Below are 124,366 nucleotides of genomic sequence, written 5' to 3' on the forward strand. Positions count from 1 at the left end.
AAAATTCCACTTGTGGGGTTGGCTTTGTGGCATAGTGGGAAAAGCTGCCGCCTGCAGTGCCGGCATCCCCTATGGATGCTGGTTGGAGTCCTGGCTGCTCCACTTCTGATCCTGCTCTATGCTATGCCCTGTGAAAGCAGTAGAAGATGGTCCAAGTCCTTGGGTCCCTGCACCCGCATGGGAGACGTGGAAGAAGCTCTGGCCATTGCGATTATTTGGGGAGTGAACCAGTGGATGGAAGACACCTCTCTCTTTCTCTGCTTTTGCCTCTCTGCAACTCTGCCTTTCAAATAAATCTAAAAACATAAATAGCTAAAAAAATTTTTAAAAATCCATCTGTGCCCCAATATATGAAATTTTAATAATGTTGTCTGTTCCAGGGAAAATTCAGTTGTCCCTGTTTTAGACAATTTCATTTAGAGAGTTTTAAGTTGGTTCCTGCTTCCACAAATGTGACTTGAGAAACACACTGTCATTTGGATGCTACTGCAGATGTTAAGAACAGAGATTAGAAATTCATTGAATCAAACTTAAATAATGGCACATTTATGTGAACAAAGTTCTCCTCCTGCCAAATAAAACAAAACTCTAACAAACGACATCATTTTCTTTTTCTGGCACATTCACTATTACTCAAGCAAAGCCCTACTCCTGATCACCCCATGAAAGAACAAGCAGAGTGAAGTTACTCCCACTTGGTCCTTCCTTGTTCTTTTGCACTTCTGTGTACTGTTATGAGACTTTTGTTCCCTCATTTACAAGTTTCAGTCTCTTTTGCCTGAAAAGTGATATAACAGTAATCTAATTGCAAAATTATTTCCTAGGTGACTATTATATAACTGATCTACTTGGCACAGCCCTTTTATGTCTGTTGCCTCTGCATGATTGCTGTACCCTCTTCATTCTCAAGTGTCCTGGTTTGCTCATATGATCACCCCATGTATTATGCTTCATTTTCTCCTTCTTATCCTCTAAGTTCCCATTTCCAGATTAAGCCAAGTGTAATTTTTTAAAGATTTATTTTCTTTATTTGAAAGAGTTACAGAGAGAGGTAGAGTCAGAGAGGTCTTCCATCCAATGGTTCACTCCCTAGATGGCTACGACGGCCAGAGCTGCGCCAATCCTAAACCAGGAGCCAGGAGCTTCTTCCAGGTCTCCCATGTGGGTGCAGGGGCCCAAGCACTTGGGCCATCTTCCACTGCTTTCCCAGGCCATAGCAAAGAGCTGGATTGGAAGAGGAGCAGCCAGAACTAGAACCGTGCCCATATGGGATGCCGGCACTTCAGGCCAGGGTGTTAACCCGCTGTACCACAGCGCCAGCCCCAAACCAAGTATATTTTTAAAAGTACAGAATCAGCATAAATGAGAAGAAAGTGAAGAAGTCATCTAGTCCTATTTCACACTGTAATTCCTTTGACAAAATCCTTGACAGGATTCAACCTCTATTCTAAATTTCTGAAACTAATTTATTGCTTTTCGAGGTAGGATTATTATTATTATTATTATTTTTTACTTTTAGTCACCTCTTAACTTTTTCTTTTCTTTTTTTTTTTTTTTTGACAGGCAGAGTAGATAGTGAGAGAGAGAAAAAAAGGTCTTCCTTTTTGCCGTTGGTTCACCCTCCAATGGCTGCTGCGGCCAGCGCACCGCGCTGATCCGAAGCCAGAAGCCAGGTGCTTCTCCTGGTCTCCCATGCGGGTGCAGGCCCCAAGGACTTGGGCCATCCTCCACTGCACTCCCTGGCCATAGCAGAGAGCTGGCCTGGAAGAGGGGCAACCGGGATAGAATCTGGCGCCCCGACTGGGACTAGAATCCGGTGTGCCGGCGCTGCAAGGCGGAGGATTAGCCTGTTAAGCCACGGTGCTGGCCAGTCACCTCTTAACTTTTAGGAAAGCCTACTTTGCTTTCAGTATTATTTTACCCATCTTAAACTCCTAACTGGGACATCTTCCTCAACTACTGGTTGTTATAACACTCAGCTTAAAGTATCCATTGGCATAATTTGAAATAACTCTTTTATAGATATTTGTAACAGTACTAGTTCCACACTATCTTTGGGAAAGTTGAAGAAATCATCACTCCACTAATATTTGTGTTGCATAGTTCAGATGAGAAAACTGCTGAAAGGCTACGAAGCTCTCCCATTTACCAGATATATGTCCTTGTAAAGTCAGCTTCATTTCACTCAGTTCTTCAGAACTGGGCTGGTATGAGAATCAAACAGCATATGAGCACAGAGACCTTATCAATCTTGTTTACCACTTCATTCTATGTTTTTTAATGCACACAGTTGTAGGCACAGAATAAATCCTCAAAATTAATCTCAATAAACAATGAATAAAAATCTCTAATTCACTGCCTTGCACATAGCACACAACAAATGGGAACTATTATCATTCTCATTATTCTTTCATTCTTCCTATACCCTGGTTACTATATTTCTTACTATTTGTGTGCATGTATATGTATATATAGATGTGATTTATTTGAAAGGCAGCAATACGGAAAGAGGAGAAATCTTCCATCCACTGATTCACTCCCCAAGTGGCTGCAAGCTCCCACAGCCAAAGCTGGGCCAGGCCAAGGCCAGGAACTAGGCTTCTTCCAAGTCTCCTATGTGTATGTAAGGGCCGGGTGCATTAGCAGGAACCTGGATCAGAAGTGGAGCAGCCAGGTCTTGAACCAGTGCCCATAAGGGATGCCTGAGCTGCAGGCAGAGGCTTAACCTACAATGCCACAGCACCAACCCCCATCTCTCACTATATTAATCCCTCTTTTTTGGAAGCACTCTGACTTATCCCCGTTTTTTGTAATATGTGGTCCTAAAAATTTACTACTGTGTGGTGTGTGGTGACTTTACTTTATCTGAAAATAATTATTTTAAGAAAGTCTAAACAAGCAATGGTCCACTGGGAAAACGTCTACCTACTTGCATAAACGGTTGGCACTCACAAAACCAATTAACCTTCTCTGGATGCCACCCTTTAACCATGGATGGGGAACACCTGGCCCACTGGCCATACAAAGTCTGTGAAATTATTTGGTTTGGCCCTGCCAAGACAAGCACAGGTGGGACTTGAAAGTCAATACATCTATAACAGACTAACTGATAATTTTGTATGGCCTGTGAATGATTTTGCGAACAGCCAAATGACCCTTGGCAGAAAAAAAAAGGAACATATTAACTGAAAAAAACACGCATCAGCAAATAAGGTCTGATCAGCCAGGTAAGGGAAGAACCAAAATAGTGTAGTATTATGGAAAACCACTGCAACCAGGACTTATTTTTATTCCTGTGTATAAAATAGTCCAAGGTTGCAATTACTTATTTACTTGCTAGCTGTCTCCTCCCACCCCTCGCATCTAGGAAACACACCTAATCTAGATGGTGTGTTTTTTTTTTTTTTTGGTAGATATTCCTGAGGTGAAAAGTGAAGGGGCGGATGGTAGAAGAGAGATGGGAATGCTGAAGAAAAGATGGAAAAATAAATCAGCGCGACTTGTCTTATCTCACAAGTAAAGGTAAAGGAAACAGGCAAGGAAGGTGGAACTAAGTCTTCCAGTGGGAGAATCAGCGAGGGAGGGGAGGAAGGCCTGTGGAAAAGGGGAAAATTCTGATCGCTTGTTGGAAAAGTGTGAAGAAGGGTGGACAGTGGGATGTTTGATCAGCTCCGTGAATACCAACTAATTCTAAGTCTTCCCCAGTTCTAATCATCCTGGCCACATCGGAATAGACCAGTGATACAGTTTTCCTTGCTGCTAGGCTATACTGACAGAATTCCTCCGTAGGTCCTTTTATATGAAGATGCAAATAAAGACTGCGGTTACACCGAGGCAGGCTTTTACAGAGGCCTTGTTCACAAGCTAACTGGGAGGAGGCATTCGCTTCAGGCTGCTATTCGGGATGCGAGGACAGCGCCAAACGCGACCAGCCGCTGTTGCAGCACGCTTCTCAGGAGGTCCAGTTTAACGCCGCGGGGCGGGTACGGGGAGAATCTGGTTTGGTGGCCTCGGCTCCGGGCATCCGGGTCTCTTCCGTTTATAATAAGGCTGGGCGGGCTGCGGCCGCTCGCGGTCACTCGACGGCTCTCTCGAATGTTTGGTCGCACCGCCTGCCGAGGTCCCGGACGAACCGCCCCAGGCCTGGCAACGAGGAAGCCGTCCCCAGACACCATGGCCCAGGCGGAGACCGACGGGCTGCGGTCGCCTGGGAGAGCGCGGTAGGCCGCCCTGTTTCTTTGGTCGCCAGCGGACAAGGACGTACAGTTCAGGGCCATCTTCAGACACTGCCCGCAGTGGCTGAGTTAGTCTTTCGCAGGCCCTTCGCGACCCGACAGGCTAATCCAGCCCGTCACAGACCGACACACGAACTCCTCTAGAAGCCATACCTAAGGCGGCGAATGAGCCGCCTCCTAGCGAGCATGCGCAATCGCCCACGCAGGGCGAGCGTAACGGGCGCGTACGTCGGTGACGTCAAGAAGCGCGCGCCGTAGTCGTAGGACTTCCGAGATTGCGCAGTGGGGGCGTCGGCCGGGACCCTTCTGCCTGGGCTGGGAGGGGGCGACGCTGAAATGGGGGCAGCGGCCGCGGAAGCGGATCGCACTCTGTTTGTGGGCAACCTCGAAACGAAAGTGACAGAGGAGCTCTTGTTCGAGCTTTTCCACCAGGTGAGCGCCCTGTTTGCTTTCCATTTCCTGGCTCGGGTAGGGCCCGACCCAATGGCGGGCGCCGCTCCACCCCTGCTGGGCGCGGGACAGGTGGGCCGTTTAGAGTGGAACGAGGTGTGCACTGGGTGTCGCCGAGGTTAATTCAGGGCCACGGTGACGACTCCAGGTAGTGGAGGGACCGTCCGTCAAGCATTCCCGTGGGAGAGACTCCGGGGTCCTAGGGGCTTAACGTGTGGGATCTTGGTTGACCGGTGCCTTCTCCTTTTCCTGCCCCTCTCATCTTCCCTGTAAGGTCGTTTGTCTTCGGTTCCTCCGACTGTGAAGTTGCATTTCCGTTTCTTTGTCACCATCTGTTGTCACTTAAGTTGATGATAATGTTGAGCGTTTAAAATAGACTCGGATACGTAGTAGTGTCTATGTATAAAGACGTGCGAAAAATTCTAAGTACCCCTTTCCCCCAGGCCTGGCCCCCAATAACTGGTGCTGTTTGATTAATCTTGCTTTTGGGAAGCGTTCGTTTCCATGGTGAGAAAGTGATGGCTGTTGGTCACCTTGTTAAAAAGGCACGTAGTGCTGGGAAGACTAAGTTTATTGATTGCTTTTACAGTTCCTCAAATAAGTTAGTCGAATTCTCAGTCATAAATCGGATTTTTACACTAACTAAAATGGAAATCCGCATGGATCGACTTCTGAAGTTCTTGATTACATTTCTGTGGCATTTAGACTTTGCAGTGTCTCTTTTGTTTGTAAAATTTGAGTATATTCCTGAAATTGTCTTGTTTAAATTTTAATAACTTTTTTGTTTATAGGCTGGGCCAGTAATAAAGGTGACAATTCCAAAAGATAAGGATGGTAAACCAAAGCAGTTCGCATTTGTAAATTTCAAACATGAGGTGTCTGTTCCTTATGCAATGAATCTACTTAATGGAATCAAACTTTTTGGAAGGCCCATCAAAATTCAATTTAGATCAGGTAACTATTCAGTGATATTGAGTTTAAAATTTATTTTGGATTAGTGAGAAAACACAAACTTTGTTGAAGAGACTTGAATTTGAAAAGGGAGTGAGGATTATTTTCTGAAAATACTTTTCCTGGCTGCTTTGCAATTTATTTTTACAAATTTTGATTCTCGATCATGTGAAGATGAAGCTTTCTGTATATCCAGTTTTAAAACGGATAGGGATCAGAATATTATGGCGATATTGATTATTTATATGCTGGATAGTGCCTTGTTTGGAACACTATGTTGTGCGTATCTGGTATTGTATACTTAAATATTTCAGTCTGATGAAGCTGTAAAACAGTTTATAACCATTTGAGATATCTCTCATTTGGATTGTGTATCTTTTTGGAGTGATTTGGGGTGGGGAAGACAGAAGTTGAAATTAAATGTTCTCCCAAGAAGAGTTTTTCAAATTATTTCATTTTAGGAAGTAGTCATGCCTCACAGGATGTCAGTTTGTCATATCCCCAGCATCATGTTGGAAATTCAAGCCCTACCTCCACTTCTCCTAGCAGGTAATATTTCTCACTGATGCTTAAAATCATTTATCAGGAATTTCATAAAGTTATGACTTCAAATGCATGAATGAGTAGCTTGCTTCTTTATGTGGGGATTTCTGTTCTGCTCTATTACTTGCCATGTTGGATTATTGTTACATTTGTATTCTTCAAAGGAGACTATATATATAAATGGATACATTGTCCTTTTAAAATAGACACATATATATATAGCTGTGTCCTCTTAGAATAGATACATATATCTATGTTTATGGTCACCTGTAAAAACATATCCCTATATATAACATGGCTATAGTTGAAACAAAATTTCTTTAAAAAAATTTTTTTTAAATTTTATTTTTAGAAAACTTTTATTTAATAAATATAAATTTTGAAAGTACAACTTTTGATTTATAGTGGTTTTTCCCCCTATAACCACCCTTCCACCTGCAAAGCATCCCATCTCATATTCCCTCTCCCATCCCATTCTTCATTAAGATTCATTTTTAATTATCTTTATATACAGAAGAACAACTTAGTATATACTAAGATTTCAACAGATTGCACCCACACAGACACACGAAGTATAAAGTACTGTTTGAAGACTAGTTTTACCGTTAATTTTCATAATACAACACATTAAGGACAGAGATTTCTTAAAACTTCCCTTACCCTTACTATTCCCAGCTCACTGTTTTCTATTTTACTTCAAATTAATATTAAGACCATTAATTAGTTGTTACTTGCAGTTTAAAAGTACTGATTAGTAAGCAGTGGACTGCACTGAGTTCATAGAACTGAATTTCAGGTAAGCCTCTACCAGTTATGTGATCGTCTGCATGTCTTCTCTTGTCCTGTGGTTTCTAAGGAAAAAAACTCATGTTCTTCAACATCCCTGCAGCTACCGAGGGTCCGAAAAGTTACTGTATTTACGTACTTAAGTGATTTTATTTGCTTTGGGGAGACTGTTATTTTATCAGGTGCAGTTTTTTCTTCCTTAGAGTTATTAAATCAGTTGTGGGCTTCATTCAAGAAAGAGTTAACAAATACTGTTCTTTGCATATATGATCTCATTTGTTCCTCTCGACAATCCTAAGAGGTAGCAATTATTTATCTGTACCTTGTATGTGAAGAAAATGGGGAATGGAGGTTAACTTACCCAAATTTGAACTGCTTATAAGCAATGGACTGGGATTCAAACCCATATAGTATGATTGAGACCAGCTGTTACCATATCCTGCCTAGTGGAGCTTAAAATCTAGATGAAGATATGCATTTATCTGTTTACAACACTAAGTTCTCCAGGGAGAGAGTAAAAGGGTGACTTGAGAAAGTTTTGACAGAGAGAGATGTATTATAGATGAATGGGGAACTGAAAGGAGCCAGTGTACCGAGACTGTGAGGAATGGAAATGGAAGTAGTTGTTACCAGTATTATATATAGAGGCTGTAGATAATGGGCGAATGGGCTGGAGGGACCATAGTGAAAATGGAAGAACCAATTAGGAAGCTCTTGGTAGTAAGGTATTGCTATTTGTGGTAGTGTAGCAAAGAAGCTATTGGGGTGAGATTGGTGGTTTGGATTCTGTGGTGCCATGAGCTGAGAGAATTGGATGGATGTTAAGAAATGAGATATGGGAAAGTGGATTTGTAAGGTGACAGCCATGGAAAAAATACAAGAATGCTACCTTCCCCATATCCTTTCTTACCAACTGAAATTAATGAGTGCTATTTAAATATTTTTTTGGTACAGTTGGAATTTAAAGCATCTCCAACCACTGTTCTGGAATTTTCAAATGTATGCTTAGTAAAAGGGGGAAAAAGTTCTCCCTCCCCTTTGAATTTCATGGGGGAAAATGCACAAATAAATAGTGTTAGTCAAACGGTAGAGTGTTTATCATTTTTATACTTTTAAAATGTCACTGGATGATGTTTTCTCTCCTTTAGCATACAGATATAAAACCTAATTTAAGAAAATTAAAAATTAAAAAATCCAAACTTAAGGTTAATCAGTTGATTTCAAGGAAATATTTTAAAAAATATTAAAATAATCCCTTTTTTCTTATTTCTTCTTGTTATTTACTTTTTAAAAAATTTAAAGTGCATTTTTCTTTACAGAAGTTACCTCTTTAAGGAGTGAGGATTAATATCAAATGTATGTTCTAGAACTATAATACCTTACCCTCTCTTTTTTTTTTCTTTTTTTCAAGATTTTTGTATTTATTTGAGAGGTAGAGTTGCAGACAGTTAGAGGGAGAGACGGAGAGAAAGGTCTTCCTTCCGTTGGTTCACTCCCCAAATGGCCGCAATGGCTGAAGCTGCACTGGAGCCAGGAGTGCCTTCCAGGTCTCCCTCGTGGATCCAGGGGCCCAAGGATTTGGGCCATCTTCTACTGCTATCCCAGGCCAGAGCAGAGAGCTGGATTGGAAGAGGAGCAGCTGGGACTAGAACCAGCGCCCATATGGGATGCTGGTGCCGTAGGCGAAGGATTAACCTGCGTCCCCAATTCCTAACCCTCTTAAATCTTGATCCTTTCCTGCCTCAGTAAATGCCCACCAAATTGCTCGAGCTAGAAATCTAGATTTTATCCTTTCTTTGTTGTTTCTTTCCTCCTTTATATCTAGTTTAGCAAATCCTTTTCATTTTTCTTAGACTAGGCCTTTGTGCTAGCTCAGGGATTGACAGATTTTTCTTTTAAATGAAGGATCAAATGGTTAATGTTTTAGACTTCCAGGCCATACACTCCATTTCTACCACTGTAGCAACAAAGTAGCCACAGATAATATAAAAATAATAGAGCGTGGGTATGGTCCAATAAAACTTTGTTTATAAAAACTAAATTTGGTACAGAGGCTTGCATACTTCTCTGCTAGCTCTTCCCTTACTTGAGAATGTTTTGCCTACAAATAATCTTGTTATTCAGCGCTCACTTCAAGTGTCTCTTTTCTGGAAAGGCTGTCCCTGACCAGCCAACCTAAAATAGAACCCCTATCATACGTTATAGGATTTAAAATTGTGGGGGAAAAAGTCCTTTTGTCTGTATTCTAACTCCGTGAGAGCAGATACCATTTCTGTCTTATTCATTCTCCCCTTTGAGAACAGTGTCCTGCTCATGATTGGTGTTCAATAAATATTTACTGAATGAATGATTGTATGTTGGTTTTATTTATAGCAGATACGAAAGGACAGTGGATAATGTGTCTCCATCAGCACAGATGATCCAGAGGTCTTTCTCGTCTCCAGAAAATTATCAGAGACAAGCAGTGGTAGGCTGACTTTTTTCAACTGAGTTCTAAAAAAAAATCATACTTAGTTAAAATATTCAGGTTAGATCACGTGACTTTTTAAAAATTAACTTTCCTCAGAAGTATAAATTTGTAAATTCCTAAATTAATAACTTATCAGATTTTTGTTAAGGTTAGCAAATATTAGATCTTTGTATATTGATGACCTATTTTAGTCTTCCTTAGACTGACATATACCTAGTAACCGAAGATAAGTAGAAATAGAATTAGATTTTACATTTGTATTTTTTTCAGCCATCATCGGGGTTTATGTATAGCAAATACTGGAGATTCTGTCTCTGCTGCTCTTGCTGCCTATCCTGAGTGACTTGTTATCACCCCCTTTAATATTTTAATATGCTTAAGTGTCTAGACCAGTCCTTTCTTAAACTTTGCATTTAAAAAAAAATTACCATGAAATTAGGCTGAAAATCTTAGCTTTTATTATTCCATTGTTTACTCATTCACCTTGTCTTTTTGTCCATTTTTGTTTGTTTGGTTTGTAGTACTTTCATTCATTTCTTCCCCCAAATCATGACCTTTGCTTGTGGTTCCCAGACTTTTGTGTTTTACAAGTGTGCAAAACAACTATCCACAGGTTGATTTTGGGAGCCACTGGCCTAGTCAGTTGTCATGTCTCTGTTCCTCCCTAACTAGTCCACCCTGCGCACCATTTCCAAGTTAATATTATAGCTCTGTTTTAACTTCCCATTTCTTATAAGATAGGTCAGCTTTCTCTTAGGCATTCCCATCATCTGATTCCATTAAACCCTTCTAAGCTGTCCTTGTGTTGGTGACTGCTTTAAGGTTATAACCTGTCTCAGCCTGAAGTACTTGCTTTCTTTCAGCCATTCTGTGTTTCCCTATAAATTTTATTTGTGCAGTTTCCTTTCCTGGTTCTATATTCCCTTTGAAATAATTTCCGTAAAATATTCTTTCTATAAATATTCAGATCATTTTCCTTAAAATATTCCTTTTAATATTCAGATAATGTGTCATCTTCATCTTCATTAAATGCCTATTCCTTTATATGTTTATTACCCAGTGATTAGCATTATAATCATTTTGTATGACTTCTGCCCTTCTAAAGTATTTTTGGTGGGGCTAGGTGTAGTATTTATGCACCAATACCTTGTATTCCTACATTGGGATGAATTACACTGTTGTATTGTTCTGTTCTGTTTAATTTAGGATTCCTCCAGACAAGAGTGATTTTGCTTATTCTTATCTGTTTGGTTAACTGGACCACATGTGAGTATTGGCTTTGATGCCTTGAAATATTTGCAGTTAACATTTCCTTCTTTTTGTCTTCCCTCAGATGAACAGTGTTTTGAGACAGATGTCATATGGTGGGAAATTTGGTTCTCCACATGTGGATCAGTCAGGATTCTCACCATCAGTTCAGTCCCATAATCATGCTTTTATCCAGTCGTCAAGCTCCCAGTGGCGCCAGGATACCCCGTCGTCGCAGCGTAAAGGCAGGCAGAATTCTCACCCCTACCTGGCAGACAGACATTACAGCCGTGAACAGCGGCACTCTGATCACGGGTCTGACCGCCACTACAGAGGCAGCCGCGATGATTTCTTCTATGAAGACAGGAACCATGATGGCTGGAGCCATGACTATGATAACAGGAGAGACAGTAGTAGAGATGGAAAATGGCGTTCGTCTCGGCACTAACAGGTGTTAAAAGGACGATGTTTTATAGGGTCATTTTAGGCACTTTTGACTAAGTTGGTCTGGAAATATTTTGTTTAGAAACTGTACAGAGCAGCTTTACAAGTTGCCACCTTTCTTTATAAATTTTTTTAAAGCTGATAGCTACAATTTCATACAGAAAGGAAGATTGTGGTTCTACTTTTATTACATTAATAACCTTTCACCTCAGGGTTTTAAGCAAAGGAAAGTGCCACATCTCTTTAGACAGTTTAGGAAGGGTGGATTATATAGATTGTTTGAATTATAAAGCAAATATTTTAATTATCTGTTATCTTTTTGTATAGCAAGAAATTTCTTGTTAGTGAATCAGATTTTGGTGTGTATGATAGAAAATATGCAAATTGATAGTCTGAAATGGCTATCCGTATTTTGGTAATAAACTAGAAAACACAACATTTCAGTGACTCATTAACATTTTATTTAATGAAACTTAATGGTTAACTTTGGGGATAAATCATATTGCGTAACTTAGAGAAATTAACTATAAATTCGGTGATGTGCTCTTTTAGTTTTACCCTGTTTGAACACATAAGTATAAATCTATACATGCTCTGTCATTCTAAAGTTTGGAATTTATTCAATAAATCACGTTTGATGTATGACTGAAGTCACTCAGGAAGTTGAATATCTCATATATTTTTACATTAGAAGGTAACAGTGTTAATATAGATCCATTTTTTCAGGAAGAAAAACATGTCAATGCATAGTCAGATAAAATGGTAGTGTTTGAAAGTATACTTACTGGAGGAAACATCCATGAAGAGTTGAAGTGCTGCCTCGTATTTCAAACTTTAAAAATTTTAACATTTTCAGAGTATCCAGGATGTGCATACAAGGACACATCGTGTTATGGAGATTGTACAGTTTGCTTTTTTTTTTTTTTTCTTTCTTGAACATTGGAAAGAGTTTAAACACTTTGCTGATTTTAAATTTTTTAAATCTTGTTTGACAGAACTTTTATGTATCAAAATGTAGTTGCCCTTTTATTACAGAATTGTTTATAAAAATTCCTTTAAAAATTTGGATCCTTTTTAATGCCACTACATTTGTACTATGTTGCTTTTTAATGTATTAAAAACAAAACAAAACCAAAACTGTCTTTTTTTTTTTTTTTTTTACATCACAAACTTTAGAGACATTGAATACAGTGAGGCCACAATGTACTTTTACTCAGCGATTGCTTGGCGTTAAGAATGTCAGGTCTTTCACTTAGAGCATTCTGATACCTGTCTTTTGCGTATACTGAACCTGATGTTTTAGAATCACACTTTTAGTGACCTATGGATTATAGTTTGGAGCACTATAGATTAATTTATTGTCTCTGATTTCTAGGAGTTTCTGTAACACTCAGATCTTCTGTTTCTAAATTTATTCAGTTTTTCTGTGTCTAGGTAAATGGAGCTATTTAATTACTCCATATACAGTTAAGATTTAAACTTTGATTCGCTTAAGCAGTTTTATAGTATCTATTTCCAGTGAACCTTCATTTTTCAGGTATCTTATCTGTGTGAGAACTTACTCCATGGAATTGTATGCATTAGCAGAGATTGAGATTGCTCGATTGTAACTTACATGTGGGCCATATCCTTCCATGTGGGTCCACAGGATGTCCTGATTCAGTGGTCTATCTTCATGGCTTTCTCAGGGAGTCTTTGTTGCATTCCAGTGAACCTTTTTCATGTCAACTTCACTCAGTTGAAAGTAACCAAGCTAAATACATGTACTATGTAAAAGGATAGAACAAGACAACCTTGAAAAATTGAATATAGTTGATGAAACTACTCACTTAACTGCTGGGAGCTACAAGAGCAGAAATAGTACTCCCACAGTGCTCCATGGAAAATTAATCTTGGAAGGTGTAATGAGTTTGGAAAACAGTATAAATGCTTCTATTAGTACTACAGTAAAGTCATCTCTTTATAGTTAACCTATTATTTACCAGGCTTATTTGACCATAGTCTCTGTTTATACATGACACCTGTTCAGAACCCCAATGTCTTTGATTCCGTCCTTCCCAATACAGTGATCCACCAATGCTTTTTACACTGTTTTCTATTTTTGTTGTGTATGCCCCCTTTCCCCATGCCTACTGCCATTCTAGAGTGGATAATTATCTCTACGTGATTCACCAGCACTCTAATGTTTTCCTACTAATAATCTTCCCAGATTAATTTCATGCCCTGTAAGAACAGAAAGTAGGGGCTGGCTCTATGGCGTAGCAGGCAAAGCTGCCACCTGCAGTGCCAGCATCCCATTTGGGCACAAGTTCAAGTCCCAGCTGCTCCATTCCTGATGCAGCTCTCTGCTATGGCTTGGGAAAGCAGTAGAAGTTGGCCCAAATCCTTGGGCCCCTGCACCTGCGTGGGAGACCCAGAAGAAGTTCCTGGCTTCTGGTTTCGGATTGGCTCAGCTCCAGCCTTTGCGGCCAATTAGGGGAATGAACCAGCAGATGGAAGACTTCTCTCTGCTTCTCCTCTCTGTGTGTAACTCTTTCAAATAAATAAATAAATCTTAAAAAAAAAAAAAAAAAAAAAACAGAAAAAGTGAATCTATCACCTGAACTATAGCTTCAGTACCTTCTTTTGCTTGATTAAATACAAAATCTAATTTATTTGAAAAACAGACAATTCCCATTTGCTTCAGCCAGGGCTAAGCTGAGCCAAAACCGGGAGCTGGTAATTCAGTCTGGATCTCTTACAAGGGTAGAAAGATCACCACTTGAACCATCAGTTGCTGCCTCTCATTAGCAAGAAGCTGGGATCAAGCATAGCCAGGCCTTGAACTCAGATACTCTATGCAAAATGCGAGTAACCCATTGTGTTTCTACCATTATGCCAAATTGTCACCACAAGTACAAAATTCTTCAAAAAAATTTACTTGGAAGAGTTACATAGATCTTCCATCCACTGGTTCACTCTCCAAATGGTCGCAACCACCAGACCAAAGCCAGCAGCCAGGCACTTCTTCCAGGTCTCATGTGGGTGCAGAGGCTCAAGCACTTGGGTTATCTGCTCTCCCAGGCACATTGGCAGCTGGATCAGAAATTGAGCACCTGGGACTCAAATGTGCCCATATGGGATGCAGGTGGTAGCTTAACCTGCTATGCCACAGCACTGGCCTCTATAAAATTCTAATATGATGCTGTACAATGGCATCTGCTTGCCTTTTCTCTCATCCCTTCATCCCCTTTGCAGTCCTCTTAGGAACTGTCCTTCACTGCTCAGTTTTTAAGTTTACTTCCTTGAAAAAGCCTTTCCAGAGCTCTAAAAGCTAGGTTAAGTGGCAATGTATGTGTTCCCATAGTTCCCGATATTACTCCTGTAGGTTTATGCTGTATTATGTATGATTTCTTTTCTCCTTTTCTTTTCTTTTTTCTCTTTTCTTTTCTTTTCTTTTCTGACAGAGTGGATAGTGAGAGAGAGACAGAGAGAAAGGTCTTCCTTTGCTGTTGGTTCACCCTGCAATGGCTGGCGTGGCCGGCATGCTGCAGCTGGCGCACCACATTGATCCGAAGGCAGGAGCCAGGTGCTTCTCCTGGTCTCCCATGGGGTGCAGGGCCCAAGCACTTGGGCCATCCTCCACTGCTCTCCCGGGATATAGCAGAGAGCTGGCCTGGAAGGGGGCAACCGCGACAGAATCCGGCGCCCCGACCGGGACTAGAACCTGGTGTGCCGGTGCCACTAGGCGGAGGATTAGCCTGTTAAGCCACGGCGCCGGCCTATGTATGATTCTATTTTTACTTGTCTGTATCTTTTCTCTAAACAGCTCCATAAAGGCAGGGACCATAGCTTGTTCATCATGGAGTTCTCAGGATCCAATGCATGGCATATACTTGTATGTAAGTAATACTGGTAAGGTTTTGATGTATTCATGAAACAACATTTATCAATTAATTGGATAAGAGCGGGATTCAGCAAAAGCTTTTTTTTTTTTTTTTTTAAATAGATTGCCTAACACTGAGCCATCATTGCATTCTGTCATAAATACTCTGTTACAAGGACATTTGGCTTAGCATGTAAGATCCTGCATCCCGCGTGAGAGGGTCTGTTTTGAGTCCCTTCACTTTTGATCTGGCTTCCTGTTGGTGCATATGCTGGAAGGCAGTAGATATTGGCTCAAGTACTTGGTTCCCTGTCACGCACTTAGAAGATCCAGATTAGGTTCTAGACTCCCAGCTTTAACCTGGCCCATCTGCAGCTATTGCAGGCATCTAGGGGAGTGAACCAGCTCATGGAAGAATCTCTGTCCCTCTCTCTCTGCCTTTCAAGTAAAATGAAAATTTATTTTGAAGAATATGTCATGATATATTGTGCCTTTAATGCACTTTGGATCTTATTCATGAGTGACCATTTCTAAGAATCGTTTATTCATTTGGTTTTGAAATTGGGGTTCTGCTAGCCTTGTAAAATAAATTGGTAAGCTTATCTTTTACTATGCTGAAAAATAAAAGAATTGTAGAAACGATTTGTTTCTTCGATATTTGTTAAACTCATTTCTACAGCTGTCTGGATCTGTCTTCAAATTGTTACATTTATTCTCAGTTTTCTCTGCAGTTATTGATGTGTTCATATTTTCTACTTCCTAAGAAGTCAATTTGGATAATATGCTTTTCTAGAAAATCAATCCATTTTCTCTACCCATATTTATTACCATTGAGTTGTACTCAGTGTTCCTCACAGTTTTTGTACAATTTCCCATATCTCTAGTTATAGTCCAGTTTTGCTTCCTGATGTTTTATCTTCCCTTCCACCTTGGTCAGACTGGCTAGCAGCTGTGCTTTTGTTGGCAAACATTTACGTTCATATATGTTGTAAGTGCCATATTATGTTATTTTTGTTAAAACATTCTCTTTTAAGGAAGCAAACAACAAGGAAAACATCATACTATTTACACCCACAGTTACTATTTCTGAAGTCCTTTATTCTTTATTGAGATCCATTTGCCCAGCTGCTGTTACTGTCCTTCTGCCTGAAGGACTTTTCTGATGTTTCTTACAGGGCAGGTTTGCTTTTGATGGAATTTTTGATGTTTTGTATGTCTGAAAAAGTTTTGTGTCATTTTTGAAATATATTTTTGCTTGAGTATAGAATTCTCACTTGATGGAATTTTTCACATTCTCTTAATATTTTATAAACTGTTGCTGTGTTGCCTCTCCCTGGTTTCCTATAAGAAATCTGTGTGCTAGGTTCTGTGCCATTTTTCTCCTGCTAATTTTGAGCAGTTGCTTATAACATTAGTTGATACAATTGATTCCTGTTTCTTGTGCTTAGGATTCCTTGAGCTGCATGGATCTGTGGGTTTATAGTTTCATCGAATTTGGAAAAATCTTAGCCATTATTGGAATTTTTAGTACCTACTTTCTCTCCTTTGGGAACTCCAGTTACACTTAGATGCTACATGTTGTCCCATAACTCAGTACTATGGTTTTTTCTCCCTCATTTTATTTGAAAGGAAGAGAGAGAAATGAGGGAGAGAGCACTTCCGTTTACTGGTTCACTTCCCACAGCGGCCAGTAACCCAGGCTGAGCCTGATGGAAGCCAGCAGCTTGGAATTCAATCTAAGTCTCCTATGTGCATGGCAATGACCCAAGTATTTGAGATACCATCTGCTCCCAGTCAGGGTGTGCATTAGCGGGAAGCCTGATTGGGACCCAAGGATTGGGACACACTCAGGCACACTGGTGTGGGACATAGGTGTCATCTTTAATGCTGTGCCAAATGCCTATCTCCCATTATTATTTTTTTTAAAATTATTTTTTCTATGTGTTATTTCAATAGTTTCTTTTGCTATCTTCAACTTCACTAATCTTTTATTCTGTGATATCTGATTAGTAATTCTAATATTATCTGTATGTTAGACTTAGTATTCTTCTCTGTAAATTTGCTTAGATTTTAAAAAAAATATTCACTGTCTCTACTTAAATTCTTGAACACATAGAATGCAGTATGTAGTACCTTTTACTGTCCTTGTCTGCTAAGTCTAATATCTTGGTCATTTCTGGGTTGGTTTTATTGATCACTCTTGGATATATTTTCTTACTTCCTTTTTGCCTTCCAATTTTATTTTATTTATTTATTTATTTATTTGCCTTTTTTTTTTTTTTTTTTTTTTGACAGGCAGAGTGGATAGTGAGAGAGACTGAGAGAAAGGTTTTCCTTGGTTCACTCTCCAATGGCTGCTGCGGCCAGCGCATCTCGCTGATCCAAAGCCAGGAGCCAGGTGCTTCTCCTGGTCTCCCACGCGGGTGCAGGGCCCAAGGACTTGGGCCATCCTCCACTGCCTTCCCGGGCCACAGCAGAGAGCTGGCCTGGAAGAGGGGCAACCGGGATAGAATCCGGTGCCCCAACCGGGACTAGAACCCGGTGTGCCGGCACCGCAAGGCAGAGGATTAGCCTGTTAAGCCACGGCGCTGGCCCTTGCCTTCCAATTTTAATTGTATGCTGGACAATGTAAATTAATTTATTGTACGCTTGATAGTTTAGCATTCCTATAAATATTCTTGAGTTTTGTTCTGAGACAGTTATATTACCTCTAAACAGTTGTATCCCTTCAGAACTTGGCTTTTAAGGTTTATTATTATTTATTATTATTATAGGGTTATTATTATTTATTGGAAAAGTATTTCGTCTTGGATTAATTCACCCCATTCAAAAAACTGGGACAGGCATTGTGGCGCAGCTGGTTAAACTGCCACTTGGGATGCTTGCATTCCATATCTGAGTGTCTGGTTCAAGTCCTTTCTATTCTACCTGTGTAATCCATCTTCCTGTTAATGTGCCTTGGGGGCCGGTAGATGGTGGCCAAAGTACTTGGATTCCTGCTGCCCATGTGGGAGACTCAGTTGGAATTTCTGTCACTTGGCATCAGTCTGGCTCTGTCCTGGCTATTGCAGGCATCTGGGGAGTGAACCAGCAGATGAAGACCTATATTTCTACCTCTCTCTTTGTTTCTCTTGCTTCTTTGTCACTCTGCCTTAAGTAAAAAAGAAAAAAAAAATTTTTTTTTTTTTAAGAGGCAGGACTCCTGAATACTTTAACAGATGTTCCAGGAGTTATAAAAATTTCTAATTTGGCTGATGGGAATAGACACTGATCTGGTCCTATGTGAGTTATGAATATTTTTCCCTCTAATTCTTTGGGAAAATTCTTTTAGGAGTCCCCACCCTGTGATACTTATCCCTCTTCAGTCCTGTCTATACTGAGTATTGGTCTTTCTAGCTGCCTATGGTTCACTGATCTTCCCAGCTTTTTCTCCTCAGCTCAGAAAGTTTGCCAGGCTCTGTCTGCCCTGATCCTGCAACCCTCCCACACTCACACCTGAAAATTCCCGCAAGGCAGCAAGCTGAGGCAATCAGTCATGGGGCTCACCTCATTTGTTTCCTATTTCTCAGCTATCACTGTCCTTTGTTCCTGATGTCCGTGGTCTTGTTTCTTTACCATTTTGCTTGAATGTTGGTTGTTTCTGGAAGACTGTGTACTGGAACCATGTTCCCCTATCTTGGCTGGAAGTGGAAGTTAATAAACAATGTACTTGCTATTCTTCCTTTTAAATGTTCTGCATTTTTGTGTTTGATTTTTCTCCAAGTTGTTGAGAAAAGTTTTCTTTATAAACAACCTTTTCCACCATATTTTTCTTTAATTTGTGATTTTATAGCCTTGCAGACAGAGGATGTGACCTATGTGATAAAAATGTGAAGAGCTGGCGCCGCGGCTCAATAGGCTTATCCTCCGCCTGTGGCGCCGGCACACCGGGTTCTAGTCCCAGTCGGGGCGCCGGATTCTGTCCCGGTTGCCCCTCTTCCAGTCCAGCTCTCTGCTGTGGCCTGGGAGTGCAGTGGAGGATGGCCCAGGTGCTTGGGCCATGCACCCCACGGGAGACTAGGATAAGCACCTGGCTCCTGGCTTCGGATCAGCGCGGTGCGCTGGCCGCAGCAGCCATTGGAGGGTGAACCAACGGCAAAAGGAAGACCTTTCTCTCTGTCTCTCTCTCTCTCACTGTCCACTCTGCCTGTCAAAAAATTTTAAAATAAATAAATAAAAAGATTTATAAAAATGTGTGAAGAGATGAGCCAGATTGCTACCTGGTCTCTTAATTCTGAGACAAATGATTCCACGTAGTCACATTCTCTGAGTCCGTCTCTCAGTTTTTGCTGTATTTATTCCAAAGCCATACTAGATGCAAAAAAGTTACACATGTACCTAACTTTTGTGAATGTAAATATCCTTGACTCATTTTCATGCCTTTAACTGTCAATTTTGTTTTGTTTTATGTTACTGTTGGCTCACCTTTATTTTCATTAATATTTGTTTATTGGTTAATGTTTAACACTTCTCAGTAATTTTATGAGAAGGGTATCTAATATTAATTTCTTTGATTTATTTGAAAGACAAAGCAATAGGGGGAGAGAGGAGGGAGCGATCTTCTACTTGCTGGTTCACTCCCAAGTGGCCACAATGGCCAGGGTGAGGCCAGGCTGAAGCCAGGAGCTTGGAACTCTTTCCTAGTCTTCCACATGGGTAGCAGAAGCCCAGGTACTTGGGTAATCATCTGCTGTCTTCCCAGGCACATTAACAGGAATGTGGATTGGAAGAGGAGCAGTCAGGACACCGACCAGCCTCTGATATAGGATGCTGGCACTGCAAGTGGCAGCTTAACTTGCTACACCAGACGTTGGCCCCTAAGATATATTTTAATGTATTCATGCTCTGCTTGTATGTGGATGCATATAATATATATCACTTCTTCTTTGTTGTTTTTCTTCTACCTAGTATGTCATTTCAAAACCCTCAGTGTATTCTATAACCACATAGGAACTTCAAAAAAAAAAAGTGCCACATTTTACCCCAGAATCTCAAGGGTGGAGAGTGCTATCAGTACTTTTAAATAGATTTGAGTATGTAGTCAAGGTTGGAAACTAGTATTATAGCATTTCTGTTCCTGTAGTGTTTCCCTTTAAATTCCCAAGAATCACAAATTTATAGTTTTCTATGAATATGTAGATTCAAATAGTTGTATTGATGAAGCAAAAAAAAAAAAAAAAAAACCAAAAACAAAAACAAACTAAGAATGACCTAGAGTAAGGAACTTATTATAGGGATTAAAGTATGCACAGTTGTGATTGCTCATGGAGCTATCTGTTGGACTACATGTGGCACTGGGTCTGAAGTGGCCCTCAGTCAGCCAGACCAGCAGTTGTGCAGGAAAAATGAACAAGAACAATAGCAGGGACAAACTAGAAAGAGAAAGTTGGAGTTAGTTATCACCTGCCTTTCATTCCACCTGACATGACTTGGATGCCATGTTGTCTCCAGGAATAGCTGGCACCCTTAGCTGTCTTTGGCTCAGGACCCAGAGAAGTTAGAAGAGACATGGTAGGAGCTGGAAGAGCTGCAGGCCTGGTGCTGCATGCCATGATGAGCCAGCAGATCAACAACCATGTGTATCAAGTACATGTAGTGCCTGCCACTCTGCACCAACCTCCTGGAGTGTAAAATTCATTGCTGCTATTTCCCTATGACTGCTCAACCTCAAACAAACTTATGTTGTGGTCAATTGCATTGCAATTTTTAAAAAAGATTTATTTATTTATTTATTTATTTGAAAGGCAGAATGACGGGGGTGGGGGGCGGGGGGACAGAGGTAGATATCTTTCGTCTGCTGGGCCATTCTGCTAATGGCCACAATAGCCAGGTCTTGGCCATTCTGAAACCAGGAGCCTGACCCTTTATCTGGGTCTCCCACATGAGTGGCATGGACCAAAGTGCTTGGACCATCTGCTGCCTTCCCAGGCACATTAGCAGGGAACTGGATCAAAAGTGAAACAGCTGGGACTCAAGTTGGCACTTTGATATGGGATGCTGGCTACAAATTTTGGGATTCCAACTAGCCTCTGAGGCTCAAAAATTCACTAGAAAGACACATGGAACTCGGGAAAGAGAGACACTTAAGATTACAGTTTAATTATAGCAAAAGGGTAACATTAAAAGCAGTCAAAGCAGAAATGCATAGAATGAGACCTAGAAGGTCCCAAATGTGATGTTCTCATGTGCTCTCCCCATGGAGCCTGGATGCATCACCCTCCTGGCACATTGATGCATATTACCAGCCAAGAACCTTCTCCAAGCTTTGATGTTCAGAGTTTTTATTGGGGTTTCATTACATATGCTTCATTGCTCAAATCCTTGGCTGCCTGATTGAACTCAAGTCTTTACCCGTCTCCCCTCCCAGGAGGTCAGGCTGAAGTCATGTGGCTTAAAAATCCCAACCATGTATGACTGACCTTTCCAGTATGGCTAAGCCCCATCCATAACTAAGGGCCACTGTGAGTCATTTTAGTGGCAGGGCCCACCATGAATAATAAAGACACTCCTATCACTTGGGAAGTTCCAAGAATTTAGAAGCTTTCTCCCAAAAGCAAGAACAAAGGTCATTTTCTCGACTATACAACACCAATTCCAAAACGGAAGCAGACAGGGAGGGGAATTCTGGAAACCATAGTTCCGCCTTAGCTAAATTAACAAAGATACAATATTGTGTCTGTCTCCCCTGTACCGCATCAAGGAAATACCTTTACCATGCCTTCACATTGTTTCTTTCTCAACGCTGGCTCATAGATAACATCTCATGCTTTGTCACTGCTACTTGGACTTTAGTTTCAGCATGACATCAATATTTCAAAATATTATCTGTTTCCATCTAAACGAATCAAACTCACAGAAGTAGTTAGAATGGTGGTCAGCAGAGGCTGGGATGGAGGTGGTAATAGGGAATGGGAAACATTGGTATAGAGTTTCAGGACGGGGAATAAGCCTGGTGATCTATTGCATGGCTTGGAACTACAGTTAAAAATAATATATTGTACAAGGGGACTTTAAAAGTCCATGGAGGGGATGGCTGGCACCATGGCTTAACAGGCTAATCCTCCGCCTTGCGGCGGCGGCACACCAGGTTCTAGTCCCGGTTGGCGCACTGGATTCTATCCCGGTTGCCCCTCTTCCAGGCCAGCTCTCTGCTATGGCCCGGGAAGGCAGTGGAGGATGGCCCAAGTCCTTGGGCCCTGCACCCGCATGGGAGACCAGGAGAAGCACCTGGCTCCTGGCTTCAGATCAGCACAATGCGCCGGCCGCAGCTGCCATTGGAGGGTGAACCAACGGCAAAAAGGAAGACCTTTCTCTCTGTCTCTCTCTCTCACTATCCACTCTGCCTGTCAAAAAAAAAAAAAAAAAAAAAAAGTCCATGGAGGGGACTGAATTGTGGGACAGCAAGATTAAGTTGCCATTTGTAATGCTAGCATCCGATATTGGAATGCTGGTTCAAGTCCTGCCACTCTGCTTCTGATCCAGCTCCCTCTTCATGCTCCTGGGAAAGCTGTAATTCCAGCCTGGTCTCCTATCTGGATGCAGGGGCACAAGGACCTAGGCCATCTTCTGCTGTTTCACAGGTACATTAGCGGGGAGACTAATGGGAAGTGGAGCATCTGGGACTTGGAACTGTGCTCACCTGGGATGCTGGTGTGGCAGGTAGCAGATTAACCCACTGTGCCACAACACTGGGCCAAGCATTAATTTCTGAACTGTTTTATGAACTAAGTTTTACTCTTTGCTTAGCTTACTACTCCTTTAGATTCTACTTCTATAATATATTAAGTGAATAAAATTAATAATTTTTAAATTTCACATTTCTAAGGAGAAAGCAATATTGTCTGACAAACATTTTCAGGATTTCTGTATTACTTTCAAAACTATTTATGTTTAATGCATCTAAAATTTATTTTAGCACATCATATGAGGTTTTGGTTGAGCCAGTTTTTTTCCTAGTCAATTTCTCCAAGTGTTAAACAAATGCTTCTGTTTATTTTTTTTTTCAGCACTCAAAGGGGGATTTACAAAAACACACTTTTTCTTAAGTTTTTAGAAAAATTCAGATATGATTTTGATTGTGATTGCATGAAATCTCTAATTCAGGAAGCAGTGGCTTCGTAATCTGAATGTGAAATGACTCCTTTTGGAGCTAAAAGCACAAGTCACAGAGGTAAGGACTTGGAGTTGGTGTGTTAAGTGGGCCTTCCCAATGTGATGATCTTTAAGTTTTAAATTAAAATATAAGCTTTTCATAAGGAAATAATTTCATTAGCTTGTTTTATTATGGTAAAATATATAGAACATAGATATTACCATTTTGACTATTTTAAAGTGTACACTTCAGTACCATGTAGTATATTCATGAAGTTGTCCAAACATCACTCTGTGTATTCCTCCCTCCCTCCCTCCCTCCCTCCCTTCCCTTCCCTTCCCTTCCCTCCCCTTCCTTCCCTTCCCTTTCCTTCCCTTCCCTTCGCCTCCCCTCCCCTGCCCTCCCCTCCCCTCCCCTCTCCTCTCCTCCCCTTCCCTCCCTCCCTTTCCCTCATTCCCTTCCTTCCCTCCCTTAAATTTTAATTTATGTATTTGAGAGGCAGAGGTACAGAGAGACGGAGACAGACAGAAAGGTCTTCCATTCGCTGGTTCACTCCCCAAATGGCCGCAATGGCCAAAACTGGACTAATCACAGTCAGGAGCCAGGAGCTGCTTCTGGGTTTCCCACGGGGGTGCAGGGGCCCAAGCACTTGGGCCATCCTCCACTGCCTTCCCAGGCCAAAGCAGAGAGCTGGATCAGAAGAGGAGCATCGGGACATGAACAAAGGAATTTTAACAAAGAGATACATAGCACCTGTTGGTCAAAATAAAAGGAAGGAGTTCAAGAAATGCAGCATTACAGAAATTAAAGGAAGAAAAAGTTTAAATGAAAATATGAAGTCTCTTATTAAACGCAGGGTGAGATCTGAAATGATGTCATTATATTTAGCCACTACAGAACAAGTGTCTACTTCAGTTTGAGAAACAAGTAAGAGAATGGCAACTTGGCAAAGCAGGTAAAGGTTCCTTCTTTTTATGAATGCAAAGGGGAGAATGAAAGTTTGAAAGAACTAATGAAGTTTGCTAAGAGGAAAGAGTACATTGCAGCTGAAAGGGAAAAGCTCAACAACTTAAAGAGAAAGAGGTGGAGAGAGGAATGAAACATGGCGATTTATGCAGAAGACTGTGGGAGAACAGAACTGCAGGCACAGAAGGCAGCTGTTGGGACAAATCCTGGAATTACTGTGTTAACAAATGCATCTTTTCCTTTGAATAGATACTTTTAGAAGACTATCTGTTTGAAAAGCAGAGTGACAAAGAGACAGAAGCAGCGGTGGTGGTGGTGAGAGATCAGGAGATCGGGTTCACTCCCCAAATGTCTACAACAGCCAGAGCTCAGTCAGACTGAATGCAAGAGTCAAGAACTCTGTCTGGGCCTCCCGCGGGTATGTCAGGAACCCAAATACTTGGGCCATCATCCACTGCCTCCCAGGTACATTATCAGGAAGTTGGATCTAAAATGTGGAGTCGTGAGGACTTGAACCAGGCACTCCAAAGTGGGACAGCAAACAGCTGTGCCGCAGTGACTACCCCAGACACTGCTTTTATTTTAAAAAGCAATTAAATTAAATTGCCTTGACAAAATTTTTTGGACATAAATGCTGACAACAGTAATTTTATTTCTTCTTAGTAAATTGAGTACCATCTTCAAACATTTGTCTTAAATTTTAAATAAGCACAAAAACACTCATGTTTAATTTTGCAAGGAAGGAGCTCTTGCAACAACATTAACAAACTTCATGTGGAAACATAAATTGTTGGGAAAATTTCACAGTTAACAAGCAAAATAGAACTTTTTAAAAATTGTCGTTAGCAAAGAGAAAACTAAGAGTGAGCTGATGGTTTGGAAGCATGATCTGAAAGTCAAAGGCGCTGCAGAGCTTTGGATGCTTCACCTGCTTTGCTGTGGATTTTAGTACCTCGTTCATGATACAACTAAACTTTTTAATGATCTGTTTCCATTTCATCTGCTTGCATGCATCTCATTTTATTTTACAAAGCTTAGCCAAGTGATACTGCGGCACTTCAGCAACGCTGAAAATGCAAACTCCTTAGTACTATTACATACTTAGAGTTTATTGTATCTGTTTTGCTTCCCATAAAAGCAATGTGACATGGGTGCTTCACTTTGGACAACACTTTGATGCTCTACATTCTAAACGGGATTAATATTCTGCACCAACCTCAGTAGTCTTTTTTTTTTTTTTTAATTCCGACCTAAAGGAAAAAGTACAGATTTTAAAAACTGCAGACATTAAAAAATTAACACATTATTTTCACTTCTTTTTCTGCCGCATCAAATGGTTGTTTCTAAAGCAAAACACAGAGAGGGAGAAAGACCATATTTGGTGCTATATATGTATATATGTAGCATGCACACTCTTATTTGGTGTTTAGGAGCATGGGTTTAAGAGTCAGAAAGGCTGTATTGAAATTCTGAAGACCGCTGGCCATCTGTGTGACTGTGGACTAGTAATAAAAACTGTGCAAATTGCTTTTTCCGCATTTATGAAATACAGAACAACCAGGCCCTGTTTAAGATTCAGTGAAGATTACATCATCTCATGTGTCAGCCAAACTATAAGCTCTCAATGACAACTAGTTTATTATATCTGCTTCACATAGTATATATATATATATTATAATATATGTTATATAATACATTATACATCATATTATAACAATATATTCTCAAATATATATTTGAGAATGTTTACTTATTTTAATAGATAAAAACTATTCTTTACTCTTCTTTTAATAGGTAGAAACTAATCTTTATTCTTTTTAAAGATTTATTTATTTATTTGAAAATCAGAGTTACACAAAGAGAAAGGAAAGGCAGAGAGAGAGAGAGAGAGAGGTCTTCCATCTGCTGGTTCACTCCTCAATTAGCTGCAACCGCTGGAGCTGTGCTGATCTGAAGCCAGGAGCCAGGAGTTTTTTTGTCTCCCACGCAGGGACTTGGGCCATCTTCTACTGCTTTTCCAGGCCACAGCAGAGAGCTAGATCAGAAGTGGAGTAGCTGGGACTCCAACCAGCACCCATTTGGGATGCCAACACTGCAGGCTGCAGCCCTACCCACTACCTCTCTTATTATTCTTTTAAGGCTCTTTTTTTAACTTTCCTAGGGCGTAATAAACAGAAAACAGGAATTTTATTTTTCTCAATTAAAAAACCATTAGCTTTCATTTTTGTTTGTTGTTCATTTGTAAACACAAAGAGACAGGAAACAGAAACATGCATTTATTCAGTGAACTACTTCTTGGCATTGGGCTTTTTCCTGAATCTGTTTAAGCTGATTTTTAAGTTTTTTTTTTTTTTTTTTTTTGACAGGCAGAGTGGACAGTGAGAGAGAGAGAGAGAAAGGCCTTCCTTTTTCCATCGGTTCACCACCCAATGGCTGCTGCGCCGGCGCACTGCGCTGATCCGAAGCCAGGAGCCAGGTACTTCTCCTGGTCTCTCATGCGGGTGCAGGGCCCAAGGACTTGGGCCATCCTCCACTGCCTTCCCGGGCCACAGCAGAGAGCTGGCCTGGAAGAGGAGCAACCGGGACAGAATCCGGCGCCCCGACCAGGACTAGAACCCGGTGTGCAGGCGCCGCAGGTGGAAGATTAGCTTATTGAGCCACGGTGCTGGGATTTTTAAGTTAACTTTTTTTTTTTTTTTTTAACAGGCAGAGTGGACAGTGAGAGAGAGACAGAAAGGTCTTCCTTTTGCCGTTGGTTCACCCTCCAATGGCTGCCGCAGCTGGCGCGCCGCGGCCAGCGCACCGCGCTGATCCGAAGCCAGGAGCCAGGTGCTTCTCCTGGTCTCCCATGCGGGTGCAGGGCCCAAGGACTTGGGCCATCCTCCACTGCCTTCCCGGGCCATAGCAGAGAGCTGGCCTGGAAGAAGAGCAACCAGGACAGAATCCGGCACCCCAACTGGGACTAGAACCCGGTGTGCCGGCACCACAGGTGGAGGGTTAGCCTATTGAGCCATGGCGCCATCCGTTAATTGGTTTTAAGAGCTGCTCAATCAACGACTTATTTCTTTTTTAAAAAATTATTTATTTGTTTGTTTATTTGAAAGGTAGCCAGAAAGAAACACAGAGACATCTTCTATCTGCTGGTTCACTATTCAAATGCCCACAATAGTCAGAGCCGGGCCAGGCCAAAACAAGAAGCCAGGTATCTCAGATGGGTGGCAGGAGCTCAAGTACTTGAACCCACTGTTTCCCAGAGTGCACGTTAATGGGAAGCTGGATCTGGGAGAGGAACTAGGACTTGAACCCAGGAATTCCACATTTCTTTGGGGAAAAAAAGTGGGTGCCTTGGTGATAGACAATCAAGTGACTGATTAAAATAGCACTATTTCCACTCCTAGCAGTCAAAAGTTGGAAATAACCCAAGTGTCCATAAACAGACAAACAAAATGTAATATCAACACATAATGGAATATTGCTCAGCCATAGAAAGAAAGGAAACTGACACATGTCACAGTGGGGATGATGCCAAGTGAAGTAAGCCAGACACAGAAGGAGAAACACTGTGTGATTTCACTTACGTGAAATAACTACAGTAGGCTGATTCATGGAGACAGAAAACAAGAGTTCAGCTTCCCAGGGGCTGGGTCCTAGGGGTGAGTGATGTTATTCCTTAGTGGGTACACAGTTTGCCTTGGGAGATACGACTTTTAGAAATGCACAATGTGGGCCGGTGCCTTTGCTCACTTGGCTAATCCTCCGCCTGTGGCGCCAGCACCTCGGGTTCTAGTCCCGGTTGGGGCACCAGTTCTGTCCCAGTTGCTCCTCTTCCAGTCTAGCTCTCTGCTGTGGTCCGGGAGGGCAGTGGAGGATGGCCCAAGTGCTTGGGCCCTGCACCCACATGGGAGACCAGGAGGAAGCACCCGGCTCCTGGCTTCGGATCGGAACAGCGCGCCAGCCGCAGCGGCCATTGGGGGGTGAACCAATGGAAGGAAGACCTTTATCTCTGTCTCTCTCTCACTGTCTAACTCTGCCTGGCAAAAAAAGAAAAAAGAAAGAAATGCACAACATGTAGCTGGCGCTGTGGCATAGTGGGCTAAGCCCCCACCTGTGGCACTGGCATCCCATATGGGCATTTTTTAAAAATTCCTTTATTAACTCACCATTTAAATATATAGGCAGTTTTCTAGATGAGTTCTGTATGGATTAGGTATTAGGTTTGGTTGTAAAACCAGGGGCTGGAAAATTGTTTAACCCACGAGGGTTAAGCTATTGGATACCCTGTTATCTCATGAGCCAGAACTTAGTCACATGACCGTACTCAGTCAAAAGGGTGTCAGAGTGCCTAGCTAAAAACCGAAAGTCCAGGGGTCGGTGCCGTGGTGCACTGGGTTAATCCTCCGCCTGCGGCACCGCCATCCCATATGGGCGCCAGGTTCTAGTCCCGGTTGCTCCTCCTCCAGTCCAGCTCTCTGCTGTGGCCCAGGAAGGCAGTGGAGGATGGCCCAAGTGCTTGGGTCCTGCATCCACATGGGAGACCAGGAAGGAGGCACCTGGCTCCTGGCTTCGGATCGGCGTAGTTCCGGCCATTGCGGCCATTTGGGGAGTGAACCAATGGAAATAAGCCCTTTCTGTCTCTCTCTCTCTCTCTTTCTCTCTCTCTCACTATCTGTAACTCTATCTTTCAAATAAATAAATAAATAAAAATCTTTAAAAAAAACACCCAAAAGTCTGTTTTTTTTTCTTTTTCTTTTTTTTTCTTTCTTTCTTTCTTTTTTTTTTTTTTTTTCTTTTTTGACAGGCAGAGTGGACAGTGAGAGAGAGAGACAGAGAGAAAGGTCTTCCTTTGCCATTGGTTCACCCTCCAATGGCTGCCACGGCAGGCATGCTGCGGCCGGCGCACTGATCCGAAAGCAGGAGCCAGGTGCTTCTCCTGGTCTCCCATGGGGTGCAGGGCCCAAGCACTTGGGCCATCCTCCACTGCACTCCTGGGCCATAGCAGAGAGCTGGCCTGCAAGAGGGGCAACCGGGACAGAATCCGGTGCCCCGACCGGGACTAGAACCTGGTGTGCGGGCGCCGCTAGGTGGAGGATTAGCTTATTGAGCCACAGTGCCGGCCCCAAAAGTCTGTTTTTAATGAAACAAGAGGCATCCTTGATAGATAATGTTCAAAGCTCCCCTACAGTTGCTTTTCTGGCTCCATGACTAGAAATGACCAGTGTATAAATGGGCCTATTGTATAATAATACGTGATTTATTTATGCTATTAATTAAGCACCTACTTTGTGCTAGCTATTAAATTACCTTTGCATATATTCTCTTAAACTTTTATATTAATTTTTCAGAAAAAGTTGTGTTGTTACTTTCTTTAAAAGTAGGAAAATGCTTTTCAAACAGATTAGAGGCAACCTGTTTAAAGAAATGAGATTAAAAAGTAGCTGAGATATGGTTTGAATTCAGATTTAAATGTCTCCAAAACCCATAGACTTTCTTGTTCTATGTGGCCCACTCTGAGTCTGTATTCACACCCCTATTCTTCTGTTTAATAATTGTTCAGACTACTCTAGGTGCGTGAGGGGTCATCATTTCTAAATGGCATTAACATTGGGCTATTCAAAATGAGAGAACCATCTAAATTTGGCTACAGTGAGAGTTACTCATGGATTCAAGCTTGTTATCAAGACAAGACCTGTGGGTGAGAGACAGAAGTAACTCAGCCTGAACAGTCTGATGCCCCCATCCGAATAACGCAAGATCTCTGCTCCCTACAAAGCCACCCGTCTGAGCATGTCTAGGGTTCCTAGAAGTGTCCACTCCTCGGGATGATGACTGTTTCAGGAAGCACCACCGCCAGGATACTGGGCTTCTCCAAGTGCCGGGGTTTCTGACTGGTCCCTGACAATGCAAAGAAGGAGGTCGTTGGATCTTTCCTTTATGGGGGCGTGCCGGGGAAAACATAAATGGCACTGTGTTTACTGTGTCTAATTGCTGTCCAAAGTCTTGAAGTTTATTCCATCTTTGTTTAAGGGATAAGAGAGGCCAGGAGTGTCTTGCTAGTGGCAGTTCCTCCACATGGAAGGAAACATGACTTCTCCCTACTCCCCAAAATTTCAGTTTTGTCTTTTTAAAAATTTTACTGTGCTAGAGGAAAACTCAACAAGTGTTACGTGATACTATCATCATGCATGCTTTCCATTGAGAAAGCTCTTTGAGTATGCTTGCTCCCTGTTTTCTCCATCTATCAGAGACCTGAGTCCAGTAAGGTATAAACTGGGAGACAAATCCGGTAACAGGTGCTGTCCTATTGTAGGTGATTTCTTCCTCCTCCTAACTGAGTCAGCTTTGGGGCTCACTATGCTCTTCATTTGTGGCTGAGTCTTCCCTGAACTGAGTTCTCTCCCAAATTACTCCTTGTTCTTCCAAGACTCACACTTCTGATGAACTGCCTTCACCCGTTTGTTTTATACCTGCCAACTAGTACAAAATCATCTGAGGATCTACTTTGTGTGCTAATTAGATTGGAACATTTACAAAAACCCCAATCTTTTCAGGGTTGGCATTGGGCCTCCAACTGCATTTGTTTGTTTGTTTTGAGAGGCAGAGTAGTCAACTGGATCACTCTCCAAATGCCCAGAACAGTCTCCTGACCTTTTCCATTGTCTAACTGAAACCAGGAATTGGCAACTCAATCCAACTCATCCATGTAGGTATCTGGAACCCTATCTGAGCCATCCCTGCTGCCTCCCAAGGTCTACATTAGCAGGAAGCTGGAATCAGAAGCCAGAGCTGGAAATTGAACCCCCAGGTACTTGATGTGGGATGTGGGTTTTAACCAACAGGCCAAACACCAGCTCCTAATAGCTGTACTTTTTAGACAATGTGTAATCTCTTCAGTTTGCACTCCTATAGTTTCAGCTTCTCTCTCTGCTTGACTTCTAAATTCATGTCTCAGTCCCTGTGCTCTTTCTATCTGCCTGCTAGACAGCTCCATGGAGAGAGATCTCTGGAAGCACATCTTCAGCCTTCCCAAACTGAGCTCAGAAAGTCTTCCTGTTCCTCTTGCAATGTGTTCTCCCCTTTGGTTTCTCTCTTATTTTAAAGGCATTACCATCCTAGTTACTTTGGTCCAAGGTATTCTATCTACCTGGAATACTGTTATCTACAATGTTAGCAGTCAAAGTTCTCTTATTTCAGGATTTAATCCAGTTTCACCTCCTGTATGTTTTAAGTCAAAATGAACGCCTTTTCCATATATCCTCATGGCTGGCGCCATGGCTCAATAGGCTAATCCTCTGCCTTGCAGCGCCGGCACACCGGGTTCTAGTCCCGGTCAGGGAACCGGATTCTGTCCCGGTTGCCCCTCTTCCAGGCCAGCTCTCTGGTATGGCCCAGGAAGGCAGTGAAGGATGGCCCAAGTGCTTGGGCCCTGCACCCCATGGGAGACCAGGAGAAGCACCTGGCTCCTGCCTTCGGATCACCGTGATGCACCGGCCTCAGTGCAGCGGCCATTGGAGGGTAAACCAACAGCAAAAAGGAAGACCTTTCTCTCTGTCTCTCTCTCTCTCACTGTCCACTCTGCCTGTCAAAAAACAAAAACAAAAAACATATATCCTCATAACACTCCATAATTCTTGAAAGAATTTCAGGCAGGTGTTTTGGTGCATTGCTTTGGATGCCTGCAATCCATTTAAGAGTGCCTGGGCTGAATCTTGCCTCTTTTCTTGATTTCAGTTTTCTGCTAATTTGTACCCTGGGAGATGGCAGGGGATGGCTCAAGTACTTGGGTCTCTGCCACTCACATGCGAGATCTTGATTGAGTTCCAGCTCCTGGCTTCAGTCTGGCCCCATTGCAGCATTTGCAGGCACTTGGGGGAGAGAACCAGTGAATGGGATATCTCTCTGTGTTTCAAATAAAATAAGAATTAGGGGCAGGTGTTTGACGCAGGGGTTAAAATGCCACTTAATATGTCTGCATCTTATATCAGAGTGTCTGGTGTAGAATCCTGGCTCTGCTCCTGATCCCAGCTTGTTGCTAATATGCACCCTGGATGGCAGCTGGTAATGACTTAAGTATTTAGGACCTTGCCAACTTAAGGAATTCAAGAACTGAATTCTGCGTTTCTGGCTTGATCCTGGCCCAGTCCTGGCTGCTATGGGCATTTGGAGAGTGAAACAAATGGATGAGATCTCTTTCTGCCTTTCAAAGAAAGAAAAACAAAATGGTACAACCTCCTTTGTATTGCGTTTCATTCTACCTGACTGGTTTTATAAATAAAGTCAATGAGCACCAACTAATGTATTAGTTGTTCCATATGTTTTTGTTTAATCATCTTACAACACATTTTATATATGTGCCAATTAAATCTGTTCCTTTAATTGTAAAAGAACTCCAAAATGATGAAGCTATTATGGAAAACAGCTTAGGGGTTCCTCAAAAAACTAGAGATGATGGAGCTGCCATATGATCCAGCAATTCCACTATGGGGCATATATATCAAAAGGGAAGGGAACTATTATGAAGAAGAAATAATATGCACTCATATGTTTACTGCAGCACCATTCACAATAGCCAAAATATGGAATCAACCAAGGTGTTCATCTATGGGTGAATGGATAAAGAAAATGCAGTATATTTGTACAGTGGTATAATATTCAGCCATATATTCAAGTGAATCTTGACATATATAGCAACATAGATGGAACTGGAATGTGTTAAGTGACATAAGTCAGGCACAGGGAGATAATTACCCCATGTTCTCACTTAAACATGGGAGCCAAAATATTGATGTTATAGAAGTAGAGGATCGAATAGTGCTTTACAGAGCCTGGGAAAAGAGTGTGAGAACGAGGGATGGAGAGGATGGTTGATGGGTACAAAGTGCCAGTTGGATAGGAGGGATAACTTCTAGTGTGCTAATAGCACTACTAGAAAACTATCATAATAGGAAAACTGTGGTTGACAACAACTAATTTATTATTTCAAAATAGTTAGCAGAGAAGATTTTGAATGTTCCTATTACCAAGAAATGAAGAATCAATGAGGTGACAGATATGCCAATTACTCTACTCTAAGCTACAGTATGATCAAACTTAAAGATATTATGCGAAGAGAAACCAGCTGGACACTAAAGGACGACTACTGCATGAATCTACCTAGATGAAATACCCAGTGTAGACGAATCCATAGAGACAGAAAGCATGGCGCTAGGTGGACTGGATGGGGAGAGATGGGGAGTTAGTGTTTAATGGGTATGGAGTTTGAGTTTGGAAAGATGGAAAAGCTCTGTGGATGAATGATATTGATGGTTACACAGCAACATGAATGTACTTAATGCCGCTGTACAATACATTAAAAATGGTTGAAATGGCAAATTTTCTGTTATGTATATGTCTCCACAATTGAAAAATGAAATTATGTAAAAACAAAGTAGGGATCTCTCAAAAAGAGAGGATTTGTGTGGTTTTGGTCAAGGTCTATTCGAAACATTGTCGTAGATCCTGTTAGCAACATTGCAGTCTGATTACCACAGTGCTGAGAAGCAAACTCCTGGTCCTGTTTCCTTGGAAACTACAAAGTTGATAGGTGTGGAATGTTGTATTTGAAAACCCTTTATCTGAATCTCTGCACCTGGATTGGAAATTCAGGATGCGTCTCTGTATTAAAATGACTCACAAGGCTCAGATTCTTTAAAGCAGAGGAGGTGCTCCATTCTTATTGAAATGACTTCACACAGCAAAGTTGCTTAGAGTCTGTGATTTTAGAGAACAGGACTACTTGGCACCACGTCCTTGAAGTTAATTAACATGTGTTTACAGGTTCACAACAGAATTGAAAAAGCAGTCTCTGAATAATGTGGCTTTAAGCTGAATCTTATTAAGAAAGGAAAAAGGAAAGTAATGACTTGCATTCAGCGTTCGACCAGGATGCCTTCGGACTCTGGAGCCCTATGCTCCTGTGCTCTTGTGTCTGTCCCCTCTCTTGTATACCTGGTTTGGATTTGTGAATTTGATGCATATATTACTTTACTTTGGGACACTAATCTTTAAGATGACCAGTCTAATGATAAAAATAACCCAGAAATCTCCTTTTAATACCATTTGACTAACATTTGAGTTTATCATTATAAAAAGTATATTATATTGGAATTTTCCACAATGTCCACATGTAATTATATTTAATAATTATGATTATGAATTTTCAAGACCTAAGTTCTTAAATGTAAATACTTCCATTGAAGTTGTATTTTGTAATAAAACTGATCGATGTTGTAGTAACGTTGAAAATAAAAGATATTCTTTGAAAATTAAACAAAAAACTTTATGGAGAATCATGGCACAGCAGGTTAAGCTGCCACTTGGGACACGCACATCCCATATTGGAGTACCAGGTTCAAGTCCTGGCTTCTCTGCTTTCCATCCAGCTCTCTGCTAATGTGCCTGAGAAGCAGCAGCAAATGTTGGCTTAAGTACTTGAATTCCTGCCACCTATGTGGGAGATTGGCATGGAGTTCCTGGGCTCAGCCTGGCCCAGCCAGGGCTGTTGCAGCCATTTGGGGAAGAACACCCTTCTCTTTCTCTGCTTTTCAAATAAATACATGTGGGAAAAAAGAAAATATACCTTAGGATACAAAAATACCAGTTGATAAAAGTTGCTATACTTTGGGGCCAGTGCTGTGGCGTAGTGGGTAAAGCCGCTGCCTACAGTGCCGGCATCCCATATGAGTGCCGGTTCGAGTCCTGGCTGCTCCTCTTCCGATGCAGCTCTTTGCTATGGCCTGGGAAAGCAGTAGAAGATGGCCCAAGTCCTTGTGCCCCTGCACCCACATGGGAGACCCAGAAGAAGCTCCTGACTCCTAGCTTCGGATTGGCACAGCTCTGGCCATTGTGGCCAATTGAGGAGTGAACCAGCAGATGAAAGATATCTCTTTCTCTTTCTCTCTCTGCCTCTCCTTCTCTCTGTAACTCTTTCAAATAATCTTAAAAAAAAAAAAAAAAGTTGCTATACTTCAGCCAATTCCATGTTCTATGGATCTTGTTTAAAACTATGAAATAAAAACAAAATAGTGCAGACCACTTCTTAACAAATAAAAAACTACAGCAAAACAATGTGATTCATCAGGAAAGGCAGTTACAATAAATATACACTGTCAAAGATAAAAGTCTTTTTAAGTATAATCTGTGGGCATGTTTTGATGGTCCTTCAAAGAGTCCCTCGGGGCCTGGCAGATGTTGGGTTGGGTACACCAAAGGAACTGAAGGGGAAAGCCAGTGCAGTGCACTCTCCTTAAAGCCCTCATTAGGCAACAGTTTCTCTCTCACAAAACCAGCTCACCAGGTACCAATTACTTTGCAATGGACCACACACTCTGTAATTAGTGGCAATAAAGCTGTCAGAAAAAATGTATAGAGGATATAGTTCAAGGCTGACACCAACATTCGTTTTTTTTTTTTTTTTTTGACAGGCAGAGTGGACAGTGAGAGAGAGAGAGAGAGAGAGAGAGAGAAAGGTCTTCCTTTGCCGTTGGTTCACCCTCTAATGGCCGCCGCGGTAGCGCGCTGCGGCCAGCGCACCGCGCTGTTCCGATGGCAGGAGCCAGGTGCTTCTCCTGGTCTCCCATGGGGTGCAGGGCCCAAGGACTTGGGCCATCCTCCACTGCACTCCCGGGCCACAGCAGAGAGCTGGCCTGGAAGAGGGGCAACTGGGACAGAATCCGGCGCCCCGACTGGGCCTAGAACCCGGTGTGCCGGCGCTGCAAGGCGGAGGATTAGCCTGTTGAGCCATGGCGCCGGCCCGTTTTTTTTTTTTTTTTTTAATATTTTATTTATTTGAAAGAGTTACACACACACACACACAGAGAGAGAGAGAGAGAGAGAGGTCTTCCATCTGATGGTTCACTCCCCAGGTGGCCACAATGGCTGGAGCTGTGCTGATCCAAAGCCAGGAGCTTCTTCTGGGTCTCCCACGTGGGACCCAGACATCTTCCACTGCTTTCCCAGGCCATAGCAGAGAGCTAGATCCCAAGTGGAGCAGCCGGGTCTCGAACAGGCGCCCATGTGGGATGCAGGCGCTTCAGGCCAGGGCGTTAACCCACTGCCCCACAGCGCGGGCCCCGACACCAACATTTGTGACAAAGCTGCACCAGGCACACAGATTTGCAACCGAAGATCCAAGCGGTCAGGGACCAGGCAGAGCAGGACCGCCCTGTGTTCCTAAAATGCTGGGAAGAAGCGCAGTCATTTGGAGCGGATTGAAGACACTTTGATTAGAAACTAGAGCCGGTGACAAAGCAGGCAGGGCTGTGTTCTTCCATTTTAATTTAGTTTGCGGCATGGATTTGTGACACAGGGACAAGGTTTAGCTCTGAGAACTTCCGAGGGTGGAGAAGGAAGTCCTCATTGCCACTGACATCTTACAGATGAACCGAAACAGACCCGGTCCACCCATAAGGAAGAAAAGTAAACTTCCAAGGACTGCCTAATACACACTAAGGCAGCTGTCAGATGAGACCCGGCTTAAAAAAAAATAAAGCCAAGTAAATGCAAAACATTCGCAGTGCGCCCAAGGGGCAGCTATGTAATAAATAGGAAAAATGCCCCAAAAAGCCATAGCTGGAAAAATAAATCATAAACAGATACTTGAGCCTGTCGTGACCCATCACCGTCAAAGAGTTCTTTTTCCAACTACGCAGTTTACAACTAACCAAAACTCAGGAAGTAACTCCTGGAAGCAAACAAACTTAGTCTGGAAAAACATGCGCGTCCAGTAACAGCCGAAACACACGTGGCGGGGGCGGGGAATCCGAGCGCCGGGGCCGGCGAGACTGCACGTCCCAGCATCCCATTGGGCACCCGAGCCGCGCGCGGCCCTGGGCGAGCCGGCGCACGGGATGCTGGGAGTTGTGGTCTCGGGGCCTGCGCCTCCCCGCGGGTTTGCGACGTTTAGCGACCATCGCGCCTGCGCCAGCGCCGGCTGCGGGGCTGGGGCCGTGGCGGCTCGTGCCGGGTGATGCTAGGCGGCTCCCTGGGCTCCAGGCTGTTGCGAGGTGTGGGAGGGAGTGGCGGGCAGTTCGGGGCGCGGGGTGTCCGCGAAGGTGGCGCGGCCATGGCGGCGGGGGAGAGCATGGCTCAGCGGATGGTCTGGGTGGACCTGGAGGTGAGTGCGGTCGGCGGGGGTGAGGGGAGGCGAGTGAGGGCTCGCGCGTGGGACCGACCGGCCGTGCCAGCCCCAGGAGAGCGGCGGGCGCTGGAGCCCAGGTGTGGCAGGTGAGCGAGGCCGGGCTGTGAGCAGCAGCCGGGTCGGGGACGGTGCCGGACTCGGGGACTTCTCGCTGGGGAGGAGTCTCCATATGGCTCTCCGCCCCCACCCCCTCCGCCCAGACGTGGACCTCCCTAACGCCCTGGGGCCTCCGGGGCTTGGGGTCGCGGAGGTGCTTTAGCCGGGGACCGCGGCTCTGCCCCCCACCCCGCGGCCGCCCCTCCCAAAGCCTTAAGGGACCCCAGGTTGCTGGAGCTAGACGGGACTCCGGAGATGACTCAGCCTTACTTCCCTCGTTCCATAAACGAGGACTCAACTCTGCCAAGGTCACGCCGCCTGGGAGGGTCCGAGTTGGGACCAGAACGGTTCTCCTCCGTTCTGGTTTTCCCTACCTTTGTGGAGGGCTCCCCTCTCCCAGGAGCCTCGGAGTCGCCCTTTAGGAAATGAGGGTAATTCTATTAAACTGTGCACACCCAGGGGGTGTCGTCAGTAGGAACACGGTAGTGACGGTAGCGAGCTAACTCTTAGACAATGAGCGCTGGCTGTCAGCTGTCCCAGAGTGGAGTCTCAGGGCTTGGCAGATGGCAGAGCTTTGGTGAGTGTGTGTTTAATGAACGAGAAGTCACGTTCCGCACCTTGGCGACTTCCCTGCTTTACGAGCGTTAGCTTTCCTTCTGCCCGTGGGATATCGGCTGAATAAGCGCGAGAGAATGCCTGGTAAATAAACTTGGGTCAGATAGGCCAGAAGGGTGGTTTTGTGTGTGTTATATATTTGTTTTTTATTGCAGATGACAGGACTGGACATTGAGAAGGACCAGATCATTGAGATGGCCTGTCTGATAACTGATTCTGATCTTAACATTTTGGCTGAAGTAGGTGATGTCGTGTAATATAGTCATATTGGTTAGAGGGTCCTGAAAATACAGAGATTTCTCTCCCCCACTCCATCTCTTTAATTAGGATATAAGAAAACTGGGGTTTATGTAGATTAACATCCAAAATAATGTGGTAGGTCCTGGTAGAGTTGGTATGTAATCCAACTTGCTGCCTAGTTTTTCAATTAACCATGCCAGGAATTTACAGAAACGTAAATTCTGTTAGTTAATGAGACCTTACCGTGTGCCAGACTCAATTCTAAGTGCTTTACATATATCCATTCTTAATTTTCACAACTGTAGGGTAAGTACTGTTACAGTGCTCATTTTATGGCTGAGAACGTTTTGGCATGGGCCTGAAGAGTAGTTTACCCAAGGCCACCTGGCCGCTAATTGAGGGGAGCAAGTGGTTCAAAGCAGTCTCAATAAGTGCTCAGGTTTAGTGATTCATGCCGATTCACATCTTTATGGCATGATCTCTACCTTGACTCCATATGCACTCACTCTGCTTTTTTTAACTGGGACATATGATTCTTCTAGATCTGCATTAAGATTTTAGAATTTCTGTTGATGCATATCCAGAAACTGCTCTCAGTATGCTGGGCACAGTTAAGGTTTGTACTTGTTTCTTTCCACTGAAACATTAAGCAAAACAAATAAAACACATCTGTTGCTTTCAGCCACTGATGAAACATGTAATAAGTAGGAGACTCCATCTGATTGGTAGAGAAGGAAATCTCTGACCGTGAATAACTGTTTTGGACTGAAGAGACTCTAGAATAGGAACAAAACAAGGGTGTTTGTGGGAGAGAGAGTCTTGGTTAACCAGGTTTCGGGGGTGGGGAACATCGGTGTATTACTGGCACGGGATGAATTTCATGATTTTACCATTAAGACTTCCCTTTATTCTCCTGGGTAGGCAAAAAAGTGAGAAGGCATTTATAGATGAATTGCTGCATTTGTGGAGTACCAGCCTTATCTTCCTGACACATCAGCTGGAGCATTATGAGGCTTTGTGTCAACCTTTTTTTAGCTTTATATAAATAAAACACTTGAGTTTTAGGTTTGGTTGTTTTTCTGCTGTAACTTGGAATTCCTTGGAGATGAATAGTGAAGAGAAGTGTCTATTTTACCAGCCCTACTTACCCTTGGCCAAAGAAGAGTTTTCCGTTAGACTGTTGATATAATGACAGTTTAATGGACCAGTAGGTTGATATGTTCCCTGGAGGAAATTTGGGTATGTATTCACATAGCTGCAGATGAGTGCAGCATTTGTAAATAGACTAAATCAGATGAGGATAAGGATGTTTAAAAAAAAAAAAAGCTTAGGGGCTGTCAGTTCTGTGGAAAATACATTTTGTTCTTATGTAAGGGTTTAGGGAAGATGTCTTATCCTATTTGGAGGATTTTTTTGTACATCCAAACTGAAATCTAGATTAAGTTATATAGTCTTAGATTTGCTTCTTTCCACCATTGTTAGATTTTTAAGAAAATATAATTTTTTTTGGGGGGTGGGAGAGAGTGAGAGAACTCTCATCTGCTATCCCAAATAGCTGCGATAGCCAGGGTTGGGCCAGGCTGTAACTGGTGGCAGAGAATTCAGACCAAGTCTTCCACTTGGCAGAAACCCGATACTTTTTTTAATTTAATTTTTTTAATTTTTATTTTATTTATTTATTTTTTAATTTTTTTTTTTTTTTTTTGACAGGCAGAGTGGACAGTGAGAGAGAGAGACAGAGAGAAAGGTCTTCCTTTTGCCGTTGGTTCACCCTCCAATGGCCGCCGCGGTAGCGCGCTGCGGCCGGCGCACCGCGCTGTTCCGATGGCAGGAGCCAGGTGCTTCTCCTGGTCTCCCATGGGATGCAGGGCCCAAACACTTGGGCCATCCTCCACTGCACTCCCTGGCCACAGCAGAGAGCTGGCCTGGAAGAGGGGCAACCTGGACAGGATCGGTGCCCCGACCGGGACTAGAACCCGGTGTGCCGGCGCCGCAAGGCGGAGGATTAGCCTGTTGAGCCACGGCGCCGGCTTATTTTTTAATTTTTGACAGGCAGAGTGGACAGTGAGAGAGAGACAGAGAGAAAGGTCTTCCTTTTTGCCGTTGGTTCACCCTCCAATGGCCGCTGCAGCCGGCACGCTGTGGCCGGCGCACCGCGCCGATCCGATGGCAGGAGCCAGGTGCTTTTCCTGGTCTCCCATGGGGTGCAGGGCTCAAGCACTTGGGCCATCCTCCACTGCACTCCCTGGCCACAGCAGAGAGCTGGCCTGGAAGAGGGGCAACCTGGACAGGATCGGTGCCCCGACCGGGACTAGAACCCGGTGTGCCGGCGCCGCAAGGCGGAGGATTAGCCTAGTGAGCCGCGGCGCCGGCACAAACCCGATACTTGAGCCATGACCACTGCCTCCTAGGGTTGGCATTAGCAGGAAGCTGGAGTCAGGAGTTGGAACCAGGTGTTGAACCATATATTCGATTTGGGAGTGGGTGTCTTAGCCACTAGGCCAAATGTCTGCCCCTGAGTTTGATTATTATTTTTTTTTTAAGATTTATTTATTTACTTGGAAGGCAGAATTACAGAGGCAGAGAGAGAGAGAGAGAGAGACAGAGAGAGGTCTTTCATCCATTGATTCCCCAGATGGCTGCAACAGCTGGAGCTGGGCTGATCCAAAGCCAGGAGCTTCTTCTGGGTCTCCCACGAGGGTGCAGGAGCCCAAGGAGTGCCATCTTCTACTGCTTTCCCAGGCCAGGATCGGAAGTGGAGCATCTGGGACTTGAACCGGTGTCCATATGGGATGCTGGCACTGCAGGTGGTATTTTTACCTGCTATGCCACAGTTTTGGTTTTGATTTCTAAAAAAGTATGTTGGGGCCAGTGCTGTGGCGTAGTGGGTAAAGCTGCCACCTGCAGTGCCAGCAGCCCATGTGGGTGCCAGTTTGAGTCCCGGCTGCTCCACTTCCAATCCAGCTCTCTACTATGGCCTGGGAAAGCAGCAGAGGATGCCTGAGTCCTTGGGCCCCTGCACTCACATGGGAAGACCCAGAGTAAGCTCCTGGCTCTTGGCTTCGAATCGGCACAGCTCCAGCCACTGTGGCTGTCTGGGGAGTGAACCAGTGGATGGAAGACCTCTCTCTCTGTCTCTCCTTCTCTCTGTAACTCTGACTTTCAAATAAATAAAATAATTCTTTAAAATAAAAAAATAAAAATATATTGTCGGAGCAATATTTTTGTTTTTTCAAAGAGATTATGAACAGCAGTTTTCTTGTTGGATTAAAACTCCTTTTTAATTGTAGGATTAAAAAGGAATTTTAGACATATTTTAGCCAAATTCTAGCCATGCCTTTTAGTGATCACAAATTATTTTTACCACATTGGTAGTAATGATACCTTGAATTTTATAGAGTACTTTTCTTTCAGAGAGTTCAAAGAACTTTCATGTCTATAATTTCTTTTATCCTGTTAATATCCATATGAGAGAAAGGGGACAGTTTTATTAACACCATCTTACAAGAAGGAGAAACTAAGGTGACTTAATGCCACGGCCAGGCTACTTTTACTCCTGGGACTCAATCCAAACACTCAATCGAATGTTCTGTTAAATGGAGCTGAAAATTGGAGGGCCAGTTTTGTTTTTTTCAGATGTTACCTATTACCTTTATTTTTCTTCTCAGGATTCATTTATTTATTTGAAAGGCAGAGTGACCAGAGAGAGGGGGAGGGGGAGGGGGAGGGAGGGAGGGAAGGAGGAGGAGGCCTCCCATTTGCTGGTTCAGACTACAAGTGGCTGCAACAGCCAAGGCTGGGCCCGGCAGAAGCCAGGAGCCAAAAATTCCATATGGGTCTTGCACATGGGTTGCAGCAACCTAAGTATTTGAGCCGTCATCTGCTGCTTTCCCAAGCACATCAGCAGGGAGCTAGATCAGAAGCAGAGCAGGACTTGAGCCAGCACTCCAATATGGGATGTTGGTATTGCAAGCTGTGACTTACCACACTGTGCCACAACACCAGTCCCACCTATTATCTCTACGTTTAAAAAAAAATACACAAAATGATTATTAAACAGTATAACTTTATCTAAAGTATTTCTGTTATAGATTTGTTTTTTTGTCCTGTTCTCCATCCTCATCCTCAATCCTCATGTATTTTCTTGATATTTTGTATGTGTATCTAAATGTATTTTTAAAACAAATGAAGTCATGCATGTATGTACTGTCCTGCATTTTGCTTTTATCACTTGGCAACATAGACACTTTTGAAAATGAACTCATAATCAGGGATTGGCAGACCTTCACTGGAAAGAGCTAGATATTAAATATTTCAGCCTTTGCAAAATTTGTCCTTTTTTTTTTTTTTTTCTTAATTCCTTGCAAATGTAAAAAAATCATTCTTAGCTTTAGGGTCAGAAAAAGCATCAATGGAGTAGATGTTTGGTGTAGGTAGATGTTTGGATTAGTTGTTAAGACACTGATTGGGATATTAGAATCCTGGTTTCAAGACTTGGTTCTGCTTGTGAGTCCAACTTCTTGCTAATGCCTGGGAGGCAGATGATGGCTCAAGTACTTTGGTCTCTGCCACCATGTGAGAGACTTGGATCGAGTTCTCAGCTCCTGGTGTCTGGCCAAACCCTGGCTGTTGCAGGCATTTGGCAAGTGAGTCAGTGAATGGGAGATTCCTCTTTCTCTGTTTTTGTCTCTGCCTCTCACATGAAATAAAAATTAACAAACCAGTTGAAGCCTGGGGCTATAGTTTGCTGACTCTTGATAGATATCTGTGTCCTCTGTTAGTAGGCATTTTGGTATTTGGTTTTGTGTGTATTTTTTTGATGTCATCCATAGTGCTGAATTGAATGAAGATCACTTTGGAGTTAACAAAGTGTCCTTATCACTTTCTCTGCTGTGTATATCAAGTCTCTAGAGCAGCTTAACTTTTACTTCTAAGAGCAAGGTTATGCCTGTGGATTCTTGGTGACTAATGGCTTTTCCCATCCACAGGGTCCTAACCTGATCATAAAACAGCCAGATGAGTTGCTGGACAGCATGTCAGATTGGTGTAAGGAGCACCATGGGAAGGTAACATAACCAAATAAAAGGATTGCTGCTTTGGGGATCAGTGACAAGCTTGTTGCGCCCACATCTGAATTCTTTACCATTGTTGGATGGTATTAAAAAAGAGGGTTAGAGGAAGATTGCTTGGCAAGCCTGGGAAACTGCTTGCTTGTTTACGTTTCATCTTTGGGACCTCTCCAGATCTTCTTCTCCCAAATATCCTCTTTTCTCTCTCCTACATTCAGTCTGTCGCGAACGCATTGTGGAGTGTCGAGTATTACTCAAGTCAGTCTTTTGGATCAGGTTAGACATCAACTGTCAGACAAGGGGGATGCTGCTCTCCTGTTAATAGTTGTCTCTTCCCAGAGGTTATATATCCTTGGACTTTGAGCACCATCTTTTTGACTGTGGAAATGCTATTAATAACCAGGAACATAACTTATTTGACTTGGATTCTTTAAGAAACCTGATGCAAAGATGGCAGTTTCAGTTTGAACTTGAGCTCTAAAAATGGCCCATCTGTGGTTATATTTGCCTATTTTAGAAGTGAAGTTTCATTTCTGGATGCCTTTGAAAACTGACTTCATGTGTTTCTGCTGGGGGCTGGGGATTCTCTCTTGCAGTCTGGTCTTACCAAGGCAGTGAAGGAGAGTACAATTACATTGCAGCAGGCAGAGTATGAATTTCTGTCCTTTGTACGACAGCAGACTCCTCCAGGGCTCTGTCCACTTGCAGGTAAAATCCAATCCTATGTGTATCTTGTAGATAGTCTTCTGTTGTAGTGGTTCACGAGAGACCAGCCAAGATGGACCAGCCAAGACCGTCCATGTCTTCCACTCACCTTGATTTGGGTTATTCATCTCACTTTTGTGTTCAAGTTTCCTTGTATAATTTATGTCATGAATATTGGGGGAAATGCCTTGAAACCTGACAGGAGATCTGGGAAACACAGACTAACTCAATGAAATCTGCCCCCCCTATTTTTTTATCATAGAAATATTTGAAACGCATAGAAAAGTTGCATAAGTAATTGTTAACTTTGTACTATGTTGCTTTTACTTGTCTTTTGATGAATGTTTGAAAGTAAATTGCAAGCATCATGACATTTTGTTTCCAAATACTTAAGTATCTCTTAAGAATGAAGACATTTTCTTATGTAACATAGTATCATTATTGCCTTGAAGATAATTAACATTTAATGGTATGTGATAAAATCTAGTCCATGTTTGAATTTCCCAAACATTTATTCAAGGCCAATGTATTTCAGTTAGTTATTATTATGTCTTTAGTCTCTTAATCTCCACCTGTCCACCTATCTCTTTTTCCCCTGTGACATTGACTTTCTAAAGAGATCAAGCCAGTTCTACTAGGATTTTTTTTTTTCCTACTATGATTTTTAAGGGCTGACAGTATCAGAGGGAAGTTAATGTTTTATGAGGTATATTTGCATTTGTATATGTAAATTGATGTGGTAACATTTTCCTTAAATCTTTAGAAAAATGTTTAGGCATTAAATACTAGAACATATGTTGTATAAATGTTCCCCCCAGTGTGGCGGATGTTTATTTGGAAGTTCTCATTTAAAATTTAGTGTTTTTTAAAATATAAATTACTGTTTGGAAATATGAATATGGATATGATTTGTTAAAAATGTGAAATGTAAATAAAGGTTTATCTACTTACATGGTTCAGTTAAATCTTTAGTGTTAATGTGGATTTTGTGACACTGGGAGGAGGAAGTTTGCACATCTGGTATGATCTTGAAAAATAACAAATAGATTTATGCAGTATTTTAAGCATATAGGATGATGAATTTAATCTTTTTTCCATGAGAGGTCATTCATAGATTTATTTTGAACCAAATTGACTAAAATTGGAAATTTGCACTTATAAACAAGTCAGATGCTCTCAGAACTATTTGGAAATTTAGAGATGCTTTTAGGAATTGTTTGAATTTAAAACAATCATCTCCATTTCAGAATACAGTTTATGACTTTTTATACCCTGTTGTATACCACTAGAAATACACAGATGCAGTATGCTTCGTGTCTTTCTAGGAAATTCAGTTCATGCAGATAAGAAGTTTCTTGACAAATACATGCCCCAGTTCATGAAACATCTTCATTATAGAATAATTGATGTGAGCACTGTTAAAGAACTGTGCAGGTAAGGGCTATATTTAGGATCCATTAAATTGCCTCATTTAGCATGTTTTATTTGAGAATTTGTAGAAAGTAAGTGAATAAAGCTGTAGAACTTAGGGTGCCATGTGGGTGTATCCCTTTCTTGCTTAAAAGTACCTTCATTTAGCCTGGACTGGTGAGAATTGGAGAAACCAATGTGAAAAATCTTTCATGTAAATTTCATTAATCTGGGAAGTTTTTTGAGCACTCATCTCTGCCAGTTGATAGCCTGTTTGCTGGGAACATATACAGAGATGAAAAGCCCTTAAGTAACCTAGAGTCAAATGGGTTGACAGATGTGTGAAAAGCACTCTCTAAAAATACTCTGTGTGTGACTTGTGTAGCAGAAAGGTGCATTTAGAATATGGGGAGCCCAAGAGAAGGGGCACCTAATTGTGTTGGAGCAAGAGGATGGGAAGTCAAGGAAAGCTTTACTTGGGAAAATAGCTTTCTTTATTTTTTAAAAGATCTTATTTATTTGAGAGGTAGAGTTACAGAGGAAGAGAGACAGAAAAATCTTCTATCTGCTGGTTCACTCTCCATTTGGCCGCAATGACTAGAGCTGGGCCAATTCGAAGCCAAGAGCCAGGAGCTTTTTCTGGGTCTCCCACACTGGTTCAGGGATCCAAGCACTTGGGCCATCTTCCACTGCTTTCCCAGGCCATTAGCAGAGAGCTAGATCAGAAGTGGAGCAGCTAGAACACAAACTGGTGCCCACATGGGATGCCAGCCCCACAGGTGGAGGATTAGCCTACTATGACATAGCACCACCCTGGGAAAATAGCTTTTAAATTGAGATTAAAGCAGAGTAGAAGTTTTCCAAGTAGTTAAGCATGGAAAGAACATTCCATAGACAAAATGGAGGTGTGAGGATGTGAGGGAGCCTGAGGATGAGGCAAATGTGTTGAAGGAATTACAAACTGTTCATTAATGCTGTAGTATGGAGCATGAAGTTGGCCAAGGTAGGAGGTAAGACTGAGTTAGGAAGGCTTTATGTGCCATATGAAGGAGTTTAAATTTTATAAGGTGTGGGATTCCATCGAGCAAGTTTTAAGTAGAAGAATGAATGATAGGATTATATCATTCTGACTAGAGGGTGGGAGAAAAGTGGTGGAAAATAGAAAGTAGGGCCGGCTAGGGAAACGGCCCTTAGGGGATGTTCAGGATGAATATCGACATAAAATCCTGAGGGGCTCAGCACATCGTTGACCCCTTGTACGGGAGACAGAGGACATGGAAGGGGTCTGAGGTATTCCTAGTTTGGGCAGCGTAGGTGGATGATGGGATTGCTGAAAGAGGGAGGCTAAGAGGAAGAGTAGATTCAGTGGATGGAAAGAGAGAGGTGTTGAGAACCACGAGTGTGATTTTATTTGTGTTGGTTTCAAGTGTCTAGTGGAGTTTTCAGTGGAGGTGTGCGGCAGGCAGACCTGTATCCATGATAGAGAGCCTGGCGAAGGCTGGGCTGAAGTTACAAGAGTTAGGAATCTTACACATTGATGGCCTTGCTCAAAGAGGCTGTGTGGGATGCAGAGAGGAGAGGGTGGAAGATAGAGTCCCAAAGTTAGGGCCCACATGCCTTTTTCAGTGTAAATCAGTTACTTGAAGGAGGTAATTATTTGGTGTATTTGAGACAGTTTCCTTTGAGAGTTCCATTTCTGCTGTGTATAGACGCTGGTATCCAGAAGAATATGAATTTGCACCAAAGAAGGCCGCCTCTCACAGGTAAGGTTGGGTCCTGCCAAGCACTTGTTGATCTGGCACAACACACAACTCCCCAGATCCTGACTGAAATAATGCCCCATCTCCACTCTCTCCTTGAGGGAAAGGTGGAAGTCATCTAGCAGAAAGATAGCTTTTTTTACTAAGATGATCAGCAATTCTGATCAGGAGTCTAGTCTGAGGAGGGTATGGTCTTTATTGCAGTTGTACAATCACTAGATAACTAGTGTGTAGGTGTGATGAAAATATCTGTGATCTTTTTAGAAAGGAGTATTATTCTTAGAATACGGACTTGTAGCCATTTGCAGTGACAACACTTTGTGAACAGCTATGTGATACAGTTGTCCTGCTTGGACACATTTGTTTTTCACATTGTTTGTTTCATGTATGTTGCCTCAGGCACAAGTATACACGCAATTTAAAGATCTTTCGCATCACCTGTCCTTTACTGGCTCTTTTCTTTTTGATATTGTAAACTTTCAGGAGGAACCTAAAACCCAGCAGGAGACTGGCAACTGGTGTCTAAGGGTTGTCCTCTGACTGGAGTTTTTGGTTCACCCATTTACTAAACTCCTCCTATGTGCCATGCACAGTTCTTGACAGAGAAGGACCATACCCTGTGCTAAAATGTGGTATTCTCATATTCTTTTAATTGGATGTACCTGAAATATAGCATAATGATAAAAGCTTAGAATAGTTTATATGAAATGGTTGAAGTTTGCAATGTTTTGGGCTTCACAATAGTTGAGAGTTTAGAAAGGTGGGAGTATACCCATATTATTTGTCGTGTGCCACTCCTACTAACAAGATTTGAGGAAGCACTCCATCATAGAACACATTGATGGTTCTCTAGTGAATTGCATGGTTCTTCTTAGCAAATGGAGTAATTGGTGACTAGATAGTCTCATGTCAAGACTGGTGAAGTTTTGCCACATAACAGATTCTAAAAGTTCTTTTTGAGTTTTCACATCTGTTCTAGATTTCAGTATTGTGGATAAGTGGTTGCGTACCTTTACTTAGCTTGAAGCTGTATTCTTCCAGCTTCAGCTCTTTACCATATACTCAAGACTTGGGAAGAAAGCTGATTATTATCTTGGCCAAAGAACTGTCATAAACTATAGCACCAGAGTTGGTGCTATTGATCCTTTAGCAGAGGCCCTTGACCCATCATTCAGAGATCATGGATTTACTTGCATACTTTTTTTTTCTTAAGATTTATTTTTATTTATTTGAAAGAGTTACAGAGAGAGGTAGAGAGAGAGAGGTCTTCAATCTGCTGGTTCACTCCCCAGATGGCCGCAATGACCGGAGCTGTGCCTATCTGAAGCCAGGAGCCAGGAGCTTCTTCTGGGTCTCCTATGTGTGGGTGCAGGGACCCAAGGACTTGGGCCATCCTCCACTGCTTTCCCAGACCATAGCAGAGAGCTGGTGCGGAAGAGGAGCAGCCGGGACTAGAACCGGCACCCATATAGGATGCCGTTGCTTTAGGTCAGGATGTTAACCTGCTGTGCCACAGTGCTGGCCCCTACTTGCATACTTTTCCGCTATTCCTGGTTACCTGATTTCTCAGACTATGACAGATAAGAAACAGCATGTTGGAGGAGAAGCAAGGCTGTTAGATGGAGGCAGGCTGCCACTGCATAAATCACCAGGGAGGAGGTAGATCTTCTTATGGTTAGGTACTATCTGACAATATTTATTATCACGAGTGAGTCATGGCTTGAGTTCAAGTAAGTGTATTTTGTTCAGGAATATCACCAAGTCTTGTGTAGTCTTTTCCAGACTGTGTTCCATGAGCTAGTATAAGTATTCCACAGTTGTGGTCAATTAAGTTTTAGGAATGCTTTGTATTAGCATAGCTTCCTCTTAGAAATGTGTAGCACACCTGAATGTACTAAATGTTCTACAGACAAGAAAAGAAATATCTGATGTATTTTTTCCTAAACTTATTAGACCCTGGAATTTTTTTTTCCAGCTGTGGAATGCATCACCATCTTCCGGAAGAGTTTGGGAAATTTTGATCGCCTCTATTTTATGAGTTCTTTCTATCAAAAGTTTTTTATTTTTATTTATTTATTTATTTATTTATTTATTTATTTATTTATTTTGACAGGCAGAGTGGACAGTGAGAGAGAGACAGAGAGAAAGGTCTTCCTTTTGCCGTTGGTTCACCCTCCAATGGCCGCCGCGGTAGCGCGCTGCGGCCTGCGCACCGCGCTGATCCGATGGCAGGAGCCAGGTGTTTCTCCTGGTCTCCCATGGGGTGCAGGGCCCAAGCACTTGGGCCATCCTCCACTGCACTCCTGGGCCACAGCAGAGAGCTGGCCTGGAAGAGGGGCAACCGGGACAGGATCGGTGCCCCGACCGGGACTAGAACCCGTTGTGCCGGCGCCGCAAGGCGGAGGATTAGCCTGGTGAGCCGCGGCGCCGGCCTCAAAAGTTTTTTAAAACACGAAAAAACACTTAAAGAAAATTGGCTTTTTGCACTTGTTGATGGTGCTAGATAGGGTCAGTTACAGTAATGTGTTGTTCTTAAGAAGTTCTACCTCATGAAGTGATTTCCCTCTCCTCTGGTTCTAGACGTTTTATTTGGTGTGATATGTTTGCTTGTAGGGCCCTTGATGACATAAGTGAAAGCATCAAAGAACTTCAGTTTTACCGAAATAACATCTTCAAGAAAAAAACAGACGAGAAGAAGAGGAAAATTATAGAAAATGGGGAAAATGAGAAGACTGTGAGTTGATGCCAGTTCTCATGCTGCCACTACATAGTTCTCTGGAAGCAACTTCTGTTCTTTTGTTTCTGTTTTGTTTTGTTTTTCCATGCAGATTGCTGGGCAGAGCACCTTCTTTCAGTTACCTTGCATCTCCAGATGACGCTAGCAGACACTTCTCTTTTTCTCCTAATTAGCTGTTTCTATTATGACACAGCAACTCCTTTGTAAGAACCAGGCCATGCCCATCCCTTGGTACATATCTGCATTTGCTTTTAGATCCTTTCTTTTGTTTAAAAAAAAAAATAATAAAGCTAGTTCTATTGAAATGCAAACCTTTTTGTACCATCTTTTCTTTAGTAGTTTAATCATTGGAAAAAGATGACTTTTTTTTTTTTTAAAGTGGTATAGCTAATGCTTAAACTCTTTTAATGCAACTGGATTAAGTTTCATAGTCATGCAGGAAGTGCACTTGTTCCGTTTTGCTTTATAAATAAGTTAAGACTGGAATAAGTGGGGAAAGCTCCACAGAAGTAGATTTGGGTTCCTTGCTATCAGAATAGCAGCCCTGCATTCCAGCAATCTAAGTAAGCCATCAGTCGAGGACTCTATAAGTAGTAACTAAGGCTTGTTGACCTCATATTATATGTAAGGCTGTCACTATGCCAGTTGTATAAAGCATACTTAGCCTGCTGCCCAGGTCCAGTGGTCAATAAATAGCCAAGAAAAGAGTTCAGTTTGAATGTATTAATCCTAAGCTTGTGTACTCTAGACCATGATTCCTTTTTAAGATTTATTTATTTGAAAGGGAGAGTTACAGAGAGGCAGAGGCACAGGCACAGAGAGAGAGGTCTTCCATCTACTGGTTCACTCCCCAAATGGCTGCAATGGCCGGAGCTGCACCAATCTGAAGCCAGGAGCCTGGAGCTTCTCCCAGGTCTCCCATGTGGGTACAAGGGCTTGGGCTATCTTCACACTGCTTTTCCAAGCTATAGCAGAGAGTTGGACCAGAAGTAGAGCAGCCGGGTCTTGAACTGGCACCCATATGGGATGCTAGCACTGCAGGCAGCGGCTTTACCTGCTATGCCACAGTGCTGGCCCTTAGAGCACGATTCTAAGGTAAGTTCTTTGCAGAAGGGTGCAGGAGAATCATCTGTAGAATACATCTCATTTTCTTGTGTTCTCTATTCTGACAGTACCTCTGTAAGCTAAGAAATTGGAATTAGGGGAGACCCAGAGGTAACCTGCTTCTCATTTGAGAACCACCAAATGAGAAGACTTCTGTGGTGATCTCAAATTACATTCCTTTTCAGTTGCAGTCATTATATGAATGTAGTAGTGTGATCCTAATCTGTCATCATTATAGATAGCAGATCACTAAACTGTAGATGAGGAAAAGCTTGTAATTTCACCTAGTGCTTTTACATATACTAAGTTTTGTTACCTATGACTTAAAATTATTGCTACTAACTCAAAGTATTGTTAGAAGTAAATGTTACTTTGGGGCTGGTTCTGATGCATAGCGGGTTCCGCTGCCTGCAGTGCCAGTATCTCATATGGGTGCCGGTTTGAGACCCGGCTGCTCCACTTCTGATCCAGCTCTCTTCTATGACTTGGGAAAGCAGTAGAAGATGGCCCAAGTCCTTGAGCCCCTGCACCTGTGTGGGAGACCCAGAAGAAGCTCCTGGCTTCGGGTCGGTGTAGCTCCGGCCATTGTGGCCAACTGGGGAGTGAACCAGCAGATGGAAGACCTCTCTCTCTGTCTCTGTCTCTGTCTCTGTCTCCTCTCTCTGTGTAACTCTGACTTTCAAATAAATAAATAAATCTTAAAAAAATCTAAGTGTTTCTCATACAGTTCTGAACTCAGTGCTTGAGCCACAGTCACCTTATAATGTTAGTTAATTAATACTGATAAAGATCTCGATTCATTGTAGGACCTCTGTAAAAGAGTTCTGTGATTGGTTAGCTCTGATGGCTGGGCATTATTTTACATCAGTATTGACTAATGCCTCTGACTAACTGTATCATGTTGAGGACCGGTATAAATTCCATTAACAGTATGACTGACCAGACTGCTTCCAACTGAAATTTGGCAAGATGGTCTTACCTGTACTTGGACTTTCAGGAATGTTATAAATTCTAATGCAAGGATAGATAGGAAAACACTGGGCTAAATCCAGTTAACTGCTGTTATTTTTTTTTTTTTTTTAGAGGTTATGTATTCATTTGAAAATCAGTTATGGGCCGGTGCCGTGGCTCAATAGGCTAATCCTCCGCCTAGCGGCGCCGGCACACCAGGTTCTAGTCCCGGTCAGGGCACCGTATTCTGTCCCGGTTGCCCCTCTTCCAGGCCAGCTCTCTGCTGTGGCCCGGGAGTGCAGTGGAGGATGGCCCAAGTTCTTAGGCCCTGCACCCGCATGGGAGACCAGGAGAAGCACCTGGCTCCTGGCTTTGGATCAGCGCGATGCGCTGGCCGTGGCGGCCTTTCTCTCTGTCCCTCTCTCTCTCTCTCACTGTCCACTCCGCCTATCAAAAAAAAAAAAAAAATGCAAAAAAAAAAAAAAAAAAGAAAATCAGTTATGGAGAGAGGGAGAGCCAGAGAATGACATATTCCATTCACTCCCCAGATGACTGCAATGGCCGGGGCCAGGCCGGGCCTGAGCCAGGAGCCAGGAGCTTCTTCCGGCCCTTCCACGTGGATTGCAGGACTGCAAGCCCTTGGGCCTTCTTCTGCTGCTTTTTCCAGGCTGTTATCAGGGAGCTGGATGGGGAGTGGAGCTGTTGAGACACGAATCGGCATCGTGATGGCTTTACTTGCTACACCACAATGTGGAGAGCAAGCAAGAGCTCCCCCTCTGCTGGTTCACTCCCCAAATAACCATAGTGGCTGAGTGGTCAGGTCTGGACTGAAGCTGGGAGCCAGGAACTCAGTCTAGGCCTTCTACATGGGTGGCAGAGCCCAACTACTTGAGCCATCACCTGCTACCTCCAGGCTCTGGGTTAGCAGAAGCTGGAGTCAGGACCTGGAACTGGGAATCAAACCCAAGCCCTCTAATGGACACGGATGTGTTAACCACTAGGCCAAATACCTGCCCCCATGCAATAAATAAGTTTAAAAACTTAATTGCTGGCACCCATTTTAAGTCTTCTGTCACATGAATGGGTACCTCACCGATTGAATCCTCTGTTTTTTTATCTTCATTATGCAGCAAATTCTGTTGTCCTGGAGTGGATCTTGTGTTAGCTATTAGTGAAATATTTGGCAGCCTGTAAGATAAGCAAATCTGATGTGATGCAGGTCTGCATGAAGACATGATGGTTCAGTGATTAGTTAAATTATTTGTCTGCCTAAAAATAAGTTTAAATTTGTAGTGCTGGTATTTAATCTCATAGGGGATTCCTGAAGCTGTGAATTAATTTCTGTTCAATGAACTGTGTTGCAAATTAGTATAACTACAGCTTGAAGAATGATCAATGTTTGCTTGCAGGGGTTGGCATTCCTGTGCTCTTGGGGGCTTCTCATTTGGTGATGGTTCTGTCTGTGTAGTAGTTATCCTGAAAGCTGTATTTGTGGGAGCATCCAGGTACACTTCCCTGGGCGTTAAACCCATGAGTGAATGAATCAGTACTGTGATGATAATCTCTTCAGTATTTCTTGAGTGTTCTAACCATTGTGCTGAGTCTTTGGGCAGGAAAGAGCCCTTTGATTCCAGCAGTTTGGCCATAGGTGGTAATAATGAAATCTGAGACACCCATGCTTTCTAATTTGTGAAACAATATGTCTCTGTTTAAAAACGAGTCTGATGGCCGGTGCCACGGCTCAATAGGCAGGTTCTAGTCCCGGTTGGGGCGCCGGATTCTGTCCCGGTTGCCCCTCTTCCAGGCCAGCTGTCTGCTATGGCCCAGGAAGGCAGTGGAGGATGGCCCAAGTGCTTGGACCTTGCACCCCATGGGAGACCAGGAGAAGCACCTGGCTCCTGCCATCAGATTAGCGCGGTGCGCCGGCTGCAGCGGCCAGTGGAGGGTGAACCAACGGCAAAGAAAGACCTTTCTCTCTGTCTCTCTCTCTCACTGTCTACTCTGCCTGTCAAAACAAACAAACAAACAAACAAACAAACCGAGTCTGAGAAATTCACACAAAAATTGAAAGTTTCTTTTGGCAGATGGGAGCTCTGTGTGTCTCATATGTGTAAGTCTTAAGGAAAAAGTAGTAGCTAGAATTAATGTTCAGGTGCAGTTTTGTCACACTGATTGCCTTGAGATAGTGCATGAGTGTGCCAGGTTCACTCAAGTGCCCTAACACTTTGAAAAATTACTAAGCATCCAGGACAGTGGAGAATTGGTTGTTGCTAGGATAAGCCATATGTAACAAATTGATGAAGGTAAACACTACTGTATCCCATATCAGTTGATCAGGGTGTGCACTGTCATGTTCTATATCTGTCAAGGCAAAAGCTATTATGCTGTGTGTCTATTGATATATGCTTGTATATCTGTTGTGAAATAATGGAATTTCAGTTACTTGAACAGATCCTTTAATTTTATGTGGTTCTTGATAAAAACTGTAGATGCCTGTGGTAGTGATATCCATGAAGAAATCTTCTGTCTCATATTTTCTATTGAGGAAAGGAATATTACAGCCTCAAAATCCACTTAAAAAGAAGGAATTGGGGGCCGGCGCTGTGGCTTAACAGGCTAATCCTCCGCTTTGCGGCGCCGGCACACCGGGTTCTAATCCTGGTTGGGGCGCCGGATTCTATCCTGGTTGCCCCTATTCCAGGCCAGCTCTCTGCTATGGCCCGGGAAGGCAGTGGAGGATGGCCCAAGTGCTTGGGCCCTGCACCCACATGGGAGACCAGGAGAAGCACCTGGCTCCTGGCTTCGGATCAGCGCGATGCGCCGGCCGCAGCGGCCATTGGAGGGTGAACCAACGACAAAAAGGAAGACCTTTCTCTCTGTCTCTCTCTCTCACTATCCACTCTGCCTGTCTAAAAAAAAAAAAAAAAAAAAAAAAAAAAAAAAAGAAGGAATTGTACATCTTCATCCCACTAGTTGCTTTGACAATTGACATGCCAAGTTGAATGCATGGGATATGAGACCTATCTTGGTCTTCAAGATAATTGAATTAGTTCCATTTTTGCACCTGTGTAATAATACCACTGGTATTCTAGGATACAGAAAACAAGAGTCTCAGTGGGTGCAAGCACTAGAAAATGGGAAGGTTGAGTGTGGAGCAAAAAATACATGTTCTCGGTCAAATGAAGGCATACCTTGAACATCTTAGGAATCCAGCATAAAATAGGTGATTTGGGTTGCATGACAACGTAAATGTACTTCATGCTACTGAACTCAGAAGCTGCAGAAGTGGTAAGTTTTATGCTACAACCCGTTTTCAGAGTGATCTTTCTTAGAACCAATGTATGATGGGACCAGATTGGAGGAGCTGGACTCTAGACCCTTGATTGTGCCCTTAGGAAGGGTAATGTTCCTTTGTTTCTCAGTTTGGGATAGCAACATGACAGTGGGATATGAAATTGCTGTTTTTGTTTACAGATAAAGGAAATATAACAAATGAATGTCTTTTAGAAGCTTGCAATGTCCTCCTTCCAAATTTGACCATATGAAAGGGGGAGAGAGATGCTTTTGAATCCTGAGTTCCATGTACTCTGTGGATAGTCTGGCTGAATAAGCCTGTGCAAGCTGCCTTGGGATGCAGGCCTGCTTTGTTTCTGTGGAGAAAAACTTAGCATTTTGAGTTTATTTAACCATTTATATTGATTAGTGGTATTACTTATTAGAGCCTCTATGCTGTTTTATACTTTCACTCATTTTGGTTATATTCTTTGTCCAAATTACTCATTTTTCTTGCACATTCTCTTTACCATCCTAAGTGTTTTAAAATAGCTTATTATGTCATTCTACCTATTCCTAAAGTCTCCTGTGAAGTATGTTGATAGCTCAGTGATTTACAAAGGGTCTTCAAAAAGTTACTGGAAAATATGTATTATGATAAACATCTTCATAGATTTTAACTTTCTTAAAAAAAGATTTATTTAGGGCTACCGCTGTGGCTCAACAGGCTAATCCTCCGCCTAGTGGTGCCGGCACACCCAGTTCTAGTCCCGGTCAGGGTGCCGTATTCTGTCCCGGTTGCCCCTCTTCCAGGCCAGCTCTCTGCTATGGCCCGGGAGTGCAGTGGAGGATGGCCCAAGTGCTTGGGCCCTGCACCCCATGGGAGACCAGGAGAAGCACCTGACTCCTGCCTTCGGATCAGTGTGGTGTGCCGGCTGCAGTGGCCATTGGAGGGTGAACCAACGGCAAAAGGAAGACCTTTCTCTCTCTCTCTCTCTCACTGTCTACTCTGCCTGTCAAAAAATTTTTTTTTATTTATTTACTTGAAAGTTGGAGTTACACAGAGAGAGGAGAGGCAGAGAGAGAGAGAGAGAGAGAGAGAGAGAGAGGTCTTCCATCTGCTGGTTCACTCCCCAGTTGGCTGCAATTGCTGGAGAGGCACTGATCCAAAGCCAGGAGCCAGGAGCTTCTTCTGGGTCTCCCATGCAGGTGCAGGGGCCCAAGGACTTGGGCTATCTTGTGCTGCTTTTCCAGGCCATAGCAGAGAGCTGGATCAGAGGTGGAGCAGCTGGGACTTGAAACAGCACCCATATGGGATGCTGGCACTGCAGGCAGCAGTTTTACCCACTATGCCACAGCGCCAGCCCCAGATTTTAATTTTTTAACCAAAATAAATTTAATTCATTTTCTATGAACTTTTGGTAGCCTCCTTGTATGTTCATAATTGACAACTAGAAGAAACAGCTTCAGAGCTGTAGAGTAGTAGAGATGTTAAGGATCTTGTGAAGAGAAACTACAGTGTGGTTTCAGTGAAGTAGAAAAGCAAAGGTGGCTACTGTTCAGTAGGCTTCCAGGGGTCCTAGGAGTAGCACTACCTTCCCAGGGCCACCCCCTGGAAAGCCCATTTGCTTTTCAGACTATCAGCGTTCTACACACTCTGGATCTTATGAATGGCAGAATTTGTACATTATTTGGGTATGCTGTGGGGATCGCCGGCTTTTACCAAATAACTGTTAAAAACACCATCTGCTGTTACCATTATTTCATAAAACACATTTTGAAACACGAAGGATGTAATTTCAGAAAAAAAGGAAAGGTACTTTGAATACATTTAGCTTTGTGAAAAATCCAAATATGTTCTTATTTTTTTCATTGTATTATAAACTAATTTAAAAACATGCAAATATCATCCTGCATCCTGGGCATATGCCACTCCCTGGGTTGAAGTTTGGGAGTCACTGGTACATTTATGCCTCGGACTTCAGTCTAAAACCAAGAGAGAGGAATGATGATAGGATCAAAATCACTCTTTTTTTTTTTTTTTGCAAGTTACTAGATGAAAGGGCTTGGAAAATATCCCAGAAGCCTCACAGTAGTCTAGTTAAGAGAGAACCCTGTGGTGAGATAAGGATCAGCCTCTAGTAAAGGTGCGGTGGTCCTGTATTTTACACCTCTGTTGGCCTTCTGTAGACTTTACAAGTGGTTCTAGGTAAACTGCAAACTCCTTGGATATTGGAACTTTGTTTTTCCAGTGTTGGCATTCTGAAATTTTTATTTGTGACTTTTATTGTTGGTATTTAAATGCTGGCTTTCTGAAGATGAGCAGGGAGTGGAGAGTTAGTTATGAGTCTTACAATTATTTTACTGTTTAGATATTACTTGAAATTTAAAATAATTTTATTTGAATTAAATCCAAAATCTAATTCAGGTTTGAAGAACATAAATGTTTCCTGTGGTTAATGCTAGTGTTTGAGAAAAGCAAACCGGAAGACCCTTGGGAATGAGGAGATTGTAGATCATTAATAAGAACACTTTTAAAGTTACATGGGAGAATGAGCCATGCTTTGGAAATTTCTCCTTTGAAAATATATAGCTTGCCGGCGCCATGGCTCACTAGGCTAATCCTCTGCCTTGCGGCACCGGCACACCGGGTTCTAGTCCCGGTCGGGGCACCGGATTCTATCCCGGTTGCCCCTCTTCCAGGCCAGCTCTCTGCTATGGCCCGGGAGTGCAGTGGAGGATGGCCCAAGTGCTTGGGCCCTGCACCTGCATGGGAGACCAGGAGACGCACCTGGCTCCTGGCCTCGGATCAGCGCGGTGTGCCGGCTGCAGTGCGCTGGCCGCGGCGGCCATTGGAGGGTGAACCAACGGCAAAAGGAAGACCTTTCTCTCTGTCTCTCTCTCTCACTGTCCACTCTGCCTGTCAAAAATTTAAAAAAATATATATATATATAGTTTAAAGTACTTAAAAGTGATAGCACATATCCATTTTTTTGGAGAGTTCTGGTGTTGATCATGAGAAGATTTATGATAATTCATTGTTAATTTATTATTTTACCTTGCTCATATGTATTGAAGATTCTGATTTATATTGAGTATTGTACTTGGATGTCTAACGAGGACTTAAACATATCCCTGCCCTCATAGAGTTTTTCTGTTCCACTGAGCAAGGTGGACAAAAGAGGAAAGAATGAGTTGTCTACTGAGTTACAAGGTACTGTGGTAAAGGCAAATGGCGGGGCTGAGGAGGAGGAAAGACTATTTGGAGTGGCATGGTTAGTGCAGGTTGCCTTGGTTAGGTGACAGTTTGTCTGGTCCATGAAGGAAGATGGGAAGGCGGTTGTGGGTGTTACAGAGAACGGTGGCCTTGAGATAACAAAGTACTTGGTGTATTCTTTCTTTTTCTTTTCTTTTTTTTTTAGATTTATTTATTTATTTGAAAGACAGTGTTATAAAGAGGCAGAGGCAGACAGAGAGGGAGGTCTTCCATCTGCTGGTTCACTCCCCAAGTGGCTGCAACGGCCAGAGCTATGCCGATCCAAAGCCAGGAGCCAGGTGCTTCCTCCAGGTCTCCCACATGGGTGCCGGGGCCCAGGGACCTGGGCCATCTTCTACTGCTTTCCCAGGCCAGAAGTGGAGCAGCTAGGATATGAACCAGTGCCCATATGGGATGCCGGCACTGCAGGGAGCAGCTTTACCCTCTACACCACAGCGCTGGCCCCCTTAGTGCGTTCTTGGAACTGTCAGAAAGTCAAGTTGGATGGAGCATAATGAGCTGAGGGGGGTGAGAACGCTGTAGGTTCTACTTAACAAGGCCCTAGTAGTTATCTGCTTAGTGAATGACTTGAGTGTAAGATTTTTGCAGCCTAAATCCAGGCAGGTCCTTATTGAAAGATAGTGATGAGTGGAGGATGGCTAGCACTGGGGGTGAGGGTCACTCTAGAGTACCATCTCAGTGGGGCCACCCTACTTGTAGGTCTTGGGATGCAGGCTCAGAAGTTTGATTTCTGCATACATCCAGAGTTGACCAATTCCTTAAAGGAGAACTGATTCCAGCCACACACACGAAGGACTGATGAGTAATTCAGAATGTTGACCAGGTTACAGTGGCATTTGCTTTTCCAATTACCTGAATGCTAGCTGTGTGCTCTGTGGAGTGTCCCTTGGTTCAGCTGCAGGACACTGGGAAGGTGAGTGAGTATCTGGAGCCCACTCAGTACATTTAGAATAGGATAAAGAAGTTCTATCTTGAGGAAGCTTGGCCTTGATGAAGTATCTGTATTCTACAATGAAGACTCTTTTAATGTTAGTTGAGGGCTGGCTTTATGTGTACTTTCTGATTACTGGTCTGCTTTTTGTAGGGTTTTCCCCTTCACTTTTGACATAGTCTATATTTTTTAGTTCTGTATGTCATTTTTTTTCCTGATTATAAAATAATAGTTCAATGTTTTTTTTTAAAAAAAAAACCAAACTATGCTGTACAGAGAAGACTCTCTTAATATTTTGGTGTCTGTCCAATTTTCCCTATACATCCATGTATTAGCAAGGTGCTCAGTGAGTTGGAAATCTAAAATGTAGTTTTCTTGCCATAAACACTTCAAGTTGGTAGCACATTGCATCAGGGGATAGCAAATCATCTTTGAACAGAACTTCAGTCTGCTTTAGTAAGAACATCAGAATGCCTGTTAAGTGATTATAATGAAAACTGAATTTTTAATAAAGTAGATAATCAAAATGCAGATAAGTCAAATGGAGATATGAAGTAATCTGTTTAGTAAATGTAAATGATTCTCACTGAGAGAGGGTACATCTCAGCAGAGATTTATTTATTAAACTTTTTTTGGCAAGGTTTCAGAGATCAGTATAATGAACTTTCATAGATGTGACCCAGTCTGAAGAGTTATCCCTGCTCTTGTGTCTTTAAAACTTCCATCTCTTGTACTCTTCCCCCATGGATTATTTTGTAGTCATCCCCAAATGCCATATCACTTCTTCTGTCAATGTTTTTGTGTGTATCTCAAAAGATAAAGACTTGGCGGGTGTTTGTTGTGGCGGGTAAGATGCCACTTGAGCCAGCGCCGCGGCTCAATAGGCTAATCCTCTGCCTTGTGGCGCTGGCACACCGGGTTCTAGTCCTGGTCGGGGCGCCGGATTCTGTCCCGGTTGCCCCTCTTCCAGGCCAGCTCTCTGCTGTGGCCAGGGAGTGCAGTGGAGGATGGCCCAAGTGCTTGGGCCCTGCACCCCATGGGAGACCAGGATAAACACCTGGCTTCTGGCTTCGGATCAGCGCGGTGCGCTGGCCGCAGCATGCCGGCCGTGGCGACCATTGGAGGGTGCACCAATGGCAAAGGAAGACCTTTCTTTCTGTCTCTCTCACTATCCACTCTGCCTGTAAAAAAAAAAAAAAAAAAAAAAAAAAAAAGCCACTTGAGATACCCACGTCCCATATCAGGGTGCTCCCAGTTCCAGTTTCCTGCTAATGCACACCCCGGGACGCAGCAAGTGATGGCTCAAGTACTTGGATTCCTGCCTCCCACATGGGAAACTCACACTGAGTCTCTGGTTCCCCTCCTCTGTCTTGCACAGCCCTTCTGTTGAAGGCACTTGGGAAGAAAACCAGGAAATGGATAATCTCTGTGTTTCCCTGCCTTCCAAAATAAATAGAAATCAGAACAGGTACAATATGACTACACTTTAAAAAATGAATGATTTCTTAGTATAAATTTCCCTGTTTGGTATTTTTCATGTATAATTTTCAGTTACATCTAGTGAGTCAATCAGAATTAGGTTTGATTTGTACTGGTTTTCTTTCTAGACTGGAGTCTTTGAAGCCAGTCGCTAAGCATGCCTGCATATTCAAAGAGTTGGAGGAGACCATCCAGTGAGGGGAGTAGAAGGGGATCAAAAGGGGTTTTTTAAGAAAAGCTTATTCATTTTGATTTATTTGTAAGGTGGGTAGGAGAGGAAAAAGAGATAAATATCAATCTTACACCTGCTAGTTTACTCCCCAAATTCCAGCAGCAGCCAGGAGCCAGATCAATCTGGTGGTCGCACATGGGGCCCAAGTGACTTACAATTTTTGCCATCTTTATGTGTATGTGATAGCTTTTCTTTGTTTCTATTGCATTTCTCTGATAGCAGCGTGTTGAGCCTCTCTTCATATGTATTTTTTTGCATTTTTTAAAACTTTTATTAAATAAATATAAATTTCAAAAATACAACTTTTGGATTATAGCGATTTTTCCCCCCATAACCACCCTCCCACCCACAACCATCTCATCTCCCACTCCCTCTCCCATCCCATTCTTCATCAAGATTCATTTTCAATTATCTTTATATACAGAAGTTCAATTTAGTATATACTAAGTAAAGATTTCAACAATTTGCACCCACACAGAAACACGAAGTATAAAATACTGTTTGAGTACTAGTTATACTGTTAATTCACATAGTATAACACATTAAGGACAGAGATCGTACATGGGGAGTAAGTGCACAGTGACTCCTGTTGTTGATTTAACATTTGACCCTCTTACTTATTTTTTTATATTTTATTTTTTTAACTTTTATTAATAAATATAAATTTCCCAAGTACAGCTTATGGATTACAATGGCTTTTTCCCCCCTATGACTTCCCTCCCATCCACAACCCTCCCATCTCTCACTCCCTCTCCCATTCCATTTGCTTCAAGATTCATTTTCAATTCTCTTTATATACAGAAGATCAATTTAGTATATATTAAGTAAAGATTTCAACAGTTTTCACCCACACTGAAACACAAAGTGTAAAGTACTGTTTGAGTACTGGTTATAGCATTAAATCACATTGAACAACACATTAAGGACAGAGATCCTACATGAGGAGTAAGTGCACAGTGACTCCTGTTGTTGACTTAACAAATTGACACTCTTGTTTATGGCATCAGTAATCACCCTAGGCTCTTGTCATGAGTTGCCAAGGCTATGAAAGCCTTTTGAGTTTGCCAACTCCGATCTTATTTAGGCAAGGTCATAGTCAAAGTGGAAATTCTCTCCTCCCTTCAGAGAAAGGTACCTCCTTCTTTGATGACCTGTTCTTTCCACTGGGATCTCACTCACAGAGATCTTTCATTTAGGTCCTTTTTTTTTTTTTTTTTTTTTTTTTTTTGGTCAGAGTGTCTTGGCTTTCCATGCCTATAATACTCTCATGGGCTCTTCAGCCAGATCTGAATGCCTTAAGGGCTGATTCTGAGGCCAGAGTGACACTCTTACTTATGATGTCAGTAATCACCCGAGGCTCTTGTCATGAGCTGCCAAGGCTATGGAAGCTTCTTGAGTTTGCCAACTCCAATCTTATTTAGACAAGGCCATATTCAAAGTGGAAGTTTCTTCCCTTCAGAGAAAGGTACCTCCTTCTTTGATGGCCTGTACTTTCCGCTGGGATCTCATTCACAGAGATCTTTCATTTAGGTGTTTTTTTTTTTGCCACAGTGACTTGACTTTCCATGCCTGAAATACTCTCATGGGCTCTTCAGCCAGATCCAAATGCCTTAAGGGCTGATTCTGAGGCCAGAGTGCTATTTAGGACATCTGCCATTCTATGAGTCTGCTGTGTATCCCGCTTCCCATGTTGGATTGTTCTCTCCTTTTTAATTCTATCAGTATTTGTAGACACTTGTCTTGTTTATGTAATCCCTTTGACACTTGGCATGTACCAATGCCATCTGAATAATCAAAGTGATCGGTTTCAGTGCAGAATTGATCATAATGATGGGATTAAGTGTCTTCATATGTATTGCACTTTGAATTCTATTTATTACCTTATATCTTCACTCAATAGTTTTTGTAATTTTTAGTAAAAATATCCCAATTGAGCAAAGAAGATACCATATAAAATACAATGAACATTAAACTGACAGCAGTGTTAGATCTTACTTGTTTTGATCCATTTTTTTTTAAGGTTTATTTTATTTGAGCTGGTGCCATGGCTTACTAGGCTAATCCTCACCTGTGGCGCTGGCACCTCAGGTTCTAGTCCCAGTTGGGACGTTGGATTCTGTCTCGGTTGCTCCTCTTCCAGTCCAGCTCTCTGCTGTAGCCTGGGAAGGCAGTGGAGGATGGCCCAAGTGCTTAGGCCCTGCACCCGCTTGGGAGACCAGGAGGAAGCACCTGGCTCCTGGCAGCGCACCAGCATAACAGCCATTTGGGGGATGAACCAACGGAAGGAAGACCTTTCTCTCTGTCTCTCTCTCTCACTGTCTAACTCTGTCAAAAACGAAAACAAAAAAACAAAGATTTTATTTATTTGAGAGGTAGAGTTACAGACAGTGAGAGGGAGAGACAGAAAGGTCTTCCTTCTGTTGATTCACTCCCCAGTTGGCTGCAACGGCCAGAGCTGTGCCTATCCAAAGCCAGGAGCTGGGAGCTTCTTCCTGGTCTCCCATGTGGGAGCAGTCCTTGGGCCATCTTCCACTGCTTTTTCAGGCCAAGCAGAAAGCTGGATTGGAAGAGGGTCAGCCAGGACTAGAACCGGCGCCCATATGGTATGCCAGTGCCATGGTGCCGGCCCCTGTTTTGATCCTTTTTTTACTGCATCATGCTTTGCAATGGAAGGAACTCAGTGTGTATTTGTCTGGAAAACATTTAACTTAGATTCAAAATAAAATAGGGCAGTGTGTACCTGCCAAAATCTACCACAGTGTAAGTTGTTTATTCGGTTCTTTTGTCCATTTCTTGGGGGCTTTCTGGCTTTTTAATGATTTTCATTTCCTTTACCCCAATCTGTTGTCCATCTGTTGGCTGTGTTTGCAGTGACTTTCTTTAGACAGAAACCTTTAATTTTCTCTTGTGAAGTCTGTCACTTTTTTCCTTAAGGTTTGTTCTTTTACAGTGTTGGGTAAGAAATAGTTTTATACCTCCAGATCATAAAGATATTCTCTTATATAAATGTTTATTAGCTTTCGATTTTAATTCTGCTTTTCATTTTTTTTTTTTTTATGTATCTGGAGTACACATCTGGAGATTGTATGACCCAAGAAACCAACTTAAGTTTTCTGTCACTATTTGTTAAATAATCTGTCTTTTGCCCATTGATTTGTGGTATTACCTTTATCACATATCAGATTTTATTTTATGTTTTGAATATTTATTCCATTTATTTGAAAGAATGACACAGATGGAAGGAGAGAGACAGAGAAAGAGAAATCTTCCGTCTGCTGGCTCACTCCCCAAATGGCTGCTATGGCCGGGGATGGGCCAGGCTGAAGCTGGGAGCCCAGAACTCCATCCAGAGCTCCCACACACAGGTGGCAGGGGTCCAAGTATGTGGGCTGTTCTCTGCCGCCTTTCTTGGTGCGTTAGCAAGGAGCTGAATCTGCAGCAGGGCAGCTGGGTCTCCAGCCAGCATCTGACGTGGGATGCAGCTTAACCAGCTGTGCCACAGCACCAGCCTTCCACCAGATTTTCATATACAGATGGTCTTTTAATTCTATTCCATTGGTCTTTGATCTTATACCCCTGTGGTTGATTTTCTACCATGGTTTAACTCCTCAGTCTTTTAGTTGGATGGTGCTTATCCTGGACTTTCTGGGTGGATTTTCAGATATCCAAAGAAGGAACACTTCATTTCTTCCCTTCTAATCCTTTTTGCCTGTTATATATATATTTTTTCTTACACTAGCCAGAATGTCACATAGTGTGTTGAACAGAAGGTATCTTGGTGGCATTTTTATCCTATTACTGACCTTAAGAAGGAATACGTTAAAGTTAATTATTATGTTTGCTCTAGGGAATAAGTAAGTAACCTTCAGGAAGTTAAGGACATTCTGTTCTATACCATTTTTTTAAAAAGATAAACAATTGAATGGGAGTCTTATCAAATGCCTTTCTAAAGTCTATTGAGATAATCATGTGTTTTCCTTAGTCTATTCCTGTGGTAAAATAACTTGACTTTTTTTTTTTATTACCATTTCTGATTTCTTTATTATTTGTAACCTTTGGAAACTAATCACATGAAACTACAAAATTAGCAAATGTCTGAAATCTGTATATAAATTACCTCTAATTTCAAACTCTCATTTATTAGTGTACCACTCAATCTTAAAAAAATGAAAAAGAAAAAAAATAGTAAATTATCTTTGCATTTCTAGAATAAACCTTATAAGTGTGATTGGGGTTATTTTTTCAAATGCTCAATTGGATTCTGTTAGCTGATATTTTATGTAGGGAGTTTCCTTCTATGTTAGTGAAATTGGCCTGTAATTTTATTTTCTATACTGTTCTCAGCTGGTTATTTTCAAGATTATAACAACCTGAAAAATGAATTGGGCAGTTTTCATAGCTTTACTAATTTTGGGTAAATTTATGTAACATAGAACGATTTGTTCCTGTTTAACGGGCCTCCCCTGTAAGACTATCTGAGCTAAAAAAAATTTAAAAAATATTTTTAGATTACTGTTTCCAATTCTGTTATGGTTATCGGCCCTGGCTTTTGCTAATTTTGCTGTTAATGTAGTCTTCCCAATATATTTATTGTAGGTTTTCAAAAAATATTTTTTGAAGATTTATTTATTTGAAAGGCTGGATGACAGAGAAGGAAAGAGACACAAAGAGATCTTCTATTGTTGGTTCACTCCTTAAATGGCCACAATAGCCAGGGTAGGTCAGGCTGAAGACAGGGGCCGGGAGATCTGTGCAGCTCTGCCATGTGGGTGGCAGGGGTCCAAGGACGTGGGCTATTCTCTGCCGCCTTTCCAGGCATATTAGTAGGGAGCTGGATTAGAAGTGGAGCAGCTGGCACTCATACCAGCCTTCTGATTTCTATGCCAGCATCACACGCAGCAGCTTAAGCTACTACATCACAACACCAGCCCCTCAGAAAAACTTTTGATACAGTTTTTATAGTAGTAGAACTTTGTTAAATCTTTATTATAGATTTATAGTTTGTCCCTTCATTTACACATATTTTATTTTATCATTATTTTGTTCTGTAATAGTCCTTTTTTAAAAATTAATTTCCTTATTTGAAAGGCAGAGCTACAGAGAGGCAGAAGCAGAGAGAGAGCGAGAGAGAGAGAGAAGGCAAGAGAGAGAGAAAGGTCTTCAATCTGCTGGTTCACTCCCCAGATGGCTGCAATGGCCAGAGCTATGCTGATTAGAAGCCAGGAGCCAGGAGTTTCTTCCAGGTCTCCCACATGGGTGCCGGGAACCAAGGACTTGGGCCATCTTCTACTTCTTTCCCAGGGCATAGCAGAGAGCTGGATTGGAAGTGGAGCAGCCAGCACCCATATGGGAAGTCGGCACTGCAGGTGGCTTTACCCTCTATGCCACAGCACTGGCTCCTGTAATAGTCTTAAAAGAAGGAACATATAGTAATATTGACCTTTCTGTACCATTTCATTGTTTCTTTATCTTGATATTTTCTTCCTTTTTGTTTCTTTGGGTATGAAAGGTCCTCCTCCTTCATGGCTTTGCTTTTTTTTGGTTTTAGTTACAGTTAACAATAAGATGGGAGAATAGAGTACAGTAAGGTATTTTGAGAGAGAGTGAGAGAGACCTCATTCACATATCTTATAATTGTTCTATTTTATAATTAGTTACTGTTGTTAATCTCTTAATGTGACTAATTGTGGATTAGACTTTGGGGCAAATGTTTGGCATAGCAGTTAAGATGCTGTTTGGGACTCCTGCTTTCATAGTGCAGTGCCTGGGTTTGAGCTTCAGTTGCATTCTGGGTTCCAGCGTTCCTGCTAATGCGTACCCGGGGAGGCAGCAGGTGGTGGCTTGGCTCAAGTAATTGGGTCCCTGCCATCCACATGGAAGAACCAGATTGAATTCCAGGCTCCTCACTTTGGTCTGGCCTAGCCCTGACTGTTGTGGGCATTTTGGGAGTGAATCAGTATATGGAAGATCTCTGTGTGTCTCTCTGTACCTTTCAAATAAAATAAAGAAAAATTTTAAAAAAGTTTGTCATAAGTATGGATGTGTAGGAAGATAGCATAATTGAATCAGTACCATCTGCAGTTTCAAGTGTCTGCTGAGGATTAGGGGCTAAGGTGGGTTGGTGGTACTCTTTGTCTATGTCATAAGTTGTGCTTAGTTTTCAACTTTTCTTATTTTCTGATTCTTGCTTGCAAACCATGCCTTTCCCTCTAACAAACTTTCAACTTCATTACTAATCAAGAAATTCAAATGTAAACTATGATGAGAACACTCCCACCAGACAGGCAAATAGAATCCAAAACACTTAGGATAAGAATGTAAGTTGGTCCAGCTACTCTGGAGCCTCTTCAGGTATCAGTGAATTCGAATGTGTGCATAGCTTAAGAACTAGTGGTTCTGCTTCCAGTAGCCTGGAGAAAATCCTGCCCACGTGCACCAGTGCAAATGTATTTATAGCATTCTTAAAATGAAAATTACAGAGTATCACTGGTGGAATTCATAGTTACTTATGGTATGTTTATATGATATTGTAGTGAAAACAAGCTCTTTAGTCACAAAACAAGCAGTGAGCATGAATTTTATAATGTTGAGTAAAACAAGCGGGCTACAAAATGATACAGTATGACTGGGACAGGTGCTGCGGTGCAGTGGGCTAAGCCGCCACTTGGGATGGCCATATCCACACCGGCGTGCCTGGGATCCAATCCCACATCGGCTTCTGATCAGCCTTCCTGCCAATGTACCTGGAAGGCAGCAGATGATGACCCAAGTGCTTGGATTCCTTCCACCTCTGTAGGAGACCTTGGTTGATTTTCTGGGTCCTGATGTCCTTGTGGCCCAACCTCAGCTGTTGTGGGTATTTGGAGAGTGAACCAGTGGCTGCAAGAAATTTCTCTCTCTCTCTGCTTTTAAAATAAATAAAAAATAAAACTTAAAAAGGACAGTGCAGTATGATTCTGTTTAAATGAAGTTGAAAGAACAGACAAAGCCTAAGTAGAGTATTTTTGGGAATGCATACATTCCTAAATGTATGGAACAATTATGATGTAAGGAAATCAAAGTCAGGATAGTGGGTTACCCCTTGGTACAGGGAGAGGATATGACTGAAAGAGGGTCCATGGTAGGACCCTGTTTCTTTTCTTTTCCCTCCCTCCCTCCCTCCCTCCCTTCCTCCCTCCCTCCCTTCCTCCCTCCTAGATTTATTTGCTTATTTGAAAAGCAGAGTTACAGAGAGGGAGGGAGGAAGGGAGGGAGGGAGAGGGGGGAGGATCTTCCCTCTGCTGGTTCACTCCCCAAATGGCTGCAATGGCTGGAGTTGGGCCTATCTGAAGCCAGGAGCCAGGAGCTTCCTCCAGGTCTCCCATGCGGGTGCAGGGGCTGAAGGACTTGGGCCATCTTCTGCTTTCCCAGGCCATAGCAGAGAGCTGGATCAGAAGTGGGGCAGCCAGGACTTGAACTGGTGCCCATGTGGGATGCCAGCACTGCAGGCAGTGGGTTTACCTGCTATGCCACAGTGCTGGCTCCCATGGTAGTTTTCTAAGGGTTTGGGTAATGTGGTGTTTATCCAGGTGTTTGCTTTGTTACTATTATTCTTTGAATATATTTAACCTCCTTAAGTATATATATATATATATATATATATATATACATATATGTATATATACATATATATATGTATCTCTATAGCATATATTTTGCAATAGAATGAAGTTGAAAGTTGAAATAGAATGTATGAAAATCTTAACAAATGCATAGAAGATAGAAAATAAGTTTATTATTCAGTATAATTTTATTATCAAAATATTTCATTCTAAATGTGGTTGCAGCTGCATCTCACACATTTACCACATAGTGTTTTACATAAAGTCATTATAAGAAGTTTCCCACAGACTTTTCTCTTAGTATTATTTAGTAGACTGTATTTTAGTTTTCAGAAATAGAGGATTGTTTGATCTATTTTCTCTCTCTTTCTCTATAATAGTGCTGCATTAGACTTAGAAAACCTAATCTCTATGAAAGTAATTTTCATGACAGTTATTGAATAAAGTTGTTTGCAGCTTGAAATCACAAAATGTACTTAGATGAATAAAACACCTTTACTGAAGTTCCTGCAGTGAAAATAATTTTGGTATTGCAACCCTGAAACCCTCTACTCGATTTCTCTTTCTCTCTCATAACTTTGATTTTAGTATCAGAATTTTTGGTAGCCTTCTTAGTCTTGTAACTATAATGATATCACAGAGTAGGTTATGATTTTGTATTTTATATGTATTGTTGAATATTAATTTATACTGTCACCAGAAGTGTATCAGAGTGCCCATTTTCTTGTTTCTCAGTGAGCAGTATTGGAAAATACACCCCCTCCAACTTTTTTGGCAATCTGAAGGGTGTGTGTGTGTGTTTAACCTTTACTTATCAGTCAATGTGAATTTTATGTCCTTTATATTCTGTAGTGGAACAAAGGCTTTTTAAAAATTTATTTTGACAGACAGACAGACACACACACACACATGCACACACACTTCCCCTTGTTGGTTTACTCACCTAGTACTTACAACAGCTGGTGCTGGTCCAGGCTGAAGCCAGGAGCTGGGAAATCCGTCAGGGTCTCCCACCTGGGTGACAGGGACCCAACTATTTGAGCCGTCGTCTACTCCCTCCTGAGGTGTGTGTTAATAGGAATTTGGGTCAAAAGTGGAAGAGAGACCCAAACCCAGCAACTCCAATATGGAATGCAGGCATCTTAACTGCTGAGCCAAATGCTGATCCCTAGAAGCAGTTTTTTTTTTAAAGTTGATGTGTTAAGCCTATTTATATATTTAGGATAGTGCCACTCTTTTTTCCAATTTACGCCCCCGACTTTGACGTTTATTGTTTAATCTTACTCTTCTACCTTCTTTTCGTCCTTTTTTGCAGAGGCAACTATCCCAACCCTTTTTCTGATTTCATGTCGAGCAGTTTAGTCTTCCCTTATTACAGGGAAAAGATCCTCTGGCAGCAGTGATGTAGTTCAGATTGCAGAACTGAGTTGCAGGTTGAAGTATATGAGCTCTGATTCTCGCGGTATTGTAAGTTGATGGATGTCATGTCTGCTCCAGACAGCTTCCAGATAACAGATAACTCTGAGATGCAGTCTTCCTTATGATGACATGGTGACCCCATGTCAAGAAAATATAACCTTCTGACTCCTTATAAAAATTTATCACTAGTGACTTCAATTCACTACACATACTTTATCAAGCTATCCAAGGGAAAACATCTATCTACAGTGAGAGCATAACACTGACATTTGTCAAAGGTCAAAGCTTCGGAAATTTAACTTACTAATAAATCTATAAGCTGCTAGTATTTTTATATTGTAGTAGTGAAAAGAAAAGGCAGGATTTAAAAAGTATGTTTTTAGTTCTTATCAAGAGTTTCTAAGCACGCTGTTTTTGTTAGATCTGTTTCACATTTTTGACTGAGAAAAGCTGGATCTCTTTATTTTGGGGGGAAAAGTCTATTTTTAGTGCATTCAGGGAATGAACCAGCAGATGGAGGTGCTCTCTCTCTCAAATAAATAAATAAAAATTAAACAAGGATAGGAAGAAGGCATGTTCTCATCTTGTTCTAACATGATCAAGACAGCCATTTCAGTGAGGGTGCCTGAGCAGCGGCTGTGGGCATTCAAATCCCATCAGCTGGGCTTGAGCCTGGGTTTATTTCCCCTGAATGTGTTGTCAGCAAGTAATGCCAGCCTTGATAAACAATTGATATGATGAGGCCGGCGCCGTGGCTTAACAGGCTAATCCTCCGCCTTGCGGCGCCGGCACACCGGGTTCTAGTCCCGGTCGGGGCGCCGGATTCTATCCTGGTTGCCCCTCTTCCAGTCCAGCTCTCTGCTATGGCCCGGGAAGGCAGTGGAGGATGGCCCAAGTGCTTGGGCCCTGCATCCACATGGGAGACCAGGAGAAGCACCTGGCTCCTGGCTTCGGATCAGCACAATGCGCCGGCCGCAGTGGCCATTGGAGGGTGAACCAACGGCAAAAAGGAAGACCTTTCTCTCTGTCTCTCTCTCTCACTATCCACTCTGCCTGTCAAAAAAAAAAAAAAAAAAAATCATAGACTTGGCTGCTTGTCAGCAACAGGCAGCTGCCTCTCACTGTTCTGGACACTGCTATGTTCAAGATCAAGAAGCTGGCCGTTTGGGTGGCTGGTGCAGGCCCGCTTTCTCAATCGGTTTCCAGCTGTGTCCTCAGTCCTTTTTAGAAGGGCACTGATTCCAATGATAAGAGCTCCATCAAGTAGCAGGCAACTGTTTGAATGGAGCAGAGAAACTTATCTTTCGTGGCAGACAGAGGGGTCCATGCTGTGATCCTATCATAACTGGCTTTCCTCATTTGGGAAAAGGAGGGACAAATTTTTTAAAAAGTCTATTTTCTGATAAAACTCCAATGAGGTCTTTGAGCTAGTGATTTTGAAGTGCTATTTTCCTCACCTTTCAGTGTAGATTATCTGGGGAAGAGACACATAGGCATTGCTATAACCGAGGACTGGCAGATAGCAGTCACAATCTGCTCTGTTCATCTCTTTCTCTGAGAAAAAGAAATATTAGATGATGAAGGACGTCAGGTTTTTACTGAAGGTCCCCTCTCCTCATTGCCCCTTTTCCCAACTCAGTCTTGGGAAAGGGATTAAATTGTGTTGGATCCGATCAAGCTTATCCAGTTCTCTTGTCTCCTTCCTGAGCAATTTTAGCTTTTCATTTTCTCAACATTTCCCTTTTTGGAATAGGATCTTTGCAAAACCAAAGATTTTTTTTTCTTTCCCCAAACAAGCTATATGTGAAAGGTGAATTCAAGTCTCCACTTCTAGAGAAATAAAAAAGGTACATTTATTTTAAAATGATAAATTTCCTTAAGTTCTCAAGGTTTCAGAAAAACTGAAGTTTAAATTTATCTCAGGCACTCCATTACAGTGGATTAAAGGTTAAGATACATTGTGAGTTAAAAAATAGAACCCAAACAGTATGATCCTAGTTTAAAAAATATATTCATGTAAACACAGCAATTATAAAACAGAATGAAATGTTTTGTTACAGACTATGTTTTGGTTTACAAAACTGTATTTGAATTAAATGTACATTTTCTTAATGTCTACTTGGAAGAAGCCATTAGAAATTGTTTATTAAAAGTATTCTTTTTTTAAAAAAGATTTGTTTGTTTATTTGAAAGAGTTACACAGAGAGGAGAGGCAGAGAGAGACAGAGAGAGAGGTCTTCCATCCACTGGTTCACTCTCCAGATGGCCGCAATGGCCAGAGTTGCACCGATCCAAAGCCAGGAGGCAGGAGCTTCTTCCCGGTCTCCCAAGCAGGTGCAGGGGCCTAAGGACTTGGGCCATCTTCTACTGCTTTCTCTCATATGGGATGCCAGCACCTCAGGCCAGGGTGTTAATCCGCTGCACCACAGCATCGGCCCCTAGCAAAAGTATTCTTAAAGTTAGATATCAGTTTTTGAGAAACTTTGATGACTAGAATTGAGGAAATTGCATTTTAAAATTCTAAAATCAGACTACCTGGGTTCTGTCTCTAATTCTGTGACCTCAGACCAATAAGTAACTTTCCTTCAACTCTAAAGTGGGACTAGTTCTGGCAACTAGAAGGTAAGGTTGACAGAGTATGCTGATGGCTTCAATATGGGGTATATGTGTGTGTGAGAGAGTGTTGCCACGGGAGAGAAAAAGGAAGACAGTGAAAGAAGAGAGGGAGAGGGAGTAAGAGGAGGGGAATGAGAGGGAGGGCGGGAGGGAGGGAGGGAGAGAGATTGATTCAAAAGTCAAGCTATCCTTTATGGATTTCTAGAGAGAGGTCTAGGCTGAGATGCCAATTTGAGAATCATCTGTACATAATTAAGAGACTGGATGTAGTCACCAAGCAAATGAGTGTAGTTAGAAATCCAAAGCCTGAGCCTCAGGACAGTCTCTCATTTAGATGTCAGATGCAGGAGTAACTAGCAGAGGAAATGGAAAATGTCCAGTTTATAGCTAGGAGCAAACAAGGGGAGTGTGTGTTTAGAAACCGTCTTTTGTGACTAGTTGAATTAAATTCTGTGGTCAAGCACACCAGGTAAGATTTATGACTACAATTGCATTTTACCATTCAGCAGTGACTAGTGACTTTGGTGAGAGCAATATGGGTGGAGAGTTGTAGCCAAAATCTGATGGGAATCATTTCAAGAGAGAATGGAGGGAGTGAAATAGAAGTGGCAAGAATAGCTGGTTGTCTTCTTTGAAGTGCACCTATAGGCCGGCGCCGCGGCTCACTAGGCTAATCCTCCGCCTTGCGGCGCAGGCACACCGGGTTCTAGTCCTGGTCGGGGCACCGATCCTGTCCAGGTTGCCCCTCTTCCAGGCCAGCTCTCTGCTGTGGCCAGGGAGTGCAGTGGAGGGTGGCCCAAGTGCTTGGGCCCTGCACCCCGTGGGAGACCAGGAGAAGAACCTGGCTCCTGCCATTGGATCAGCGCGGTGCGCCGGCCGCAGCGCACCTACCGCGTGGTGGCCATTGGAGGGTGAACCAACGGCAAAAAGGAAGACCTTTCTCTCTGTCTCTCTCTCACTGTCCACTCTGCCTGTCCAAAAAAAAAAAAAAAAAAAAAAAAAAGTGCACCTATGAAACACATGGAATCTGTTCTCTTTACAGTAGTAAAATAAACATTTTTGAAGAAAGGTGAAGAACGGTATTTAGTATATGAAATGACAAGTGACATTTGTTGAGCACTATGTGACAGATGCTGTTTCAGGCACTGGCATTGCCTTGTTTAATGGGGAGTAAGAAATATAGGCAGTTCTTGGTTGACATAGGTGCAGGACCTTGCGAGCTAAAACCATGCAAAGCAATCTTAATGATCAGTGGGAAAGACTGCAGTTGTCCCATAGGCTTTAAAGATTATTCAAAACATTCAAACCTTATTGGTGGTTGTAATATATTTGGAAGTAAAAAAGTAGCAAAAATATTATTTATTTATAGAATCCTGTAATTTAAAGACATAAATATTAAAAATTAAAGTATTATATTCATCATCAAAGTCTCAAAAGTCACTTGAACAGTGATTCCTTTATTTTAAAAAAAGATTTTATTTATTTGAGAGGTAGAGTTACATATAGTGAGAGAGAGAGAGAGAGAGAGAGAGGTCTTCCATCTGCTGGTTCACTCCCCAAATGGCTGCAGTGGTTGGAGCTGAGCTGATATGAAGCCAGGAGCCAGGAGCTTTTTTTTTTTTTTTTTAAAGATTTATTTATTCACTTGAAAGTCAGAGTTACACACAGAGAGGAGAGGCAGAGAGAGTGAGAGAGGTCCTCCATCTGCTGGTTCACTCCCCAGATGGCTGAAACGGCCAGGAGCTTCTTCTTGGTCTCCCTTACGGGTGCAGGGGCCTAGGCACTTGGGCCATAGCAGAGAGCTGGATTGGAAGAGGAGCCGGGACTAGAACCAGAGCTCATATGGGATTCTGGTGCTGCAGGTGGAAGCTTAGCCCACTATGCCACAGTGCCAGCCCCTGCCCATTTCTTAACTGGATTGGTTGGTTTTCTGTTGTTGAATTTTTTAAGTTACTGATATATTTGGGACATTTAATCCTTTTTCAGGTAGGTGGTTTGCAAGTATTTTTTCCCATTTGGTTGGCTGTATCTTCACTCTGTTGATCATTTCCTTGGCTGTGCAAAAGCTTCTGAGTTTCATATAGTCCCATATATTTAACTTTGCTTTTGTTGCCTGTGCTTTGTAGTCTTGTCCAAGAAGTCATTCCCTAAAACAATGACTTAACGTGCTTTCTGTACATTTTCTTCCAGCAACTTCATGGTCTCAGGTCTTAAATTTAGGTCTTTGATCCATTTTGAGTTGATTGTTTATGGTGAGAGGTATGGATATAATTTCATTCTTTTACATATATAAATCCAGTTTTGCCAGCACCATTTGTTGACAAGACTATCCTTACTCCACTGAGTTCTCTCTTCTGTTCCATTGATCAGTTTTTATGCCAGTACCATGATGTTTTAATTACTGTAGCTTTGTAATATTCTTTGAAGTCAGGTATTGTGATGCCACTAGCTTGATTTTTCTTGCTCAGGATAGTTTTGGCTATTCAGGATGTTTTGTGATTCCACATGAACTTTAGGATTGCTTTTTCTAGTTTTGTAAAGAATGTCATTGGTATTTTGATAGGGATTGCGTTATATCTGTAGATTGCATTAGCTAGTATAGACATTTTAATTATATTGATTCTTGTAATCCACAAGCAAGGAATATCTTTCAATTTTGGGGTCCTTCATAATTTCTTTCATCAAAGTTTGATAATTTTCATTGTAGATATATTTCAATTTTTTGGTTAAATTTATTCCTAAATATTTGAATTTTTTTTAGCTATTGTGAATGGGATTTCTTGATTTCTCTTTCTGTGAGTTCATCATTAGCATACAAAAAAGCTACTGATTTTAGTTTATTTTGTAACCTGCAAATTTACTGAATTGGCTTTTTGGTGGAGTGTTTAGGTTTTTTCATGTACAATATCATGCCATCTGCAAACATAGATAATTATAGTTCTTCTTTTATAATATGATGCCCTTTATTTCTTTCTCCTCCTCAATTGCTCTCACTAAAACTTCCAGTACTATATTGTATAAGAGAGACAAGAGCAGACATCTTTGTCTTGTACCAGATCTGAGGGGAAATGCTTTCAGCTCTTCCCCATTCAGTATGATATTGGGTGTTGGTTTGTCATATATAACCTTTTTGATTTTGAGGAGTGTTCCTCTATACCTAATTTGTGGAGGGTTTTTATCATGGAGGCGTGTTGAATCTTAAATGCCTTCTCTGCATCTGTTGAGATGAACATACAATTTTTGTTATTCATTCTGTTAATGTGATTTATGACATTTGTTGACTTGCAAATGTTGAGCCACCCTTGCATTTTTGGGAGAAATCTCACTTGATCATGATGTCTGATCTTTTTGATGTGGTTTTGTATTTGATTTGCTAGTATTTTTGTTGAGAATCTTTGCATCTATGCATCTAAGGATACAGGTCTGTAGTTTTCTTTTTATGTCATGTTTGTTTGATTTTGCTATCAAAGTAATGCTGGCATCATAAAAAGAGTTTGGCAGAGTTCAATCCTGTTCAATATTTTGGAATACTTTGAAGAGTATTGGAGTTACTTTCTTAATGAATGTTTTGTAGTTTAGTAGTAAAATCATCAGGTCCTGAATTTTTCCTGGATGGAAGACTTTAGATTACTGCTTCAATCTCATTGCTTGTTATGTATTTGTTTAGGTTGTCTATATCTTCTTGAGTTAATCTTGGTAGATTATATGAATCCGGGAATTTATCCATTTCTTTGAGGTCTCCCAGTTTATTAGCATATTAGGATACCCTTCAGAATTTCTTTTTAAAAAAAATTTTTTTTAAAGATTTTATTTATTTACTTGAAAGGTAGAGTTACAGACAGTGAGAGGGAGAGACAGAGAGAGAAAGGTTTTCTTTCATTGGTTCACTCCCCAAATGGACACAATGGCCAGAGCTGCACCAATCTGAAGCTAAGGGCCAGGAACTTCTTCCTGGACTCCCATGCGGGTGCAGGGGCCCAAGGACTTGGGCCATCTTCTACTGCTTTCCCAGGCCACAGCAGAGAACTGGATTAGAAGAGGGGCAGCTGGGACTTAGAACCGACGCCCTTATGGGATGCTGGCACCACAGGCGAAGGATTAATCTATTGTGCCATGGCACTGACCCCTTTGGAATTTCTTGTAAGGCTGGTCTGGTGGTGGTGAATTCCCTCAGTTGTTGCTTATCTGAAAAATACTTTTATTTCTCCTTCTCTTTTAAAGGATAGTTTTGCTGGATGTAATATTCTTGGTTGGAAGTTTTTTTCTTTTAAGACTTTGAATTTATCATCTCACTCTTTTTGGCCTGTAGGATTTTTCCTGAGGCATCTGATGTTAATTTGATTGATTTACCTTTATATGTATCTTGATGCTTTTTTTCTATTGTCTTTAGGATTCTGTCCTTGTCTTCAACTTTTGAGAATTTGATGACAGTATGCCTTGGAGAAGATGTTTTTTGGTTGAATCTGTGGTTTTTTGAGCTTCTTGTATCTGGATGTCCATGTGTCTTTAAAGACTTGGGAAATTTTCAACTATTTCATTTAGCATGTTCTCAATGCCTTTTTCCTTTTCTTCTTCAGGAATACCTAACGAATATTTGGTTGTTTAATGGTATCCCCTATTTCATGTAGACTTTCTTCATTTTTTTCTCTTTATTTTTGTCTGATTGGGTTATTTCAAAATTCTTGTCCTCGAGATCAGAAATTCTTTCTGTACTTGGTCTATTCTGCTGTTAAAGTCTCAATCATATTTTTTATTTTAGTTATTGAAGATTTCAGCTCCAAAATTTCTGTTTGGTTCTTAATGAGTTCTATTTGCTTAGTAATATTTTCATTTGTGTCACTCATTGATTCTTGATTTTTAAAATTTGTGTGTTTTCTCTTTCATCTCACTGAGTTTCCTTACAACAATTATTTTGAATTCTATATCTGTCATTTCATAGATTCCTTCAGTTTGGGATCTAATTCTGGAGGATTATTGTGTTATTTTGGAGACATTATGCTACTTGTTTCTTCATGTCTCCTGTGTCCCTGTGTTGACATCTGTCCATTTTCTGTACTTGTCCCTTCTGCTTTATGGAGTACATTTTATTGGAAAACAGCTTATGATCTAGCTGCAATGCAGGGTATCACTTGGCTTGTTGCTTTGGCTTTGATTCTAAGTGAGCCCTGGAATATAGTCTCTGAGTGATTTCTTTTGTATTTATCAGTTTCAGCTGTGTCTAAGTGACACCGTGGTCTAGTCTGCTGCAGTTCATAGGGATAGAGCCTGGCTTTGAGAGGAGGAATAAGGGTTTCCTTGGGTGTGTATCTTTGGCCCACTGAGAGTTTGGTGTCAGCCTCTACAAATGTAATATCCAGGGCCTTGTTCTTGGTGCTGTGGGAGACAAGGGTGGCTGCCCTCTTGTCCTATTGGCAAGCCTGGGTGAGTGTATACAGGTAGGGGCTATGGTGGGGAGAGGGATCTTGGCAAAGGAGTTATTTTATATAACCGACAGAAGCCAGCTAAAGCTATTATGTCATATTATTTAAGTTAAATAGTACACATGTTGACTGTGTGCTCCTACCATTCTTTGTCTAGGTATTTACAGAGACCCATGTGAATGTTAGTAGCCTCATGTGTAATAGCCCCAAATCAGAAATGTGCATCAACAGGTGAATGGATAACTAAATTGCATTATATCTATACCATTGTGTGATATTCAGCAATGAAAAATAAGGGCTTGGTGCCAGTGTTGTGGCACAACGGATTAAGCTGCTACCTGCAATGCCAGCATCCTATATCTGAGTGCTGGCTGCTCTGCTTTTCTGTATAGCTCCCTGCTAATGTGCCTGGGAAAGCAGCAGAAGAAGCCGAAGTGTTTGAGACTTTGCCTCCCAAATGGCAGGATGGAGTTCCTGGCTCCTGGCACAGCCATGGCTATTGCGCCCATTTGGGGAGTGAATCTGTGGGTAGAAAATTCCTCTTTCTCTCTTTCCCTCCCTCCCTGCCTCCCACCTTCCCTCCTTCCCTCCTTCTCCCTTTCTGTCTCTGTTACTCTACCTTTCAAATTAAAAATAAATCATAAAAAAGAATAGAGTTGGAGGCCGGCACTGTGGTGCAGTGGGTTAAAGCCATGGCCTGAAGCGCCAGCATTGCGTATGGGCACTGGTTCTAGTCCCGGCTGCTCCTCTTCTGATCCAGCTCTCTGCTATGGCCTGGGAAAGCAGTAGAAGATGGGCCAAGTCCTTGGGCCCCTGCATCCACTTGGGAAAACCAGAAGAAGCTCCTGAATCCTGGCTTCAGATCGGCTCAGCTCTAGACATTGTGGCCAACTGGGGAGTGAACCAGCAGATGGAAGACATCTCTCTCTCTCTTTCTCTCTCTGCCTCTCTTCTCTCTGTGTAACTGTGACTTTCAAATAAATAAATCTTCAAAAAGAAAAGATGGGGTTATAAGTAGAATCTAAAAGAGTCAGCTCAGAAAGTTGTTTCCAGGGTTGGTACTGTGGTAATGTGGGTTAAGCCGCTACCTGCAGCGCCCGCATCCCATATGGATGCCAATTGAAGTCCTGGCTACTCCACCTCTGATCCGGCTCCCTGCTAATGTGCCTGGGAAAGCAGCAGAAAATGGCCCAAGTGCTTGGGCCCCTGCACCCATGTGGGAAATCTGGAAGGAGCTCCTGGCTTCTGTCTGGCCCAGCTCTGGCCCTTGTGGCCATTTGGGGAGTGAACCAGTGAATGGAAGATTCTCTCTCCCTCCCTCCCTCCCTTCTTTTTCTTTCTCTCTCTCTGTGTCACTCTTTCTTTCAAATAAAAATAAATTAAAAAAAAAAAACAAACAAGAAAGTTAAGCTGCTGCTTGGGATACCTGCATCGCATGTCAGAGTGCCTGATTTGAGGCCAGCTATTCCTGCTTCTGATCCAGCTTCCTGTTGATTCATGTCCTTGAAGGTAGCAGATGATGGCTCAAGTACTTGAGTCCCTGCCACCCACATGGGAAAGCCAGATAGAGTTCTGGGCTATTGGCTTCAGCCTGGCCCAGCCTTGACTGTTGTGGGCATTTGGAGAGTGAACCAGCAGATAGAAAATTCTCTCTCGCTCTCATTCTCTCACTCTTTCTTGCTCTCCGCCTTTTAAGTTGATGGAAATAAATAAATAAACAATAAAAACACGCCAGATTCCTAGAAGCAGAGACGTTGGACGTTGCCAAGGGGTTGTGGGGCAGGTGGGCTTTAGGGAAGGGAGAAGAGTTGATAAAGCATACAGAGTTTCTGTTAGGATAAGTACCGGAGAGCTAATGTACAGCATGCTGACTATAGTTCCTATTAGTGTATTGGGTACTTGAAAATTGCTGAGCGATTAGATGCTGAATGTTCTTACTACCAGAAAAAATAGGAAGTCTGTGAGCTGATGCCTTCCAAAGGTGCACATTAGCAGGAAACTAAAATTAGAAGTATAGCTGGGACTCCAACCCAGGCAGTCCAGTATGGGATATGGGCATCTCAAAGTGATGGCTTAACTGCTGTGCCAAACACCCACTTTCATAATGCATTTCAACATTGATTAAACAAATATGTATCTTCTTTCTTATTACACACATTTTAAAATAGCTTCTGCCAATTACAGCTTATTTATTCTTTCAAATGAACATTGGAATTGAGTTAACTTCTTAAGCATTTCATTGGTATTTTCATTAAGATTACCTTATGTTTATGATATTAAACATTCTAATAAACAATTTTCTAGATATCAGCTTAGTGTTACATTATGTAAGCTGCTTCATATTTTTATTAAGATGTTTCTTATGCATGTTTTTATTCTAGTTGTTATTTAAGATAAAGCTTTTTCCCTATTATATTTTTTAGCTGATTACTGGTGACAATTGTATATGAAACTGTTGACTTGTGTGTATTTTGTAACTAGTTAACGTTACTGACTTCTGGTAGTTTTCATTTGATTTACTTAGGATTTCCATATATATATATGCATTATTTAAAAGTAGAGTTTCATTTTTATACATTTAAATAATTATTATTTAAAAAATATTCTGTCCTTTATTGCATTGGCTAGAAGTTCTAGAAAAATGCTGAGTGGTAACGAGCATACTGCTCTTGTAACTGAGTTTAATGAGAATGAAATGTAATATCTCATCATTAATTATAATGTTGGCTATCTATATGCAGTAATTATTGTCTAATAGGTTAAGAAAGATTTCTTCTATTTTGAAGAGGCTTTTGTATTTATTTTGATATTGCATTTATTTTAATTATTTTAATGTTTGCATTTATTAAAATAATTATTTTTAATCTTCTGAGATATTGATGTGACTAGTTAATTGGCTGGCATATTTAGCATGCCACTGGATTAGCATGTTATATTAATAGTGAGATTAGTATGTGATTTCCTTGTTTGTGCTCAGTTTGTTGGGCTTTGGTATTAGTGTTGCTGGTTTAGGGAAATGAATTGGGAAGTGTGCCATCTTTCTCTAGGCTCCAGAACAATTTAAATTGCATATGAATTATATGCCCTTAAACCTGTGATAGAACTCACAGATAAAGTTTCAGTTGTAAGCAAACATTTCCATTTCTTTTACAGTTCTTGGTATCCAGATGAACGCCTTTCTCAAGTTATTTCTGGAAGTTTATGTGTTGTTAATATATTATGTATTTGACCTTATTTTCAGGGTTTTTAGCTTAGAGTAGTGCATTTATGTTTCTTATTCCATGCTAATCTTTAACTGGACATGTACATGCTAATTGTACATTGATGGGTTTGACAGATGTATCCATGTGTGTAACCAATGTAGCGCCCACGATGCAGAGCTTCCTACTCCCTGATTGCTTCCTCATGCCACCTGCTACTGAGTCTCTACTTCCCCACCTCCCCTGTTAGGATTCCTGCTGTTGTCAATGCTGGAAGTTTATATACATGAAATTATACAGGATGTGCTGCTTTGTGTCTTGCCTTTTTCTCTCAGCATAGTGGGTGTGTATTTAAATGTGTTTCCAGGGGCTGGTGCTGTGGTGTAGCGAGTAAGGCTGCCGTCTGCAGTGCCAGCATGCCATATGGGCACTGGTTCAAGTCTAGGCTGCTCCAGTTCCAATCCAGCTCTCTGCTATGGCCTGGGAAGGCAATGGAAGATGGCCCAAGTCCTTGGGCCCCTGCACCCATGTGGGAGACCCAGAAGAAGCTCTTTAATTTCAGAAGACATAATGTTTGTCATTGTTGTGGTATATTTAAGATATTTTGAATATTATAGAATGATTGGTTCCTTGGTGACTTTTTCCCCCTGTTCAAATGTGGTGACTTCAAGATTCAGGGAGGGATTTTTGGGGCCATTGAAATGCTTTATTTATTTCAGGGCTAATGGTTTAGGACTATTCCAAGAAGGCCAAGAGACTGGTCAAATGAAGTGCACTGTAGCTCAGGACCAATGGGAAGGACCTGGGCGATAAGTATGTTTGAGAGAGGCTTAGGGTTGGTAGATATTGTACATTAAAAAATTACAACCTTCTGTTTTATCTGTTTTTAATGAAGGCTGATTTTGTATTCTAGGGGACTTCTGGCAACATCTAGAGACATTTTTGCTTTTCCCATTTGGGAGGGCTGCTACTGGCATCTGGTGGGTAGAGGCCTGGGATGCTGCTAATCACGTTAGAATGCACAGGACAGCTCCCCACAGCAAAGAATTATGTGGCTCAAAATGTCAACGGTGTCATGATCAGGGATCCCTGTCTTAGACAAATGATGGGCAAAATATTTTCCCATGAGAAGCTCATTGGTACCTACTTTTCCAAGACCAAAGATTTCTCAAACCAACTTGTTCCAAATCACATTCATGCCCTTTGCTTCCAAACTGCACTTCCCTCAGTGTCCCATCACAGAAAATGGGACCAGCACTCTGTCCTGAAATCTGGGCCCCTTTTACTTCTGTTTGGTGTTTCATACTGTGCCTTGGAGTGGATTTTCCTCATTTATACTGCTTGGGACTCATCTTAATAGTAGGATTTACAGCTTTCATTTCTTTTAGAAGGCTTAAGGAATTAAGCTGATGCTGGCTTTGTGGAAAGTTTGAGAGGATTTCCTCCCTTTCAATTGTTTTGAACAGCTTGAGAAGAACTGTAGTTAGTTCTTTAAATGTCTGGTAGAATTCAGCAGTGAAGCCACCTGGTCCTGGGCTTTTCCTTGTTGGGAGGGTCTTTATCACTGCTTCAGTTCCTACCTTGATTATGAGTCTGTTTAGGTTTTATTTCTTCTTCTTCTTTTTTTTTTTTTGACAGGCAGAGTGGATAGTGAGAGAGAGAGAGAGAGAGAGAGAGAGAAAGGTCTTCCTTTTTGCCGTTGGTTCACCCTCCAATGGCTGCTGCGGCCGGCGCATCTCGCTGATCCGAAGCCAGAAGCCAGGTGCTTCTCCTGGTCTCCCATGTGGGTACAGGGCCCAAGCACTTGGGCCATCCTCCACTGCCTTCCCGGGCCATAGCAGAGAGCTGGCCTGGAAGAGGGGCAACTGGGGTAGAATCCGGCACCCCAACCGGGACTAGAACCCGGTGTGCCGGTGCCGCAAGGCGGAGGATTAGCCTGTTAAGCCACGGCGCCAGCCTGTTTAGGTTTTCTATGTCTTCATGGCTCAATTTATGTACGTTGCATGTGTCCAGAAACCTATGCATTTCTTCTAGACATCCCAGTTTGTTGACACACAGCTCTTTGTACTAATTTCTGATGATCGTTTTTTATTTCTGTGGTACCTGTTGTTACATTTTCTTTGTCATTTCTAATATTAGTGATTTGGGTCTTCTTCCTTTTTTAGTTTTTTTGGCCATTGGTATGTCATTTTTTTTTTTTTATTTCTTGAAAAAGCCAGCTCTTTGTTTTGCTGATCTTTTGTATTTTTTTGTTTCAATTTTGTTTATTCTCTACTTTTAATCATTTCTTTTCTCCTACTTGTTTTGTGTTTCATCTGCTGTTGTTTTTCTAGGTCCTTGAAATGCATAGCTCATTTATTTGATGTCTTTCCAATTTCTTGATTTAGGCACCACTTGCTGAAAACTTTCCTCTTTATTCTGCTTTTGCTGTATCCTATAAAGTTTTTTTTAAAAGATTTATTTATTTATTTGAAAGAGTTACACATAGAGAAGGAGAAAGAGAGAGAGAGAGAGAGAGAGAAACCCTGCACCTCATGGGAGACCAGGATAAGCACCTGGCTCCTGCCATCGGATCAGCGCGGTGCGCCGGCCGCAGTGCGCCTACCGCGGCGGCCATTGGAGGGTGAACCAACGGCAAAAGGAAGACCTTTCTCTCTGTCTCTCTCTCACTGTCCACTCTGCCTGTCAAAAAAAAAAAAAAAAGAGAGAGAGAGAGAGAAAGTCTTCCATCCAGTTGTTCACTCCCCAAATGACCGCAATGGCTGGAGCTGCACCGATCTGAAGCCAGGAGCCAGGAGCTTCTTCTGGGTCTCCCACATGAGTGCAGGGGCCCAAGGACTTGAGCCATCTTATACTGCTTTCCCAGGCCATAGAAGAGAGCTGGACTGGAAGAAGAGCAGCTGGGACTAGAACTGGCGCCATATGGGATACTGATGCTTCAGGATATATGGTGCTGCACCATAGCGCCGAACCTGAAAATGGAGTATTGCAGTCCCCCATTACTATTATCTTGGAGTCTCTGTCTCCCTTTAGATCCATTAACATTTCTTTTAAATAGCCAGATGCCCTGTAATTAGAATTGGTCCCTTAATCATTACATGGTGCCTTTCTTTGTCTCTTTTAACAGTTTTTGTGTTCAAGTCTATTTTGTCTGATTTTTTTTAAAAAGATTTATTTTATTTATTTGAAATGCAGAGTTATAGAAAGAGATATAGGCACAGAGGTCTTCCATCCACTGGTTCACTCCCCAGATGGCCACAATGGCTGGAGCTGTGCTGATCCAAAGCCAGGAGCCAGGAGCTTCCTCCAGGTCTCCCATGTGGGTGCAGAGGCCCAATGACCTGGGCCACGTTCCACCGCCATCCCGGGCCACAGCAGAGAGCAGGATCAGAAGTGGAGGGAGCAGCCGGGACTCGAACTGGCACCCACACGGGATGCCAGTGATTCAGGCCAGGGCTTTAACCTGCTGCGCCACAGCGCTGGCCCCTTGTCTGATATTTTAACAGCAAGGCCACACCAGCTCTTCTTTGATTTCTGTTAGTATGGAAAATCTTTTTCCATGCATTCAATCTGTGTGTATCTTTGTTGGTGAGATGTATTTCTTGTAGGCAGCAAACAGATAAGTTTTGTTTTTTAATCCATTCAGCCGTTTCTATCTCTTAACTAAAGGGTTGAGGCCATTTATATTCAAGTTGACTATTGATAAGTAGTGACTTTGCTCTGCCATTTTTCCATAAATATTCCTGTTGTTTACTTTGGATATCCTTTGTATTTTTCCTGAGAGATTTTCTGCCTTCACCTTCTTTCATAGTGATGACCATGTTTCTGTGTGTTGCACATCCTTAGAATATTTTATAAAGCTGGATGAGTAGTAATAGGTTATTTCAATTTTGTTTGTTATGGATGGTTTTTATTTCACCTCAATTTGTAAATGAGAGCGTTGGAGTGTACAGTATTCTGGGTTGACAGTTTTTTTTTTTCTTGAGACTTGGACTATATCTTGCCATTCTCTCCTAGCTTATAGAGTTTCTTTTTTTTTTTTTTGTATATTTGAAATACACATTGCAGTGGAAACTACAACTACAAGGTAGAAATATTTATGTGATCAGTTAAAGGTTTATAATAACATTTTGAATTTTGGAGTCTCATGTTAAGAGAAGTCAGCTGTGAGTCTAATCAGAGATCCCCTGAAAGTGATCTAGCATTTGTCCCATGCACATTTTACAATTCCTTCTTCATGTCTTTGTGGAGAGTTTCTCTACAGTGTGTCATGGTGAAGATCTTTTCTGGTCATGTCTATTAGGAGTTCTATATGCTTTCTATATTTGGACGTCCATTTATTTCTCCAAATTAGGGAATTTTCTTTCAATTATTTCACTAAAAAGGCTTTCTAATCCATTCTCTCTTTCCACATCTTCAGGAACTCCTAAGCCCTGTATGTTGGGTGTTGGATAGTATCCCATAGATCTCCAACACTGTTTTTTAGAGTTCTAATTTCTTCTTCTTCTTCTTCTTCTCCTTCTTCCTTCTTCTTCCTGTTAAATTTCCAGAGATTTGTCTTCTAACTAATATATTCTTTCTTCTCTTTCACCGAGTCTGTTAAGGCTTTCCACCACATTTGTTATTTGTTCTATTGAATTCTTCATTTCATAGATTTCATTTTGACTTCTCTTGAAGATCTCAATTTTATGGGAAAAATTTTCTTTCACATCATGTACAAATTTCATTAGTTCCTGGATTTTCTTCTGATTACTTCTAAGTAATCATACAATCAATTTTTTGAATTACATTTCTGGCATTTCTTCAATCTCTTCATTTTCACATTCTAGTATTGAAGTGTTATGTTCTTTTGGGGGCGTCATGTTGTCTTCCTTATTCTTGTTTCTTGAATTGCTGCATTTATTATTAGTCATTTGTGGTGATACTTGTTGGTCTTTTTCCCCCCCTTGTGATGGCTTTTATCTCTGACTATGCTTCTGTGGCATAGTATTTCAGTGAATAGTCAGAGGCATGTGCTCTGTTTGGCCGGGGAGCTCTGTTCAGTGCTCTGGTGTGAAGAGAATATGACTCCACGAAAGGAACACAACAACACTCAATGTTATAATGTTGAGATGAACAGATTGATGAAATGCCTGAAGGAATTCAAAAGACTGATAGTAAGATTATTCAGAAACACAAACAAATACATGAGTTAAATAAATCCATATATGATATGGATGAGAAATTGTTCTGGGAGACAGATATATTGAAGATTCAAACTGAAATATTAGAGATGAAGAATTCAATATGTCAAAGAGAAATTACAGTGTAAAGCCTTAACAACAGATTGCTGAGAAAGAAGAAATAATATCCAAGTTAGAAGACAAAATTCCTGGAAATTTTTTAGTCAGACAAAAAAAATTAGAAAAATTGAAAATTTTTGAGATTTTGAAAAGTTTTTGAGATTTATGGGATAGTATCAAATGACCAAACATACAAGTCTTAAGAGTTCCTGAGGTGTGGAAGGAGAGAATGGATTAGAAGGGGATTAGAATGGCTATGCAGTGAAATAATAGCAGAAAATTTCCCGAATTTGGAGAAGGACAGTGACATCTAAGTATAGGAAGCACATAGAACTCCTAATAGGCATGATCAGAAAATATCTTCACCCCGGCACATTATAGCCAAAGTTTCAAATGTAAGAAATAAAGAAAACATTCTAAAATTTGCATGAGAGAAACACCAGTTTATCTTCAGAGGATCCTAAATTAGCCTAGCAGCTGATTTCTCATCAGAATCCCTACAGGCTAACACAGACTGGAGAGTAATAGTCCAAGTCATAGAAAAATAAACTGTAAATCCAGAATACTGTACCCAAGAAAGCTCTCATTTATAAATGAAGGTGAAATAAAGACCTTCCAAAAAAAGAGAAATTGAAAGAATTTGTCACCACTGTCCAGCCTTACAAATGACATTAAAGGAAACATAGAATGGTAGTCATTGTTGTGAAAGGATATGAAGGCAGAAAATCTTCTGGGAGAAGGACAAAGAAAATCCAAAGCAAAAAATAGGAATATCTATGGAAAAATGGCAGGTACAAATCATTATTTATCAACAATAATCTTGAATGTAAATGCCCTAAATTTTGCAATTAAAAGATGCAGACTGGTTTAATGGATTGAAAACAAGACCTATCATTCAGCTTCTAGTCCTGGCTGTTCCACTTCCTATCCAGTTTCCTGCTTTGGCCTGGGAAAGCAGTAGAAGATGGCCTATGTGGCCCTGCACCCACATGGGAGACCCAGAAGAAACTCCTGGCTCATGGCTTTGGATCAGCTCAGCTCCGGCCATTGTGGCCATTTGGGGAATGAGCCAGTGGATGGAAGACCTTTCTCTCTGTCTCTCCCTCTCACTGTCTGTAACTCTACCTTTCAAAAAAATAAATAAATCTCAAAAAAAAGAGGCAAAACCCATCTATTTGCTGCTCAAAAGAAAGACACCTCACCACCAGATACACACAGGGTGAGTGAAAGGATGCCTGGTAATATACGATGAGTCCTGCAGCTGAACATTTGTTTTTATGTTATCTAACTATAAGAGATCAAGAAAGGCAAAGCTCATGTGATACAAAAATGGTAACTCTGGGTCACGCTACTAATAAAGTGTAGGTAAGCAAACATTCTCCTGGTGAAGATGAAACAGCAATGTGAATGCTCTACAAGACGAGCTTCCCTGGGAAGCAGCCAGTGAAAATGTCAGCAGTAACAAGGAGAAGTGAAGGAAGGGGCCTGCTGATGAGATCTCTGAGGGAGGAAGGGGGGCCGGGGTCCAGGCTCATCCAAGTTTGCTACCTTCTGTGCCTTAAGCCTTCACCTCCCAGGTGCTGGTTCTCTGATAGCTTTGTCACTTCTCCCTAAAGTCTCTGACGTTCTTCCATCAGCTTCCTTGTCTCCCTGCCATTGAGTGCAATACTGGGCAGTGTCAGCAAGGTTGGAACAGACCAGCTAGCTTCCATGTCACCCACTTTCACATTGTTCACGGGGCATTTCAATACACATCTCCATTTAGAATCCACTGCATCTTCAGGCTGTGCCTCTTTCCACACAGCTTCCTTATCTGAAGTTTGCAATGGAGCAAACATGTTATGATAAACGTGTGTTAGCTCTCCTCATTGGGATCCCAGGCAAGGGGCTACAGCATTAGCCATAGACTGTCACACTCACCCTATATGCACCATTCCTGAGTGTCACTTCACACAGGACAGGACACGCCCTGAGCTCTTCACTTGGAATCACACTTTTCCCGCTAATGGCGGGAAACAAGGATGGCTTGTTTCTGGTTGTCATCAGAGTAGACACAGAAATTGAGTATGCATTTGAAACTACAAAAACAACCTCTGATGGACACAGCATTCTCGCAAATTTTAATTATATTTTCAAAAGTATTAGTAGGTGAGTTTGGAATTACAGCCATAAGTAAAATACATTAGTTGTGAGTTTGAATGTTACATCTTAGAAACTGTCACAGGGTTTGGGTATCCAGGCTGAGAGAGAAGGAGAGAGAGAGCAAACGAACAAGCATTGAAGTATCAGTCACTTAAAACCCAGGGAGTTAGTGGAGGGCAGGAGGCAAGGGAGAAATGCGCTCCCTTTATCTACCCCAGAATACAAATAATCCTTCCCCATTTATTGGCGACCTTTGCAGAGCGACAGAACCATCCCAACCACTCACCAGTTCTCTCAAAGGAGCCACTTGTTTGGAATTGTCTTGAGACTCCAGGTTATCAGAGAAGAATCTGCCATCCTGTGGAGCCACCAGGGGATCCTCACACCGTGACCTTTAGGACCCCAGCAGTCTTAGACCTAAGAAAGTCCCACTCCCAAGGGTGGCTGGTAACACAGGGGGCGAGAAAAGGAAATCTCAAAGATTCTGACAGACAGTCCATCTGCAGAGCCACTGGGATTATGTCACCATCTAATTACACTTTTCTTTATTGTTTCTTCACATCTGTGCCCCAAGGTAATAATAAACCAAGGGGCAGTGAATACAGATTGATGAAAACAAATGTGCTTACAGTCAAGGATAAAGGGGACTTCTGCACACAAGAACTCACAGGCATTTTTCCAACTGCGCAGACAGAGGCAGTCATCGGAAGAGGTAAGTGAAAGCCAGTGATGAGGGCCCTGCGCTTCTGGGCCACCTGTCTTGCCTGTGGTCAGTGAAGGGGGTAGGGAAGGTGGGCTGGGAAAAAAAATAAATCAGAAAGACTTTGTAAGTCAAGGTCTTCTCTCAAGTAAGATAGAGAAGAAAAGAGAGAGTTCAGAAGAGAACGATGAGAGACAAACACAGGAAGAGGTAGTGAGAGTCTGACAAGGACAAGTGATGTGGCATGAAGGTAAAATATTTTCCCAATATCCAACCAGCAACAGCCCAGTGCCCCATGGGGAGCAGGCATGGACATAGTCACTCAGGCTTACAGCCAGCTGGAGAGGGGAAATGGGTGTGAGAAACACAGGTTTACACCTAGTAACGTTCCTCTGCCTTGTTTCATGTGTGGCATTTCTGGGGGAACTGTGTAAATATGTCACAAGAACTCAACGTGGGAAGAGCAGCGCAATGTAGAGTTATCCTGGGAAGTTGTCTGTAGAGGTGGGGCTTACGTTGGGGAATGGCCGACCACTAACGTGGGTGAGGAAAGGAAAGCTGTCCCAGGTGAATAGAGCTATGTGTCCCAAAATCATAATAGCTGGAATATTTTTTTCGTTATTTGTGTCCTTGAATCTATGTGTGTCTTTGTGTTGTGACTTGCGTGTATATTTTTAATTTACATAAAGAATGCTGTGGCACAGACTTATAATTCTTTTTTAAATTAATTAATTTTTTTTGGACAGGCAGGGTGGACAGTGAGAGAGAGAGACAGAGAGAAAGGTCTTCCTTTGCTGTTGGTTCACCCTCCAATGGCCGCTGTGGCCGGTGCGCTGCTGCCAGCACATCACGCTGATCCGAAGCCAGGAGCCAGGTGCTTCTCCTGGTCTCCCATGGGGTGCAGGGCCCAATCGCTTGGGCCATCCTCCACTGCACTCCCGGGCCACAGCAGAGAGGTGGCCTTGAAGAGGGGCAACCGGGACAGAATCTGGCACCTTGACTGGGACTAGAACCCGATGTGCTGGCACTGCAAGGCAGAGGATTAGCCTATTGAGCTGTGGTGCCAGCCCAGACTTATAATTCTTATTACTTTGTTCTCTTATCTCGGACTTAAATAGCCTTCCATGTTGTGTGTAGTTGCTCCTAAGTGCTAGATAATATCCCACAGTACACATCCACTACATTTTTCTTAACCATTTCTTAGTAACGCATATCAAAGTTCATCAACTTCCCAACATTATACAAGATACACAATCAACTGAAATAAAATTTTATGTGATGTTTTTGTGGACCTGACTGGGAAGTCCTCTGTGACATATCCAAACTGGGCTTTCAGCATATGTTGACACATTTTAAAACAAACCATCACAATGCTTCTATATTGCTTTCCAAGATTATTATATTAATTTGTATTCAACAGTGCAGCATAGGTACTGATATTATGACAGTTGGATTTAAGTCATCAATGATAAGACAAATTAGCTTTAGAAAATACATGAGGGGCTGGTGCAGTGGCATAGCAGGTAAAGCCAGTTTGAGTCCCGGCTGCTCCGCTTCCTATCCAGCTCTCTGCTATGGCCTGGGAAAGCAGTGGAAGATGGCCCAAGTGCTTGGGCCCCTGCACCTGCATGGGAGACCAGGAAGAAACTCCTGGCTCCTGGCTTCAGATCGGCGCAGCTCCAGCTGTTGAGGCCAATTGGAGAGTGAACCAGAGGATGGAAGACCTCTCTCTCTCACTCTCTGCCTCTCCTTCTCTCTCTGTGTAACTCTGACTTTCAAATATAGTCTGTAAGATCCTTCATTTACTCTAAATTTGTAACAGTGCCAATATATATTAGATTGCATTAAATCAAAGTTGCATATTGAAATTTCTAAAAGAGTAAAAACTACTAAAGTAGTTCATGTAAATGATAAGCTGAAGGAAAAGATACAGTAACTAAAATAATTTTACTAATATAAAAGAGTCAAAAGGGAGAAAATAAGATAGAGGGGGCAGGACAGATGAAAACCAAATAAGATAAAATTACAGATGTACTAATGATAGAATGTAAAAGATGGCAGAATTGCTTACATGGGACTAACATCTTGCAAATAACAGTACTAAACCCTGGTAAAATATATTTTTTAAAAAACTTATTTGAAAGTACTGCAGAAAGACGAATTGGAGTGGATTTCATCCTTGAACAAGAGAACTAAGCTTGGAGGGAGTTGAGCTTCTAGGGCTTTCTCCCTGACAACACGCCCTAGTGTCTATTGTGCAAGGTCATCTTGAGTTCAAGCAGAAAACTGCTGGCTTTCTGGTCTGGAGGTGTCACATGCTAGAGTTCAAGGCAGTGTGAGTGGCTGGAAATTGAGCGGGGCTATCCAAGAAGGAGGAAAGCCTTAGAGGGAAGAGCCCTAAAATTTGTGTATAACATTCAAATCATTGAGTGACCCTGAACTGTGTGAGCATAATGGAGACTCTTACAGAACCCAGAGAAAGAAATCTTCCGGAAGCCTGAAATGACTCTGTAGAGACTTCACCTGTTACCCAAGGCAGGGTAAACAGAATTTGAAGTTTGAGTCTCAGTAAAGTAAAAGGGTTTGGTTCAAATCAGAATGTTTTCAAAAGTCCACTGTAAAGTGCATAAAACCAAACCTTCACCCAGCTAAAATGAGAGAGAAAAACTTTCCTGAATTGAAAGACTCAATTGTTTTTTACTAGAGCAATTTCAACCAAATTTACCTACAGGGTAAGAGCAATAAATTCAAGCAGGCTTTCCATGAATCTCCAGAAGTCAAACATTTACTTTCCCTTTTATCCAGTCATTCCACCGTAGGTCTTCACCAAAATTAAATGTAAGTCTGTTCGTATTCAGAACTCTACGTGAATAATCAGCTACTGTTCACAGTAGCCCCAAACTCAAGTTAGCCCAAATGTTCAAAAAATGAAGGCTGGGCTAAAATGGTATGGTATGTCCACACAGTAGATTTTGACTTAGTAATTAATAGAACCCAACTGCTGGAAACTGCAGCAACACTGCTGAGGCCTTGAAAACATTCCACGGACTCACCAGCCATGAAAGGTTACATTCAATGTAATACCATTTTTAGGAAACACTAAAAACAAATCCAATCTACAGCACCAAGAAACAGATCTGAGGTTGTCTGGGGCCAGAGGCACAGTAGGATTGGGGAAGAAGGACATACTTACCTGGAAGCTGGTGCAAGGGAACTTGGGGGATGGTAATATTCTCTGTTTAGCGTGATGGCACACAGGTGTGTCCATTTTCTACACTCATAAAACTATGCCCTTAAATGCAAATATTCCAGTTGTATGTACACTCTACCTCAACAGAGGTTCTCTTTCAAAGCTGAAGCAGTTCACTGGTAACACTTCACAACTATCTGCCCAGGCAGCAATAGTGCTAGAAAATGGACCCCAAATTAAAGAGATGCTTAATGAGTCGATGTAAGCAGGCTGAGCCACTGTGGGGGTAAGGACTCCCAAATGCAATGCCTCAAACAAGGAAAGGAGACGGAGGTTTATTCCATGCTCATGTCACTGCCTAGTGAGCTTCTGCCCCTTGAGGTTCTCCAGGAAGCCAGGCACCATGGAGGCTTTGCCATCCTCTGTTGTGGTGTTGTTCTGGGGATGAAGGACCCTCAAATTGTCTCACTGTTAGAATATAGGAGCTCTGCGAACTTTAATTGGAAAAAACTTACATCTTTCTTTTCACTAACTTCTAAATGAATTTCAACCACCTCTTCAATTACAAATAGTGACATCAAATGAGTAGCATTAGCAGTATCTGTGGCTCAGTCAACCATTTGAAATCACAGATATATTCATATAGCAATATTCCTATTAAAAAACTGCAAATATCACTCATACTTTTCAGTGCTGTGAGATTATTGAAAATGTTAAGATCTGGTTGCTAAATTATCATAATTACTGTGTGTATAAATAATTGCTATATAATGCATTAGGTTGTTTACAATGTTGATAACTGTATCTCAATGGGTTTTGGTCATCAGTATATATATAATGATATATATATATATATATATATATATATATATATATATATATATATAAATTTCTTGCAGAAAAATATCCAAAGATCATCAGACCACCAAAGTGGCCCATGTTAAAAAGAAGTTTTAAGAGCCCCTCTTTCCCAGAATACTGTTTTCTTATCCATAGTCAAAACTATATACCATGTCTAATTAGCAACAGATATGAACAGAAAGTGAGCCTGGAGGAGATATGGCACATGTCATCTGTATACCCTGCAGTCCAGAAATGCAGCCCCACTGCCACACGCAAACAAAACAGAGGCCAAGTAATGGAGTATAACTGGATGGCCACGTCCCCTGCTACGTGTTTCTATTACTACTGGTGAAAGGACATTTGGGTAATGTCTTAGTAATTCCTGGGGATGACAGGATGTGAGCACAAGGGAGACACATGAGTGAGGAATGGCAACCAGGTTTCAGGAGGTTACACCATTCACAAAGATAGGAAGAGGAAGAGGCAGAAAACATTCTGAGGAACATAAATCATTCCAGTTTGATGCCTTGGATTTGAGATTCCTATGAGCAGAGACATACTAACAAATATGTGCTCCCAGAAAGGAAAAAGCAGTTTGCAGCCTTTGCTAAATTCCACAATGCAAATATGCTCATGACCTATTTCAAGTTACCATAATGAGGTCGCTGGAACAGGAGTTGGGAAAACATGTGCACAGTAGGCTCTCAGCTAGCATAAGTCTGGTACAGCATATGTTTCAAGAAAGGATTTCCCAGTTTGGAGATACCCTAGATCTCTGAAGATAGCCCTACCATATGACCCAGCCATCCCACTCCTGGGAATTTACACAAGGGAAATGAAATCAACAAATGAAAGAGTTACGTGCACCCCCGTGTTTATTGCAGCTCAATTCACAATAGCTAAGTCATGGAATCAACATAAATGCCTGTCAACTGAAGACTGGATAAAGAAATTATGGGATATCTTCTCTATGGAATACTACACAGCAGTAAAAAATGAAAATCCAGTCATTTGCAACAAAATGGATGAATCCAGAAAACATCATAGTTATTGAAATAAGCCAGTCCCAAAGGGACAAATACCATATGTTCTCCCTGATCTGTGATAACTAATAGAGCACCTAAAAGGAAACCTGTAGAAGTGAAATTGACACTTTGAGAAGCAATGACTTGAACAGCCATTGTCTTGACTGTCGAGGAATAGTTTTTTTTTTTTTTCTTAATGGAGAATGGGACTGGGAATGGTAGAGGGAGGAGTGGGAGTGGGAGGGTAGGTATGATGGGAAAAAATCACTATATTCCTAAAGTTATGCTTAATGAAATTTGTGCTCATTAAATAAATGGTTTCTTTGGAGGCAAAATAATAATAAAAAACCTGGAAAAAATAAAAATGAATGAAAAAATAAAGGGTTTCTAAGTAGAGACATCCTGAAGATAATTGGATATAGAGACCTAAGCTAAGGAGTAGAATCTGAGTGAGGCATTGATGGAAATAAATGAGATTATCTGGACATAAGGTTCCAAGGGAATTCTGATTTGCAGTTGTTTTTGGTTTAGAAAATGGTATCTTGATTTAGGGTTCCAAGAAAAAATAGGTGGAAAAATAATTATGGTGTGGAGAATGGTTTTGCCATAAGTGAAATTTCTTCTTACAAAGAAGCACTCTGGAAATTCTCAAAGAAGCCAGTTCTGGCAGATTGGTAGTGCCTCACCGGAAATGTCAGATCAGAGATATATGCTACAGAACTGGTTGATCATTAAGACTGAGGCCTGGTGGTATGCATATCAGCAATCCTCCATGCTGGATTCAGCCTAGGGTGATTCTGCTCTTGGATAAAGGGAACCGCTGTAGATGCCCATCAATCTGAGGAAGGAAGAGACAATAAGGACACACAACATGCTGCAGCATCTGTTGTACCCAAAGGTATGCACAGCAGACTATGTGAGCACAGAGGAATGAATTATTAACCACAATTATTGAGGAAATAACAGCTGGTACTTAAGTTCAAACTCAAACAAGGAATAGGAATTTTCCAAATTACCAGAGCACACAATGAGAACTGAAGACTATCAATGCAGTGCAGAAAGAAGTGAGGAGAATTTCAGGAAGTATAGGACATGCAGAGACTCAAGAGCTTGGACAATTAAGGATTACTCAGAGACCAGCAAGAACTTGGTATTTATACTGCTGTATTCTAATCCCTCATAATGCTTATTTAGGTCATTTGATTGATTTGATTAAGTCTCTTCATCTCCAGCACATTCCTTGATACCAGACACATACTGGGTAAGTAGCCGATATATCTTTTAAAAATAAATGGATACACAGAATAAACTCTAATGTATATGAAATGGAGGCTGAGAAGCTAAGGTTCATAAAAGTGTACTGGTAATCATGTTTTCAAGTTTTTTAGTATTGCTAAAATTTTACACATATTGCTTCCTAGGTAAGATGAAATCACACCAGGAAAAATGTATCATACCAGACTTTTTATCTCTCATGTTACCGAATTCTCTTAGATGTCAGAAGATCTTGATCAGTCTTGGGTTGAGAACCCCAGTCTACTTAAAGAAGCCCTTTGATTGTTTTTGGTCCTGTTGAGCATGCTATTTGTACATTCTCAGAAAACATGAAATCTCAGTGGATATAATTTCAAGTTGGTCTAAAAAGCAGGATTCTGTTTTTAACCTATTTGTTCAACAAGTACTGTGTTTGTCAGGCACTGGGAAGACAATGCTAAGATGGTTTTTATTCTAATTCTTTAGTAACTGGCAGTCTTAGTGACTGGAAAGTAAGCAAACTACTGAAATACACTTGTAATGTGTGACATAGTTTAGAGGTGCCCCTTTGTCTTCTCCTCCATTCTTTCATTTCTCAGCATGAATCTGGATCTAGAACTCAACCCCTGTACAAGGTCACCTATATTGTACTCCAGTAATTGGGCAGTTACCATTCAATCAAATATCGGAGATGTAACATGAGAAGTGTCTGTGTACTGCATTTGTTTGAAACAATTTGTTGTGAACTCTCCAAAGGTGAACCAGCTCTAAACTGAACCTGTGTTCTCTAGCTTTTATTTTACATGTGAAATCTGTTTTTGCTCTGCAACAGCTAGATCCAAAATGTTGAACCTTTTAAAAATTCTACCAAATGAATCCACCAACACAAAATCTTTTTGCACAATCTAGACTTCACTGAGGAGTTTATAAGCAACAGAGAGGAGGGGTCTTATATTTTGCATCCCCAAATAAGCTATTTAAACCATAGAGGCTTGTGTCTGTTCTCCATGTCTTTATTACCATGGATATTATGAGCAGGGTTTTCTCTCTCCTGCCCCTTCTCCTCTACACTATTTCTTCCTGTTTTTTCTCTTTCCCTTTCCTCATGCAGTATCTCACCTTGTTGGATCATTTCTGCCTTTTTATGAAGAATACATTAGTCCTGAAGGAGTTCCTACCTCCAAATTTCATAGTTGGTGCTCAGCAAAATGAAACTTCTTCAGTTAGCTGCCCAGATAACAAGACCAACATTCTTTATGTACACTACAGATTATGCTTTGTAACATAAACGTATTCCATGGTCCTATCAACTTTCTCAAGTCTTCCCAGAAGACATGCTGGTGAATTTATTTGTCTGCTTTTCACTGTAATTCTAAATGTTATGACAGGGAAAATATAGAATGCAGTGGCGGGGCATCTGGCTCCCATTTCAGGGTCATGGAAAGAGGAAGGAACAATCCTAACTGAAGCTGAGGTAGGAGTAGCCAGCAGGTGGGCAGATGGGAGTTGAGGGATGCATTGTGAGTTAGGAGATAAAAAGAAAGTGGTTCCCCAAAGAAGAACCAAGTTTCAATGGTAGATTGCAGGTTAAAAATGTAAGGACATGTTTGGAAATAGGATTAAATTAAAGTATGACTTTATTGTGATGGCAAAACTTTGAAATCTACACATAGTATTTGCAAAATACACATTTCCTGCATTTTATGATAGAGGAAATTTTAGCATCAAAATAAACATACTCTTCATTCCACTTTTCCACAAACATTTTAAAGAATCCTTATAAACCAATGAGTACAGAGAGATTCAATTCTCACTTGACTCCTTCTCTCATGTCATCTTTTCTAGGATACTTATCATACTCTCAAGCACAATGCTTCACAAATATCCGAAGTTGATATGTCTCTTAGCAGCTATTTGTGTACTTTGTATAATTTCTCAAAACTCCACAAAGGTAAGCACAGTTCTCCCCTACTTGATGTGAAGCTTACACCTGTGTGTGCTGTGTCATGTTTGTCCCTGTCAATCAACCCCATCCCTCTTCACGTAATTCTGCCATTCCTACCCCTTCTCTAGCTAATTTCTAACAGGAATTTTAGATCCTGACTCTCTTCAGTTGCTCATTTTCCATTCATCTTCAACCACTTTTATCAGAATTCCACCTCCCACATGCCCCTAAAATAGTTCTTGGTGATGACACCAACGCTTTCATTATTAAATAATTACCTTGTTACTAAATCTAGGTGCATATACAAAGGGTCTTCAAAGACGTCCATATAATATAGGTATTATGAAGAAACTATGTATGGATTTCAAAATATTTTCAATAAAAATAAACGTATCTTTGAATTTCATTTCTCAATTACCCCCTTACCCTCCAAACACTTAATCATGTAAATCTAAATTTGTCATTTGTCTTATTTTTGGGGCTTATTTACTTATTATTATATTTATTTATTTAATTTGAAATGCAGAGTGACATAGACTTTGAGAGAGAGAGAGAGAGAGAGAGAGAGAGAGAGAGAGAGAGAGAGATATGGTTTTCATCAAGGGTTTCCTCCCCAAATGGCTAACATAGTTGGGGCTAGGATAAGCAGAACCAGGATCTATGAACTCTAACTGGGTCTCCCACCTGGATGGAAAGAACTCAGTTATTTGGGCCATTATCTGCTGTCTCTTGTGTGCATTAGCAGGAAGCTAGATTAGAAGTAGAGGCAGGACGAAATCCCAGGCACTTCAATATGGAATGTTAGCTTCTCAAGTGGTAGCTTGATCCACTGTGAAGCAACAGCTACACTGTTTAATTTTTGTTTCCACAAAAGTGGTTTTTTAGAGAGAGATAGAGAAAGAGAGATTAAAAGATCTCCAATTTGCTAGTTCATTCTCCAAATGCCCACAATAGCTGGGACTGAACCAGGCCAAAACTTGCAGCCAGGAACTCAGTCCAGGTCACTCAATGTGTGAAAGAAGCCAAACTACTTGAACCATCACTATTGCCTCCCAGGGTCTACATTAGCAGGAAGCTGCAATCAAGAGACAACATAGATGGTTATCAAACCCAAGTATGCTGTTATGGGGCATAAATATCTTAATTGGCATAGTAATTACTAGGCAAAACACCCACCCCACTAATAACTAGTTATTTTCTAAGTAATTTAATTTCTCATGTTGTTTCTAAATGTTAAGTCATAGCTAGAGAAATTTTTATACGTTAAGTCAATATAGAAATTCACCCATGTTTTATTTTTTTTACTTGTATAGCTTGTCTTTATTTAAATATCTGATTCAGAGGGAATTTATTCTATTGAATGGTATGAGCTATTTATCAAATTTAACTTTTCAATAAAGTCATCCAATTGTCTTAATCATCCTTTTAAAATTCTATCCTGGATGTATTTCTTACATCAACTTTTAGCTTGTTAGGGAAAGTAACTAGGACCCAGTGTCTGCTCCTGTCACCTTTCACTCCTAACTCATAGCCACCATGAGTCAATGTATCTCCATTCACATTGGCCAGGCTGATGTACACTTTTACAATGCCTCTTGGGAGCTTTACAGCCTGGAACATGGCAGCCAGCCTTATGGCCAGCAATCAAGTGAGAAGACTACAGGAGGAGTTGACTCCTTTAACATCTTTGCTGAGATGGGTACTGGCAAGTATGTGCAAAGGGCAATGTTTTTAGACCTGGAACCCACAGTCATTGGTGAAGTTCACTCCATCCTTACCACCCACACCACCCTGAAACACTTTGATTGGTTCTTCATGATGAACAATGAGGTCATCTATGACATCTGTCAGAACAATGTTGATATTGAGAGAGCAATCTACACTAATCTGAAACTCCCTAATTGCCAAACTGAGTCTTCCATCACTGCTTCCCTCCAATTGGATGGGTACCTGAATGTGGACTTGACAAAACTCCAGACCAACCTGATGCCCTATCTATTCAGCCATTTCCCTCTGGATACATATACAATTACCATCTCTGCTAAGAAAGCCTACCCTGGTCAGCTTTCTGCAGATGATCACTAATGCTTGCTTTGAATCAGACAACCAGTTGTGAAAATGACCCTCACTATGGTAAATACATGGCATGCTGCCTACTATACTCCAGTGGTGTGGTTCCCAAAGATGTCAGTGTTGCCATTGGCACCATCCAGACCAAGCACAACATCCAGTTTGTGGCTTGGAACCCCACTGGCTTCAAAGTTGGCATTAATTATTCCACAATTAATTACTATAATTAATCACATTAATTGCACAGCCTCCCACTGTGATACCTGGTGGGCAACTGGTCAACATATAGGAGATGTGTTTACCATGAGCAACACCACAAATACTGCTGAGACCTGGGCTGATGTCTGCCAAGTGTGCCTTTGTTCACTATACATGGGTGAGGAGATAATGGAGGGAGAGCTTTCTGAGATGAGGATATGGCTACTCTAGAAGACTAGGAGGAAGTTGATGTGGATTCTACTGAAGGAGAGAATGAAGAGGAAGGAGAAGAATACCATCCATTCCTTTCAGCACTATAGCATGCTATATTCACAGAACTTCAGCTTCAATATTAGGTTTCTCATGTTAGATCATCTTCACTCAATGGTGATGATGTTTGGCTCTTCCATGTGTACCTGTAAGATTTTTCCATTGTGTCTGAAATGAAAGGCTTTAATAGAAAGAAAAAAAAAAACCCCATCATATACATTCACTGACTCTGAGTGCTGCTACTATAGCAATCCAATTCATATATGAGTTTCATTGGGGAAAATTGAATATAAAGACAAAAACATGGGGCTGGCACTGTGGCGCAGCGGGTTAACACTCTGGCCTGAAGCACTGGTATCCCATATGGGCACCGTTTCGAGACCCGGATGCTCCACTTCTGATCCAGCTCTCTGCTATGGCCTGGGAAAGCAGTAGAAGATGGCCCAAGTCCTTGGGCCCCTGCACCCACATGCGAGACCCAGAAGAAGCTCCTGGCTCCTGGCTTTGGATCAGTGTAGCTCCGGCTGTTGCAGCCAATTGGGGAGTGAACCGTCAGATGGAAGATCGATCTCTCTCTCTCTCTCTCTCTCCTCTGTGTAACTCTGACTTTTAGATAAATAAATAAATCTTTTTTTTTTTAAAAAAAGACAAAAACATAAACTGTATTTCTCAACATAAGCACCATCAAATTCAAGACACTTCTGTGAGTGCCAACAGACAATTAACTGAAGAAAAGTAGGTGACCTTTAAAGATTTTTTAAGATTTGGAAACGAAGAATTCAAGAGAAGCCAAATTAGGACAGCAAGGTGAATGTTTTATGGCTTTTCATCTAAACTCTGACAGAATTGTCCTTGTTTGATGAGAGAATGAGCAGGATCAGTGTCAAAGGCTCTCAGGTAAAGAAGTCAGGGTGTTTTTCTGCTAACACTTTGGCTAATTTTTTCAAAACACTCCCTGATAAACAGATGCCATTTTTCTTGTCTTTCCAGAAAGTCAACAAGCAAAATGTCTTGAGCACCCCAAAAGCTATTGCCTTGACATTTGCTCTTGATTTATTCACTGTGGCTTTGACTGAACCACTTCCATCTCTTGGCAGTCATTGCTTGATTGATTGTGCTTTGTCTTCAGGGTCCACTGGTAAAGTCATGTTTCATGTCTTGTTACAGTTCTTCAAAGAAGCTCTTCAGGATCTTGACCCCACTTATTCAAAATTTCCATTGAAGTTCTGCTCTTATCTACAGGTGATCTGGAACAATAGTTTGTCATCCATTGAGCAGAAGGTTTGCTCCACTTGAAGTTACAATTGTGTGAGCTGAACCAAATGAGATTTCTATGATTTTGGCTACTGTTTCTGTTGTTAATCTTTAGCCCTCTTCAGTTAAGGTGCAAATAAGATTATTTGCAGAGAGAGAGAGAGAGAGAGAGAGAGTCCTCCAGCCACTGGTTCACCCCCTAAATGGCACAATGGCCCAAACTGGGCCAATCTGAAGCCAGGAGCCCCAGTCCATAAGTTTTGATATGATGTATTGTCATCTTCATTCATTTCCAGAAGTTTTCTGATTTCTCTTTTGATTTCTTCTATGACTCACTGTTATTCAAGAGCATGTTGTTCAGTCCAATCTGCTTGCATATAATATTGAAATTCTTGAGTTGTTGATTTCCAGCTTCATTCCATTGTGGTCAGAGAAGATGCATGGTATGATTTTGAATTTTGCTTTATGGCCTAGCATATGGTCTATCCTAGTGAGAAAGTTCCATGCACTGATGAAAAGAACGTGTATTCTGCAACTGAGGTGAAAAGTTCTGTAGATATCAGGTCCATTTGGTCCATAGTATTGACTATCTCTGTGATTTCTTTGTTGATTTTTTTGTCTAGTTGATCTGTCCATTGATGAAAGTGAGGTTTTGAAGAATCCTCTTCCACTATTGTATTCGAGTCTATGTCTCTCTTTAGATTCATTAATATTTCTTTTAAATAGCTCAGTGCCCTGTAATTAGGTGCATATACATTTAGTATGTCATATCTTCCTGTTGAATTGATCCCTTAATCATAACACAGTGTCCTTTGTCTCTTTTAAATTTTTGTTAATCTTATTTTTTCTGTTATTAGGATTGCTAAAACTGCCCTTTTTTGCTTTCCATTAGCATGGAATATCTGTTTTCATTCTTGCACTTTCGGTCTGCATCTTTGATGGTGAGATGTGTTTCTTGTAGGCAACAAATAGATGGGTCTTGTTTCTTAATCCATTTGGTCAGTCTGTACCTTTTAACTGGAGATTTTAAGCCATTTACATTCAAGGTGACTATTGATTAGTAATGACTTGGCTCTACCATTTTTTCCCATAAATATTCCTATTGTTTACTTTGGATTTCTTTGTACTTTTACTGGAGGATTTTATGTCTTCACGTTTTTTCATAATGATGGCTATCTTTCTGTGTTTCTGTGTAGCACATTCTTAAGCATCTTTTGTAAGGCTGAGCGAGTGGTGACAAACTTTTTCAATTTCTGTTTGTTATGGAAGGTCTTTATTTCACCTTCATTTATAAACGAGAGCTTTGCAGAGTACATTATTCTGGGTTGACAGTTTTTTTCTTTCATACTTGGACTATGTCTCACAATTCTCTTCTAGCCTGTAGAGTTTCTGATGAGAAGTCAGCTGTGAGTCTAATTGGGGATCCTCTGAAATCAATCTGCATTTATCTTGCGCACATTTTATGTTTTATTAAAGTGTGACTACAGTGTGTCATGGTGAAGATCTTTTCTGGTCATGTCTATTAGGAGTTCTATGTGCTTCCTATACTTGGAAGTCCTTTTCATTCTCTAAATTGGGGAAGTTTTCTGTAATTATTTCACTAAATAGGCTTTCTAGTTCATTCTCTCTTTCTATACATTCAGGAACTCCTAAGACCCATATGTTGGGTCATTTGAAAATAGCCCACAAGTTTACAACATTGTTTTTAAGTTTTCTAATTTCTTATTTTTTTTTTTTTGGCCTGACTGAAAGATTTCCAAAGATTTTTCTTCTAATTCGGATATTATTTCTTCTGCCTCACCAAGTTTGTTAAGACTCTCCAGCACATTTTTTATTTGATTTATTGAATTATTCATTCTAATATTTAATTTTTTTCTATTTAAAAATCAATTTCATGGGAAAAATTTTATTTATGTCATGTAAGGTTTTCTATAGCTCATGGACTTGCTTCGGATTTTTTTGAATACTCTTATGATTAATCTTTTGAATTCCATTTCTGAAATCTCATCAATCTCTTCATCCTTACATTCTAATATTGAAATGTTGTGTTCCTTGTGTGTGTGTGTGTGTGTGTGTGATGTTGTCTTCCTTATTTTTGTTTCTTGAATTTCTGCATTTATCTTTAGGCATTTGTGGAGTTACCTGTTGGTTTTTTCCTCTGATGACTTTTATCTTTGAACTATGCCTCTGTGGCTTTTTGGAATGTCTGCACATATCAAGAGGTGTGTGCTGGGTGTGGCCAGAGAGCTCTCAGGGCAAGTAGCCAGGGTAACACCCAAGTTGATCTCTTGTTAACAGAAGGGGCTGGGTGGGGATGGTTGCCTCTGTTGGTGTGATTACTCCCTCACCTCCTCTCCTCCAAGCTGAGCAATGCCTGGGAGTTAACCCATAGTGGGTTCAACACTCATCCATATATCTGTATATATGAAGTACATGAAACTTGTATAACAAATAAAATTAAAAAATAATAAAGTGCATTTAGAGAAGAAAAAAGAGATATCACTTGGGATGTCCACATCCCACATCAGAGAGTCTACATTTGAATCCCAGTTCTGCTTCCAAATCCAACTCCTGGAAGGGAGTTGATAATGGTTCAACTACTTCAGTCCCTGCCACCCATATAGAAGACCTTGAAGGAGTTCTTGTCTGGTGGCTCTTCAACCTGGCCCATCACCAGCTAGTATAACTGTTTCAGGAGTGAATCAGTGGATTCCAGAAGATCTCTCTCTCTCTCTCTCTCTCACTATCTCACACACACACACATACACACACTTACTCTCTCTTTCTCTCTCTGACTCCCATTTTTGAATAAAGAAAAAAAAAACAAGTAAATTTTTCAAAGAAGCCACAGTAAACACATAGTAGGAGTTTCCTACTCAATTCCTCTAAGAACTGAGAAACCATTGAAAGAATTTTAGCAAGATGAATTCATTAATAGAACTTTAGAAAGACTGGTTTAGTCACAATGGTAGAAATTAAATGCAGAGGAAGGAGGACTATCTTCACAAAATGTGAATACAATCTTCATCCATGCAGTGACTACTATAATCCAAGAGATAAACGATAGTATATTTACTTATGATACAGTTAGAGAGGAAAAGACTGATAGAAAAAAACTAATGGTAAAAAAACACTGGTAAAAGATAAATATAGAGGTAGAACTAACAGAAATTACTTACTGGGTGTAAGTTTTATGTGTAAAGGAAGAGTAAAAAAGTGAAAGTCAATGTATTACTCATAAGTATTCATAAGCTACATACTTTGGGTTTAATATATTTATCTGTTACTATTCTCTAAAATATCAAGGCAAAACATAAATGGTTATATTTCATTCAAGATGTTCAGGGAGTTTAAAATAATGAGGTTAATATATAGCTAAATATTCAAATTCATAGTAAGGAAAAATGACTAGGAAAAGGTTCATTTCATAGTAGGCCAAATTTCTTGTCATTTCAGATTTGGAGTGCTATAAAGTTACCCAACTCCCACTACTATTCTAATACCTCCATGATATCCTCATTCTCAAAAATGCCAGTGAGCCCAGTGAAGTCACTAACAGAGACTGAGCTAAGAGTAAAGGAAATCCTGGAGAAATTAGATCAGCTGATCCCACCGAGACCTTTCAACCACGTGAATACCACCACCAGTGCCACACACAGCACAGCCACCATCCTCAACCCACGAGACAAGTACTGCGTGGGGGACCAGCTGGACGTCTTGCTGGAGGCAAGGGACCACTTGGGACACCGAAAGGAATATGGTGGGGATTTCCTGAGGGCCAGGATGTTCTCTCCAGCCCTGAAGGCGGGAGCCTCAGGAAAGGTGACCGACTTCAACAATGGTACCTACCTTGTCAGCTTCACCCTGTTCTGGGAGGGCCAGGTCTCCCTGTCTGTTTTGCTCATCCACTCCAGTGAAGGGGCATCAGCTCTCTGGAGGGCAAGGAACCAAGGCTATGACAGAATTATTTTCAAAGGGCAATTTGTTAATGGGACCTCCCATGTCTTCACTGAATGTAGCCTGACCTTAACCTCAAACACCAAAGGGTGCAAATACTTGAATGGCAGAGACCAAGATGTCTTCTACTGCATGAAACCTCCACACATGCCCTGTGAAGCCCTAACTCATGTGACATCCAGGAATCGGGATATTTCCTACCTTACCAGCAAGGAAAAAAACCTTTTTCACAGGTAAGTATACTTCTCTATAGACTGAGGGTTGCTCCTTGAAAGGGCTGCAATACCCTTTATTGATATGACCTTCTTATGTACTCCCTCTACTCCAAGATTCTGGCCAAACATATTGTGTCTCCTTGGACACCCTGTTCACAATTACACAACAAAGTTTGTGTTTCATTGAAATGTTCAGTAAAACAGGAGTGCACAAGGTAGAACTGCATAGTATGTATACCGGTACTTCTACATGTTGACTACTATTATTTGATCCAATCATGTCTTTAACTATGGACCTCAATTTTACAAAATATGTTCTTTGGAACATACTTCCTTCTCAGTGCTCATAAATGTTCTTTCTGAAGAGTATAATAACACCCATATTCCTTTACCTTTCAGATCATATTGCATGAATTCTGCATCTGAATGTCTTTCATATTCATCCAGTTTTCTCCATGCCTAGTGCTGCTACTCATGGTCAGACCACCATCATCTCCTCTAGATGCCTCCTAACAGCTTTCTAATTGATCCCTTTCCCTGCCCGCCTCTAATCCATTCTTTGTACTACAGTCTGGCTAATCTTTCTAAAAAGCCAAATCCTGTGAATCATTTCCAGTTGGTCTCGTGGCCACATATTTTTCTGCACCTACTGTTCAGGGTGGAGTAACCCTTCATACTCTCTAAGTCATGACCTGATGGTTGACTCCTCCCCAAACTCGGATGTAAGTGTGTTTCTCCTATGAGTTAAGGCTGTATGAAAGCCACATCTACCTTTCCCTGCTCACAGATGCTCATTTCCTGGCCTCCCTGCTCTCCACTAAGATGGAAAACCTTTCACTTAGTAAGAACCACCACATTTCTTCATGGACCACTTTAAAGATGTGCAAATCTAGAACTGTGAGCCAAGTCCCAAGACACCTCTCAGTTCCTTTCTTTTGCTTATTGGCTAACTTCCCATAAGTCTCAGGTGTTCAGTTCATTTCCTCTTCCCTTTCCATTCTGCCAATTGTCACCTACCTCTACACCCTGAAGATTCATTGTTCTTAAGGTTGGCGACAGTGTCCAAAGGCAAACTTTGAGTTATTTCTTTATTTGAGCTTTCAAATTGCAACAACAGCGATGAAACTGGAGCTCATTATGTAAAGAGAAATAAGCCAAGCACAGAAAGAAAGGTACTGAACAATCTCACTATTACATGAATTCTAAGATGATTTCATAGAAGTTAAAAATATAATGGGGGTTATCAGAGGCTTAGGGGCATGGAGGAAGGCAGGATGAAAAATGTTAATTAGCAAGTTATATGATATAGCTATACAGAAGTAAGAATTATCAGAGTTCTATTGCATGGTAAGGTGACTGTAACATTAATGTTCTTAAAAACTTGGAGGACAGATTTTAGATGTGTTCACCATAAGAAACCTTAAGTGTTTGAGGAGATGCATAGTTTTATAGTGTTTGGCCATTATACAGTGTATACATGCATCAAAGATCATATGGCACCCCCACATATATGTGCAATTTTTAATGTGTCAGATATTTTTTAATAAAAAATTATAAAATAAATAAATCTCAAAAATATGCTAAGAGGAAGTAAGGGTGGATGCCAAACAAGGAAAAGCAGCATGCATTCTGGAATTTTACCCAGTCATCCGAGTTTTGGCTCCTGACTTACAGTCCATGACTCCCTGCTGAATAAGTAGCTGGGTTTCTGTTCCTTCCCTTTTATCTCTAATGGTGCAACTCATTAAATCTCTTTCACACACTGGCCAATCATTCTTATGCCTAGATCCCAGTACGGATGAAAATATGCTGATCATCTGCATCTCTAGACTGGATCTTTTTTTTTTATTTTTATTTTTTTACAGGCAGAGTGGACAGTGAGAGAGAGAGACAGAGAGAAAGGTCTTCCTTTTTGCCGTTGGTTCACCCTCCAATGGCCGCTGTGGACGGCGCATTGTGCTGATCCGAAGCCAGGAGCCAGGTGCTGATCCTGGTCTCCCATGCAGGTGCAGGGCCCAAGCACTTGGGCCATCCTCCACTGCCTTCCCGGGCCACAGCAGAGAGCTGGCCTGGAAGAGGGGCAACCGGGATAGAATCCGGCGCCCCAACCGGGACTAGAACCCGGTGTGCCGGTGCCGCAAGGCGGAGGATTAACCTGTTAAGCCATGGTGTCGGCCTAGATTGGATCTTAAAAAGACGGATAGCAGAGAATCAGGTTCCATTTATGTCTATTGTACCTGGCACCTGGGTCCTCATTCTCCCCTTAAACCTTTTCGGCCTACATCCACTTACATGACCAGTAGACAGACTTGATAGACATTAAGGATACAGCAGTGGGCTAAGCAAACGCATTACTTCTCTTCATAAAGCTTACAATCTTCAGAAAGTGAGTTTGTCAGGAAAACTGAAGGTAAACATAACAGAAAACAGGTTAAGGAAGGAGTCAGGAGCCCTGTAATAAAAGGTCAATGTACCATGATAAGGAGCCTGGACTCCTTAGGCATGTGATTGGGGGATAGCAAAGGTTCTTCAGTGTTGATGGAGTGGCATTTACAATCATAAAATGTGCTCTGGTAGTTGTGCTGAAGAATTTAGGTGGGATTAACTGAGATAGGTTGATGATTTAAAGGTTGGCCATGATCCAAGAAAAAAATTATATGAGCTTGAATAAGGGATGTGGAATCCAAAAGAGAGATGAGAACTTGCAGATGAGACAGCTATTTTGAGTAGAAAATCCACAAAACACAGATTGCTTGTAGCACATGAGTAGACCTGTCCTGGATTTCAGGCCTCTCAGCAGAGCAGAACCTCCTCCAAGATCCTGACTCATTTGCAATGCCAAACAAGTCTAAAATTTACAAAATTATAGTTTTCAGTTATAGAAAATAAAAGTTATCCTTTATGTACAAGCAGGTGATTTATGTTACCTGTGTTATGTGAACACACAACAGGCTGATTCACTGTCCTATTTCTTGAAGGTCCAAAGTTGGAGTTGAAATAATGAAAAACCAACATATTGATGTCTCCCAATGTAACAGTAAGTCCCTTCTGTGCTTGCTGGGTGCTGCTTCGCATGTGTCTATGCAGAGGAAAGCTTATCAATATAAACTGTAGTCACTGTAGTTTTTCTGGCATGCAGTTCCTAGCAGTAATGACTTCCTCATATTTTCCAGCTTCTAAGGATGCCTACCTTCCTTGTGGTCTTCTTCCTCTAGCTACAAAGCCACGACATTGGATCAAGCCTTTGTGTCACATTTCTGTGACCCACCTTTCTGCCTCCTTCTTCTATTTTTAAGGACAAATAAGATAAGATTGTACCCAGCAGATAACATAGGATAATATCCCCATCTAAAATCCATACTCTTCATCACGTTTGCAAAGTCCCTTGAGCCATGGAAGGTTAACAGCTATGAGGAAAAAGAATCTGATTATCTTTAGAAGCCATTAGTCTACCTAAAACAATCTCTGAACTAATGAAAAATATAAATGAATACTAATATTATTATCCCAAACTATTCAGAATATTCAAGCCTATTATAATAGTATGAAGTCATATCAACAGGTAAGATAAATCATAAGAGAATTTGTTATATATTTGACATTGATGAACACCCTGACACATACATATTATACAATAAATGATTTTTAAAAAAAGCTCAAAAACTATATTGTCACTGAAGTATACTAAGACACTATTTAATAGAGGAATAATAACTCTGGATTTTAAGTTTCCAGGATTCTGATATTCTGAAATGCTATTGTGCTTCACAGAAGCCAAACCAACATAATTCCAACATAATTATAGGATGATGAAAATGCCCTTTAGTAACCCATATCACCAAGGCTTAGGAGATATTCTAGGTGCATTTTCCAATCTTGCCACCTGAAAATTTCCAAATTTTCCACATTGTCCACAAGTTACACATACAGTACAACTCTGTAATGACATGCTATTCTGTGGATCCAGGCAAGCAGAGGCCTCCCTGGAACTAAGCAAGGATAGTAGAGCAAAGACTGCTGGGGATCCCCCAGTATGCATTTCCTCCTCCCCTTTTAGTAATGGAAACCATTATTGTATTGAAATCCATGGCTGTTCTTCCTAATATTCATGGCCATGACTCAGTTTTTCTAGAAGTTGAATGGAAGGATTTGAAAAACTTCTGGGTCATTCTTTAAAAGCATAGCAATTTGCCTTCCCCTTTCATTTCTCTCCTTCTTACTAACTGAACTGTAAATCTGATGTGAGTAAAAATACATCCATGTTAGATCATGAGATTGAATCACACGTTAAGTATGGCAGGCCAACAAGATGCTGGGAGGCTCTAGAGTCCCTGACACTGTGCAACATCATGTTAGCCCTGACTTGCTCTCTCTAGGACTGTAACATGAGAGAGAGAGAGAGAGAGAGCCCTTTCTTGTAGAATTCCTGCCTTTTTCTTAATTAATACATAATGTGGCATCAGTAGAGAAGTGTCAGTAGTACAAAACCTAATATTCAAGGCATGGCCAACATTCAGTGGTGGGTTGCCAGCATAGTGAGTGACAAGAACATGTGGCATGTGAAAGCTGATAGTCTTTGTCATACCATAGCCAAATATTTGGTGCACTGATACCTTGGGAAGCAGATCATGTGCCAAAAATCTGTAATTTTAGTGGTACTTGCTGGAATACCTCAGAATATCGGTTTTTGTTGGCCATTGTTTATTATTTTTAACGAAGTCCTGTTAAAAAGATATTAAAGTCAAGCTTAATACTTTATATATTTGAAGTTTTTTGTGTTTGATGTTTCTTAAACCTTTTTTTTTAATGGAAAAGTTAAGATTATTCTTTCATTATTGAAAAAAAGGTGATCGAATACCAGGACACAATTAGCAAACCACTAGAATCATTCAGGTTGCAAACTAAGATCTAAGTCTCTGGAGAAGCAGTAGAGATGGTAAAGAAAAGATGAAACATTGAGACTTAGCTAATGACCGATTGGGAGAAAAATCTCTCAAATGAACGAGAAGAAGTGCAATGGAAAATGCATGTAATACACCCAACTGACAGAAGATCCCAGGTTAGCAGCATAGGACCCTACAGATCTTGGTTGTTCACCCTCCTGATCGTGGGGCTGGCTGGGTGCTTTGGCTTGCTACTGCTGCTCAGCATCGCGAGAGAGTATCTTACTTCATAGCGCTAGCCCAGGAAAAGATCAAAGCTAAAATTCAAATTACAGTTTCTACTAGATTTTTGCATACAATTGGAAAGATGAAAATCACACGTTGAACAATCAAATGTTGGGGATCATATCTGTAGTAGCAAGGGCAGAAGGAAGAAATAGGAGTTAGAGGAAGGGAGAAAGAGATCAAGAAAGAGAAAAACCAAGAAACAAGGCTGGCTGTTGAACTTATACAAACAAAATCACTTATGAGTATCTGTGTTAGCAGAGAGTAAAGAGGTAAAAGAGAAATGCCAAATTGGAATGAAGATCCCTGTACCTGGCGGTTACACTTTACAAGGAAGATGGTTAACAACATTTTGCAACCAGATTCAGTTAGATACAGCTAAAATAAGTGGCTGCTTGAAAGGAAAACTCATCTATCTCATGGGAGACTCTACGCTGCGTCAGTGGATCTACTACTTACCCAAAGTAATGAAAAGTATGTGGCTATGCTATATTCTTTTAGAAATTCAGGCTGATTTTATAGTATGTTTGATGAGGTCTAATTCTCTTATTTGGTCTCTTTTGTTTTCCATTTCTTTTATCTTTGTGAATTTGGTCTCTGAATTTAATATTTTATTTGCTATTTCATAAGAAATATGGTCTACTCTATAAATCACAATGAAAATTTTACATTTTGTTTGACATTTACACTTAATCCTAGCCAAAAGGCCCGGAAGAGATCTAATTGACATTTCACACATGTGAATTGTAATCTGCCTTAGACGGTAGCAAAGCCACCGTCAGAAAGAATCTAGGGATGGGTGAGGATTTTTGAAGATATTTGACAAACCAATTGAGTTGTTAAGACACCACTTAAAATGCCTGCCTGCCTGCCATATTGGAGTGCCTGGATTTCAGTCCATGCATTGCTCCCAATTCAAGCTTCCTGCTAATGAGCACCCTGGGAAGCAGTAGGTGATGGGCACAAGTGGTTGGGTTTTGCCACTTACATCAGAGATCTGGAGCAAGTTCCCAGCTCCTGACTTCAAAGCCCGACCCAGGCCTGGCTATTGCAGGTATTTGAGGTATTTGGAGAATGAACCAGTGGATGAGATCTCTCTATCTCTCTCTCCTTCTCTGTTTAAGTTAAAAAGATTTACAAAAAGAAAGGAAGGATCTATGTGAGTTTTCTTTTTAAAATATTAACTTTTGCCTTCTAGTTAAAATATCTATTTATTTTTTTATCAGCACTAAAATTCTTTGATCTTCACGAAACTGGAAATTTTAAGAAACATTTGCTCCTGGATGCAGAAAAACACACTCAGATTCAATGGAAAAAACACAGTCATCCTTTCGTCACATATCAACTCTTCTCAGTGATAGATCATGGCTACATCCCTCGGGAAATTGACCGGCTAATAGGTGACAAGGACACAGTCATCGTCATCACCTTTGGCCAACACTTCAGACCCTTCCCCATTGACATCTTCATTCGTAGAGCCATCAGTGTCCGACAGGCTATTGAAAGACTGTTCCTGAGAAGCCCAGCCACCAAAGTGATCATTAAGACAGAAAACATCAGAGAGATGCACGTTAAGGCAGAGGCATTAGGAGATTTCCATGGTTACATTCAGTATCTTACTATGAAGGACATTTTCAAAGATCTCAGCGTGGGAGTCATTGATGCCTGGGACATGACCATTGCATATGATGCCAAAGATCTCCACCCACCTGATCAGGTGATTGGAAATCAGATTAATATGTTCTTAAATTACATTTGCTAACACACACACACACACACAGTCACTAAGAAACAATCTCTGCAAATAACCCCATATATATTGCCAAATGGTTCTGAGCATCTGAGGAACTAGGATGTCAAGTTCTGAAATTGGGATCACTTAACTTTGTCTGTAGAGGACTAGCTAATAAATATCTTAGGTTTTTCAGGCCACATGGTCTCTGTCACAACTGTCCATGTCTGTCACTGGACTTCAAAAGCAACCAACAAAAGCATGTAAACAGATGGGTTTCATAATTTTTCAATAAAACTTTATTTATGGACACTGAAAGTCAAATTTAATATAATTTTACATATCATGATATTTTCTTTTGATTTTTATCCAACATTTAAAAATTGTGAAAACCATTCTTTGACCATGGATTCTAAAGGTGGTAGATATTTTGGCTTCTAGGTCACCATTTGCTGACAGCTGTTTAAAGCAAAAAGTCTGGTAAAATTGAACAAAAATTTCTTGGAGGATGAGAGGAAAGCTATTAACACACTGGAGATATAAGAAAATTCCTATGGGGCCAGCATTGTGACACAGCAGGTTAATCTGCTGCTCGCGACACTGGCATCCATATTGGAGCCCTGGTAGAGTTCAGCTGCTTTGCTTTCAACCTTGCTTCCTGCTAAATCCTCTAGGAGCCAGCACTTAATGGCTGAAGTGCTTGATCCCTGCTACCCACATGGGAGACCCGGTTGGAGTTCCTGATTGCTGGCTTCAGTCTGGCTCAGCCCTGGCTGTTGCAGCTGTTCAAGGAGTGAACCAACATATGGAAAATCTCTCTCTCTCTCTCTCTCTCTCTTTGTCACTCTGTTTTTTGAATAAACAAATAGATTTTAACAAAAGAAAATGCCCATAACTTGAGGAAATTTATCCAGAAAACTAAAACATCACTTAATGAAATACAACAATTCTTTCCAAAGTCAGACTCAAACCAAAGAGGAAGGTCTTTCACTGTTTCTATTCAATAATGAACTGAATATGTCAAAAAGGAGCAGAGGTAGCTGTTCCTGCTTGTTCCTTAATTTTTTTTTAAATTAAACCACTAGACCTAAGAATTTAGAAGGTAGCCTCACAGAAGCTTGACATACAAAACTTCCCTCACAATAGAATAGATAATTAGGTAACATAATTAAAAAGAGCATGGAATCTCTGCAAAGAGATTATGCACATCTTTAGTTATATTTACTACTAGAAATTGGGTACTTTTTTGGCCTTCTAAAAGTGTGTATTTTTAAATCTCTACTTTATAAAGCATACAGTATGTTTAGAAATGTGCACAAAAGTTAAATGTACAACTCAGTGAGCTATCAAAAATAAATATCTGAGTAGCCTAATGATAAGAGTATTATAGCACCTCAGGTCTGCACCAGCCCTGAGCCTAGCAGAAACACCTGACTCTGGGGGAGGGGTGAAATAACAGGAGATTAGGATCTCACTTGGCAACCCAGTGGGAGACAGGAGAATTGGAGCCCACACTGAGGGCAGCACAGATTCCCTGTGTGGTCCTTGGGAAAGAGCTTCCAATCTCTGGCTCCTGTGGGTATATCATTTGCCTGCTAATTACCTCCAATTACGTTCAGCTGTGCGGAATTACTTCCCTTTTGAATCAAAAAAAGAAAGATTTACCACGCCTAACCTGGGAGTGTCATCTTTGACACACCCTCAACCCTGAGGAACCAAACACAGCTCTCAGTCCACACTCATCTCAAGCCTCTAAGGCTCCACCGAAAGCAGACAGTCCACTTAATATAGAGCCATAGTGTAACAAGAAAAAACACCACAGTGAAGAAACCAAATATCTCCAACATGCCAAACAACAAACGCAAAAACCAAGCTAACAAGAACAAGGAAGACACTATGACGCCCCCAAATGAAAAAGATACCCCAATTCAAGATTATGAAGATGAAGAGATAGAGGAAATGCAAGAAGTGGATCTCAAACAATTGATAAGAACATTAAGAAGTTCTCAAAAACAAATTCTTGAACTACAGAAATCCTTAATGGACAAGATAGAAAATCTCTCGCACGAAAATGAAATATTAAGGAGGAATCAAAATGAAATGAAACAAATAGTGGAACAAGAAACTCTGATAGTGACGAGAAATCATAATGAAATGAAGAATTCAATAGATCAAATGACAAACACATTAGAGAGCCTTAAAAACAGAATGGGTGAAGCAGAAGAGAGAATATCAGACTTAGAAGACAGAGAACAGGAAAGGAAACAGGCAAACCAAAGAAAAGAAGAGGAAATTAGAAATCTAAAAAATATTGTCGGGAATCTACAGGATACTATTAAAAAACCCAACATTCGCGTTCTAGGAGTTCCTGAAGGCATGGAGAGGGAGAAAGGATTAGAAGGCATTTTCAGTGAGATACTAGCAGAAAATTTCCCAGGTTTGGAGAAGGACAGAGACATCCTAGTACAGGAAGCTCATAGAACCCCTAATAAACATGATCAAAAGAGATCCTCACCACGACACGTCGTAATCAAACTCACCACAGTGAAACACAAAGAAAAGATCCTAAAATGTGCAAGAGAGAAACGCCAGATTACTCTCAGAGGATCTCCAATTAGACTCACAGCTGACTTCTCATCAGAAACCCTACAAGCTAGGAGAGAATGGCGAGATATAGCCCAGGTACTAAGAGAGAAAAACTGCCAGCCCAGAATATTATATCCTGCAAAGCTCTCATTTGTGAATGAAGGTGAAATAAAGACCTTTCACAGCAAACAGAAATTGAAAGAATTTGTCGCCACTCATCCAGCCCTGCAAAAGATGCTTAAAGATGTGTTACACACAGAAACATAGAAACATGGTCACCAATATGAAAGAAGGTAAAGGAAGGAAACCTCACAGCAAAAGATCACAGGAAGCTCAATTTCTCTTTGACATAGAATTAAACTCTGATGCTCTGTTAAAGCAATGTGTTAAAGTAATCTATTATGTTCTCTTGATGTCTGTTACATTCTAATTGTTCAAAAACAGCTGAATTTTTATTAAGAGCTATGGGTTATTTAAATATGTGCTTATTTTCAAAGATTTGAATAATTACCTTGTAACAATGATCAAATTTGGTCTATGTTATGTCATGATTTTAAGGAATCTTATTTCAACCAGATATTTTGGATTTTGAGCCTTCTTGGCATTCTTGGCAGGCATTCAAAAAATCAAAGTTCCAAACAATCTGGATTCTAAAATTTCCAGTAAATCCTGGACTTTGGTTTTTCCAGTTTGGGCCCAACTGAAAAAATCGAAGGACCTATGTCTCTCATCTTATAGAGACACCAACTAATCAGTCTATTTGGATTATATTAGAAGTACTGTCAAGATGTGATGTGGTACCAGACTTTAAGTTTCTATAATGGAAAATGCTATTAATACAAATGTTTGAGAATTAAAAAGTCTAATGATTTTGTGTTACTAGACATGATAGTTGTCTTAATGAGAAAGCCCCAGAGGCCTAAAGGGTTAAATACTTGTAAAATCCTACAGGTGCTTTCAAAAATACTGTCAAGTAAGCAAGTGCCTGTTGTTGGTTGATGAGTTTATAATTTTAAACATGGCGACTTAAAGTCTTTTGTCATCCATAGTTATATATGATGTGCTGCTCATAAAACTAAAGCGTTGTTGGTTCTATATTTAGCTGTCCTCCTATAGGTTCCTATGGACTTTACCAGCCACTTTTATTGTATTCAGTACTTTGGGATGGCTCTGTAAACAGATGAAGCCAATAATGTATTAACAGTACCAACTGAGAGAAAGTATGGTTAACTGAGGTTACTAAAAACAAAGAGCAATTCAAATCAATTGGCAATCTACAAAAAGAGTTAAAGATTTTAAGCTATTATTAAAATTGCTATATTGGTCTATTATGCTATGATATATGTGTGTACATATTGTATGTCCACATGGGGAAATTTTATTAAGAGTTTTATTTTAAATGGCTTATAGATAAGATTGTCCATAAATTTAAGATGCTAAAATCAATCAAAGATACATTTTAATTTGTGTGACCTGAATCTGTGTATCATATGTTTTAAACGTGTTGGTAGAAAGAAACTAAAAACATTTTAGATGGTTGTGCTTAAGTTTACTGGCTAAACAAACTACACCATGTTAGATATTTAAGAGGTGTTTTCAAATACATGATTCTTAAAATTTATAGAAGGCATTGGACCTTCTGGTAAATGTTTTCTTAAGTTGTTATCTAATGGTTGAAACGGTTTGCTAAGTATTCATGTAATATTGCTATTGTCAGCAAGCGATCTAGGACTTGCTCCCTCATTTCTCTATTCTAAGCCCAACTTGTTCTTTCATTTCTCTATTCTCTTCAAGGTAGGAAACTAATTCTATTATGAAGGAATCTGTAGGACGCACAATTTAATCTTTAGACATTATAAAAGAGATGGCTAACATTTTTCTGTAATAGCATAGCCAAAATAAGAACTTAAATAATAATCTCATAGCTAGATTCGCTTCGCCATCAGCGAAGTATACAGTAAGTAGATAAAACCTCCCTTTCAGACCAAAGGGAAAGAAAGTTTTAAAGTGAGAATATAATTTTCCTCATGGGCATTGTCTACCTTAGAAAAACTACTACAGAACATGCCTGTGACTATAGACTTGTAGTTCAAGCCACCGAAGATTAGAGATGGGACACGGGCACTCCCTTGACTTGCATCCTCTGGTCTCCTTTAACACAAACCAGGAGGAAAAGAAAGCTCGGCATCAGAAGCAATGGGTGGCAGGCCTATAAATGGCTGATCTGTGCAGTGACCTGCCCTCAAGGAGACCCAACAAGCCAGTCCACTGCAGTGGCTTTCAATGTGGTAAGCCTGGGCTTCAGCAGAAGTCAGCTTGTGAAGAGCCCTGGCAGCTCTGCCAAGAGTTGGATCACTGGAAATGGACCTGCCCTGGAGTCGAAGGATGCCCAGGTCAGAGCCACAGATCTTATTGGCTCTAAGCTGAAAAGCCCTTCACTCAGCCCAACTTCCAAAGTGACCACTGCAGCTGAGGGGACGGCCAAGTAGGGTCAGCAACATTGAAGGCAGAACTGTAAATTTCCTGTTAGAGATGCCACCTGCCTTTACCTGGCCAGCTCTCCTCCCAGGCCAGCCAAGTAATGAAAGTCAACAGAGTGCCTTCCCCTAGGAGGTTCACACCTCCCTTAGGATATACCCCAAGTGAAGAGATAGATAGGTCTGAGCCTCTGAATTTACAAGGCCTAAAGCCCACCAGATTATTATCAAGCCCATTCTATCTGGTTCTATTTGCCTCTCAATCAGAAAAATTACTTGTAGCTTAGACAGCACCTTTCTTAGCTCCTCTAATAATGACTCTGTCCTTTGTTCTAGACTCTGTCTAGTGCACTTGGGCCTAATTCCTTTGTAATCATAACCTCTACTCTACCACCAATGGCTCTACTCCCAACCTGTGTGTACTGATGGTCCTCTTCCCCACTTAATGCTGTATAATTGTTCAAACCTGGTAAATGCCACTCTTAGGATCATTGGTTACTATCCTCACTCTGTCTTTTATGACCTTGTCTAAATATGATCAGAGTCGGCAAACTTGGAAGGCTTCCATAGCCTTGGCAACCCATGACGACAGCCTAGGGTGGTTACTGGCGCCATAAACTAGAGTGTCAATTTGTTGGGTCCACAACAGGAGTCACTGTGCACTTGCTCCTCATGTGGGATCTCTGTCCTTAATGTGCTGTACATTTTGATTTAATGCTATAACTAGTACTCAAACAGTATGTTTCACTTTGTGTTTCTATGTGGGTGCAAACCGTTGAAATCTTTATACTAAATTGATCTTCTGTATATAAAGAGAATTGAAAATGAATCTTGATGTGAACGGAAGGGGAGAGGGAGCGGGAGAGGGGAGGGTTGCGGGTGGGAGGGAAGTTATGGGAGGGGGAAGCCATTGTAATCCATAAGCTGTACACTGGAAATTTATATTCATCAAATAAAAGTTAAAAAAAAATTCCATTTCAATTCCACTTGTAAAAAAAAAAGAGTATTATAGCAAATATAATAAAAGATGCTTAAATGTATACACACACACATTCCATAGTCTTATGCAAAGGACCAAAGGGGAAAATACTATTGAAAATGAATAACATTAAAGAACTTTCTTTTGTAGATACCAAGACTAAAGCTATGAACGTTGGCACTGTGGCACTTGCACAAAAGGAAATCAAGGACTACTGAAACAAAATAGAAGGAACACACAGAGGCCCTGCATGTGTGAAACTTGCTCCAGTTGGAGCACTGAACAGCAGTGAGGAAAATACAGTCCCTTCAATAAACAGGAAGAAATAAGACATCCCTGTGGGAAAGAATAACATCGGAGTCCTATGTTATTCTATTCTCAATAAAGGCCAGGAAGATCATATACCTAAATGTGAAAAGCAAAGCAAATTAGCTTCTTAAAGCCTATATCTCACATCTGTGATAAAGAGTCATTTTTTTAAAACAATCTAAACTTTCAAGGATCTATGCATAGTCCTACTGCATAAAACTGCCCTGCGGCTTCTGCCACCCAAGACTGACCATGTGAGTTTGACGTTACCCAAAATGCTGAAGAAATGAGTCCATTCACTTTGTATCCCATGGTGTTGTAACAAGCCCATAAAAGTCTCTAAATACTTATTCTCAAATTAGTTCAGAATTGAGCACTAAAACCAGTTTACAAACTCACAAGGAAAGAAATGCTGAATTTCAACTATTTCCAATCAGTATTTCCAAAAGCTTCCCTTTAATACCAAAAGTCTATACTAGGACTGCTTAATTATGCTAATATCACCTCTGAAATGAGTTTCAAAATTACATACATCTATGATCTCTCCCTCTATTACTGTCACACAGTCAAGTTAATTTTACAGAAGTGCGTTATCTAGGACTCTTCCAGATGTGGTATCCAATCATACCAGCTAAAGGACAAAGGAAGCTCAATGACTCCTGTGGATGAGCAGTCTTAAGGAGTTGATCTAGCTGCAGATAAGGCTGAATGTAGTGGTTCAAACAATGCAATGAAGATCCTCTCTTAGTCTCTACTCTCTTCTTGTTCTTACACTCAGTAAAGAGAACCAAGGAGCTTCAGCCACACACAATCTTTCATTAAATCATACACACGCAAAACCCCAGCAACTCCAATGGACTCTGTTTAATCACTTATGGACAGGATAGAGTGCTTTGATGGACAGTAGGAGCCACAATAACATGGTTGGAAGCTCCACTGTGTGATTTAAAATAGAGAATGTATAGTTCTCCAGGACAAGAGGGCCTCTGAAGCTATAAGCAGCGTTGGTCAGCAGAAAACAGCTGATGCTCAGTCAAGAGGGGACAAAGGGCACATACAGAGTCAGTCTTATTTTTAGTCACCAATCCTTTACCTTTAGGAAGCTTTTTCAAAAACTTACTTTTCCCCCACAAGTCACATAAGATACTTTTTTACTCATTCAGTAGTTTATTTAGTCCCAATAATTTATTACATGTGTGAAGTTTCAAGCTTGAGAATAATTGGAATTGCATGTATGGGCGCTTAGTCCTGAGGATAAAGGATTACTTACATGTGAGTGTAATGAGCCATCATGACAGGTATGATTTGGTTAGACTTAACGAGGTAGTTCCCTTGGAGTGTTTTACATGTAGAAATATATATGAAGACACACATTTAGCATTTCTAGCATGATATAGTTACCAATAAAAATAGTACTATGAGTGCATGGAAAATGGAGTGGCTGAGAGGCCAACCTGGATCTTGGGCTCAGTGGTAACTGGGACAATGAGAGACTTGACTGAGGAGAGCTTTGAAGGATGCTGTGACATTCTGGCTGAAATGGTAGTAGTGCTGGGGCTGGCACTGCGGCATAGTGGGTAAAGCCAGTGCCTGCAATGCTGGCATCCCATATGGGAGCAGTTCGAGTCCTGGCTGCTCTATTTCCGACCCAGCTCTCTGCTATGGCCTGGGAAAGCAGTGGAAGAAATGCCTGAGTTCCTGGGACCCTGCACCTACATGGGAGACCCAGAAGAAGCTCCTGGCACCTGGCTTCGGGTCAGTACAGCTCTGGCCATTGCAGCCATTTGGGGAGTGAACCAGTGGATGGAAGACCTCTCTCTCTGCTTCTCCTTCTCTCTCCCTGTGTAACTCTGACTTTCAAATAAATAAATAAATAAATAAATAAATAAATAAATCTTTAAAAAAATGGTAGTAGTGGCACCTGCCCACCAGGCACCTCTGCTGTCACTTGTCCTTCAAGATAGTGCCCCTAGAACACCTATGGCAGCCGGGGATACACAAAGGAAGGTTGGAGATCATAAATCTGGGACTAATTCATTCATTTCGGAAGCTGAGGTACAGAGAGCTGAAGTGAGTTATCCAAATTTTTAACTACAGGCAATGATGGAACTAAAGACAAGCTCCGTGAATTCCTGGGCGCCAAGTTTTCACCTGTGTTATTCTATGTTCATGTTTAAAAATTGCTATAGAATGAGATGATACTGTCAGTGATAGTTACTGTAAAGAAAAAACATCAGAGGTTTTCAGGATCCAGGAGGCCTTAGAATTTTGTTACTCAGGGCTGGCGCTGTGGCACAGTGGGTTAAAGCCCTGGCCTGAAGCGCCAGCATCCCATATGGGCGCTGGTTCTAGTCCCAGCTGCTCCTCTTCTGATCCAGCTCTCTGCTATGGCCTGGGAAAGCAGAAGATGGCCCAAATCCTTGGGCCCCTGCACCCACATGGGAGACCTGGAGGAGGCTCCTGGCTCCTGGCTTCAGATTGCTGCAGCCAATGGATTGCGGCCATCTGGGGAGTGAACCAGCGGACGGAAGACCTCTCTCGCTCTGGCTCTAACTCTCTCTGTAACTCAGTCTTTCAAATAAATAAAAATAAATCTTTTTTTAACTTTTATTTAATGAATATAAATTTCCAAAGTACAGCTTATGGATTACAATGGCTCCCCCCCCCCCATAACTTCCTTCCCACCCGCAACCCTCCCCTTTCCCGCTCCCTCTCCCCTTCCATTCACATCAAGATTCATTTTCAGTTCTCTTTATATACAGAAGATCAATTTAGTATATATATTAAGTAAAGATTTCACCAGTTTGCCCCCATATAGCAACACAAAGTGAAAAAAAAATACTGTTGGAGTACTAGTTATAGCATTAAATAACAGTGTACAGCACATTAAAGACAGAGATCCTACATAATATATTTTTTAAAAAATTAATTAATTTTCTATGCCATTTCCAATTTAACACCAGGGTTTTTTTTTTTCATTTCCAATTATCTTTATATACAGAAGATCGATTCAGCACATAATTAGTAAAGGTCTCATCAGTTTGCACCCACGCAGAAACACAAAGTGCAAAAATACTGTTTCAGTACCAGTCATAGCATCACTGCACATTAGACAACACATTAAGGACAGATCCCACATGGGATGTAAGTACACGGTGACTTCTGTTGCTGACTTAACAATTTGACACTCCTGTTCATGGTGTCAGTAATCTCCCTAGGCTCTAGTCATGAGTTGCCAGGGCTATGGAAGCCTTTAGAGTTCGCTGACTTTGATCTTATTCCGATAGGGTCATAGTCAAAGTGGAAGTTCTCTCCTCCCTTCAGAGAAAGGTACCTCCTTCTTTGATGGCCCCGTTCTTTCCACTGGGATCTCACTAACAGGGATCTTTCATTTAGGTCTTCTTCTTCTTTTTTTTTCTTTTCCATGGTATCTTGGCTTTCCATGCCTACAATACTCTCATGGGCTCTTCAGCCAGATCCGAATGCCTTAAGGGCTGATTCTGAGGCCAGAGTGTTGTTTAGGACATCTGCCATTCTATGAGTCTGCTGTGTATCCCACTTCCCATGATGGATCTTTCTCTCCCTTTTTGATTCTATCAGTTAGTATTAGCAGACACTTGTCTTGTTTGTGTGATCCCTTTGATTCTTAGACCTATCAGAGCCATCGATTGTGAACTGAAATTGATCACTTGGACTAGTGAGATGGCACTGATACATGCCACCTTGATGGGATTGTATTGGAATTCCCTGGCACATTTTTAACTCCATCATTTGGGGCAAGTCTGATTGAGCATGTCTCAAATTGTACACCTCCTCCCTCTCTTTTTCCACTCTTAAATTTAACAGGGATCACTTTTCAGTTAAAATTTAAACACCTAAGAATAACCGTGTGCCAATTACAGAGTTCAACCACTAGTACTAGAACAACAACAACAACAATACTAAAAAGGATAAAGTGTTACATTGTACATCTAGAGTCAGGACAAGAGCTGATCAGGTCATTGTTTCTTATAGTGTCCATTTCACTTCAACAGGTTTCCCCTTTGGTGCTCAGTTGTCAATCAGGGGAAACAAATGATATTTGTCTCTTTGGGACTGGCTTAATTCACTCAGCATGATGTTTTCCAGATTCCTCCATCTTGTTGCAAATGACTGGGTTTCATTGTTCCTTAGTGCTGTATAGTATTCTATGGAGTACATGTCCCATAATTTCTTTATCCAGTCTACTGTTGATGGGCATTTGGGTTGGCTCCAGGTCTTAGCTATTGTGAATTGAGCTGCAATAAACATGAATGTGCAGATGGCTTTTTTATTTGCCAAATTAATTTCCTTTGGGTAAATTCCAAGGAGTGGGATGGCTGGGTTGTATGGTAGGGTTATGTTCAGGTTTCTGAGGAATCTCCAGACTGACTTCCATAGTGGATTAACCAGTTTGCATTCCCACCAACAGTGGGTTAGTGTCTTTTTTTCTCCACATCCTCTCCAGCATCTATCGTTGGTAGATTTCTGAATGTGAGCCATTCTCACCGGGGTGAGGTGAAACCTCATTGTGGTTTTTATTTGCATTTCCCTGATTGCTAGTGATCTTGAACATTTTTTCCTGTGTCTGTTGGCCATTTGGATTTCTTATTTCGAAAAATGTCTATTGAAGACGCAGAGAAAGCATTTGATAAAATACAACACCCTTTCATGATGAAAACTCTAAGCAAACTGGGTATGGAAGGAACATTCCTCAATACAATCAAAGCAATTTATGAAAAACCCACGGCCAACATCCTATTGAATGGGGAAAAGTTGGAAGCATTTCCGCTGAGATCTGGTACCAGACAGGGATGCCCACTCTCACCACTGCTATTCAATATAGTTCTGGAAGTTTTAGCCAGAGCTATTAGGCAAGAAAAAGAAATTAAAGGGATACAAATCGGGAAGGAAGAACTCAAACTATCCCTCTTTGCAGATGATATGATTCTTTATTTAGGGGACCCAAAGAACTCTACTAAGAGACTACTGGAACTCATCGAAGAGTTTGGCAAAGTAGCAGGATATAAAATCAATGCACAAAAATCAACAGCCTTTGTTTACACAGGCAATGCCACGGCTGAGGAAGAACTGCTAAATCAATCCCATTCACAATAGCTACAAAAACAATCAAATACCTTGGAATAAACTTAACCAAGGACGTTAAAGATCTCTACGATGAAAACTACAAAACCTTACAGAAAGAAATAGAAGAGGATACCCAAAAATGGAAAAATCTTCCATGCTCATGGATTGGAAGAATCAATATCATCAAAATGTCTATTCTCCCAAAAGCAATTTATACATTCAATGCAAAACCAATCAAGATACCGAAGACCTTCTTCTCAGATCTG

The 124,366-nt window shown here is 41.3% G+C and overlaps 4 protein-coding genes across 14 annotated transcripts; 3 read left to right on the plus strand and 1 right to left on the minus strand.

Annotated features, from left to right (window-relative positions):
- Positions 1 to 3,415: 3,415 nt before the first annotated feature.
- C7H11orf71 (chromosome 7 C11orf71 homolog) lies at positions 3,416 to 4,387 on the minus strand. Its single transcript, XM_062198370.1, has one exon. The coding sequence runs from the start codon at positions 4,275 to 4,277 to the stop codon at positions 3,888 to 3,890; it is 390 nt and encodes a 129-aa protein (XP_062054354.1). The 5' UTR covers positions 4,278 to 4,387; the 3' UTR covers positions 3,416 to 3,887.
- A 119-nt stretch (positions 4,388 to 4,506) lies between these two features.
- Positions 4,507 to 12,254, plus strand: RBM7 (RNA binding motif protein 7). Of its 2 annotated transcripts, none has more exons than XM_062197044.1 (5): positions 4,507 to 4,667; positions 5,477 to 5,639; positions 6,098 to 6,185; positions 9,342 to 9,432; positions 10,769 to 12,254. In XM_062197044.1, exons 1-5 carry the CDS (start codon positions 4,572 to 4,574, stop codon positions 11,129 to 11,131), a joined length of 801 nt encoding a protein of 266 aa, XP_062053028.1. In that variant the 5' UTR covers positions 4,507 to 4,571; the 3' UTR covers positions 11,132 to 12,254. The 2 variants fall into 2 exon arrangements, with proteins under 2 accessions (XP_062053028.1, XP_062053027.1); XM_062197043.1 differs by having other exon boundaries at positions 9,339 to 9,432; positions 10,769 to 12,252.
- Positions 12,255 to 37,077: 24,823 nt separating this feature from the next.
- On the plus strand, positions 37,078 to 89,447 carry REXO2 (RNA exonuclease 2). Of its 4 annotated transcripts, none has more exons than XM_062197053.1 (8): positions 37,078 to 37,239; positions 38,130 to 38,213; positions 43,203 to 43,280; positions 43,880 to 43,991; positions 45,314 to 45,422; positions 47,108 to 47,161; positions 49,772 to 49,892; positions 89,397 to 89,447. In XM_062197053.1, the coding sequence occupies exons 1-8, from the start codon at positions 37,093 to 37,095 to the stop codon at positions 89,430 to 89,432; spliced, it is 741 nt and encodes a 246-aa protein (XP_062053037.1). In that variant the 5' UTR covers positions 37,078 to 37,092; the 3' UTR covers positions 89,433 to 89,447. The 4 variants fall into 4 exon arrangements, with proteins under 4 accessions (XP_062053037.1, XP_062053036.1, XP_062053039.1 ...); XM_062197052.1 differs by lacking the exon at positions 89,397 to 89,447 and adding an exon at positions 49,987 to 50,191; XM_062197055.1 differs by lacking the exons at positions 47,108 to 47,161; positions 89,397 to 89,447 and adding an exon at positions 49,987 to 50,194.
- On the plus strand, positions 89,442 to 112,947 carry LOC133763430 (NXPE family member 1). Of its 7 annotated transcripts, none has more exons than XM_062197045.1 (8): positions 89,471 to 89,534; positions 95,775 to 95,841; positions 97,680 to 97,785; positions 101,485 to 101,559; positions 105,028 to 105,761; positions 108,722 to 108,780; positions 111,170 to 111,385; positions 112,138 to 112,947. In XM_062197045.1, the coding sequence occupies exons 3-8, from the start codon at positions 97,705 to 97,707 to the stop codon at positions 112,671 to 112,673; spliced, it is 1,701 nt and encodes a 566-aa protein (XP_062053029.1). In that variant the 5' UTR covers positions 89,471 to 89,534; positions 95,775 to 95,841; positions 97,680 to 97,704; the 3' UTR covers positions 112,674 to 112,947. The 7 variants fall into 7 exon arrangements, with proteins under 7 accessions (XP_062053032.1, XP_062053030.1, XP_062053029.1 ...); XM_062197047.1 differs by having other exon boundaries at positions 111,173 to 111,385; XM_062197046.1 differs by lacking the exon at positions 95,775 to 95,841 and having other exon boundaries at positions 89,470 to 89,534.
- Positions 112,948 to 124,366: the final 11,419 nt, after the last annotated feature.

Source organism: Lepus europaeus, chromosome 7 (genome assembly GCF_033115175.1).
Source record: "Lepus europaeus isolate LE1 chromosome 7, mLepTim1.pri, whole genome shotgun sequence".
Lineage (NCBI taxonomy): Eukaryota > Metazoa > Chordata > Mammalia > Lagomorpha > Leporidae > Lepus > Lepus europaeus.

Coding starts and splice junctions, on each gene's coding strand:
- C7H11orf71 (XM_062198370.1), bottom strand. CDS start 4,277: ATGGCCCTGAACTGTACGTCCTTGTCCGCTGGCGACCAAAGAAACAGG.
- RBM7 (XM_062197043.1), top strand. CDS start 4,572: ATGGGGGCAGCGGCCGCGGAAGCGGATCGCACTCTGTTTGTGGGCAAC. Junction 4,668..5,476: donor TGTTCGAGCTTTTCCACCAG/GTGAGCGCCCTG, acceptor TTTTGTTTATAG/GCTGGGCCAGTAATAAAGGT. Junction 9,433..10,768: donor ATTATCAGAGACAAGCAGTG/GTAGGCTGACTT, acceptor GTCTTCCCTCAG/ATGAACAGTGTTTTGAGACA.
- REXO2 (XM_062197052.1), top strand. CDS start 37,093: ATGCTAGGCGGCTCCCTGGGCTCCAGGCTGTTGCGAGGTGTGGGAGGG. Junction 37,240..38,129: donor TGGTCTGGGTGGACCTGGAG/GTGAGTGCGGTC, acceptor TTTTTATTGCAG/ATGACAGGACTGGACATTGA. Junction 45,423..47,107: donor ACTGTTAAAGAACTGTGCAG/GTAAGGGCTATA, acceptor TGCTGTGTATAG/ACGCTGGTATCCAGAAGAAT.
- LOC133763430 (XM_062197046.1), top strand. CDS start 97,705: ATGCTTCACAAATATCCGAAGTTGATATGTCTCTTAGCAGCTATTTGT. Junction 97,786..101,484: donor TTTCTCAAAACTCCACAAAG/GTAAGCACAGTT, acceptor GTCTTGTTACAG/TTCTTCAAAGAAGCTCTTCA. Junction 108,781..111,169: donor TGATGTCTCCCAATGTAACA/GTAAGTCCCTTC, acceptor TATCTGTGTTAG/CAGAGAGTAAAGAGGTAAAA.